At 43.9% G+C, this 118,824-nt stretch overlaps 1 protein-coding gene and 1 non-coding gene across 2 annotated transcripts; both read left to right on the top strand.

The window, feature by feature from the left end:
• The first annotated feature begins 9,327 nt into the window (after positions 1–9,327).
• On the top strand, positions 9,328–83,343 carry CHSY1 (chondroitin sulfate synthase 1). The gene is made up of 3 exons (XM_003940563.4): positions 9,328–9,686; positions 27,758–28,253; positions 80,110–83,343. The coding sequence occupies exons 1-3, from the start codon at positions 9,367–9,369 to the stop codon at positions 81,700–81,702; spliced, it is 2,409 nt and encodes an 802-aa protein (XP_003940612.2). The 5' UTR covers positions 9,328–9,366; the 3' UTR covers positions 81,703–83,343.
• On the top strand, positions 50,126–50,188 carry LOC120368126 (U7 small nuclear RNA). The gene has a single exon (XR_005582334.1). It is a non-coding gene; the product is annotated as a U7 small nuclear RNA (small nuclear RNA).
• Positions 83,344–118,824: the final 35,481 nt, after the last annotated feature.

The following is a 118,824-nucleotide window of genomic DNA, read 5'->3' as shown; positions in this document are numbered from 1 at the left end:
AAATCATCTATGTTCAAATAAGTGGCAAGGTTTCTTTACCCTCGTGACACAGGTGCTTCTGGTTCAGGGTCAGAGCTCTCTGTGTGATCTTGGAGTCTCTGTGAGTTTTGCTTTCTTTGGCATCAAAGAAGTTGACCAAGAGTGAAGCAGAGGTGGTTTGGCCTGGAATACATTTCAGGCAAGTGACACGAGCAGTTCCAGTGCCCTAGCTGAAATGACACAGTTTCTTACCCTTATTTCTGATGTTTGCTGTCTCACAGGTGAAACAGTTGTCCTTACCACTACTAAATACATTAAATTTTCATGTATTTGTCAGTGGCACAAATTTTCATTTCTGATTTAACAAATGTATAAGTGGCATACATGTTTGTTTTTTAACCAAGTAAAATGTTGATTCAAAATTTTTCCATCTCTACAAAAAATTTTGCCAGGTGTGGTGGCTCAGGCTTGTAATCCTAGCACTTTGGGAGGCCGAAGTGGATGGATCACAAGGTCAGGAGTTTGAGACCAGCCGGGCCAATATGGTGAAACCCAGTCTCTACTAAAAATACCAAAATTAGTTGGGTGTGGTGGCACGTGCCTATAATCCCAGCTGCTCAGGAGGCTGAGGCCGGAGAATCGCTTGAACCTGGGAGGCGGAGGTGGCAGTGAGCTGAGATTGCACCACTGCACTGCAGCCTGGATGACAGAGCAAGACTCAGTCTCAAAAAAAAAAAAAAAAAAAAAAAAAAAAAAAAAAAAAATCATGAAATCCAGAAAGTATAGAGAAGAAAACAAATTATGCCAGCCTAGTAGAATTTCCTCCTGTTGATTTCCACATCACTAAAGTGACATTGAACCAGAACTCTGCCAGCAGCAGCTGAATACCAGTGCTAATTGTATCTTTTTTTTTTTTTTTTTTCCCCCCGAGACGGAGTCTCACTCCATCCCCAAGCTGGAGTGCGGTGGCACAATCTCGGCTCACTGAAACCTTCGCCTTCCAGGTTCAAGCAATTCTCCTGCCTCAGCCTCCCGAGTAGCTGGGACTACAGGCGCACACCACCACACCCAGCTAATTTTTGTATTTTTAGTAGAGACGAGGTTTCACCGTGTTGGTCAGGATGGTCTCCATCTCTTGACTTCATGATCCACTCTCCTCGGCCTCCCAAAGTGCTGGGATTACAGACGTGAGCCACCGCGCCCGGCCCGCTAATTGTATCTTAATGCCACGTCTGATTTGTGATCACGAGGCTGTGTTGTCTTTGAGACTTCCCTTCGATTTACTAGGCAGGAGGACACCTTTTCAGAGTACCCCTGAGTTCAGGTGTTGGTGGGGTCTAGGGCCTTTCCTGGGGGACATAACCAAGGTAAACTGTGCAGAAGCCCATACCACCAACAGTTCATGTGCAGCATTTTCAGACTGGGTATCCATATGCAGAAGAAGGAAGCTAGACCCCCATCTCTCGCTATATACAAATATAAAATAAAAATGGATTAAAAACCTGAAGACTTGAAACTAAGAGACAACTAGAAGAAAACACTGGGGAAACACTCAGCACATTGGTCTGGACAAAGACTTCTTGAGCAAGACCTCAGACGCTCGGGCAGCCAAAGCATGAACAGGTGGGAGCACACTGAGCTCAGAAGCTTCTGCACAGCAGGAGAAACAGCCAACAAAGTGGACAACCCACAGAACGGGAGAAAATCCTTGCAACAATTCAACTGACAAGGAACGAATACCAGAGTATACAACGAGCTCAAACAACTCAACAACAACAAAACCCAAGTAATCCCATTAAGAAATGGAAAAGATCTGAATAGACGCTTCTCAAAAGAGGCTTCTCAAATACCCAGCAGGTATATGAAAAAACGCTCAACATCGGTGCGGCGCGGTGGCTCACGTCTATAATCCCAGCACTTTGGGAGGCCGAGGCAGGCGGATCACTTGAGGTCAGGAGTTCGAAACCAGCCTGGCCAACAGGGTGAAACCCTGTCTCTACTAAAAATACAAAACTTAGTTGGACTTGGTGGTGCACACCTGTTGTCCCAGCTACTCGGGAGGCTGAGGCAGGAGAATCACTTGAACCCAGGAGGCAGAGGTTACAGTGAGCTGAGATTGCACCACTGCACTCTAACCTGGCAACAGAGCGAGACTCTGTCTCAAAAAAAAAAAAAAAAAAAAAAAAAAAAAGGAATGAAATCTCTACTAAAAATATAAAAATTAGCCAGGTGTTGTGATGGGCATCTGTAATCTAAGCTACTCAGGAGGCTGAGGCGTGAGAATCGCTTGAACCTGGAAGGCAGAAGTTGCTGTGAGCCGAAATTGTGCCACTGCACTCCAGCCTGGGTGACAGAGTGAGACTGTCTCAAAAATAAATAAGTAAAAATAAAAAAAGAAAAGAAATGTGCCCATCAATGGATGGATGGATTTTAAAATGTGGTACTTATTCACAATCAAATGTTATTCAGCCATAGAAAGAATAAAATCCTGTCATTTTCAACATAAATGTAACTGAAGGACATTTTAAGTGAAATAAGCCAGGCACAGAAAGACAAATACTGCACTCATCTGTGGGACCTTTTTTCTCATGGAGATAGAGATAGAATGGTGGTTACCAGGGGGTCTGAAAAGGGAGTAATTAGTGGGTGCAAAGGTAGAGCTGGATTCAGAGGAATATGATGTAATATTTAGTAGCACAGTAGGGTGACTTTAGTTAATAATGTATTGTATATTTCACAGTAACTAGAAGAGTAGAATTGGAATGTTTGTAACACAAAGAAATGATAAACGTTTGAGGTGACCAGTTACCTTAATTTGATCATTACACATTGTAGGCTTGTATCAAATGATCACATGTACCTATAAATATATATGACTATTACATATCCACAAAAATTTTCAAGAAACAGAAAAAAAGGTGGCAGTTTTAGGAGAATTGCAAAGAACATCGAAGTCTCAAAGAGGTCGGCAGCCCCTCTGGGGAAGAAGAGGGGTTCACTCCCTTTGCACTGGTGTTACAGGGCTGATGAAGGTCTGATGATATAAGCAACCTCTCTGACTTTTAACCCTGGCCCTTCCTCCCACCGCCCCCGGACTCCATGCCCACCAGCCCCCAGGGGACATGAGGATTTTCCAGGCTTGAGGTAGCCACTCCGATGACCTTTTGCATCATGAGCATGCGGGATGCTGTTGGAGGCAGAGTGGCCAAGAGTGTCCTGGGCAACTCTGGATTTTGAACAGCCACGTAGTGCTTACTTAGCTCAGACATCAACAGCAAGGACCTGCAGAAAAGCTGTCCTGGGTGACCTCCTCTGCAGCTTGAGATACCCGGGCAGATGAAAGCCTCTCGGCTAGCATCTGTGACCATGTACCATAACTTAGGCTGGCTGACACCTTGCATCCGTTGGGGAATAACGGGCCCATTTCTCACGTGAAAGGGACCTGTGGCTCTCATGCCACTCTGGTGTCAGAATCGTCTAGGGTGCTTGCTAAACCTACCGACTTCCCTCAGAGTTGAGGGGGAGTTTCCAGGTGGCAGCTTTTAGTTCAGCTTCTCTCTTTTTACAGTGTCACAAGCTGGTGAGCCACAAATCCAGAACCAGGATATCACCTTGGAAAATGCTGGAATCAGTGATCATTAGAAGTAGGTTATCATTAACCGTACAGTGAAATGTCTGACCATTGTTTGCTAAGTCCAAGATTAAAGAAATCCTTGCTTCGCAGGAATTGGCTATATACCACAAGAGGGTGCCATTGTCCCAAAGTTGCCGAGCTGCCTTGACCCAGCCCTTTGTTGTATTCAATACAATATCCAAGGAAATTTTTTAAAAATTATTTTTCTGTGTTAAAAAAAAAAGACATGACACAAGGCTCTAATATTGTGGAAGGTCCAAGAATAAAGTACAAGGAGAAACACATATAAAACAGGTGAAATAAGGCTGGGTGCTGAGGCTTACACCTCTAATTCCAACACTCCAGGAGGCCAAGGCAGGAAGATCACTTGACTAGCTGAGGCAACATAGTGAAACCCTGACTCAAAAAAAAAAAAAAAAAAAAATTAGGCTGTAGTCCTGCCTACTTGGGAGGCTGAGGTGAGAGGATGGCTTGAGCCTGCTAGGACAAGGTTGCAGAGAGCCAAGATTACCCCACTGCACTCCAGCCTGGGTGACAGAGTGAGACCCTGTCTTTAAAAATTAAAAATTCACACTGATATTCAGACAAAACTGCCCTCTCAATGGGTTTGTATGACTTTGCTCTCCCACCAGCAAGTTGGGAAATCCTGTTTCCACAGACTCCTCTAAGAAAGACAAAAGCTTCTCCGCTAGCATCTATGACCATGCACAATAACTTAGCTGGCTGACACTTTGCATCTGTTGGGGGATAACTGGCCCATTTGCCACATGAAAGCAGAGACCTGTGGCTCTCAAACCACTCTGGGTATCAGAATCATCTTGGGTGCTTGCTAAACCTACCTACTTCCCTCAGAGTTTAGGGGGAGTGATTATTCCTAGAGAGGCCTTAATTGCCAAGTTTGGATAACAGCATTGAGGTGTGCCTTAAGAGCATATATGACCTTAGCATTGGGTTTGATAGCATAAGTACCGGGTGTGTAAAACATCAATGACCTGGGGCCACTTAGCCACAGGTCTTATGGTGACAGTGTTTTCTCTTGCATTGTACTTTCAGATGTTTGTAGATCCCTATTGCTGCTGTATCCATTTGTAGCTTAAACCTTCTTCTGCAGCTTGAATGTTTTTCCCAAGCAATTTTATGCTTCGTTAGGCCTTCAGAAGGAATAGAGTCTGAGCTGCACATGTGGCCCCAGCTGTGCAGAGCCCTCAGGTGGCCATGTTGCTGCCCAGCTGTCCAATGCCTGGGTGCCGACAGGAGGTTCCCTCCTGTGGGTGGAAGCTTGGTCTTTGTGCGAACTCCCCAGCTGTGGAAACTCTGGCACTGCTTTTAAAGATAATGCATTTCTTGGCAAGGGATGGGAAAGACAAATGTCTCCCCCACACAAGGATTAATTCTTACACCAGAAGCCAAGTGTCCTCAGTCTCTGCAGTGAGGTTATCTCCCAAAGGACATTCAGGCTGTTTCCCAAAAGTGCCTGTACTGGCGGCACCCAACATCTTCTAGTTAGGAAGATCATATCCCATCCGGCCAGCCCACAGAGTTGTACTAAATTTAAATTTCTTCTGAGTCTTCTGTCACACACTCACACTCACACAGACACATACTTGTGTGAGAAGCACTCACACTGACTCAACGTCTGACGGAAACAGAGCACACTACTGATAAGCAGAATCTGGCAGCACGAAGCACTGAAGGACATTCCAGAACACCCAGGGCTGGGCAGGCCAATGTCTGAAGCCCGCACATAAGCCCTGCTCACTTGCCCTTTCCTGCATCTGACTGGAAATGCTGCAAGCAGAAGAAAATATTGAGCAAAATTAATAACCTAATGAGGATCTTGCTTGTAAGTTTAATAGCGGCATTAATAATGGAGCAGCATTTTATTGGTTAACAGAGGTTAAGTGGCAATGTTAGTAAAGTGGTCACTGTAGATTTTCTTCTTTGCAGGCAGTAAGCAGAACCTTCTGAAAGGGTGGATTCTTAGAACTCCTCAGCATTCACTGTTTCTTAAAACAGGCATTTCTAAAAGTTTTTTTCAATAAAAATTACCACTTTCTCCAAGGCCCCCTGTGTGAGGTGTGAGCGCAGAAGCCCTTACAGGGAACTCTGTCCGTTGTCTGAGGCTTGCTGCCAACAAACGATTGAGGTATTTACCGAGGGTTTCCAAGAAATTGCTGCAAATTATATGAAATGTTATACTGGTAACAGGCCTTCAATGTATTACCAGCAGAAAAAATGTAGAGTGTGTGGGAAGAAAGTTGCAATCTATGAGAAAATGTTCAGTAAGGTAGGTAGCAATGAATTTTAATGATGTGTCATAAAGAGTCACACTCATGAATACAGAAGGGAAGTTAGGTGATCTGGGATTTTTGAACACATTTCTAAATATTGGTGTGGAATCACTATGGAGGACCCTTTAACATGATCCAGCAGAAAAACTCATTTAGAGACAGCTAGCGTCTCAGAGCCCCTCCCAGTGGAACTCACTCCATGCGGAGCTGACTCAGTCCCACACTCCTGATCCCTGACCCGTCACAGTCCACCTCTTGGGCCAGTTGTGTGCCACTGGGAGTTTCATGGAATAACTACAGTCCAGGGCTTCCCTTAAAGTGTTCCTGTTAACAGTTAACACCTCCCCTTCTCTTATGATAAGAAAAATGATCAATGACCCTCAACAGAGAAGGACCGTAGCACAGTGAAATCAAGAAACCCGGAATCATGAAAAGTCTTTCCTCAGCTCACTGCAGTGAAATGCCTATAACTTTGATTCACGCTGCCTTCTCCTTACCTTTAAAAATAAATTAGGGTGAGGGGGGCTACGTAGGATGAGGAGCAGCAGCCTTGGCACCCAGGAGCTTCGGGTAAGGAAGCATGTGTGTGCACTGGGGGCAGATGTTCCACACCCTCCTTGTCCTCCCTGGCTCCTTGCTGGTATTGACTAGTCGGGGTGTGCTTTGCACAGGCCTTCATACTGGGGGCACAGTTCTGTGCAGCTCTTTAGGCTTCTGGCTGTCAGTGAAGTTCTTGATTCCAGGTATTTGCTACTGGCTGTGAAGTCCCCACTTAGGATAGCCCTGTCTCCTGATCCAGGCCCCCTGCTGGGACACTTTTGGATTCCTCCCCAGGAGAACGGCCTCAGCTCAACAATCCAGCTGCTCCTTCAAGCTGTGCAAAAGCTTCCCTCCCCTGCTCCTAGGCTGCAGGCCAAAATTAGTCCCTTGCCCTGGCAGACTCTACAGGACCTCAGTTTCTCTCTTCTCCTTCCAACCCTCCCTTGGCCTGGCATTCCCCTCTTTTCCCAGAGGGGCTCCCCTTAAGTGTTACTCTCCTTCTCCAGGAAACTGTAAGCCTTCAGGCTCAGCCTTTACGAAGAAAAGGGTATCCTTTCCACATTATGAAAGACCCCCATTGAGCCTGCAGGTGAGACAGGTGAGGCTGTTGACCTAGGAAATGAGGGACAACTAGGAACCAGGATACTGAGGAGGACAAAATATTTGGCATCCTCAAAATATCATCCCCGTCACGTATTTATATGCTTTTCATTGGATTCTAGTTTAGAAGAAAACGAGGTAAGTTAAAGCAGGTTAGAAAATAATGAAATCATTGACTATGCCACAAAATTCAACATCTGCATGTTGCCAGATTTGTGCTTTATGTAAATCACTGTGAATGATGGGGCTGCTGCTGAATGTGGGGGATCTGGTGACTCCTCAGCATGTGTGGTTTATGTCTTACTGGAAACCTCTTTCGATGGTTTTCGAGCCTGTAATTCATGGTTGTATGTTCTGTATTTTTCCCAAGACCACTGCTGGAATCCTGTATTCACGGCATAATGAGTATTTTATTTTTAGATGTGGATCACCTCTTAGGGAGGGAGTCTGTGGGAAGGTGGGTAATGAACTATTTTTAACATAAATCACAAGTGTCAAAGAAAGTGGTACTATCCAAAGAATAAACAAGAGTGACCACCATTCAGGTGCCTATCTGAAGCTCCCACAGCTCGGTAATTTAAACTGAGCGATACTACTTCAACCATTTGGTCAACAATGAAGAAAAGGTCCCAGGATTGCCCCAAGCATGCTTACTTTCTGTCCTAATTCCTGTGTTTATTTGATTAAATGAAGACAACTTCTCAGGCCCAGGGAAATACTTTGTCCTTCAAAAGTCTCATTAGAAACCCCCAATATACTGGTGACTAAGTAACAAGACTGAAACCCTACACAGCTTTTGTTACAGGGATACCTCCACTTTTGTTGCCTTAGCTGAAGTATTGTGGAGGAAAATGTATACAACTTAAAATCCGTTTGTGCCCAGGGATGAGGTTTAAAAGGAAAAAAAAAAAAAAAAAAAAAAAAAAACCTTAAAATCCGGAGTAGAGGATCTGGGACCCAAAATCTGTCTTTAGAAATCCACGGCACTTCTGCAGATAGACTATATTAAAATACTGACAAAGTCCCAGGCTAGGGGCACTAGCCGGCTATCTGCCCACACAGCGTGCAAATAAAAGTAAGGTTTACCATGCAGCGCATTAACATCATTTTCCACGTCTAAAAAAAATTCATTAAATGCTAGTACTGTATGAGAAGCGTGGACCTTAAATACTAAAGATGCTTTTTTTTTTTTTTTTTTCTTATTTTATGTAGACACTAGAGACAGGGAACAAGGTAACTGAATTCACGGTCAACTCGCAGGCGCGCTCGTCCTCGGCGCTCCGGGACCGCTGATCCCCGCGTGCGGCCGCCGCCGGACGGCGGACAAAGCTGCAGTGTGGTCGGGAGCGCGGGGCCGGGAGCCGGAGCGCGGGGCCGGGAGCGGGAGGCCGGGCCGGCGGCAGGAAGGGCGTGGCTGCGGGGCGCAGCGAGGACGGTCTGTGCGGGGCGGACGTGCGCAGCGTGGAGTCTGGGGGCAGAGAAGCCCCCGTCGCAAGGCTGGCTGCCGAGGTTCGCGCCGCGGCGCCGCGGTGCAGGAACCCGCCGCCCTCGCGCCGGGTGCTGGGCGCGGATAACGGGCAGCTCCGGCCCCGCGGGCGCCGAGCCGGAGCCCACGCCCCCTCCGCCCGGCCGCCCCCGTCGCAGACCGCGCGGGCGGGGCGCCCTAGAGGATTTTTTTTTTTTTTTTTTTTTTTGGTCAAACTTTGGCCACGTGAACCGCCCCTCATTCACTTTTGCGCCAATCGCGCGTCGCGGACGGATCCCGAGAGGGGCCACGACGCGCCGCCGGCGGGGCCCCTTCATAACGCGCTGTGCGTGACGTGAGGGGCTCCTGTTGCAATGGCGAGCTAAGCCGGAGGATGTGCAGCTGCGGCGGCGGCGCCGGCCACGAAGAGGACGGGGGCAGGCGCCACGCGAGCCGAGCCGAGCCGAGCCAGCCGGGGGACGCGGGCGGGGCGGGACGGGGGCCCGGACGCGGCTGCCACCGTCGTCGCGGTCGTGCCGGTCCCGCGCCTCCGCGCGCGAGCGGGAGGAGCCGCCGCCGCCTCGCGCCCGAGCCGCCGCCGGCGCGCGCCGGGCATGGTCCCCTCTTAAAGGCGCAGGCCGCGGCGGCGGGGGCGGGCGTGCGGAACAAAGCGCCGGCGCGGGGCCTGCGGGCGGCTCGGGGGCCGCGATGGGCGCGGCGGGCCCGCGGCGGCCGCTGCGCTGCCCGGGCCGGGCCTCGCGGCGCTAGGGCGGGCTGGCCTCCGCGGGCGGGGGCGGCGGGCTGAGGGCGCGCGGAGCCTGCGGCGGCGGCGGCCCGGCGGGCGGAGCGGCGCGGGCATGGCCGCGCGCGGCCGGCGCGCCTGGCTCAGCGTGCTGCTCGGGCTCGTCCTGGGCTTCGTGCTGGCCTCGCGGCTCGTCCTGCCCCGCGCCTCCGAGCTGAAGCGAGCGGGCCCACGGCGCCGCGCCAGCCCCGAGGGCTGCCGGTCCGGGCAGGCGGCGGCTTCCCAGGCCGGCGGGACGCGCGGCGATGCGCGCGGGGCGCAGCTCTGGCCTCCCGGCTCTGCTCCAGATGGCGGCCAGCGCGACAGGAACTTTCTCTTCGTGGGAGTCATGACCGCCCAGAAATACCTGCAGACCCGCGCCGTGGCCGCCTACAGGTGAGCCTCCTGCGTTCGGCGTCCCGGCGGCTGGCTTTGCGGGTCCTCTCCTGGCTCTCGCCTCCGCCCGCTTCCTAGGCCCTTCCTGGGCTTCCGGCGGGAGGGGGGTGCCTCGCGGGAGATGCCGGGCCGGGGGAGAACGGATCGGAGGTGGGATGGCGAGCGCAACGCTCTAGAACATGGCCTTTGGGGTCCAATGGACCTCACTGGGTGTGCCTCTCGCCCTGATTAAGGCACTTTAGCCTTTCCAAATCCAAGCCCCTCTTGTTAAGAGAGCCTGACAGATCGGGCCTCCCTCATAATATTGGGAAACTCATTGTACAGTACCTATGAAAGTGGAGGCAATTGAGTTATTGTTGGATTCCCTAAAATGAGAACCTTTGTCCTTGAAAACCTAGAGCCCTTGTAGATTAGTTCTCCCTCTCTACATCATACTTTTTACATTTCGCCGTGGGAGGCACTCCTATAAATGAAAGAGAATGCCCGCAGCACCCTGGACCACACCAGTCTGATGAGTAAAGAGAGAGGGAACCGTGGGGAAAAGCAGTTCTTGGCCCTTGGTAGATTCAGTGGAAAACTGCATTCTGGTGTTAATTAGTTCAGCTTAGTGGTGCATGCCTGTTATCCAGTAACTGGGCCCTAGTTGGCCAAATGAGTCATAAAAGTAGCTGGAATCGTGTTCAGGTTTAACAAAGGATTAGCCAATGTAGGCTTTAGAGGGGAGATGATTTTGGAATGGCTGGCATGGTTAGAATCAGATTTGTATTGGAGTGAATTTGAAGTTGGAGACCGTTGTAGACTCAATAAAGGGATTTGATGGAAACTCTGTATGTGTGAAGTACAGAAACACTGTATGGATAAAGTTTGGGTTTTATCCAGCCACAGAACAAACCAATATAGGGAATGGTTTAGAGCATGAATGGTGTGGACATGAAATTTCAGAGCAGCCAGTGCTGAGCGTGGCTGAGCTGGAGGCTGGCGCAATCTCAGCTTACTGTCACTTCCGCCTCCCGGGTTCAAGCGATTCTCCTGCCTCAGCCTCCCCAGTAGCCCAGTAACTGGGATTACAGGTATGCGCCACTACGCCCGGCTAATTTTGTATTTTTAGTAAAGACAGGGTTTCTCCGGGCTGGTCAGGCTGGCCTCGAACTCCTGACCTCGTGATCCGCTGGCCTCGGCCTCCCAAAGTGGTGGGATTACAGGCGTGAGCCACCGCTCCCGGCAGCTGTTTGTTCGTTTTCGGTTTTTTTTTTATAATTTTTTTTAAAGACGGGGTTTCACCATGTTGGTTAGGCTGATCTTGAACTCTTGACCTCAGGTGATCCGCCCGCCTTGGTGTTTGTTCTTAAAAACAATACCTTTACACTTCAGTTTTTAAATGCAGTCTTGGTCAGATTTTTCAGGCAGTAGATGTTGTGAGGGGAAAAGCATATATGATCTCCGTTGCCTTTAAGGCAGGAAATGAAGGACTGTGAAGGACGTTGAAAGCGGTCTTCAGTGACTGTCCCTTGAATGGCTTGATCTCTGTTCCTGCACATTTCCATTAGGGTCCTCCTTAAGTCCAGAGTCCACATCCCTCCATGAAGGGTCCTGAGCGACTGAAAAGCTTAGAATACAGGTAGCATAGACATAGACTAATGCAGCAATTTGGGAACCGGACGTTCAGGACTGTCTCCCAGATCTATCATGCTTTACCTGAGGTTTTATGGGAATCATATTTTTTGACCAGAGAAACAGCTACATCAGTAATTGAGGATGAACCATATACATGATTTACAGCATGGTTTTGAAAGTAAATCCATATGACTCTAGTGTAGTGACAGACCATGTAAAATCACAATTTGGGGACAGTTACCAAACTAGTTAGTACAAGTAGTAAATTACATGACTCCCTTATCTCCCCCATGCCCCCTGAACAAATGAATTTTCATTGTTACAGTAACAGCACATTCAGATCAGCTGGGGGCCTAATGCACCGGCAGTACTCAGAAAATGTAATGCAAACTAGAACTGCTGTTTCACACTTGGAGAAGATTTCCCAATCTCGGGTTTGACGCTCTTAATTTTGACCTCCTTTCCACATCTCCTCCCTCATCTTTTTTTGAATGGAAGATTTAATCTCATTATTTATTTTTTTTTTTCCAAGTGGTTAGGGGAAAGCAGAAACAGTTTGCCCCTAGGCTGGATTCTTCTTAGTGACACCTCTGCCTTTCTGAGAAAGGAAGACTCCTGTCAGGAAGTGCTATGTCATGTCACTCCAGCTTTCTCACATAAATTTCCATTTGTTTCTCAGATCTTAAGAAGTCAGAGTACTTGGAGCCTGGAGGTGGACTTGCCCTGCCAGTTAGGGTCCTTTGCCTCACGCCTGCCAACCCTCTGTTGAGACTGACCGCAGATGGCACAAGACGATTTTAGCCTTAAGGCTAAAAGTTAAGGAACTTTTGGGATAGGCCTTAATTGGGACGGAGGTTGTAGGCTATAACATATGATTACAGTTTTACTGCACTCTGCAGCCCAGGCGAAGAGTCCACACTGAGCCCTTAAATTGGAAATTCCATGCACAGTTCAGTATAAAAGCAAGCTTGACTCTTGTAGCACAAGATAGAACTCTAGTTAGGAAATGGATGTGCTGAGTTTTACATTTCTCCTGAAAGGTGAATTCATTCTTTATCTTAGAGAAAACTCTAGTTTGGGGTTTGTTTATTTTATTTAATTTTTTCTTGAGACGGAGTTTCACTCTTTTTACCCAGGCTGGAGTGCAATGGTGCGATCTCAGCTCACCGCAACCTCCGCCTCCTGGGTTCAGGCAATTCTCCTGCCTCAGCCTCCTGAGTAGCTGGGATTACAGGCACGCACCACCACGCCCAGCTAATCTTTTGTATTTTTAGTAGAGACGGGGTTTCACCATGTTGACCAGGATGGTCTCGATCTCTTGACCTTGTGATCCACCCACCTCGGCCTCCCAAAGAGCTGGGATTACAGGCTTGAGCCATTGCGCCCGGCGGGGTTTGTTTATTTTTATTATTATTATTATCATTTTTTACTTGAGTAGTCAAGAAAGGCAAGATATGACAGTCGAACTATAGAGGGAGGACTTAATGCTTTCTAACAGAGCATGCAGCCACACACTGTACACCTTGCTAAACAAGCAGGTGGCAGGGAGCGTGGCTGTACTGAGGGGAGGCCCTCATGGGCTAGGGTACTGGTTGGCATGCCCAGGCTTTTGTTGCACTCTCCAGCCTTGCCCCAGGAACCCAACGGTAGCTGCTGCAATCCCAGGCATCACATACACTGCAAATTCATTTATTTTTATTTATTTATTTATTTATTTAGTGGCCATTTGCAGGCTTTAAATGCTTAGAGGGCATGATTTCCTGGTCAGCCTTTTAAAAAAAATTATTATTTTTTTTTTTCCCCCAGGACAGAGTCTGGCTCTGTCGTCCAAGCTGAAGTACAGTGGTGCAATCTCATCTCACTGCAACCTCCACCTCCTGGGTTCTAGCAATTCTCGTGCCTCAGCCTCCCGAGTAGCTGGGATTACAGGCACATGCCCACCATGCCCATCTAATTTTTTTTTTTTTCCCTGACATTTGGGGGTTGGTTTCTTTCTTTCTTTCTTTTTTTTTTAATAAGAAAAAGAATAAAGAAGAGGAAGAAAAAGAAAGAGGAAGAGGGAGAGAGGATGGGGGTATTGCTTTATTGCCCGGGCTAGAATACAATCTAAATATGGGTATGCCTATAATTGTCCTATAATGGAGACATAAAAGAAAATGAGGGAAGAGAATAACAAACAAGGAGCCAGCCAACATTTTGTTTAAACTTCTAAGTTGATATGATGTGGTACTGATAAGAGTGTATATTTTGTGTATTTAAAGTGGAGAGTTCTATAAATGTTAATTACGTTTACTTGTTCCAGATCTGAGTTCAAGTCCTGGATATCGTTGTTAATTTTCTGTCTCATTGATCTGTCTAATAATGTTGAAGTCTCCCACTATTATTGTGTGGGAGTCTAAGTCTCTTTATTAGTCTTGTATGTCTGGGTATTCCTGTATTGGGTGTGTATATGTTTAGGATCTTTAGCTCTTCTTGTTGTTGCATTGATCCTTTTATCATTATATAATGTCCTTCTTTGCTTCTTTTGATCTTTGTTGCTTTAACGACTATTTTATCAGAGGCAAAATTGTAACTTCTGCTTTTTATTTATTTATTTTAGCTCTCTGGTTGGTTGGTAAATCTTTCTCCATCCCTTGTTTTGAGTCTTTGTGTATCCTTAAATGTGAGATGGGTCTGGATGCAGCATACTGATGGGTTTTAGTTTTTTATTCAAATTGGCTGTCTGTCTTTGGATTGGGGGATTTAGTTGATTTAAATTTAGAATTAATGACATATACGTGAGTTTAATACTGCCATTTAATATTAGCTGGCTATTTTGCCCGTTAGTTGATGTAAATTCTTCATTTTATTGATGCTCTTTTTAGTATTTTTTAGAAAGGCTGATACTGTTTGTTCCTTTCTATGTGTAGTGGTTCTTTCAGAAGCTCTTGTAAAGCAGGTCTGGTAGTGATGAAATCTGAGTGCTTGTTTATTCAGAAAAAACTTTATTTTTCCTTCACTTATGAAGCTTAGTTTGGCTGGATGTGAAATTCTTGGTTGAAAGTTCTTTTCTTTAAGGATGTTGAATATTGGTCCCCACTCTCTTCTGGCTTGTAGGGTTTCTGCTGAGAGATGTGCTGTAAGTCTGATAGGCTTCCCTTTGTGGGTAACCTGACCTTTCTCTCTGGCTGCCCTTAGTATTTTCTCCTTCATTTCAACCCTGGTGAATCTGACAATTATGTGCCTTGGGGTTGCTCTTCTTGAGGAATATCTTTGTGGTGTTCTCTGTATTACCTGGAGTTGAATATTATCGTGCCTTACTAGGTTGGGAAAATTTTCCTGAATAATATCCTGAAGCGTATTTTCCAGCTTGGATTCATTCTCTTCGTCACATTCAGGTACACCTATCAAGCGTAGATTAGGTCTTTTCACATAGTCCCATAATTCTTGGAGAGTTTGCTCGTTCGTTTTTTGTTGTTTTTTTTTTTTTTTTGACACGGAGTTTCGCTTTTGTTACCCAGGCTGGAGTGCAATGGCGTGATCTCGGCTCACCACAACCTCCGCCTCCTGGGCTCAGGCAATTCTCCTGCCTCAGCCTCCTGAGTAGCTGGGATTACAGGCACGTGACACCATGCCCAGCTAATTTTTTGCACTTTTTAGTAGAGACGGGGTTTCACCATGTTGACCAGGATGGTCTCGATCTCTCGACCTTGTGATCCACCCGCCTCGGCCTCCCAAAGTGCTGGGATTACAGGCTTGAGCCACCGCGCCCGGCCTGCTCGTTCGTTTTTATTCTTTTTTCTCTAATCTTGTCTTCTTCTTTTATTTCATTGAGTTGGTCTTCTACCTCTGATATCCTTTCTTCTGCTTGGTCAATTCGGCTGTTAAAACTTGTGCATACTTCACGTAGTTCTCGTATTGTGTTTTTCAGCTCCATCAATTCACTTATATTCCTCTCTAAATTGTGTATTCTTGTTAACATTTCGTCAAACCTTTTTTTAAAGTTCTTTGTTTCTTTAGATTGAGTTAGAACAAGTTCTTTTAATTCACAGAAGTTTCTCATTATTCACATTTTGAAGCCTGCTTTTGTAATTGGAACACACTTGTTCTCCATCAAGCCTTGTTCCGTTGCTGATGAGGAACTGTGATCCCCCGCTGAGGGGGAGGCGTTCCGATCTTGGGTATTCTCAGCCTTTTTTGGCTGTTTTCTTCCCTTCGTTATAAATTTATCCATCTGTGGTCTTTGTATTTACTGTCTTTGTAATTGGGTTTCTGAGTGGATGTCCAACTTATTGATTCTCAGCGCCGAAATCTGAGCAGCCCACTGCGCCAACCAAATCAGCGGTGTTAAGATTGATGGTGCTTTTCTGACTCTGCACCAAGAACCGACGCTCCGAGGTGCCGGCAAAACGGCCTCGCCGGTCACAAGAGTCGCGCTGGCGACCCGTGGGGCTCCTCCGCTGGGAATCTCCTGGTGCGTGAGCAACAAGAATTCATGTGAAGGTGTGGCGTCCTCTCGTTCTTTGCGCTTTCACTGGGAGCTACAATCCCGAGCTGCTAGTGATCAGCCATCTTGGATCTCTCTTGTTTATTTTTAATAAAAAACAACTGTTATTTGGGTTGTGGATGAAGGAGATGGCAGCTCTTTCAGTAAGATGGTACTGTGGTGTAGAATATGGAAAATGTCAGCATTTAGGTCTAGGGACTAGCAGTTAGCAACCTCTTCTTTCCAACAACTGTCTGAGATCTAGAAAGGGGCTAAAAAGGCTTTTGAAAATCCAAGGAGATAATGCCCGTCCACAGTAAAGGCACTGCACTTTCATGATAGAACATCTCCATCATTACACATTTTTTCTTTGTAGAGCTGCCATCTGCTTGAGGGGTGGATGGAGACCACCAAAACATAGTAGGGCAGTGACAGCTGATAGGAGACAAGAAACAGATTTTTCAAAGGAGGCAAGACAAAACTCAAAGTGTAGCAGATCAGAGACCAGCCAGGGCTGACCTTTGGAGGCCCTGAGTGACACCGTAGCGGTTAAGTTCACAGGAGTGATCTTGATTCATTACTTAGGATCTGTTTCTTTGTAAAGCACATGTATGTGTGGTCCTTCTCAGACCCTCAGTCCTGGGGGACACTATAGTACACCGAGGCTTGTTCTCATGTTCTTTGGTCAGAGAAATGACAATAAAAAGAGAGTTTCTGCTTGGGTGCTGTAGAGAAAACAGAAGAGGGTTGGGGCAGGGCAGGTGTGTCCTCTCTGTGTCAGGTGATTAGGGAAGGCTGCATAGGAAGTGGCATTTGGGCTGAGGTCTGATCATGAAGAGCCAGTTGTGTGAATATCACTGATGAACATCAAGGCCAGGGAAGTGCTGGGAACTCCCAAGGCAGGGACCAGCTTGGAAAGGAACACCAGGAAGGCCAATGAAAGAAACGGAAGGGGCTTGCTAGTGTCCAGTCTTGTGAAGCTTCATTCCAAATGAATTAGAAAGCCACTGGAGGGTTTACGCAGGAAAAGGAGGTGGGTAGCTGGGGTTTCTGTAAATAAACATAAAATAATTCATTTTGACTTATCTGCAAATTATTTGTATTCTAGGTCATTTCACTTTTTAAAATGGTACTGCGATTCCTCTGAAGTCATTTATTATGCGAATTAAGGACAGCTCGTCTGGACCTCTGGGTTTCCTGTGTCTTGCATTAGTAGATGCAATTCGTATTTTTCCCATATTTAAAACTGTTCTTCTCAGTTACGTTCTGTGATATATGGAAGGTTAATGTTTATGTAGTTCAGTCTGTGTCGTTCCCTTTCTGATTTTAGGTTCCCCTATCCCAGGTTCACAGTTACTGCCCTGGAGAGATTTTTAAAGGTAACGTTTCTTTCCTAATTCTAGAAAGGGTAGAAAGCATCTCAGCTTTATTTTTTCCCCAAATAGTATGTGGTGGCAGCAGCACGTGCTGTTGACAGAGTTCTCATTGCCCTACCGATCTGAAATGCCATCTTCATCATACTCAGCATTCTTGGGTATGTTTCTGGACATCATGTTTTGTTCCATTGATCTTTCTGTCTGTTCTTGTGCCAGTACCACCCAGTGAAATTATGGAGGTTGAATAATATTTTAATATCCGGTGGACAAATTCCCCTTTGTTATTCATCTGCTTCAGACATTTCTTGGCTACACTTACCTGTCCTTGCTGAGAGAGTTTTTTATGCTGTTTAGATTTTTTTAATCAACATTTTGATAAAAAGAAAAAGGCACACGTATTTCGCTGTTTTGTCCATTTTTATGCCCACAATCTTGAGCTAATCCAGCACCTTTTATTTGTTTTGGTTCTTACCCGCTCTGGGCTGAAGATAGGGAATGGTTTTACTCTTTTTTTTAATGTGGTCAGAAGAAAGAGGTGGATGGTTTCTCATTGCCGCAGTAGTGATCAAGGGCACCATTAAAGATTAGCATCAGTCTGTAGGGGACTGTGGGAAGAATGTTTGAGAAGCATTAGCTTGAGATACAGGAATCTTATTTCAAGATAACATTATCAGTTAATGATCTCTTCCTAATGCTTTAAAGGAAGGTGGACTGTTACTTTTACCAACCTTAATGAGATCCTCCTACCTTATAAATCTGAATTCATTTCCTTATTTCTTGAGCTAATAAATCATGTTTATCTTGAAGCCTTTCAGCGCAATCTTCACTTTCTTAGATGGAACTGAATTTGGCAAACATTTATACAGAAGGCTTTTGCGTATAAAATCCAAAGTGAACTTTTGGAGCAGCAAGTCATTTCAGATTATGGATTTTCTGTAGAAGACTAGTGAACAATGTGGCCCTGAAAATGAGTGTACAGTAGTTTTTATGTCATGGTTCAAGATCTTGATGCCCTCAAACAGAATATTCCAGGGATAGCTATGGTTGTCAATCGGGCATTGTACATGACTGTTTCCGTTGTACCGGCAGCTTCACTTTTCCCTGTCCATTAACTAAGCTGCTGTTTATTGAAAGTAGGTTGCTAATACTGGGCCCAGTCTCTGCAGAGTTCATAGTCTCATAAGGAAATGAGTGACGGTATTGGTTGATGCGGACTGTCAAGGTGCCTGAGTTCACTGTGGGAGAACAGAAGAAAGAGACTTACACTCAGTGTGTGAATGGATCGAGAAATGTCTTGCCCACACCCCCACCTTTTTTTTTTTTTTTTTGCCCCTACCTGAATATTGGAAGATGAAGAAGTGTTTTTGAAGCAGACAACTACAGGTTTCCTGAAACATGAAATGGCAGGAATTAGTGAAGGACCAATGAGAAAGGCCAGCTGCTTGGGGCTGGGTGTAGGCTGTGGGTGGCAGACTGGTGGACAGGGCCATGGAGGGAAGGTCTGTGCACCAGGCTTAGGAATTTGGGCTTTGTGGGATTGGTGTCCAGAGCTGTTGGTGACATTTCAGCAGGAGAGTAGCCTGATGGGATGTGTGTTTTGGAAGATGAGCCCAGTAGTGTTGCCACTGCAGAGGGTGGCTGCAGTTGGACAGGACTGGTACCTGTTAAGGGGCACTTGGGTAGTATTTATCAAAAACTCTAAAATGCAGCTCTCCTGAGGTCTAGGAGTTCTAGAATTTTTTCCAAAGGAATTTTAAAGGTGTGCTTAAAGGTGTGCATCTGAAGTGGAAATGTCAGCTATCTTGGGTGTCCTGCTTTAGGAGCTAAGGACCAAAATTGACTTAACTGATTCATCCATACTGTGGTCTGCATCTCTAACAAGTAAAACTGGTGTGGCTGAAACATTTTTGTTGACATGAAGAGAGGTTCAGGATAGAATTAAGTGAAAGTTAGCTGTAAAACAGTATGGCCAGTCCAAGGCCCTTTGTGCTTAAAGTAAAACAAAGCATGTGTTTGTGTACCCTAGAAAAGGAAACATAAAAGAATGTACTCACTGATGCCAAATGATCGTTTAGATTCTTCTTAGCACTTTTCTATATATTCTAGTTTTTCTACAGTGAGCAGTTATTTTGTAATAAAGCTACAGTAAAACCACAAAAGATGCAGCTGTGAGAGGAACTGAGAGGAACTGTGCATTCTGTTTTGGGCATGTTAGGCTGTTGGCATGGAGGTCCACTAGGCACACGGCTGCCGCAGGCCATTCTTGTTTCAGTCAGTTACCATGAATTCTATCCTGAAGTGACAGGACAGGATTATTTTAGCACGCATTTACTTGGTTAGTGGAACGACGGTTTTCCTCTGTGACTGTAACTTCATGCTTGCAGATGATACTGGGGAGGATCTGGTGGCAGCATTTTCAATGCAGGGGCCCCATCTTTTGTGTCTTCAGTACTCAGTGCTTCCATCTGCTGTTGATGCCTTTTTGGCTTCTTGTTCGGGATGGAATTGGTGAACAAGAAAACCTAGTTACAGTTTAGAAACATAAAAGCTGTCCATCTTCTCACCTGAATTCAGTGTCATTTCTGAAGCATTTATAGCTACAGCATTTATTCTGTAGACAAATACATTTTCTGGATGATTAAAAATAAGGTACAGTCTGCTCTGATGTGGTGTCAAGTTGGTGTTTGTAAACCAAACACCTGAGGTTTATCGACAGTGTAGTTGTTGAGGCCCTTGCAGTTGTGGTTGTGTAGGGGGACCGTAGGCACAGAGGCTGACGGTTAAACTTCATTATCGGTGTGTTTCTGATGGTAGTGTCCGCAGATAACTGGGCAAGATTTAGAGTAGCACATGGATCCAGGCACAGAATATGGCCTCAGAAGCTAATGTTGGAATCGAGTTTTCTGGCCTTCAGTTAAATCCAGCCCGGGGATTGCAAAGGTGTCCTTGACCCGCAGGTTCTGCCCAGGTTTTCATGTTGCCAGGCCATGCACACTGAGAGCAGGTCTGAGAGTGGTTGAAGTGTGTGGAAGGCTGTTCTCCTTACCCGTGATGACCGTTTCCCCAGCCTTATCAGTGTCCGAGAGACTGGAAAAGGGATGTGGGGGGTCACCTGGGAGACTTGTGTGTGGGATGGAAAACCCAGTGGGCTGGCCCGTGGAGGCTGTAGAGCCAGGGTGGCTGGTGACTGTTAGGTGCCTTCATACAGGGTTAGTGCCTCAGTCCAGGAAGATGGTGATTTGCAAACTGGTCGGCCAGAATAAGTTCAGGGTGCTTCAGTTGTTTGCGTTAAACAATACTTATTTTTGGCTCATGCAGATTATTAAGTATTGGTTGCATATTTACACTTTTAACTCTACAGCAGTGATATACAAATTTATATAAAGTAGCTCTGCAACTCTTTCAAGCTTTGGAAATGTCTTATGAGATCAGAATTTGCCTTCTGTTATTTACACTCCCAATTTTAATTCTTAGTTTCAAAAATTTGTGGTCTCTGTTCCCATTGTGTGCTATGAACCTGGGCTCAAAGGGCACGGTCGTCTTAGTTCTTAATACCTTGGAATGCCCCCTGGGCTTGTGCCCAGGCCACTATTGAGGTGGGGACCTGTAATCCACCCTGCCAACAGTTTAATTAAGAAGGAAAAAAGGTTCTTTAATGCTTGCTTTCCCCTTAAGTCTATTTTTTAGGATGGACAGTAGAGAGTATAATTTGATTTTTCTTTTAAAATAATTTTCCCACCATTCACAACCTCTGTTGTGTTTTCCCACCTCCTTTTAAAACGAGTTTGAAATTGCGCAGGTCATAAGGACGTGCATGATGAGACAGTTAAAGGTTTTGAAAGAGGAAACCACATACCCGGAAACCACATACACGGAAGTGGGAAACTGCAACTGAATGCCTCTGCTGCAGAGCTCTTGGGACCAGGGCAGAAGATGGAGATGAGGGACTGAGCAGTGTTGGCAGCATCCTGCCAGCAGGGATTTCTTCCAGCTGAAGAGAGGCCCATGGCATCACTTGGTAGCCTTGAAAGACCTCTGCCTTTTCTCAAGGCGCATGGCTCTGACTGGCAGCATAGAGCCCTCCATGTACTTTTTTGGGAGGATGAACTTGGACTGCTGCTCCATCACACTGTGCTTCCTTTAAGGAAACGTATCGTGTTTGACCCGCTTTCTCCATCATTGACCTAGGGAGAAGTTTCCCTCAGGCCTTGGTATCTGAAAGAGTTTTTACACTTAACCCTGAACAGTAGGACACAGTCTTGTGGCTTTTCGTGGCTGCCTGCTGGAAAGTTTGTAGCTGAATTTGGGCCCACCGCTAACAAATCCACAGGGCACATGATGGCGGATAGGTCTCAGCACAGGAGCGCAGTGCAGGGGGAGTGGTTACTCCTGAGAGTGCTCTAACTGATTCAGGGTTTGCTCTGGGCAGGGCAGCCCCAACCAGGATTTGCCTTTTGTTCCTTGCTTAGAGTTTTCTACTCTTATTTTTCATTGGTGTCATTTTCTTGCTGATTTTTCTCATCCTGGATACATTTTGGTTAAGATGTCTTAAATCCTTTAAGAATGTAAATACAGCTGGCCTCGCATATCTGCTACATCTGTGGATTCTACCATCCATGGATCGAAAAGATTTGGGGGGAAAAACAATAAAAAATAACAATATAACAATATAAATACAATATTTACATAGCATTTATATTGTATTGGATATTATAAATAATCTAGAGATGATTTAAAGTATATAGGAGGATATGTGAAGGTCTAAGCAAATACCGCACCATTTTATATCAGGGACTTGAGCATCTGCAGATTTTGGGGTCCTAAGATCATTCCCCCTTGGATACTAAGGACCAACTGTATATACCCGTAATTCCTCTTATCCATCAGTTCTACAAAGGGAAGAACCCATATTCTCCCTTCTTTAACTTGCGAGATGATTTTATCATGAGTACTTTCAAACTGACTGCTGTGTAGCCATCAGATGGCACACGTAATAGTGATTTTGGGAAACTCACAGAAAATCTTCCCACTTTTTTAATGGTAAATAATAGGATAACCATTAAAGTTTAAAAATTGCAATAGAAACTACTCAGTCTTACTCCATTTTTCTTTCAGTTTTTCCTCTTGGATAAAAAATGTGGCTGGGTGCGGTGGCTCACGTCTGTAATCCCAGCACTTTGGGAGGCTGAGGTGGGTGGATCATGAGGTCAAGAGATCGAGACCATCCCGGCCAACATGGTGAAATCCTGTCTTTAATAAAACTACAAAAATTACCTGGGCTGGTGGTGCATGCCTGTAGTCCCAGCTACTCAGGAGGCTGAGGCAGGAGAATCTCTTGAACCTGGGAGGCGAAGGTTGCCGTGAACCGAGATCAGGCCACTGCACTCCAGCCTGGCAACACAGCAAGACCCAGTCTCAAAAAAAGTTTTTATTACAAAAGTAAAAATTCTCTGTTGTCACATGTTTTTATTTCTTTGATTGCTTGTTAGTTTCAAAGCTTTTCCCAGTTAAAACTTTTTTTCTAACTCTAAATATACCTGTTGCAGAAAACTTAGAAAATGTAGAAAACTTAAAGACTATTGGCTAGGGGTGGTGGCTCATGCCTGTAATCCCAGCACTTTGGGAGGCCGAGGTGGGTGGACATGTCACGAGGTCAGGAGTTCGAGACCAGCCTGACCTGGTGAAATGCTGTCTCTACTAAAAACACAAAAATAGCTGGGCATGGTGGTGGGCACTTGTAATCCCAGCTGCTCAGGAGGCTGAGGCAGGAGAATTGTTTGAACCCAGGAGGAGGAGGTTGCAGTGAGCCGAGATTGCCCCATTGTACTCCAGCCTGGATGACAGGATGAGACTCCATCTCAGGAAAAAAAAAAAATTATTAAGTCCTTTCTGGTTTTCCCATCCAAAGATAACCACGGTGAATACTTTGGGGTGGAGTTGTATTATTTTATTTTTGTATATGTACTTTTGTTCCCTTGGTAAGCCACATCACAAGTATATACTGTTGCCTGCTTTTTAAACTTACACATATATTGTGAATATTTACCGAGGACAAGTGTCATGCTATAGATTCAATTTTGTACGGAAGTATATTTTATGTAGTTTTTCTTAAGACAACACTGAATAGAAATAGAGACTATGGTATTAACCCATTTATGCCTGGTGTTCCATTATTGGAACACTAAGTTTGTGGGAGTCGTTTATACCCTGCTGCTCAAGGTCATCACCAAGGTCTGAGTTTCCACACAAAAAAAATTACAACCTCTGGTATAAATGGGTTAGGTCCTAACCAGCAAAGGCATTCCTTAGCTAAGCGGATATTGGTCCAGCTGAATTACTTAACTGTGATTTAACTCAGTATAGGAATAGCATTTAGAAACCTAGAGCAATGGAAGATTCACTTGGCACTCTCAAATTTCAGCTGTCTTATCTGGGCTGGAGCAAGAGTTGGATGTCAGTTCATTGAAAATGAGCTTTCTGGCAAGGCCTCTGCAAACGTTTTGTCGTTTTAATTGAGTGAGAGTTCTCTGCTCCGGGTAACAAATGTGTTGATGGCAAAGCTGACGTTTGCTTATGAAAATGAAGTAGGTGGACCTGTTGATATTGCAGAAGAGCGGCCCCCTTGCTTCTTCGGCAGCATTTCCTTCAATTCTTTGAAATTATTAATGCATCCCCTCCTCCTTCCTTAGGATGGTGGGGAATCACAGTTTATGTTCTAGACCTCATTCACGTTGTGGAGCTATTTAAGCTAAAGGACCCTAATTGAAAAGATCATAATTTCTTAAGATTGGAGGGTTTACAGAGACTTGACATCAAGTGATTTCTCTCAAACCACCAGTCATTTAGAACAGAAAAGGACAACATGAGGTTTTTTTTCCCTGGGTTACCTAAAAAGGAACAGATAATAATTAGGTGGAGTTACCATAAAACTGTAGGGTTGAGGTTAGACTGTCTGTTTTTAAAATTAATTGGTTTCTCTTCTTGGGCAAATTACACCATTTCAAGTCATAGCTGAGCCATTAATTGCATACGTGCTGGTTGTACTGCCAGGGCCTCCTTCACTGAATTCTGTCTGGTGGGGCACACGGGAAGCAGAGCCAAACTAAGATGAAGTTTCATCCTCAGTCTATTAGGAAAGTTTCTGGTGTTCTAAAGCAAAAACACATGTCAAATTTAAAGTCTTAGACTTCTATCCTATAGCACTGTCTAAAGTTCTTCATAAGAAAGGGTTTCGATACATAGCATGAGACTCAGGTTTTTAGCCAGAAATGTAAGAAGCATTTTCCACATTACCTTTGCTCCATGTACCCCTGAGACTGACGAGTCCATGTGGAGCCCACACTTTCCTGTCTTCCTTTTCTTTCACTACCTTATTGGATTCGCAAACTCTTGTCTTCGCTAATAGTAAGTCATACTTACCTTGTGCCAGGCAGGCTTCTAAGCACTTTGCAGAGAACTCATTTAACTGTCACAGCAACCCCAGTTTACAGATAAGGAAACTGAGGCACAGCGTAACTCAGCCAAAGTGGAGCTGGGATTCTTAACCCCATGGCCCGATTCCAGAGCCAGCTCTTGACCATGATGCTATAGATTGCCTCCTTAGTATGTTATTCTTTGAAGGCAGGAATTTCTTAGCCACCCCATCTCCCAAATAACATAATGTTGTTTTAGTATCTTCCTGGCTTCCTAGCTTGAAAATTTCTCAAAGATACAAGATAGAAATGGATTTTGACCTTTTGAAACACATGTGGCACCATTAAGTCGCTTATTGTACATGAGTGGGCAGTATTCAGTCCACACATTTATTGATCTCTATTATGTGCCAAGCACTGAAATTACTTACATCTTTAAAGAATTGTTATGACTGCCAAATGAAAAACATTTCTCCATAAAGAGCATTTTCAGGGGCTCCTTGATTTGAATGGGGGGGTCATTGCCGTATAATTTGGTCCTTGCTGACTTCCCAAAGCTGGAGGAGTTCTGAGAAGTTCTCTCTCCTCCAGATGTCACTGCATTGGAAGAATGTGTAGCTTGTCACCAATTCTGTGCATGTTGCAGTTCAGTCTCATTTGCAAAAGGACTTGTCCCTTTATAGGTGGGATTGGCTTTTCTTTAAATTAATTGCCACATCTCTATGTTTGTTCTGCATCCTTTTTCTTCAGGAGCATATCCTTTGTGAAAATGAAGTGCAGTACCTAGTACAGTGTCTCTTAATACCAGGGAATGAATATATGGGCTGCATTTCGTTTTTTTTTGTTCTTTTTTTAGTAAGTTCTTTAAGTGGCATAAGAATATGGGTCCATTTTAAATCCACTAAGAGAAAACACTAACAGTACCATCTTATGTCCATTCTCTGATTTTGACATCTCAGAAATTAGGATGTGTTTTATCGTTACTAGCATCATGGGATTATGATTGGCAGTATTTTTAAAATTTGTTGTTGATAGATAAAACAATGGTGCATCTTGCAGTTAACATCCTAAATTTGATGAAAAATGGCATATATTTAATCCTTGCACTTTCTGAGAGGCGTGTTGGTAGAAAGTTACATTCCATAGAATTTTGCCTCTTGTTGAAAGAGATACGTTTGAAGTTGTTTTTATTTTTCATATTTGGGTTTGGAAGAGAAAAGCCAGTCATTTGTTTTCCAAGTACTTCATTGTAAGTTGTTTTTAAAGTTACAAAAGTAGTGTCATGTTTAGAATCTCATTTTCTAAGAAGATGAAAACAGTTCTGGAAATGGATGGTGGCGATGGCTGCACAACACTGTCAGTGCCACCGAACTTCACATTTAGAAATGATTAAGATTATTCATTTTATGTTATGTATATTTTATCACAGTAATTATTTTCAAAAACAAGTAATATGTTACTTATGCCATTGTCCTTTGATAGAGAGAGGCATAGAATAAAAAGTGAAAGTTGCCTTTGTCCATACGCATTCCACCTTCTCCCAATTTCCCTCCTTGTGTACTTCTTCCTAGAGGTTTGGTGTGCATCTTTTCAGATACTTCTCTCCTCCTAAGAGTCCCTTAAAGATGTGTGTGGGTTTCATTACTCCTTCAAGTCATTTTTCGCTATAATAAATACACTTGTGACAGTTAGGTAAAATAAAATTTGAGAGAACATAATCTGGTAACTGCTTTTTTGATCTTAGGATGAAATTTACTGTTTTATTCTCCATGATACGTTTTTCTTGGAAGTAGTCTGTATAAATGAATTATTGTAGCTAAACAACTTTAGCTCTTAATACATAGTGAAAAGAAAGTATGAGGAAAAGCATGACATGATAGCCTTAAATTAGCTGCCCAGCAGAAGCAGCCTTTACAGGGTTTCCTTGCAGTTGACCACCCATCTTCCCTCTGTTGGTGGGCAGCTGTTGTCTCTTAAACCTGAGTCTGGACTGCTGCAGTGCTTTACTCAGTGGTCTCCCTGTGTCCACTCTGGCTTCCTTCGGCCCTCTTCTCTCTTCCTGGGGAGTTCAGAATGTGTGGGCCTTCATCTTGTCTTCCGCCGCATTCCCTTTAGAGGCTTCCTGTGGCCTTTGCAGCACAGAGGCCTGCATCGCTGGTGCACTCTGCTGGGCCGTGCACATTTGTCTCTGTATTACTCCATTCTCACACTGCTGATAAAGACATACCCAAAATAGGTAATTTATAAAGAAACAAAGGTTTAATAGACTCATAGTTCTATGTAGCTGAGGAGGCGTCACAATCATGGTGGAAAGTGAAAGGCACGTCTTACATGGTGGCAGACAAGAGAGAATGAGAACCAAGCCAAAAGGGAAACTCCTTGGAAAACCATGAGATCTCATGAGACTTATTCACTACCATGAGAACATATGGGGGAAACTGCCCCCATGATTCACTTATCTCCCACTGGGTCCCTCCCACAACCTGTGGGAATCATGGGATCTATAATTCAAGAGGAGATTTGGGTGGAGACACAGCCAAACTGTATCAGCCTCCTTCTTCGCCTCACAACAGCCCATTTGTGCCCCGAATTCCCTGAGGTTTACCCAGGGAAGTTTCAGGGGAAGGCTCCCTGTTCTGTTGGTCTAGCTCATGTCCTGTGTTCTGCCCTTTGGGAGAACGTCTCTTAGTTCATAGTAATGAATTAAGTCCCATTATTCCCATTAGTCTTAGTATTCTGATCAGTGTCTGTCTTTCCTGATGTCGTCTCCATGAGTTGGGGACCATGTTTTTGTTTACCACTGCACCCCTTTAGCTTAGTACATACTTGGCACTTGGTTCAAAGAAGAGTTTTTGAGTGAACAAGCTGATTTTTGTTTTTTGTTTTACAGAGCTGAGAAGTTTATAGGTAGGGAGTTGATAATATCACCGAATTAATCTGCATACCTAGACCTTTGTGCCCTGGCAGTTTGGTTTTCAGCCATAACTAAACAGTTTTAACACTCATCATTTTTTGCTGGGGTTTTTTTGAAAATTAGACTTTGCAATAACCAGTAACCAAGGCTTTCATTAAGAGGAAGCAAGCAGGCCAAGTAGCTTTTTATCATCCCATGGAACACGGCGATACAAAATGAGCAGATACATGAATTCCTGAAAATCAGATTGGAATAAACTGTTCTCTAACCGATACTTATTTTAATTCCAGAACGTGGTCCAAGACAATTCCTGGGAAAGTTGAATTCTTCTCGAGTGAGGGTTCTGACACATCTGTACCAATTCCAGTAGTGCCACTACGGGGTGTGGACGACTCCTACCCGCCCCAGAAGAAGTCTTTCATGATGCTCAAGTACATGCATGACCACTACTTAGACAAGTATGAATGGTTTATGAGAGCAGATGATGATGTGTACATCAAAGGAGATCGTCTAGAGAATTTCCTGAGGAGTTTGAATAGCAGCGAGCCCCTCTTCCTTGGGCAGACAGGCCTGGGCACCACGGAAGAAATGGGAAAACTGGCCCTGGAGCCTGGTGAGAACTTCTGCATGGGAGGGCCTGGCGTGATCATGAGCCGGGAAGTGCTTCGGAGAATGGTGCCGCACATTGGCAAGTGTCTCCGGGAGATGTACACCACCCATGAGGACGTGGAGGTGGGAAGATGCGTCCGCAGGTTCGCAGGGGTGCAGTGCGTCTGGTCTTACGAGGTAAGAACACAATTCTTTACCATGGGAAAAACTTAATTTTGTCAACTTTGTCATTAGTTCTGAGTGTGTCATAGGAAACTAGAGATGATACCCTTTTCTAGAGTTAAAGTTGGTATTATTCTACATTTTTATCCTTAGATTTAAAAAAGAAAATGGCATTTGGGACGTAAAGAAAAGATAATGGCTTGCTGATGGTCATAGTGATATTTTCTTGATTATCCAGAAAATCATCTTGTCTAACATTTGCTGATTCCACAGATGTAATTGCTGGAGTGTAGGGTATCTCCCTGTTTGTTTTCCCAGAGGCCTGGCTGTTCTCATCTGGTCATAATGACCTACATAGTTTAGAAACTTAATGTGTTTTGAATTTGTAAAAGGAATCATGATGTAAAAAGCCATTAGCATTTGGCTTTGCATGTGTTGTGTACCTTGAGTCTTCAGACAGTTAATTATGGTCTGTGAGTTTACAAATAGTTGTTGCTTTCAGAATAGGTGTCACGTCAGCTTCTGAGTTACTGTGACACATATGTGAAATTTGCCGAAGGAAGTCTGCTTGTAGATGTTTTCTCTGTCCCTGTTCTAGAGAAGATGAGTTGGCTTTGGACTTGCCTCTGTTGTGATTGGCGACGTGCTCCCTCTGCCTGCACTTTGCAGGATCTCATATCAGTTAGGGTGAAAAAAGTTATGTAGGTCGTGTTGTCTTTAGGTTGATAAACTACTGGCAGTTGTGAGGATCACAAGGAATTGTTAGACCTTTCGCCTAAGAAAAAGAATCCGCTTGCCGATACGAACTATTAGCTTTTCTCTGAACTAACTTTCTAAAGCATGTACGTGAGTGGGAGAATAGTATGCTTGCCTGTACTTGACTTGCTTTTAGATGTCTGCTAATCACTCTTATTTATTTTTTTGTTTGAACTTTAGAGAAGTGGACATTTTCAAGTATGCAGGGTGTGGTCATGTAATTTTTAATTATAAAGTCACAAAGATACATTTTAAATTTCGAATGTGGTCTTGAGTGAACTCTTTAATCCCTGCATGCCTTACATTATCCCCCCAAACCCAGCACATAGGGGATGGATACTAGGCCTACAGGATCTCTGTATTGTCACGGATTTTTGCAGCGAGGAAAGCTGTGTGAGGATTTCACGGTGCTATAAGCAGAATACAGCTGGCAATATTTCTGCATTTTCCCCACTATAATTAGTTATAGCCTTGACACATTTCATTATGGTTAAAATATGTAATATGTTGTATACGTTGGAATACTTCTCCCGATCATCATTTCTGAGAAGCCAGCTTTCTTGCTGGAATCATAAAAGAGGGACCTTCTTTTGGGAGAGAATTTTTAAAAGTATGTCTTAGGGTGGTCTTGTTGTTATATACTGCTGGACAGACACCAACAGAGCCAGTATCTTCAGTTTGATCAAGAACTTGGTTTTAGCATTAGTGCCAAGATGTAGTTAGAAAGTGCCATCCTGGGGTTGTGGAGGTGGGAAGCCGTTACAGGGATGGTTTTCCTCTGATATAATGTAATCAGAAGAGGTTTCTGATGGCCTATGAAGGGGTGCCTGGAGTTATCCTGTCTGGACACTTGGAGCCTCCTCTTAGACTTGATGCCACCGTGCCTGGTTAATTTTTGTATTTTTAGTAGAGACAGGGTTTCACCATGCCGGCCAGGCTGGTCTTAAACTCCTGACCTCAGGTGATCCCTACGTGCCTTGGCCTCGCAAAGTGCTGGGATTACACGTGTGAGCCACCGAGCGTGTCCAGCCACTCTGCACTTCTTTAAATGCTGTGTGGTGACAGAGCTTTGACTCAGTGTTGCGGGCCTCTCCTCAGGGGCTTGTGCCACAAGGCCCTCCCACCTGCAGTACCCAGAGCTCTCTTTTTCTCTTCTGTGAGCTGCTTTGCCTGTGCCTTGGCCCATATTTCTGCTGAAATGTTGTCTGTCTTATGGTTTTGTTGAAGTGCTTTATTGTGGATAGAGTATCTCTTCTCAGAGTAGAACTTACCTTTTCACCTTAATTGTGGAATTTTTATTGTCCACGAGTTGTGAATCTTAAATGCAATCTAATGCATCATTGTTTGCCTTTACAGTTTATGCTTTTGTGCCTTGTTTAAGAAACTCTTCCCTTCCTTAGGTCACAAAAATTTTTTCTCCTATATATTTTCTTATATGTTTAAAGTGTTGCCTTTAACGTGTAGTTCTTTATTACAATTTTAAGAGTTACATCTATTGGAATACTTACCATCTTATCAGACCTTTGATTTCTATTTTTTTTTTTTCTTTTGTAAGGCTTGTAAGTGCTTCTAACCTAAGTCGTTATTAGGATTTATCATTGTGTTCACAACTCAGGTAAGATTAATCCTTCGTGTGGATGAGGAAGTTTTACTTAACTTCCTGTAAATCTAGTTTCCCCATTAAGGTTGACATTATGGGAAATTATCGAGGTGGAGTCTTATGTTAAAGACAATTATGTTAAGCTTTGGGACTTGGAAGGCACTTATTCTGTCCTTTTATAAGCCTAGCCAGAAGGTAGACTTTCTTTTTGGCAAGTAGAAATAATACCTTGGGATAACACTTAGGTAATTAAAATGACTTGTGAGGAACAACTGTCAAAATCAAAGTCCAGCTTCATTTCTAAACTTGTTTTGATAATTATTGGTGGTTACTAATAAACAGCGCTGAGAACATTGTTTGGAAATAACGTTAAATTCATAGAAAAGTCACAGGAGGGTGAGAGCGTCGGCCTTGAGGCTGGAGAAGAGCTGAGAGGAGCTCAGCTCCTGGTCCCCCTAGCCACATGGTGTCAGCAGTATTGACTCGACTCAGGCGAGGTTTTTTTGAGAATTACTATTGAAAATTTTGAAATAGGAATTCATGTTATCTAGGCAAATATATGAAATACTGTACTATTAATAAGAGAGAACACAAAGTTGACTTAGGTAACCTGTTCATTCTTTTTTTTTTTTTTTGAGACGGAGTTTTCGCTCTCGTTACCCAGGCTCGAGTGCAATGGCGCGATCTCGGCTCACCGCAACCTCCGCCTCCTGGGTTCAGGCAATTCTCCTGCCTCAGCCTCCTGAGTAGCTGGGATTACAGGCACGCGCCACCGTGCCCAGCTAATTTTTTGTGTTTTTAGTAGAGACGGGGTTGCACCGTGTTGACCAGGATGGTCTTGATCTCTCGACGTTGTGATCCACCCGTCTTGGCCTCCCAAAGTGCTGGGATTACAGGCGTGAGCCACCGCGCCCGGCCATTCTGTCTTTAACTTTTGAGTTGATGTGTATTATACCTATGGAAAAGTGCACGGGTCGTAAGTGTAGAACTCAGTGGATTTTCACAGACTGCATGCAGGCAGCCGGTTCCCAGATCTATTTATCTTTAATTTTCACATGTTTGACTAGGGGTGAAGGTGTAGACAGTAATCATTATTAATGACATTTGGAGATAGGTAGAGGTAGAATTTGACAACTTTAATATGTTAATTGTTTTTAATAGCAAATAAATCCTGTCACGTGGCTCAAAATTCAGAAGTGTAAAGGGCTTACAGGAATACGTCTTTCTACGTCTGCCTCCAACCCCTGGGCTTCCATTTTGAGTCAGCCACCACCGTACCTCTTTATGGAGGTATCCTGTGTGTCATATCATATACAAGCAATTAAGTTTCTGCTTCTCTCCCCATTTATATGAATGGTAGCATAATACCTACTATCTGCATCTTGGAAGATTTCCTATTTGGTAAATAAAAGAACTTTGTCTTTTTGATGGATATTCAGGCTATTTCTAGTTCTTTCAGCAGTGTTTCTAGTCAGCCATTTAGCCCAAGGCTCCCCAACCTTTTTTCCCTGATGACATTGACTGAATTCACTCACACTGAGGAGCCTGCCTCCACGGGCTGCTATTACCCCAATCCCTAGCTACTGCCCAACCCCCACCCTCTCCACCCCCACCCTCCCCACAGCTTCATACCACCCTAGGCCTGGAAGGATTGTTATCTGGGCACAAGTGGAACTTGTTCATGTTACACCCGCATGCCAAAATAAACCAGTTATGAAGCTCTGAGTTAGCCATCAAGTACTTGTTAAGGGCTCATTAATGAGCCTAGAACTGCCCTCTGAATTGGAGAAAAACTGCAAAAGATTGAAACGTGAATGGCCGCCTTTTTCTCCCTCAAGGACTTCAGAGTAGTTGAGGAGACAAAGACCATATGTTCATGAAACAGTTGAAGAGAAATTAAAAATATGAAACCCAGTGATACCGATTTTAAATATAAAACAGGGCAGGGAAGGGTGAAATGGTAACGTTCTTTTTATAGGAAGGCACGTCATCAGGGGAACCGAGTTTGCAGCCAAATGTGTAAAAAGATAAAGTCTTCCTTGTTGGTCTGACTGTCTTATAAAAGAATGTTGAACATCCATATACCAGAAGCCTGGGATTTTTTTCCCTTTACTAATAGAAGAAATGTTGTGTTTTTTTTTTTTAATTGACACATTATAATTGTACATATTTGTGGGGGTACAGTTTAACTATACGTGTATATGCTGTATAATGATCAAATCAGGAAGTTTAACACATCCATCACCTCATCAGAGGCTTTTGAATGTTCTCACCACAAAGAAATAATTTTTCTTGACTGTTAGTTGTCATGGAGATGGTTTGTGTTACAGTATTTCCATCTTCACTCATTTAGGCTGCCCATTAACCTTGCAGGTCTGAGAACCAGGCAGACCCTCAGTGGCTAGAATACATGTTCCAAAGGCTGAGCACTCATGCTGCATGTTCTATCCATTTTCAAAAGTGGGGGATTGAAATCTGTAACGTTATTATTATTATTATTTTGAAATAGAGTTTCGCCCTGTCATCGAGGCTGGAGTGCATTGGCACGACCTCGGCTCACTGCAACCTCTGCCTCCTGGTTTTAAGTGATTCTCGGGCCTCAGTTTCCTGAGTACCTGGGATTACAGGAGTGCACGACCATGCCCAGCTAATATTTATTTTTCTTAGGGACAGAGTTTTACCAAGTTGACCAGACTGGTCTTGAACTCCTGGCCTCAAGCGATCTGTCTGCTTCAGCTTCCCAGAGTGCTGGGATCACAGATGTGAGCCACCGCACCTGTTCTGAAGTCTCTTAACATTATGGTTGAATTGTCTGTTTCTTCCTTCAATTCTGTCAGGTTTTTCTCCTTTTATTTCAGGACTGTGTTTTGGGATGTGTATATGTTTATATTTGTTATATCTGCTTGATGGATAGACACTTACTGTAAAATTTCTTCTTTGTCTTTAGTAACAATTTTTGTCTTAAGTCTATTTTGTCTGGTATTAGTATAATGACTGCAGTCTTTTCGTTACCATTTGCATGGTATATCTTTTTTCATTCTTTTACTTTCAACTTGCTTGTGTCATTGAATATGAAGTGTTTCTTTCATGAAGACACCATATAGTTGGATCATTTAAAAAATTCATTCTGCCAATTTTGCCTAATAATTGGAGTGCTTAATTAATTTGCATTTACTGTAATTACTGATAGAGGAGGACTTATGTCTGCCATTTTGCTATTGTCTGTATGTCATGTCTTCTTTGTTCCTTTGTTACTCCAATATTGCCTTTTTTGTGCGTTAAATAGGTATTACCTAGTGTACCATTGTAATTCCCTTGTCATTTCTTTTACAGTATCTTTTAAAGTTTTCTTAGTAGTTGCCCTGGGGACGAACACCTTACCTGATAATTTAGTTCGGACTAATGCCAATTTAACAATAGTAAACACAAGATTTGCTCGGTTCTCTCCTTTCTTTGTGCTGTTGTTGTCAAATAAATTACATTTTTATACATTGTATGCCAGTCAACACAGATTTATAATAATTGCTTTATGTACTTGTCTTTTAAGTCAGATCAGAGAAAAAAGTAATTACAAGTAAAAAATACATTTATACCCTCTTTTAACTATGTGGTTACCCTTACTGGGCTTTTTATTCATGTCAATTTGAGTTGCTATATGATGTTCTTTCCTTTAAACTTGAAAGACTTCTTTTAATATTTTTCATAGAGGAAGTTTGCCAGAGATGAATTCTCTTTGTTTCTCTTGGAATGTCCTAATTTCCCCTTCACTTTTTTCCTAATTTCTCCTTCATTTTTGAAGAACATCTTTGTTGGATGTAGAATTCTTGGTTGCTAATCTTTTTCTTTTAGCACTTTGAATGGAGGCTTTCTGGTGTTTGTGGTTTCTGGTAAGAAATCAGTTGTAAAACTTATTGAGGATCTTTTGTATGTCATGAATTGCTTTTCTTGCTACTCTTAAGGTTCTCTTTGGCTTTCAACAGTTAGATTAGGATGTGTCTAGGTGATCCCTTTGAGTTTATCATACTTGGAGTTTGTTGAGTCTCTTGGGTATGTGGCTTATTTTTCATCAAATTTTGGGATTTTTCAGTTATTATTTCTTGAGTATTTCTGCCCCTTTCTCTCTATTTTCCTTTGGAATTCCCATCATGCTGTATTCTACTCATTTTTACTCCTGTTTTCTTTCTCTTTCTCGGACTAGATAATTTCAGTGGCCTACTTTCAGATTCATGGATTCTTTCTTCTGCCTGTTCAAATCTGTTGCGATGTTCTCATTTCAGATATTGTACTTTTCAACTCTATAATTTCTATTTGGCTCTTGAAAAATACAAATAATTTCTGTCTCTGTATTGGCTACTCTTTCCCCCTTGGTATGGGCCATACTTTCTCGTTTCTTCGCATAGTTCACAATTTTCTTTGGAAACCGGACATTGCTTACTGTTATTTAAATGTGGCAACTCTTGAAATCACATTCTGTGCCTTCTTTGAGGATGTTATTGCTGATTTTTGTTGTTTGTTTGGTGTCTTTTCAGAACCAGTTCTGTATAGTGTGTTCTTTTTTTGTATGTGGCCACTGAAGTCTCTACAAGATTTGCTTAGGGCTTAGCTAATGACTGGACAGAGATTTCCTTAGATGCCTGGAACTAAAAAGTTTCTGACTTTTTGCTGAGGGGCTATGTGTACATGTTGGTGCTTGCCCTGAACACTCACCAGGCAGTTGACAACTCTGCCTTAACCTGCACTTAAACTTGCTTGTGCAGAGAGCTCAGGGCCTTCTTGGATCTTTTCTGAACCTGCTTACGCACCCACCTCACACACACATGCATGTGGCCTTGTAGATTTCCCAGGAATAATAAACAATATAGTGAAGTTTTTCAAAACCCCGTATCACATCTTATTCCCTGCTTTTCTTTTTAAGCTTTTTTTTTTTTTCTTTCTTTTTTTTTTTTTTTTGCCTTGATGGTTAGCCATCTGCTTGGGCAGTGCAGTGTTCAACAGTTGCCTGTGATTGTTTTTGACCAGCCTGCTTTCCCCTTCCAAGAGGCTGTTTGCAATAGGAAAATCCTGAGTCAGGTCAAATGAAGACAACATTGCAAGGTCTTCCAGGGAACTACCAGATAGGTCAGAGATAATGGCAGTTCCTTGGGAATGGGGCTTTGAAGGAGCTCCAGTCCCTCTTTGACCCCTCTAGTGGCTTCCAAGCTGCTGGATTTTGCTATGATTGTAGACTGTTGTTTTTCAAGGCTAGGGTAGAAAACAGGGTGGAAATACGGCAAATTAGAATGCCATAAAGCTTGCTGTTACCAAAATTTTCATCTTTTTCTTCTATAAATGTTATCTGGATTACTACAGATCTTTAATATCCAGAGTCCTGAAAAGGTTGCCTCTGCCCATTTTTGGCAGTGTTCTCTTGACTTTTAGGGCATACAGAATTTTTGGAGGTCTTCACTCTGCCATTTTCACTGATGTCATCTGAGAGCATCCATTATGGGGCTTTAGCTCCACAGCTTAAACTTGGCTTTTTATAATTAGATGAATTATGCTGAGTGTCCCCTTATACGCTGTTTAAGAAGTCAGGGTATCATGCCCTAAAAATCAGAAAGACCTTTAACCACTTAGTTACAATATTCACATACATTCATTTCAAAAATAAATTTTGGATATCTGTTAGCAAGAGACTGTGCTAGCTAGGGACACAGCAGTGCAGAAAGCCAAGACCTTGGTCTTCTGTATGCTGGTGGAGCAAGGTGGGGTGCCGTGAGACAGACAGTGCAGAGGAGTGTGTGTGGTATTTCAGGACATAGCATGGTGGCCAGCATGACTGGAATGGAATGACAAGGCAGAGCAGCGTGAAGGATGAGGCCAGACAGCAGCAGAGTTGAGGGGAGGCAGGGAATGCTGAGGACATAGGTTTGGGCACAAATAGGCATGGCCTCAATCTCGGGGCTTCATTCAGCTTAGTTCTTCATTAGCCGTGTGGTCTTGGGCAGCGAGTTACCTGACTCCCCTTAATTTCCTTAAAAATGAAATTGTCAGTTTATCCTTGTGTGGTTCCAAGGATAAATTGAGATGTTGCATATTACCTATTATAGCTCACGTCTGGGACAGCTGAGTGCTTGTGAAATGTGAGGGCTACCGGAAACTATCCTCAAGTATCTGAAAAGCAGATCCCTTCAGAACCCATTCTCTGACACTGCTGGATAGATTCTGACCTGTATAAACAAATACTTGAATATGATTTGTAGTAACGTTGTCGTCTTGGAATCCCATGTTTTTGTTTTTACAATTTAGGGAAGACTATTTTGACAGAACCAATCATAGTTTACCTAAAATAGATGTGTTAGTTGTTTTGGATCTGTGTTTTTTTCTTTTTTTCTTTTTCTTTTTGGCAAAACAAACCTTCTCCAAGTAAGTGAACATCTCTGAAATGGTTTCACCATTTGGTATATCAGAGTCCTGTGATTGTGAGGGCCTGTTAGCACATTCTCAGGAGGTGGGATCAATGGATCATTTTTTTTTTTATCTTAAGGCATAGCACAGTGGCATTTCCTGTATACAGTTGAAGACATTGAGATCACAGCTCTTATCACGTCAGTTCCCATAATAGAACTGATGAGTTAGCTTGTTCTCACACTGCTGTAAGGAAATACCGGAGACTGGGTACTTTATAAAGAAAAGCGGTTTAATTGGCTCATCCTTCCATAGACTGTACAGGAAGCATAGCACAGGTATCTATCTGCTTGGCTCCTGGGGAGGCTTTAGGGAGCTTTTACTCAGGGTGGAAAGCAAAGGGGGAGCAGGCATCTCTTTTTTTTTCTTTCTTTTTTCTTTTTTCAATTTAAATTTCCTGGCAAACTTTCATTTAAAGCAGGCATCTCACATGGCAAGAACGGGAGCAAGGGAGTCGGGGTGGCACACATGTTTAACCAACCAGATCTTGTAAAGAACTCACTGTTAGGAGGACAGTAACAAAGGCTAAACCATTCATGAGGGATCCACCCCATGAGCCAGTCACCTCCCACCAGGCCCCACTTCTAACACTGGGGATTACATTTCAACATGAGATTTGAGTGGGGACAAATATCCAACTATATCACCTGGTAATCTGCCTTTTAAAAAGTACATCAATATTCAAAGCATTTTGAGATAAGAATAAAACAAGGCTTGACAGTGGTTCACTCCTGTAATCACAGCACCAAGGTGGGAGAATCACTTGAACCCAGGAGTTCGAGACCAGCCTGGGCAACAAAGTAAGACCCTGTCTCTGCCAAAAAAAAAAAAAAATTAGCTGGGCATTTTGTTGCACGCCTGTGGTCCTAGCTACTTGGGAGGTGAGGCGGAAAGATGGCTTGAGCCTGGGAGGTTGAGGGTGCAGGGAGTTGTGGTTGCACCACTACACACCAAGTCAGAATACTGTAAGCTACATGGGAAAGCACAGGGTGGGTGCCTGGAACAATATGAGCAGGCAGGATGAGTTGGGGAGCTGTAGGGGCACTCTGCCTGGGCCACACCCTTCTGTAAAGGCGGCTGGGTTTCTGGACTGTTCCAATCATGAAGGATCCTTGCACATTTTTTTTTTTCCTTTCTCAGGTATGTCTTTATTAGTAGGAAAACATCCTTGCACATTTTTAAGAGGTCTTAAGATGGCAGCAGTAGAGCTTTTGAGTCTTTAGTTCTAATATTTAATCATCTTTATTGAACTAATAAGACTATCTGGTGTTTGAAGAGGATCAGGTGAGGGAGCAAAGGCAAAGCTGACTCTGGTGGTGGCAGTGTTGTTTGGCTAAGTCAGTGTCATCTGGGATAGGACAACTGGAGGTAAAGCGTGAGATTTACAGGTGTGTGGACATCAACTATTAGCATTGCTGGTTGGTCTTAGACCAGGTGGGAGTTTTTCGGGGACAGACTGTCTGTAAGAGAGTCACTTGAGGTGATTGTTAATGGACAAATTTCTGGACCCCAGACTTGGCAGGTGGAGTCCAGTGATCTGCACCGTTTACAGGCCTCTCTGGTGAATCTTACACTTGCTAGTGTTTAATAACCATCATTGCCATTTATGCTTTTAAAACATTTCTTACGATTTAGTGATGTTACGGATGTGTGAAAACTGAAGTTAGGTTTTTGTTAATTGACATCATCCCATTTAGCCCTGGGTCCTAGAGAACAGAAAAGGAATCGGACTTGGGTCTTTACAGTGAGTAACTTTTATAAAGTCAGGTTGGTGAGAATCCAGACTTGGCTCACAAATCCCCCCAGTCATATGTTTGATAGGTTGATTCTTTTCCCTTCTTTTCTCCTCTGAGCCATGCTACTGGCAATGAGTTGTATAACCGGATGCAGTCATGTCTTACTTAATGACAGGGGATACATTCTGAGAAGTATGTCCTCAGGTGGTTTTGTTGTGTAAATATCATGCGGGCACTTACACAAGCATACATGGTACAGCCTCCAACATGCCCAGGCTCCTAGGCCACAAACCTGGACAGCATGTTACTGTACTGAATGCTGTAGGCAACTGGAACACAGTGGTAAAGGTTTGCATATCTAAACATATTTCAACATAAGAAAGGCACATTAAAAAGGAGGCGTTGGCATCTTACAGGAGCACAGTATAAATGGTCTGTTGTTGACTGCAGCATCTTTACAGGGGCCATGACCGTGAAAGTGAGCAGATGAATGGTAGGCAGTGAATCCTGAGTCACAGTGTGGAAATACTCTGCATTAGATGAGATGATGAAAACGAACTTTTGGCCAGGGATTAGACTGACAAACACCTTAAAGCTGAGACTACGTGATACTTTAAAACATCTTTTGTTTCTGCAGTTGATTTCACAAATGTTCATGTGGTTTGGTTATAAACCTTAAGCCTCAGCTTTCGTTAGGCACCATGAAGTGTAACTAAATTTATTTATCAAACAAATTATAGTTTAAAGAAAGGAGTTGGCTGGGTGTGGTGGCTCACCCCCTGTAATCCTAGCACCTCAGGAGGCCGAGGCAGGTGGATCACATGAGGTCAGGAGATGGATACCAGCCTGGCCAACATGATGAAACCCGGTCTCTACTAAAAGTACAAAAAATTAGCCCAGCGTGGTGGTGAGCGGCTATAATCCCAGCTGCTCAGGAGGCTGAGGTAGGAGAATCACTTGAACCTGGGGGCAGAGATTGAAGTTAGCTGAGGTTGCACTACTTCACTCCAGACTGGGCAAAGAGCAAGGCTTCATCTAAAAAAAAATAAACGTAGTTAACAAAGTATTTGTTATCACTGTGGTGGTTTTAATGCTTGTTTTGAAGTCTGATAATCTTCCTCCTGAAAGTGGAGAGCTTAATTTCCCTCCTCTTGACTGTGGGGTGACATAGTGACTCAGTTCTGCTGAATGGAGTGGAACATGGGAATCTGCTGGACACCACCATGACATCACAGGAGTGAGTCACATTTCTATCAGTTACCCCTAGAATGGCATGAGAAGGACACTTTACCTCTGCCGTCTTCCCCAAATCTACAACCCCAGTTTAATCAGGAGAAAACTTCAGACAAACCCAAGGTGTGGGACTTTCCACAAAATACCTGACCATTGTTCTTCAAAAGTGTCAAGGTCGGCTGGGTATGGTGGCTCACGCCTGTAATCCCAGCACTTTGGGAGGCTGAGGCGGGTGGATCACGAGGTCAGGAATTTAAGACCAGCCCGACCAATATGGTGAAACCCCGTCTCTACTAAAAATACGAAAATTAGTCAGGTGTTGTGGCGCGTGCCTGTAGTCCCAGCTACTCGGGAGGCTGAGGCAGGAGAATTGCTTGAACCCAGGAGGTGGAGGTTGCAGTGAGCCAAGATTGTGCCACTGCACTCCAGCCTGGGTGACAGAGCAAGACTCTATCTCAAAACAAAACCAAAAAAAAGTGTCAGGGTCACAAAAAGCAAGGAAAGACTGGGAAACTGTCACAGGTTAGCGGTGACCAAGGAGACAGGATTACTAAATGTGCTGTGGGGCCCTAGTTTGGAAGACAAAAGGGACGTTAGGGGGAAAACTGGTGAAATCTGAATAAAGTCTACACTTTAGGTAATACTGTGTACATATATCAGTTTCTTAGTTTTGTTCTGTGTAGCATAGTTAAGTGAGATGTTAACATTGGAATAAGTGGGGCAACGCTGTGGGAACTCTCTCTGCCGTCTTCACAATTCTCCTTTAAATCTAAAATCGTCTTGAAGTACAAAGTGGCTAGAACCAAGAGATGATCTAATTGGACACAAAAGTGATGTCGCTGTCTCTGCATCTGTATCCTGATGGCTTCTCTGTGCCAAGGGGAAACTGGGCAAAGCAGTAGAAGACTAGATCCTCTGTGACTCTAAGTGGATATTGTGCAGGATGTGATTTTTAGCTTATTGACTTCTAGGAACTCTCAGACAGAAGGTCTTTGTGTGTAAGGGCTGCAGACTTCTAACCCTTACAAAGAGCTTATCAGTTGAGCAAGCTTATAATGTGCTGTGTTATTACTGTAAAAAATTTGTAATGGTACCATTACAGCAAAATGTTTCCCTGGCTAAAAAGACCTTTCAGCATTCACTCAGCGATTTAACGCTCAGGCTTGGTGATGTCATCTTGGTTAACTCTCTAGTATTTGGCTTCTGTGTTTTCTCTCATTGAACCCTTGTAGGTATTAATAAAGAAAAGAAAAGAAAAGAAAAGAAAAAAACAGTACAAAGTTATTTTCTTTGATGTCTAGCACTTATTTCCACAGCCTTTTCTTTAAAAAACAAAACAAAAAGTTCCCTACGACAGAAAAATACTATAAGTGCTAGTTTTCCTTTCACGTATATTAACACGTTTGTGCGTTTCTCCTGCAACAGATACGCTGGTTTTAAAGACAGAATTTTTATTTTAAATGATGTGGTTTATTTAAGACAAAGTTGAGTATAGTTTCATTTATTTTTACCACTTGAGGAATGCCTGTTTGTTTTTTAGGTACTTATATATTAATTCTGTAATAATTAAGAATTCTAGTTACTTTATTAGAGTGAGATGAGCATGGATATTGAAATACCCCAGATAATACAAACATACTTAATTTTTAAAATTATATGTGTGTGTGTGTGTGTGTATATATATGTTGTGTGTATATATATATAATTTTATATGCGTATAAAATTATATATATATATATATATATTTGTAGAGAGAGAGAGAGAGAGAAAGCCTCAGTCTGTCACCCAGAGTAGCATTCAGTGGGGCAATCTCAGTTCACTGCAGCCTCCACCTCCTGGGTTCAAGAGATTCTCATGCCTCAGCATCCTGAGTAGCTGGAATTACAGGCGTGTGTCAGCACACTTGGCTAATTTTTTTTTTTTTTTTTAGTAAGGATTTTGCCATGCTGGCCAGGCTGTTCTGTAACTCCTGATGCCAAGTGATCTGCTCACTTCGGCTTCCCCGAGTACTAGGGTTACAGGCCTGAGCCACCACGCCCAGCTTGTTAATATAATATTTTTTAAAAACTGTCTGCATACCTGTTGTATGACATGGGGGCTGCTGCAGTGAACACAGCAAAGCTGTTCTCACAGTGCATTTGTTTCTCTATGGAGATGTCAGAAAATAAGGAGACAAATCAATAATGGCAGGTGGCACTGAGTCCGAAGCAATACGAGCATGGTAAGGCAGTAGACTGATGAAGGGACAGGGGCTGCTTGTCCAGCTGGGAGAGTGATAGGCAAACCCTGCTCATACCTGGGAAAGGACCTTTTGAGCAGTTCAGACGGAAGGGAATGGGGTGTGTCCATAACTAAGAAAACATGGAAGCTGAGCGTTAGAGTATGTGAGCGAGAGGGGCAGTGCCCTGTGAGGCCTGTCCCCTCCTGTGATAAGAATATTGGGCGTAGAGTCAGTGAGCTGAGAGGGCCCCAAAGGTTGGGGCAGAGGAGCCTCCATTTCCAGAGGGCCCTGCAGCTCGGTGCATGGAGAAGCAGCTGCAAAGTTGGAGCCGGGAGGTTGGTTGGCAGGCGTGCTGATAGCCCTCAGGAGAGGCCAAGGGAAGTGGTTGGGACCAGGTGAGTGGTAAGAAGTGGTTGGAAGGTAGAATTTTGCAGGTAAAGCTGATAGGATGTGGGGAGAGAGGCAAGTTGCCTGAGCAGTTGAATTCCCAGTGAACTCACAGGGATAGAGTTCCTGGTGAAGGGGAAGACTGGGAAAGTTGAGGCTTGATACACAAATAACATTGTCAGCATATCGATGGTGTTTAAGACCAGAGGACAAATGACAGCACATGGCAGGTTAGGGAGATAGAGGCAGGGTCTGCGGGCTGAGCCTAGAGGCTCGCATGGGCTAGAGGTCAGAGATGAGGGGGCACCAGCTGAGGAGAGTGAGCAGGTGAAGCCAATAAATAGGAGGAAACTCTGATTTATATTTGCTTGGTTTGCACTTGGAATGCTTGAACACCTCACCATTTGTGTACTTATTACATTAATAGTTCGCTTGGAAAGTGGGTATGTGGGAGATTCTTCTCAAAAGAGATTATTATGTTTAAAAAGAATTCTCTGGTACAGGTGGACAAGAATGGGAGACGTGCTGGCACTAACAGTGGGAAAATTTTTTTTCTGCTGATGACTGGTGTCCGAGACGTTACTTGAAAATAATAAACCTCAATGGCAGCCCGAGAACTAGTGGACCACTGACGGTGGGTGGTCAGCACCTGGACAGAGCTGAGTGGTGTGTGTTTGGAGAAGGAAGCTGTGGAGCATGGGCTCCGTGGTTCTAGAGGTTTTATTTACCATGACATTTGATGTTTGCTTATATTGATTTAAAATGTATGGTTTGGGCCAGGCACGGTGGCTCACGCCTATAATCCCAGCACTTTGGGAGGCCCAGACGGGTGGAACACGAGGTCGAGAGATCGAGACCATCTTGGTCAACATGGTGAAACCCCGTCTCTACTAAAAATGCAAAAATTAGCTGGGCATGGTGGCGCACGCCTGTAGTCCCAGTTTCTTGGGAGGCTGAGGCAGGAGAATTGCTTGAACCCAGCAGACCGCGGTTGCGGTGAGCCGAGATCGTGCCATTGCACTCTAGCCTGGGTAACAAGAGCAAAACTCTGTCTCAAAAAAAAAAAAAAAGTATGGTTTGTTTATTTTTAAAAAGATAATCCGCTCCTCCCTGCCGTGGAACTGGATGCATCCTCCTGAAGCTGCTTTGTATCTTTACCAGCTGCACAGACATGTACCAGGGCCCCAGCCTTTGTTTGCAGTCTTTAGTCTGTCAACTTTTAAGAGACTGAATGCTGTTGATCGCTTGGGGATCTAAGCCTTTGTAATACTTACAGAAGATCAATACGATTTCTAAGCAGACACTTAACTTGGAAAGCAGAAATCACTATTAATTTCAGGGGACAGTTATAATTGAACGTTGATTCAGTTAAGCCTTTGTAATAACTAGATTTTTTGAAGGTGGATGAGGTTTAAGGGTATCTTATACTTTTGGTGTAGAGAGAAACCCCGTTTAAACTGCGTTCTTCTAAGCCTCTGCTTCCACTTCCGTACAACAGGGTTACTTAACTTATCCAAGGTTGTACTGCTTGTAAAGAGAGAGAGAGTTTTAATCCCGGTGGCCTGACTTTAGCGCCTGCAGTTTGCACTCTAATGATCACATTTTCTTTTTCTGTATGATACTGCACTGTACCTTTTTATTGTAAATACCGCCAATATTTTTTTTTTTTAAGAACCAATAAAGTTGAAATGTTGAGAATTTTTGACAAAGGGAAAATCATGGTTCTTACTTACATTTCTTTACTTGGTGGGAGGCTTTTAGTATACTCATATATTTAAGAATAAGAACATATTCAAGCGATAGCTGTTGGACCTCATAGAGATGTTTGTTTTTGAGACAGGGCCTTGCTCTGTCACCCTGACTGGCATGAGTGTAGCTCAGTACAGCCTCAAACTCTCGGGCTCAGACAGTCCTCCCACCTCAGGCTTCTGTTGGCCTGAGCCACCATGCCTGGCCTGTTTTAACATAAATTTAACTTTAGGAGAGTTTTATTTTTTATGTATTTATTTATTTATTTTAGAGACAGAGTCTTGCTCTGTCGCCTAGGCCAGAGTGCAGTAATGCAATCTCGGCTCACTGCAGCGTCAGCCTCCCGGGTTCAAGCGATTCTTCCACCTCAGCCTCCCTAGAAACTGGGATTATAGGCGCCCACCACCACACCAGGCTAATTTTTTGTATTTTTAATAGAGACAGGGTTTACCATGTTGACCAGGCTGGTCTCAAACTTTTGACCTCAGTGTCCTGAGATCTACCTGTCTCAGTGTCCCAAAGTGCTGGAATTACAGGCATGAGCCACCGTGTCCAGCCAGAGAGTTTTAGATTTACAGGAAAATTATAAAGATAAAAATGCTTTATTTAAATGTCCTTAGCTTTGACCTGCTGTCTTTTTCTCTCTTGTCATATCTCCAGGCTTATCCTGCCTGTGCCGGTTTCTTAGGCATTCCTTGTTTTTGGTGACCTTGACAGTTTTGAGGCGTGCTAGTCAGGTATTTTGTAAAATTTTCCTTTTTTGGGATTTGTCTGATTTTCTCACGAGTAGGTTGGTGTTATGGATTTCTGAGGGGAAGACTGTAGAGATAAAATGCCATTTCCATCATACATCAAGGGTACATGTCATCAACATGATTCATCATTGTTGATGTTGACCTTGATCACCTAGCTGAAGGGACTGCTTGTCAAGTTTCTTCACTGCAGAGTTAGTCGTTCCCCTCCTTTACATACTGTGCTCTTCAGGAGAAAGTCACTAATATGCAACTCACACTTACGGTTGGGGAGTTACACTCTACTTCCTTGAGCTTGGAGTAGCTATGTAATTTCTTCTGTTCAGGAGGGAGATTTGTCTCTTCTTCCTCATTTATTTGTTCAGTTACATATGTATGCCAGTATGGCCTCATATATATTTATATTTTGGATTATATGAACTTTGATTTTGTTGTTAAACTCGTTCCAGCTTTGTCTACTGTTGGTCGGTCCTTCCTCCCTCCTTCCCGCCCTGCTGCACTACTACACCTCTTTTCTTTCTGGCACTAGATGATGCTCCAGGCTCATCTTATATGTTTCCTGCCCAGGGCCTAGAATCAGCTGTTTCCTCAAGAAATCCTGGCTCTTCTCCTGGAGAATGATAATAGAAAGCAAGATTTGGCTGTTAGGTATGCTCATTGCTGTTGGGGTGTCACTTGCTTCTAGGTCCCCTCAGATGACAGAGCATGGAAATATCTGTGTGTATACTAACCCATAAGTATACACATATCTATAAAAATTTCTGAATGTGACGATCTGTATTTATATTAAGCTAAACATGAATTGATAATGATGTCTCCAGCTCTAATTATTACCATGTGAATCGTTCTAGCCTCCTTCTTTGCTTAATTGTAACTTCCCAAACATTAAGAAACCTGGCGTTTACCACCTGCCATCCATTTACTTAATTCTTTAATTTCAGTGTACAAGCATAGTGGTTTCAGAATTGTTAACACACATCCATTTGGGAAGCAGCTTTAGCAAATAGAGTACAGTGCTTATGTACATTTTCTTTTGCCTTTAGTCTTAGAGACTTTGCTCATTTTCAGTTACTTAGGTCAGCACCTTCTGCCCTGCCCACTTCAGGGAGGTCGTCTCATACATTTGTAATACAGTTAGACTTTTTTGTCACTCTGCATTCCATCCTGGGACCCCTGCTCCCGACCTCCTAGATGATTTCATAAAAATTTGCACACATCCAGCTTAGCACTTTGTGCTGTAAAGTTCGTGGGTTTTGACAAATGCAGTGTTATATATCCACCATTATAGCATTATGCAGAATGGTTTCACTACCCCAAAAATCCCCGGGTTTTATCTGTTTAGTGCTTCTCCCCCCTTCCCAGCTGCTAAGTCCTTGGCACCGCTGATCTTTTTACTGTCTCCATAGTTTTGCTTTTTCCAGCATGTTGTGTAATTGGAGTCATACCATACTTAGCATTTTCAGACTGAATTCTTTCACCTAGGAATATGCCTCTCTGTGGCTTGATAGCTCATTTCTCTTTTAGTCACTGAATATTCTTCCATTGTGTGGATGTACCATATCTGTTCAACCACTGAAAGACATTTGGTTGTTTCCAGTTTGGGACAATTGGGAATAAAGCTGCTATAAACATTCATGTGCATGTTTTTGTGGGGACATAACATTTTTAAATCAGTTGGGTAAATATCTAGGAGTATGATTGCTGGATTGTATACAAGACTATGTTTAGCTTTGTAAAAAACTGCCAAAGCTTGTCTTCCAGTGTGTCCGTAGCATTTTGCGTTCCCAGCGCAATGAACCAGAGCTCTGTTTTCCGTCCTCTCCAGCACTGAGTGTTATTCCATGTCTTCGATTTTAGCCATTCTAATAGTTACATAGCAGTGTCTCGTTTTGGTTTTAGGAAGAGGTTTTTAATGCCTTCTTGATGGCTTAGTTGAGACTGAGGTGCTTTTATTTGGTACTATGTTTCTAGCTTTTTATAATTTGGGCAAGTTGCTCTTCCATTTTTGTATTGTAGTAATATTAACAAGTTGGACATGTTTATGCCTGACCATAATGAGCATATGGAAAATTGTTGAACTGATTTTCTCTGAGGTTGGGTTTGATTTTTTTATGTTCTTTTTATGATTGTTCATGTGCCTTAGGCATCTAGAATATTAATAATACGGAGTAGTTAACCTTAATGGGAATGGCAAAAGTTTTTAAGACAAGTCTGAACAACTTACAGAAGATTGTCACATTCCATGTTTCCTACCTAGATGAATATTAACAAGCTGAAAAAGATCTTGAAGAGATGTACATGAATTGCTCACTCATTTGTTCTTCAACAAGTAATTATTAAATGCCTACTGTGTGATAGTGGTGCTGTGTGGCAGGGTACTAACATAAGTAAACATATACCCGTCCTTACTGTTGTGAAATTCATCTAATGGGAGAGACAGATGATACCCGTATTTCTAGGTTTCATTCAGCACTCAGCAGAATGAACGTTCAGCAGATACTTTGTGTGCCTGCTCTGTGCTGGGCACTGTGGCCTGGCCCTAGGGAAGTCAGCAGGGGACAACAGACTAGGTCTTTGCCTCTCTGGAATTGATGTCCTTGTAGGGGATTGTTTCATTAATTTCAGCTTTGGTACACCTATGAAGGCAAAGTGCAGAGAGCTGTGAGCCTATGAATGCCGTTGTCTTGGGCTACGCGGGCAGTCCGGCCTCCGAGAGCAACTGGTCTGGAGGACGAGAGCAGTGAGACAGGTTGAGGCTGAGAGGGGAGGCGTGGAGAGGAGGAGCGTGACAGTGGAAGGCGGCTTGCTCGGTGGGGTAGAAAGAAAGAAGGATAATAAATGTAGGCGGTGGTGGTCGGGTGGCAGGGCCTGTGGATATTATGTTATCAGCTTGCTTTAGTTTGGATAAAATAGTCCTCCCTCCGCAAGAACTGTTTTGTGCTTCCCATCGCAGTCCCTTCCTTTTTTAGGTAAATAAAGTACAGATGATACAGGTCAGTGTACTCTTGTAGAGAATGGGTTTTGAGACTCCCTTTTTAATGTCATAAAATGAAGCAGAACAGACAAATAAAGAATAAAAAGCATTCCCTTTCTTTTAGCCAATCAAAGTGGATCATAGATGAACAAGACAACCCGACTTTCAGGTAGCTTGTCCCATAGGAGAGAAGTCACGTATAGTAAGACATTTCAGCGACAAGTGCTAACAGGGCTAGATACGGAGTTCGGGAAACTGAAGACAGACGGTTTGGAGTGGCACAGAGAGGTCCAGGTGTGTGGTGGCGTACTCAGAGCCGTGTGGAAGAAGATCAGACCAGCCTTCCAAGGGAATGAGAAGGCAGGGCCAAGGTCATGGGACAGCCACTTTAGAAGCATGTAATAAAAATGCTGGCATAAGAATGCTCTATTTATAATATAAGATGATTTTGGTTAAAATATTATTTTAGAAGAATTTATTTTTCTCTATATTTATTTATTTTTGAGACAGTCTCGCTGTGTTGCCCAGGCTGGAATGCAGCGATGCAGTCTCGGCTCACTGCAACCTTCACCTCCCAGGTTCAGGCACTCCTGCCTCAGCCTCCTGGGTTGCCAGGACTACAGACGTGCCTCACCATGCCTGGCTAATTTTTGTATTTTTAGTAGAGATGGGGTTTCACCGTGTTGGCCAGGCTGGTCTTGAACTCCTGACCTCAGATGATCCACCCACCTTGGCCTCCCCAAATACTGGGATTACAGGCATGAGCCACCATGATCAGCCTATATTTAAAACTTACAGAAGATTTCTATACCATAGCAACTCTGTGAAGGTCTTACTCGGTAGCTGTTAGACTTTGTATCCTACCCCTTCATCTTTTTATGGCCTTGAAAACTTAAGTTTATCTGATGATGTAGGATTATACCGGAAAGCGTTTAAAGCTCTGTAATTTATAGTCTTTATTTATTATTCTCTTTACACATTGTGTTACACATTGTGATCTTTACACATTGTGTTAGTTCTCATATTGCTATAAAGAAATGCCTGAGACGGGTAATTTATAAAGAAAAGAGATTTAATTGGCTTATGTTTCTGCAGACTGTACAGGAAGCACGATCCTGGCATCTGCTTGGCTTCTAGGGAAGACTCAGGAAACTTCCAATCATGGTGGAAGGCAAAGGAGGGGGCGAGGTGTCTTATAGTGGGAGCAGAAGCAAGAGAGAGCGAAGGGAGGAGATGCCGCACGCTTTTAAAAAACGAGATCTCACGAGAACAGCACCAAGGCGAGGGTGCTAACTAAACCTTATCCATGAGAAATCCACCTCCATGATCCAGCTGCCTCCCACCAGGTCCCACCTCTAACATGAGGGACTACAATTTGACATGAGATTTTATGGAAACACAGATCCAAACCACATCACACAGCATTCATATAGCAAACCATATAAGCATCTATTACAGTTATAGAGGATGTACACAATTGAAAATTCAGTTATTATTTTAAGATGACAGATGGGAGACACAGCTTGTGGAGTGAGTTTGATGCAGGTCCTACTATCGTCCATGTCTCCCTGAAAAAAGGACGTACGGTGCTTTCATGATATAAACTGTAGTGAAATGGGTATCCTTGCGTCTCATACAATCCCTGGGAAGTGTGTATTCGGGGTATGTGAGGTACAGGGCTGGTGGGTCGGGAGATGTGCTGCACCCAGTAGCGTGAAGCTGCTGTGTCTTTACCAGACGCAAGATGAGGCTGAGGTTGGCAAATAGAGGGCATGAGTTCTGCACGTACACACGCTGATGTCTGTACACAGCACAAAAACAGTTTGTTTAATGGGGTCTGTCTGCATGAGGCCAGATGCCATTTCACAGGCTTTTGCCCCACCAGCCCCACAGGCGATGGATCCAGGTCACTTGGGACTGGCCCAGATTTAACCAATTTTCCATACCTGGACTCTTCTTTTAAGGTTGAAGGAGTCAGTTTTCATTGGAGGGAAAATGAGACAGTGGCTAGTCTGCCACATTCTTGTATTTTTGCTTTTTACAGCTCTTTTAGAATTTTTCTAGCAAGCTTTCCGGTTTTTGCCGGAAAGCCCAAAAACATAAAAAATAAAAGTAAGGGCCTCGTGATTTTTAAGGTACAATTGAGTAAGACTTAAACACCAAGTCTAGGAAATTGCACACAGTAGGAACTGTGCAAATATTTAATGTGGGAGTTTGTTTTTCTTTGTTCCTCTATCATGTTTCTTTTCACCTTGCTTCAGGGTGTGATTAATCAGGAAGACATATTTTGCGCTGCTGTAGTATTTTGGAATAGTTGAGTGACTTTAGTATACCATCCTTGCTGTTTTTTTTTATTTTAGGACTTCATATTAGCTGTTGTGCGGAATACATCTGATAAACAGGATTTATCTGGTTTCAGCAGTATTTTGTCAGGTAGCACATTTCCTTTTTTTAAAATTTGAGAATAGTCTTAGAGTATTGAGTCTGTTTACTTTTAGTGTAAAAACTAACACTTGGGTTTAATTATGCCATATTTATTCTTTGTTTTTCACTGGTCTTTTTTTTTTCCAGTTTAGATGCTTTTTATTTAATTTTTTTCCTTCCTCTACCATTTGTCTGGTGGTAAGCTCTAGAGATGACATCATGCAGTTTTGACTGACTAAAGACTATATATAGTATCACTTCCCAGAAAATGTAAGGATCTTAGAACCTGGTAGCTCAGTGAAGTCCTCCCTCTTTTGGTATACAGTTGTCAAGTGTGTGTGTTTCCTGTAAGACATATTGTGACTGTTCTATACAGTTGATTTGCATTTAGATTTATATTCATGGTTGTCCTCCCTCCTATTCTGTTTTCCTCACTGCGTCTCTGTTCTTCCATCCTTTTGGAAGAATTAACTCTCAGATTTCCTTAACGCAGGTTTTCTATTGATGAATTCTTCATTTTTGTTTGTCAAGTATTAATTTTACCTTCCTGTTTTTTCAGTGTTTATGAAAATTTTAAGATTGAAATTGTTTTCAGTCAGCATTTATATACTTACCACCTGGATTCTACCAGTAATATTTGATTATACTTGCTTTATTACGTATCTTATTTACCATCCATCTTATTTTTTTGATGCATTTCAAAGTTTATTGGTACACTTTCCTTCAAGTGTTTTCAACATGTTTATTATTTCCTAGAGTTGCATATTGACTTAAAGTTTGTTATTCTTTTAGATCATGTTTACATTCAACAAAATGGATACATCTTAAGCTTGCATTCACCTGCATACGCAGGTGTAACCCAAACTCCTTGGAAGATACGTATTACTGTTACCTCAGGAAGTTCCTCCTGTCCTTCCCAGTGAATCTCCCAGCTCAGGGCAACCACTGTTCTGATTTTCTTCTACCAAAGATTGATTCTGCCCTCTAACTTGATTTAAATAAAATCATACGTATGTACTCTCTTGTGTAATGCTTCTCTCACTTGAGCATGTTTCTGAGGCTCATTCATAGGGACGTGTATCAGTTGCTCATTCCTTTTTATGGATTACTAAACTTCACCTGGAGTATTTCTAGATTTTTACTGTTACGAACAAAGTTGCTTTGGCTATTCTTGAACAAGATTTTGTTTGTGAACATTTTTAAATATTTCTTCTGAGTAAATACCTAGGAGTGAAATTGCTGGGTCAGAGGATAGATATATACTTAATTTTATAAGAAACTGCCATGTGTTTTTCCCCCAGAGTAGCTGTATCTTGTATTAACTTCCAATAGCACTGTATGAGAGCTCCGGTTATTTCATGTCCTCATCAGTGTTTTGGCATTCTCAGTCTTTTATAGTTATAGACTTTTTCATGGATGCGTGGTGCATTTACTTCATTGTGATTTCAGTTTGCATTTTCCTGATGGCCAGTGATACCGAGTACCTTTCCATGTGCTTACTGATCATGTGTGTTTATCTTTCATGCAGTGTCTGTTCACACCGTTTGCCCATGACTTTTGCCTAACCCCAAGTCTTGAAGTTACTCTCCTGTCCTTAAGCCACCTCCTTTTTTTTTGTTTGGATTGAGGTATTTTCTAGGTATAGAATTCTAGATTGGCAGGGTTTCTTTTTGTTTGTTCGTTTTGCTGTTCTTGAGCACTTTGAATATATCATTCCATTACCTTCTGATTTCCGTTATTTTCTGATGAAATCGCCTCTCAAGTCATATTTTTTTCTCTGAAAGTATTTTACCTTTTCTCTGTATTTAGGATTATTCCTACCTTGGTAGTCAAATAGTAATTTTTTTTTTCTCTTCAATTTTGAGTTGTCCTATAATGTGTCCAGTTATACTCTTTGTGTATTCAGCCATGGTTCACTGAACTTTTTTTTTTTTTTTTTTGAGAAGGAGTTTCGCTCTTGTTACCCAGGCTGGACTGCAATGGCGCGATCTTGGCTCACCGCAACCTCCGCCTCCTGGGTTCAGGCAATTCTCCTGCCTCAGCCTCCTGAGTAGCTGGGATTACAGGCACGCGCCACCATGCCCAGCTAATTTTTTGTATTTTTAGTAGAGATGGGGTTTCATCATCTTGGCCAGGCTGGTCATGAACTCCTGACCTCAAGGGATCTGCTGCCCTGGCCTCCCAGAGTGCTAGGATTACAGGCATGAGCCACGGTGCCCGGCCTAAACCTGCTGTGTTTTAGTTGTATATTTTAATCGTAGATATTTAATTTGATACTTTTAGTAATGTTGTCTGCTAAACTTCAATATCTTATTTGTTTCTTGGACATATTAATCACATTATTTCAAAGCCCACATCTTACAATTATGGGTTTCTCTTGTCTGTTTTTCTTGGTTTTTAGTCACTTGGTCTTAAACAGCTGGCATGTTTAGTAGCTTTTGACTGAATCACAAACATTGTATTTTAAAAAACTGGAAGGTCTTTTGGATATGAATACTGTCCTCCAGTGAGCATATAATTTTGCTTCTGGCAGACAGTTAGGGTTGGACCATGTCACCTTAGTCCAGTCAGTTACTGAGCTGAGTTTTGAATCAGCGGCTTCATTTTTCTAAGACTTGGTCTATTTCTGGCCCACCCTGCTCTTAAGATGCAGTTCGCCCCCTTTTCTCCCTCTGCTTTCCTCCATTTTGCAGTCTTCTTAATTTTGATTTATTTAAAATCACAACTTAGATTCTAGTTTCCTTTGACTCAAAAAAAAAAAAAACTATTTGTAATTTTAAAACTCAAGAAAATAGGATTTGAGATTCAAAGCATTACTTTTCCAATATCCATCTAGGTATCTCTGCATCTCTTCTAGATGTTATTTAAATGGGGGTTAGTTTTTCTATCAAATGTAGTGTTTTTGCAACGACGTATATAAAGTCTCAAAGAGGTTTACATTTAACGTGTGACGGTGCCTTCAGCCTCTTTTTCTGCTAAGCACCTTTGCTTTGCACGTTATGCAAAATTGTGGCTATAATTTGCCTTACTAACTCCCTGTGGCCAAGTATTTTTAAAACCTGACAGTAAAAAGGTACTGGCTAATCTCCAACTGTTTAATTGTAATCAAATTGTATACCAAGGTTACAGATCTGATTTTTGAGCTTTTTTTTTTTTCTTCTTTTCCCTACTTTTTTCTAGAAACATTCAGAAAGTTTTACCAAGGTTAGTCAGTAGGCAGGAAGAGGAATTTAAGAAACTTATTCAGTATTTTAGCAGCACTAACTTGTAAGAACCTCAGAGTCTTCATTACATAATTGAAGGCACTCGTATGCTTTCTGTGCTAACTTGCTATTTCAGTTGTCATTCAGTACAGATAAGTCACATGCCAGTAGATGTGTTTTTAGCATTGTAGTGTTGGCCTTACATCCTCCACACTAAGAAACTGAAGAATGCCACTACATACCTTCTAAGAAAATACCTGTTTATTGGAACAGTTTCGGATTGACTATTTAGAACCTGCCCTGAAAATTTAACATAAAAAATATAGAAAGATACATTTTTACTGCCTTTTCTCCTCCTTTGTTGACTCCATGCAAACATGTCTTATTGTTGCATGGCACCTGATCCTGTATTTGTTATTTTTGTTTAGCAGGGTTTCTTTCCCCATGGAATATTGCATTTGTATCACAATTTCCAGTCTCTCAGTGATGAAGGCTTTTACTTAACCCTTTTTCCTTAAAACAGAAAAAGCTTCATGGCATACAGGTATATATCGCTTTGTTATTCTTATTTAAGTCTGTGTATAAGTTGAAGTTTTATAAAGTGGAGGGGATTTTACATGCATTGAATACTATGTCTTTAGTCACTTTCAGTGTGAAACAGGTCTCCAGTCTTATCTTGGTTTCTGTGACCTTGACACTTCTGGAGATTACAGGCCAGTGGAATTTTCATCAGTTTGGATTTTTTTCTCATGATTAGATTCAAGTATGCAGATATTACAGAAGAGATGCTGTGTGCTCTTTATATCCTAACAGTTTGATTTTGGTTTGCTCTGTTATTGGTAGTATTAACTTTGATTCCTTAACTGAGGTAGGGTGATTAGGAAAACCTGGCCGGATTTTACCGTTGTAAAGTCTTATTTATTTATAATTAGTGAATGTCATTGTGGAGAGACTGTAAATACGTTGTTCCTCATCTAACTTGCACCTAGTAGTTTTCACATTAATTCATGTTTCTTGGCAGAATAAATTAATACTGTGATGGTTGTTAAATGGTGATTTTCTAATCCAGTTATTCCTTCTACTTTTATTAGCTGAAAGTGAGGAAAAACTTGTTTCTTTTCCCCTTTATTTATGTGTGGGCTGGTATGAGTATAGACTCTTGTATTTCTGTTTTATTTAATGGGTTATAATCCCTTACCATTATTATACAGGTTCCATGTTTAAATCACCTCAGACTTGTCCAGTGGCTGCTATTTCTTGCAGGCTTCTTTTTTTTTTTTTTTTTTTGAGGTGGAGTCTCACTCTGTTGCTCAGGCTGGAGTGCAGTGGCACGATCTCGGCTCACTGCAACCTCCACCTCCCCCCAGGCTCAAGCACTTCTCGTGCCTCAACCTCCCTAGGAGTTGGGATTACAGTCACCACTCACCACCACGCCTGGCTAATTTTTGTATTTTTAATAGAGATGGCATTTCACCATGTTGGCCAGGCTGGTCTCAAACTTCTCACCTCAAGTGATCTGCCCACCTCGGCCTCCCAAAGTGCTGGGATTACAGGTGTGAGCCACCACACCCAGCCTTCTGTATCTTTTTGATATGCCTTTGTCATCATTGGAGCAGTTGCTTTCTGGCATACTAAGATATCTCTGCGCTAGCCTTGCAGTCTGCCATTTCTCCAAGAGTCTCTGGTTCCTTTTAGTGGAAAAAATTTAGAAGCCAAGATCTAGACTGTGAGTGTGCTCATTGCCGTGGGTGTTTGCTGGGCCGGTCCTGGGCAGTGGGCTAAGGGAAAATATGTGTGTCTGTGTGTGTGTCCTTGGGTATCCTCCCGATATTTCAGATCCCATTTCAACACCAAAGGGTTCTTCCTCTTCTCTCCCTTTCCATATCTGTAATTGCGTTATTTGACAGTTGAGAAATGTAGCTCCCATTGGACTCAGCTACATTTACTTATTGCATCAATTTCCGCTGTAAGCCAGCAGTCCTCTATTGCTGCAATGCTTCCTTCCCCGTGCTTTCCCTATGTGACTCAACTCAAGGGTTGGCAGCCTAGCCGATGCCTCAGGCTGGGCCAGTGTGCCAGCCTACCCTCACCTCATTTGGGGACCCTGTCTTGCTTGACCCCACTATGACTTTCTACTTCAGGAAAATGGGTAGTGGGGGGGGGAGGGCAAGAAGCCTAAATCCATCTTTAAATAAGCTACTTAATTTGTGTTGCTAGAGTCCAGGTACTACCTGACTGTGTCACATGGCAGCGTAGCCCTCATTTTAAGAGTATTTTAATAACCTATTGGCAAATTTAGCAAGACTGAATATTTGTTTGGATCATATGTTCTTGAACGTCTGTTTTCTTTGAGTATTTATTTGTGCCAAACATTCAACTTTGTCTGTATTTTACAGTAGATTGGGTCTTGTCTTAATTATTTCTGTATTCCTCTTAGAGATTAACATATAACGCACTTGAAAGATAAATTAGCAGATACAGAGCATATGAGAGAGGTACCTGGAAATTTAAGAAAAATGTTCTGTTAACATTGAAATGAAATAATATATAAAGTATTAGAAAGTATTGTTATTCACAGATAGCCAGCGTCATGAGTTGGCTCTAAAAATGGGAATGAACAGTTTTTAAATACTGTTGTTCGTTGGCAGAGTTGAGGAGCACTTGGTGAGGCTAATTCTTCCCATTCTGAAGGTTTATATGGGTGTAACTCTTTCCTTTGCTTTCAGCCAAAGGCTTTTTATTTCCAAAAATGAGGTATAGAAGAAAAGCCTTTTATTCCCATTTTGGGTGGTGAGTGGCTTATTTTTCTTTTTTCTTTTGACTGCAAGTGCTGTGTTAATATAAAAAACGTTTGTCAAGAGTAGACCCTTTCTAAGAAATGTATTAGGCAAGATTTGTTTCTGTTATCTTAGTAGGATTTTTCTCTTTTAGGTTTTGTTTTGTATTATTTTGGCTTTGTTTTGTTTGGTCTTGTTTCTCTTAAATAAAACTAAGTTTGGAGTATGCTGACTCATGAGGGTGGTACCGGGTAGCCAGTGGAAATCCATGGCCTAAGTTCCTAGAACATTAATTTTACCTGAAATTTGAGAGAGAGACTTATTTTATAATGAGAGAAATATGGGTATCCTAGAGTATCATGCAAATTAGTGTTGTTTTTTTTTTTTAATCCTCTGGCCTTTTGGAATCAAATTAGTGTGGATTTTTAAGATTAAAAATGAGAAAAGAACTATTTAGTTGTTTTTTGTTTTTTGTTTTTTGTTTTGAGTCGGAGTTTCGCTCTTGTTGCCCAGGCTAGAGTGTAGTGGCATGATCTCGGCTCACTGCAACCTCTGCCTCCCAGGTTCAAGTGATTCTCCTGCCTCAGCCCCCAAGTAGCTGGCATTACAGGTGTGTGCCAGCATGCTCAGCTGTTTTTTTGTATTTTTAGCAGAGATGGGGTTTCTCCATGTTGGTCAGACTGGTCTTGAACTCCCAACCTCAGGTGATCTGTCCGCCTTGGTCTCCCAAAGTGCTGGGATTATAGGCGTGAGCCACCGTGCCTGACCAGAAATTTAGTATTTTATTGGAGGACTGTTTTAGGCTGTGGCCCAAAGTCCTGGGAATATTTGTTCACTCTCTCTACCATTACACTGTGTAGGGAAAATAAAATGACAAACATACATGTTTTCTCACAGATGATAAATGTATTTCTTCTTCTCTCTAGCCTATGAATTTCTATCACTGCTGTCTCTTCTAGTTTCTACAGTTTACTTTCTTTCAGTGAATAATTTGGTGTTCATTTTATTTTCTGAAGTGTTATTTGTATTAACTCAGCCCACGTAAAAGCTTCTTTCCAAATTGTTTTCATGGGAAGTGGACCTTGGTGGTGATCTATCACTTGGCATGCCACTGCCTTCAGAGCCCCAGCTGATGACTAACCCAACACTGAGAGCCACTGCCCCTGCCTGGGGATAGTGTGTGATGTCCTCCCACGCTGCCACCCCCACCCCTGCATCTGTGGCTCACTGGCTGTCTTTAGTGGATCATATGACCCCCACCCTTTTTTTTTTTTTTTTTTTTTTTGAGACAGAATCTTGCTGTGTCCCCCAGGCTGGAGTGCAATGGCGTAATCTTGGCTCACTGCAACCTCTGCCTCCCAGCTTCAAGCGATTCTCCTGCCCCAGCCTCCCTGGTAGCTGGAACTACAGGCCCTTGCCATTACACTCAGCTAAATTTTGTATTTTTAGTAGAGATGGGGTTTTGCCGTGTTAGCCAGGATGGTCTCAATCTCCTGACCTTGTGATCTGCCTGTGTCAGCCTCCCAAAGTGCTGGGATTACAGGTGTGAGTCACTGCATGTGGATGGATCATATGACTCATTAAAAATAAATACCTGGCCGGGCATGGTGGCTCAAGCCTGTAATCCCAGCACTTTGGGAGGCCGAGGCGGGTGGATCACAAGGTCAAGAGATCAAGACCATCCTGGTCAACATGGTGAAACCCCGTCTCTACTAAAAATACAAAACATTAGCTGGGCATGGTGGCACGTGCCTGTAGTCCCAGCTACTCAGGAGGCTGAGGCAGGAGAATTGCCTGAACCCAGGAGGCGGAGGTTGCCGTGAGCCGACATCGCGCCATTGCACTCCAGCCTGGGTGACAAGAGCGAAACTCTGTCTCGGAAAACAAACAAACAAACAAACAAACAAACAAACCCTGGTCATTGGTTCTCTGGTTGACTCGAGACCTGGTACGTTTCTCCTTGTCTGTCTAGTCTCACTCCATGGCCTGTGAGGCACACCATGCCTGTGCGCCTTAATTTTATTTCCTGAATCAAACCTCTTGCCTTAAAGGTTCACCCAGCGGGAGAGAAAAGATAGTAGTCACACATGGGAGTTTGAAATTAAACTTCTCATTTAGTATTGCAAACATTATGAAACATATATCAAAAATCAGTTGCCCTTGAATCCTCCTGCTTTAAGGATGGAGCATATTGCTATCAATAGGAATTTGAAATAGAAAACGCTACCATACCAGGATCATGGGGTAGAGCAAATTAATAAACGATCTTCACAATTAAAGTTCTTCACTTAGAGCAGAATGAACGTCAGGCTGCTAAGACTAATAGTCATTAGTAGAAATGTCAGGCTCAATTTTGTGATCACAATACTCATCCGGTTTGGATATGTGTCTTTTAACAAGTAGCCATAAACATCTGGTAGACCTGTGGGTTTTCTCTAGGTATCAGGAAACATGGTAGAGTCTATGTAGATTGATGACTAGTTTATTTAGATAAAAGGGGAAATGCAAAGACCAGGCTTTTTTTAAAATAACCGAAGAGTACAGTATGTTGCTTCTAGTTTCTTTTCTCTGAATCATGTGTGTATGGTGGCAATTTAGTGACTGGGAGGCACTGTAAATTATTGGTTATAATAAATTGATGTCATGCCCACAGCACAGCAAGCAAAAAGGATGAATTAGAGACAGAAATAGTAACAGGTTTTTGTCCAGGAAACCTCACGCATATGATGAAGTACTGCCATGTTGATTACTTTAAAAAAGGAATGGAAACAAAAGATAAATATTAGAGCTTTAAGCTTAATAAAACAGATTACAGAGGAAAAAACTTCTTGCTTTTTGCTTCTGAAAATCTGAGTAGCTATGAGTAAAGAACTGTTTAGATATCTCTTAACCATAATTTCTTGGTTTACTAGTGGATGCAGTATGTAACATTGCAAAAAATTAATTATTGTGATGTTCACAAAGTAGCAGTATTCTTAACTCTGCCAGGTGGTCTGTTTTTGGGATGGAGTCTCACTCTGTCACCCAGGCTGGAGTGCAGTGGCGTGACCTCGGCTCATTGCAACCTTCACCTCCTGGGTTCAAGCAATTCTTGTGCCTCAGACTCTCGAATAGCTGGGATTATAGATGTGTACCACCATGCCGAGCTAATTTTTTGTATTTTTAGTAGAAATGGGGTTTCACTATGTTGCCCAGGCTGGTCTTGAACTCCTGTCCTCAAGTAATCTGCCTACCTTGGCCTCCCAAATTGCTAGGATTACAGGCATGAGCCACCATGCCCAGCTGGATGGTTATTTTTAACTAGAATTTTTTTGGGAGTAACTTTTATTGTGAAAAAAATTTAACTTAATAGAAAACTCCTATAAATCTTACACCCAGATTCCTTTATTGTTAATATTTACATCAGCTTTATTATTTTCTCTATGAATGTACATTATTATTTCTTTTTTTCTGCCTCCCCCCCCCCCTTTTTTTTTTTTTGAGACGGAGTTTCACTCTTGTTGCCCAGGCTGGAGTGCAGTGGCGCGATCTCCACTCATTGAAGCCTCCATCTCCCAGGTACAAGCTGTTCTCCTGCCTCAGCCTCTCGAGTAGCTGGGATTACAGGCGCACGCCACCACGACCAGCTAATTTTTTATATTTTTTACGGAGACAGGGTTTCACCGTGTTGGCCAGGCTGGTCTCATACTCCTGACCTCAGGTATCCACCCACTTTGGCCTCCCAAAGTGCTGGGATTACAGGTGTGAGCCACTGTGCCCGACCTACATTATTTTTTTCTGAACCATTGGAAGTTGCAGATACAATGCTCCTTTTACCCTTAAACATTGTGTGTGTCCTAAAAACAAGGACATCCACCTACATTAACACAATGCAGTAATCAAAATCAGGGAAATTAACATTGATACAGCACAGTTATATAATCTACAGACATTATTCACATTCTATCAATTGTCCCAGTAAGTCCTTCCTCACAAAATAAACAAAAACTTTCTGGTGTTCCAGGGTGCAGCGTGGGATCACATGCAGCATTATGTGGCATATCTCTTTAAGTGTCCTTTAACCTTGACCTTGTCTTTGCTGTTCATGACCTTGACATTGTTGAAAAGCGCAGACGAGTTATTTTGTAGTTAATTTGTCCTTCAATCTGGGTTTATCTGGCATTTCCCCAGGCTAAATGATGTGTCCTCTGTGCCTCACATCAGGAGCACATGATTTCAGTATGATCCACAAAGGCAGTGTTAACTTCGCCCTCTTGCCACGATTCTCGCCTGTAAAATCACTACTCTTCCCTTTGTTGTTAGTAAATATCTTATAGGGAAGTATTTTGAGACCATGAGATACCCATTTCCTCCTCTAACCATCAGCCACTCATTTTGGCATCCATTGATGATTTTTACTTGAGTTAATGATGTTTGTCAAATGACGATATTCTTAACTGAACCAGATGGTAATTTTTATACTGAGCAGCCATCTATGGGGGCTTTTGTAATTCTTAGAATGATGCTGTTTCTCCTTTCTTAGAAGTATGCTGAATGACTGTAGTTGTGGGATACCTTTGTATTGAAATTAGTGTGTCTCTTGCCCTCTGTCCTGTACACTTGGATGTATAGCCTTGACCTGTGGAATGGGCAGCCCAAAGGCAGAAGGTGCGTGGCCTGTCAGAACTGTGGAAAGGGTCTACTGGCTGCACTGTGGGTTCCCAGGCTGCCTTTATACTCCCTCCCTCTCCTGCTTCAGGGGCTTGTGGTTTCTGCAACCCAGTACATTTCTACTTTAAAGCTTGGTTTTAGGTGTAACCAGTTGTTAATAAAATTGATCTGTGGTTTTCTTGTTTGTTTACTTGAAAATAGCCGTTACTGAATGCTGTTGTCACATTTTTATTTTTATATGCTAACCAGCACTAGTAATGTTTTTCTCTGGAAACAAGTGACCTCTCTATAGCAGTGCAAAATGGATTTTAAGAAATATGGAATCTAGGTCTACATCCAGTATAAAACCTAAAGACTGTGATGTACTCCCCGAATTATAGCTGGTTCATGATGCTAAAATATTTTGGATATTTCTCTTGATTGCCATTAAATAATGCCTTTTATTAGTCCTCATTTTATAATCTTTTTTAGTCTTAACCACCTCTCCCCCCCCAAAATCCCTAAATTTCCAAACTACAATTTATTATCTTTTAAAGTTAAAAAAAATCCTAAATGAGGGTCACCTTACTCCATCTTTACCAGTGAGTACTGCAAGGGGTCAGAAATGTCCTCCTTCCTCCCCTTCAGCCTCTGCTGTATCTGAGATCCCACTGCCCCTCCTGCAGCTCTGTGCTTCCTCCCTGGCAAGCTGGGTAGGACCAAACTTTTCATCAGCAGCTTGTGAAGTTGCTAAAGCTCATGGAATGCAGTCTGACCCATAAATCAGCCCTGATTGAAAGCTGAAGTGTGTTGAGGGCTGAGGGTTGTCCTCCTCAGCTGCTGTAGTGGGCCCTTCCCTGGCTGGCTTGCTGCTGGCCTGAGGTTCCTTCTAATCCCTCCTGGACACCTACTGGGAGAACATGAAGGCAGCATCCAGTTCTCTGTTGAGCACAGTTCAGGAAAAGTGGAAGGTATTTCCATCTGGTTATGCAGATCTAAGAATACGTCAGCTGGAATGAAAAGAGAAGGGCAGCCCCTACAGCCCAGGGCCACCTGAGCTGCCAGGGAACGCCTGTCTGCATTTCTTCCCTGCTGCTAGTACTTCTGCGTCTGTCATCTCTTGCATCCAGTGACTCACAGCCGCAGCCCTAGCTAAGATTTAACTCCTCCGACTTGGGGTCTTCCTGTCCCCTCTCCTCCCACCCGCTGCCCAGCTGCGTGCTGCTCCACCAATCAGATGGATCAGATTAGCCCCCAAAGGACAGAGGTGTTAGGCTGCCTTTGTTCATCAGCCTCCTCCTTGTTCTTAGGTGTCTTTCTTATGCGAGCCTTTCTTTTCTGCTCACTTGTCCCCAGCTTGTTCTATAGGGTTCTTGGTGCTCCTCCAGCCAGGGTGCCTTAATGTTGATGTTCACAGAAGGTTGGGGGTCGGGGAGTAATAGGCAACTCCTCCTTTAACCACCAACCTCATTATTCATTTTTTCTTAATCTAGTGGATTTTTGCCACACATGCATTACAATCTCAGATGATTCTACTGTATACCCATTTGTGGAGAATCACTGTTCTCTAAGAGAAAGTAAAGCAGATTTTATATCCTGTCTGCCCCGCCCCCACCAACCCATAGGCACACTCTGGGATGCCCTACGAGGGCAGTGGGCAGTGGGATAATTGTGTTTCAGAAAGTACACAGGCTCCCACAGACCCTGGCTGAGGCAGAGAAGGTGGACGGGATTGACCCAGGGTGGCTGACTTTGCACGCATGGTGAGGGAGAACCTACCGCCTCAGCCACAGAACTGTAGCCTGGCAGCATCAGGCCTGGGGAGGGGAGGACGGGTGGCTGGAATCTGAGGATACCTAGGGGTTATGCAGAGCAGTTGGGGTGGATTGAATTATTCTCAGCCAGCAACATGACCAGGGTTCCATATTGAAAGACTACCCTGACAGGGTCAGAGCAAGGTGAGGCTGGGGCAGGGGAGGCATGAGATTTCTGCAACATTCAGGTGAGGAATGAAGAGAATCGTAGCTGAGAGGCTTGTGGGCTAGAGAAGAGTGGGCACATCGGAGAGACTTGTGAGCTGCATCTGTAAGAGTTTGGTCCCTGACCGATTTGGGGGTGCAGGGGCTGGCAGGGAGCAGCCAGGTGTTATCAGTGTACCTTTTAATGGTTCTTAAGAAAGCTCTTGAACAGCTCTCCTAACCTGTTCCTGTTATCACTTTGCCCTGCATAGTAACCCCAGAAAAGATTTGTGTGTCTCTTCTGGGCTAAATCAGGCAGGAGACAAACTGGGACCAAATTAGTGAGGAGGCCTGCTGCAGGACACAGAGCCTGTGAGAAGCAGCCTCCAGCACATGTCCTCTTGCGTTGTGTTTACCAGTCATGTTAAATGCAGTGGCACTGCAAACCTGAACAGTTTTGTTTATAGCTAGCATTTTTGCATAAAGGCGTCTCTTATTTTTTACCTTGATACTCTTTAAAGTGAAAATCACAAGTTATTCTAGAAGTAACCCCCTGGCTCAAGAAATGACGACATATGGTGACATTTTGCCTCATTCAGCCTAGAGTGTCTTCTTCGTTCCTGGATGATAAGGGATATTTGGAATGAAATATTTATTTTATGCTGTGGAATACTGGATAACTGTGCCACTGCACCAGAGATATAGTGAGTATTCACAAAATATTTGTTGTGTGAAACGAACTGTGTGACAGAAGTCTCTCGTACCTTATTCAGAATGATGCTTCGGAGGGATTTTGTGACTCACTTAGCTTCACTTGCTGATGCAGCTGTAATGCGGATAGACGGTGGAATAAAATGAACATACTCTGCTGTTCATGGTCTTTGGGGGTTCTATTTTGAGGCGTGCTATGTCTGTTTTTAGTTTCTTGAAACTGCCTTTTATGCACAAAACCAAAGTAGACTGAATGTATAACCACAAAGCCATGCAGAATCTCATGTGTCGTGTTTCCTGCTCCAGCACTGCGACTTCCAGGTTTTTCATCTAACTTGAATCAAACGTGTTTACTTCTTACAGAGCTTACACAAAAAATTTTATTTTTGAAATTACTTTTCAGAAAATCTATTTTTAACTGGTAAAATACATGTCACACCTAAATGTACAGTTCAGTCATTTAAGTATGTAAGTTGTGCAGTCAATCTCCAGAACTGTTTCACCTGAAATGATGTGTTTTGAAGGAGTTCTGTTAGAACTGTAAAGGTAGGACAGTGAGGCGCGGCACCCGCAGACATAACAAAGTGTCTTGCTGTCAGGAAGACACAGCCTGGCACCAGTCAGGCCTGGGGATTTGGGCAGCAGCTCTGTGGTGGATGGGAAGGCACACTGCTTAGGAGGACGCTGCACTTACGAATGAGTTTCTTTAGGCAAAGTCTGCACATACCTGGCTTGCCTCCAGGAAGAGGGGTGCCAACATACAAGTGAAGCCTCCAGATCAGGGGCAGCACACTCTTCATGTAAAGGGCTGGCTGGGTTTTTAGGGTTTTTGCAGGCTGTGGGGTCTTGCTCCCAACTACTCAGCTCAGCCACTGTAATGCAGAAACAGCTGTAGACAGTAATGAAAGTGAGCATAACTGTGTCCAGTAAAAATTTTAATGGGGGATTTTGGCCGGTGGGCCGTAGTGTGCCGACTCCTGCTCTGAATAACACATCTGAGTGTTTTTTATCTTGGGCCTGGTGCTACTGGGTGCTGTTTCCTGTCTAGTTACCTGGTTTTTTAAAGTTCGCTTTCCCCGCTGTAAGATGGGAGCAATACCTATAAAACCTGTGCCTGGCGTGTGATGACATGAAATAATACGCAAAATGCCACTCTGAAAGTAGAAGTTACTAATGTGTTTTCTGTGAGATGTGATTCTGAAAGTGGCATTTAAATCATAGTTTGTTCATGGGCTCCTGTGTTTAATAGTCAACTTAGGACTTATGAGAGGGCTAAACCACTCCAACAGATGCCTGAGAGGATGCAGCCGAGAGATGTTAATTTTTCTTTCCAGTAACAGGATGGCTGTTCCAGGTATTCCAGGACGTTGGGAGACCCTGTTCCTTGTGGTCACTGAGGGGTCCAGGGTCTTCCATTTTGCTTTACTGCCAGCTCCTGTGGCATTGTCCTTGATCGATCAGTAGCACAGATACCGTGCTAAGCAGACAGACAGCTACAGGTGGGGAAAGAGGGCCTGGGGACGTAGAGCTCAAGCCAGGTCTTAAGCAGGAGCTGAAAGGGGAGCAGCTCACTCACTCACACTCTACTGGGGAGGTTCTGCGTCACACTTAACTGGACAGAAGGCCTGGTAGCCAGAGCCAGACCATGCAGACAGCAAGTCAGGGTTTGTGATTTAACTTAGAAATAGAGACAAGATAGGTAATGGATTCGTGTGGAGACTTGGAGATCATGCACATACGTGCAGTAGGAGTAGGAAGCTATGGTTTGAGTGATGAAGGCCACTGCACTGGGTGTTCAGAAGCAGCTGTCACATCCTCTTCCATTTAGCACTTGATTATTATGTAGCTTTATTTAATGGTGCAAAGTACCACGTAGAGAAGAAGGAATTTAAGGGCAGAACTAATGGCTGGATAGCTGTAATTCTGACCTAAAATTAGTTTAGAAATTACAATTGAAAATGCAATTGTGAAGTATTTTGAAATATGTTAAAATGTTGCCTAGCCTACTGAAATGTTTCTCAGCTGAGGTACCCATGTAAAATGTGTGCGTACATATCAACAGGCTAAGAAACAGAGGAGTCAAAATAGTTGATTAGTTGAGACAGGTTTACCTCCAATTAACTTTTTAATTCTTTTCTTTCCGTTTGTAACACTTGGTGGTGCATGTGTTAATGTTCATAATAAAACAAAAAATACCCATTCTTAGATTACTCTATTATTGCTAGTGATGGCTTTCCTGCTGGAGGTGCTTCGTAACTCCATGAAGAGGGCACAGAGAAAGTTACTTGAAGCCTTTGAGTCACTTTCACTTTAAAAGATGCTGGTGGCCTTTGGATCCCACTTTGCCCTGGTGCTTGGCCAAGGCCAGGGCATCTGACTGCCTCTAATCACACTGAGGAAGGTGGTGGTAGAGGGAGGTTTGATCCATGCTGATGGCCCTACCCTTGCTGGTGCCCTCTGTTGCTGGGACTTGGCGTCCCACCTGCTCACCAAGCAAAAGTGATCTCAAGAGTGGTCTCCATAGCCAAGAGGGTGGGTTTTGTCAGGCAAGGAAGGATCCTGAAGATGCACAACCTCCTGGTGTGGAACATGGTGCTATCTCCAGCTCATCTCCTCTGGTACCAGGAGTGTTGGTGTTCTATACACACTAACTAGAGGACTTTCCCACCTGTTTGCTCTTAGGCATTATCTAACCCAAATTTGTTTCCATGGGAGTAAACATACTTGGTCAGAAAGTGTGACTAGTTATTTCCAGCATTTAAAGCTTTCTTACTGATGATGCTATTAAAATATGCACATGTGCATGCACACAGTATGACTGCAGCTGGAGAAGGAGGAGCATGCACCTGCTTCCGGGCAGCTGGTCAGGCGGGTGGCCCAGCCATCATGCCTGCTCCCTGCCCAGGGGAAGAAGTTGATGTTCCGAAGGTGTCTGCTGAAGAAGTGAATGTTCTTAAGGAGCACAGCATATTCAGTCTGCTCCAGGGTTGGTTCCCTCTGGAAAGCTTCCCTGGCCCCCTCACTGCTGTGTGGTCTCCCTCAGGTTTTCCCTGGTGGAGAGGCCTTCCCTGACCCCAGGATGTGACACTGTAGCCCTGCCCTCGATGCTCTCCCCCCAACTTCATGGTTTTCCAAAGCTCTCATCACTGTCCGACACATGCTTGCTTATTGCCTGCTTGCCAGGCAGGCATTTCTAGTTGTGTTAGCTGAAGAGATAACTGAGAGTCAGCCTGCACTCTGCTGGGTGGAGTGGCTGTGGGTCGTGAGCAAGTTGCTGAACACACAGACTAGAGTATCCCTGAATGTAAAACGTGGATAGTAAGAGCCGCCTCCTCGGACTGTATCAGTCCATACAGGCTAGGTCCATGGGATAGCTTCTGAGAGTTTTATTATATTAAATCACATAAATTATTTCACTTCAATGGGAGAGGAGTGGTAATAAGCATTTTTAAAAATATGGTGCCTCTGGAGGGTTAAAATAAGGCTGGCTGTCAGTTTAAACATGTTGCCTAGTGTTTAGCTAAAAGGATAGCTGAATGATTGTACAGGGAAGGAGGTTATTTTGGAAATACATGTAGGATGATTACTGTCAGCTATCACATCTTACCCTTTGGGTAAATGCTTAATTTAATAAGGTTATATATATATATATATATATATATATATATATATATTTTTTTTTTTTTTTTTTTTTTTTTTTTTTTGAGACGGAGTTTCGCTCTTGTTACCCAGGCTGGAGTGCAATGGCGCGATCTCAGCTCACCGCAACCTCCGCCCCCTGGGTTCAGGCAATTCTCCTGCCTCAGCCTCCTGAGTAGCTGGGATTACAGGCAAGCGCCACCATGCCCAGCTAATTTTTTGTATTTTTAGTAGAGACAGGGTTTCACCATGTTGACCAGGATGGTCTCGATCTCTCGACCTCGTGATCCACCCGCCTCGGCCTCCCAAAGTGCTGGGATTACAGGCTTGAGCCACCGCGCCCGGCAATAAGGTAATATATTAATGCTGGACTCTGCTATGTGCGAGGGCTGTGGAAAGAATCTGTGAGACCTTCAGGGAACCTCCGTGGAACCACCAGAGATGCGTTTAGAACTCTGAATTTAGAGAATTCTAGTTGATCGTCCTTGAAGGATGCAGTTCTGAAGTTGTTGATGTCCTGTATTTGAAAGTCCCCTTGGCAACAATATGGCTCTTGTTGCCATATTGGTTGGGAGTGAGGGGATTGGTTGGGAGTGAGGGGAATTGGGGTGGAGGTTGGCTGTCTTGCCTTGGCTGGTCTGCCCCTAGACCCCCTGCCTGGCTATCTGGGAATCTGAGGGGTAGGGGTTAGGGTGGGCATGGGGATGTCTTTTATGAGCAGGCAAAGGCCCTGGGTGGTGTGTGTGTTCTCCTAGCGTGGTGCATCTCTTCTGTTGTGATGTTTAAGTATTGACTGGAGCCACTTACGTTGTTATCTGTGATCAATCTTTTTGTCCTCACCTGTAAATGAGAGATAATACCTACTCATTCATTTATTCAGCAAGTACTTAGAGGGCAATTACTGGTCCTTGGCACCTAGAACAAAATGAGTTTTGCCCTCAAGGAGTTTAAAATTGTGAGGATTAAATGAGCAAAGAGAGAAGAGTATGGTATCTCATAGGAGATACTTTATCTCCTTCCTTATTTTTAGGGCTTTTTAGTTTAGAATACTGTTTAAAGAAAAAAGATCTTATTGTGAATTAATTACTTGCATTTTGTATGTGTATTAATTACTTGTGTATTAATTACTTGCCTCTTTCCACAAATGATCTGAAGTTTAGTGTATTTCATTTAAAGTTTTTGTTTTGCTTAGTGAGTAGATGGATGAATGAAGGATAATGAATGATTTTATTATAAATAAGCCAGATAAAAAGTACTACCAGTTCCTCCCTAGAATCTACTTAACAGATAATTTGAGGACTTTTTCCCTAATAGGTTGCTTTAAAAAAAAATTAAATTTTTGAAGCAGCTTTAGATTGACAGTGAAACTGAATGGAATGTGCAGAGATTTCCCAAGCGCCCCCTGCCCCTACACATGCAGTCTCCCCCAATATGTATACCTCATACCAGAGTGGTACCTTTGTTACCATCAGTGAACCTACAATGACATCATCATCACCCAAAGTCCACAGTTTACAACAGGAGTCACTCTTGGTGTTGAACATTCTGTGGATTTAAACAAGTTTATAACAAATACTCTCATATATGTATCATACAGAACAGTTCACTACCCTAAAAATCGCTCCTTCCCCTCAACCCCTGGCAGCCAATCCTTTTTACTGTCTTCACAGTTTTGCCTTGTTTTGTTTTACAGTGTTACATACTTGGAATCCTATAGTAGCCTTTTCAGTTTGGCTTCTTTTACTTAAAACGTGCATTTAGATTTCTTCTATGTCTTCTCATGATTTGATAGCTCATTTTTAGAAAAATGCTGAATAGTATTCCGTTTTCTGAATGTGCCAAAGTTTGTTCATTCACCAACTGAAGGATATCTTGGTTGCTTCCGAGTTTGGCAACTATGAATGAAAGTGCTGGAAACACCCATACGCAGATTTTTGTGTGGACATTAACTTTTCAGCTCTTTTGGGTAAATACCAAGGAGCTCACTTGTTGGATCCTGTGATAAGAGTATGTTTAGTGTTGTAGAAAACTGCCAGCTGTCTTCCCAGGTGACTGTACCATTTTGCATTCTCACCTGCAGTGAAGGAGAGTTCCTTTTGCTCCATATCCTCACCGGCATTTCCCGTCACTCCTCTCAGCCATTCTAATAGGTGTATGGTGGCATCTCACTGTTTGGGTTTGCATTTCCCTGATGATAACGATGACTTTTCACATGCTTTTTGGGCCATCTGTTTAACTTTGGCGAGGTGCTTGTTAAAAGTCTTTGGCTGGCCGGGCGCAGTGGCTCAAGCCTGTAATCCCAGCACTTTGGGAGGCCGAGGCGGGCGGATCACAAGGTCAAGAGATCGAGACCATCCTGGTCAACATGGTGAAACCCCATCTCTACTAAAATTACAAAAAATTAGCTGGGCATGGTGGGGCGTGCCTGTAATCCCAGCTACTCGGGAGGCTGAGGCAGGAGAATTGCCTGAACCCAGGAGGCGGAGGTTGCGGTGAGCCGAGATCGTGCCATTGCACTCCAGCCTGGGTAACAAGAGCAAAACTCCGTCTCAAAAAAAGAAAAAAAAAAAAAGTCTTTGGCTTCTTTTTAATTGGGCTGTTTTCGTATTTTTGAGTTTAGAAGTTCTTTATATATTTTAGGTAAGTGTTGTAAGTTTGTGACTGTTCTCTCAGTCTGTGACTTGTCTTCTCATTTTCTTGGCAGTGTCTTTTGCAGAGCAGAAGTTTTTAACTTTAATGAAGTCGAGTTTATCAGTTCTTACATGGAGTGTGTCTTTGGTGTCGTGCCTAGAAAGTCATCACCAAACCCAAGGTCATCTAGATTTTCCCCTCTGTTTTCTTGTAGGAGATTTGTAGTTTAGCCCTTTGCATTTAGGCCTGGGATCCTCCAAAGGGTAAGGTCTGTCTTATTTCATCTTCCTGCATTTGGATGTCTAGTCGTTCCAGCTCCATGGGTTGAGAAGCCTCTCTCTTCTCCGTGGGATTGTTATTGCTGGTGGCCTGTGCTTTGAAAACTATCTGTATTGCATCCCTGGGAATTTGGCTCTATGGAATTTAAAGCTTTACTAGCTTCCCTTCCCCACCCACGTTTCCCCCCAAAAAAACAAACCCACTCCCTTCCCTTCCCTCAGTCGCCTCTCCAGTGTTTTTCTTATCCTCTTTTGTGAGAGAAAACTTTAAGAATGGTGCCTTTGTGAGGTAGATTGAAGTGAGAGTCCCCTGCAGACTTCATATAAACTGCAGGTGGCAGACGTGGAGTCTTCAGCCTCACAGGGTCATGCTCAAAACCTAGGGTCCACACCTGTGGCATGTAACCCCCATCCCCACTCAACACTGTGCAAATGACAAACAGTGACAGTTCTGCGTATAATGCATGGCCCAAAGCTGGGTTAGGCGCCCAGAGCTTTGAGAGCAGGTGCTCTACTTTGGAGGACTCCAGTGGCAGAGCCGGGCTGCAGGTGCCTTTGCTCCCTGCGCTGGCCTGCCCCCACTCACCAGCTTCCGCCATCCCAGTGCTGATTCAGTCTTTTAAGTGGTGGTTTTTTTTGTTTGTTTTTGTTTTTTAAGACTTCAAAAGTCTTAGTAAGACTGCTGTAAGTTAACATGGTGTTAAATGTCTTTATGTCAGATAAGATTCTACAGTGTCAGGTGTAGATGAAAAAATATCCCAGTAGGACATGAATCTGTAGGTCATATTTGACTCTCGGATATATTTTGGCCTGTATTTAACTGAAGTCGCCAGCACTTCAGTTAGACCTGACATAGAACGGATTTCTAGCTTCCCTTTAAATCTGGCTGCCCACTGGGCCTTGGTGGCATGTCCTGGTCCCACCAGCTCCATCCCTTCTGGCTTAAATCCACCTTGTTCCTGTAAGGTTGTTTTGATTTTTCTTTTTGATTTGTTTTTTTGGCAATCCCCTAGACTGGAGCTTACATCATATGTTCTCACAGAGATATGCTGCGTCCTGTGTGACATTGGCCTGTGGTCCGTGTTGACTGGAGTGGCGAGGGCGCTAAGAGGGGGACAGGCGTAGAGGGCTGGACTTGGTATCTGGGTGAGCTAGGTTTTAGAAACGCCTTTGGAGAGGGGCCCTGGTGGCCGCTTCGTGGCAGGCCTGGGCTGGGACTAACGCCACGCTCGCTTGCTCTTAGTTCACACTCGTTTCTTCTTTGTACGTGGGATTTGGGCTTTCACTGTGTGGTACAGCGCCCTTCACATGAGTGTTCAGTAAATACCGAGTGCTACATATGCACGGGACTTTGTTCATTTAAAGACAGTTCTGCATGCATTCATTTTGCAGAATGCTGCCACGTTTGCCACTTTATTTTTTAAGATGATACCTGGCGCACTAAACTGATTGCCCCAGATGAGATGTTTGTGAAGGGAAGACTGGGAGGTTAGATAGTTTTCTGATTGCAGATAAGGGTCTCCTGCCACAGTCTCCACTGATATTTAGACTGCTGATACTTAGAAGACGGAATGTTCACTTGCAACACCTATTGTTTCAGCTTCATCCCTTTACTTGTGCAGAAGCCTTAAATTACTATCAACAGCTTTTGTTTTACTTTGCTAAGCTTAATTCTCAATTATTTTGAAATGAGTCATGCTTCTTTAAAAGGTGTTTAGGTTTCAGAATTAGTCACTAAACATTCAGGACTCATTCATATAATTTTTTTTTTTTAAACCACTGAAGTCCCAGCTTAATTTCCATGACAGTTTTAGTTTTTTGAATGGAGTCTTTAAAATAAAAAGAACCTAATCCTTGAACTTAATTAGATGAAAATTGGCAAAGCCTACACAAAACTAATTAGGAAAGACCTAATAGGGACAGTAGGGTACCCATATGCCCTGAGAGTCTGTGACAGGCCCAGTTTATGCTGGTGGTCTTGGTCTAATTATTAACAGACCCACTCTTTCTTTCATCTCAAAAGATCCTGCTTGGGACAGTAAATTACCTGTAAAGCTTACCTACAGGCAGGCATATGACAATGTAATTTGAATATTTAACAACTTGTGACTCTTGCTACCAGCAGTTACAGTGTCTCAACATTTAGACAATGCTTATTTTCTTTGAACCAGTTTTCAGGACAAAAGGGTAAGAAAACCAGTTCTCTGTAATGAATTAAAACACTGCCTGAGTGTGAATGGGAAGTTGTTGCTCTGCAGTGGGTGATGGTCTGTAGCTGAGGCTGAACTGTGTATGTGATGAAGGACAGTCATGTAAACAGTTAACAGGAAGAACGAGGACCTAATGAGAATGTTGGCTTTCCTTGCTGAGGACAAGAAGGACATTTGCTAATGAAGACCGTGGAAGGTATTTGTTAACTGAAGATTAGATATGGGTAGTTGATGGTTATTCCCAGCTGGGCTTAGAAGTTCCTGGGAATAGTGTGACCTCGTTATTAGCCCCTCTCAGATTTGTTGAAGAATGACGCGGAGCCCAGAAGCATCTCACAGGAAGGGAGATGGCTTTGCTGGAGTTGAAGGATATGGACGCACTTTTTGTAACAAAGATTAAGGGTTGTTTGGTGGACAGTGGAAATTAAATGAAGTCTTCATTGCCACTATGTGCATCTTAAGAAGGTTTCTTTACTGAGTTTTTTCAAGCCTGTTGTGATTATTAACCTGTCTATTGATTCGTGTTTTCTTCTGCAGTACTACTTTGTTTTATAATACTCTTCTAAGTAATGTGCCAAATTATAGATTATTGAAAATACCTCATTATAAAATTCTCTTAAATTTATAATTTATCAATACCAAATATGTATGTACACACATACACACAATTTTTTTTTTTTTTTTTTTTTTTTTGAGATGGAGTCTCGTTCTGTTGCCCAGGCTGGAGTGCAGTGGAGTGATAATGGCTAACTGCAGCCTCCACTTCCCAGGTTCAGGTGATTCTCCCACCTCAGCCTCCTCAGTAGCTGGGACTACAAGCACATGCCACCACGCCCAGCTAATTTTTGTGTTTTTAGTAGAAACAGTTTCACCATGTTGGTGAGGGCGGTCTCAAACTCCTGACCTCAAGTGATCCGCCTCCCTCAGCCTCCCAAAGTGTTGGGATTACAGGCATGAACCACCATCCTTATAACAAAAATGTCATTACATATTTGTCATGCCTGGAGTTACTAAAATGAACTGTTAATCTCATATTCTGGAGGGGGCACTAGGCCCCCACCATCGGGAGTGTGGGGACAGCAGCAGCCAGACCAGCACAGCATGGGCTTCCTGGAGTCTGTGCTTTTTGCTCAGGAACTAGGTGGAAAGAGTAGCAGATGTGCCTCCTTTTCCCCAGCAGAAAAATAAGAATCCAGTGAGTAAGGAAAAGCATGGAGAGTCCCAACCATCGACTCTTGACTAATCACTAACCGCCCTATGCTTTTGTGTCCGTATCAGCAAAATGGAATGGCGAGGGTGACAGACCTTCCCAGACTCAAGCGATTCTCGCGATTCTCCCACCTCAGCTTCCCAAGTAACTGACCTGGAGGCACCGTGGCCCTGGAGCCTGGCGGGTCGGGTCAGAGCTTCTCTAGGTTTTGCTTCCTGCTCTATTCAGAAATCACAGATGATTTATGGATTTCTTTCCTAAACTGGCTTTAATATTTTATGGACATTTTTGCTTTGAATTACACTTTACATTTCCTATTCTTAAAGAGCTCTAAAGAAAGCATATTTGATTTCTGCCTCTCCTTCTCCCGTTCCACACACAGGGTAACATGAAAATGTTTCCCTAACCTCTACACCAACCTGCATCAGCCTCTTTCAGAAAGGGAGCTATTTCCTTGACATCAGTTTAGATTTTTGTGCCGATCACTAAGGTATTCGCTCCACCCAGTCTGCCAGCTAGGAGCTTCTTTGAGTTGTTTATATACCGTAGCAACATTAATCAGTGTAATAAATTAATAAAAGCAAATCCTGTGTGACAGGGCAGGGGCCACCAGCCAGTCTGAGCATAGACTTGGCTTTAAGTTCACTTTTTCTCAGGTGCTCACTCTACCCACATATGTGCTTGTGCACCACTCACACACCTTTTAATCTGACAGTGGATTTCTTCATTAAAAAGGGAAAATGGCCAGGCTCAGTGGCTCATGTCTGTAATCCCAGGACTTTGGAGGCTGAGGCAAGCAGATTGGTTGAACCCAGGAGTTCAGCACCAGCCCGGGCAACCTGGTGAAACCCCATCTCTACAAAAAAATATTTAAAAATTAGCTGTGTGTGGTGGTACGTGCCTGTACTTCCAGCTACCTGGGAGGTGGAGGTTGCAGTGAGCCAAGATTACCCCACTGCACTCCAGCCTGGGTGACAGGAGACCCTGTCTAAAAAAAAGAATGTAACACATTTATTTTCAAACTTACAGAGTTTAACCAGAAGTTACTTTCAGCAACCACTATAGTTTAAAATCCTCAGTCTGTTTTACAGTTTCAGTCAGCCTGTTAGTCAATACTTTTCTCCATGTTTATGCCCTTAGCGCACACACTCTGTGAAAGTAGCGACCATAGGCAGCTTCTAACACATTTCGAGAAACAGATTCCTGAAAGTGTTTGGAGAAGTCATCAGTCATGCAGAGGCCTCCCACTGGGGTCTGCACAGCCAGGAATAAAGTGTGCAGTCATATTTGGTCTAGGGAGTTTAAAAAAAAAAAAAAGGGGGACCACTACATCATGTCTCCAGAGTATTGTATGTTTTTTTCTTTGAATATGCTACTGATTTTTGCATATTAAAACACATCCTGGTCAGAGGAGCCCAGCCTTGTCCTTGCATACTGTTGAGCATGTATAAGTTATCATGTCTGTCCTTATCAGCTGTTTCCTTCTGTATTGGTGTCATTCAACAATTTCTCCATACTTGCTCTGCTTACAGGCCTCACTTGTTATGAATTTGATGGATCAAGCACTGAGCTGGACTCTAGAGACCAGGCTTAGCACCCACACCCTCCCTGCTTTGCACAAGTTCCCACAGTTGCTGCAGAGCTGTCTGTGTGGCTCTTCCTTGCACAGTCATTCTGGGCTGTTCATCTTGTTTCCTGGATCCTGTCATCTCCTTTTCAGGTTTCTTTCCTCGCTTTAGAGGAGCACATCCTTTAATAGCTTCCTAGGAAGGAATGAAGGCAAAGTAAAATTAAGTCCTGAACAACTCTTTCTCCTCACTTGATGGATATAGTTTGGAAAGAGAATTCCACGTTGAGAACAGTTTTCCTCTCCTCCCACTTTTGGAGGCATTGTTCCTCAGCTTCCAGTAGTGTTGTCTGTAACCTGTGTCATTTCAATTTCTGATTATTTTATGTGCCCTTTTCCCTCCTCTTCGGAAATTTTTAGATTGCTTTATCCTGTGGTTTTTGAACCTCTGCTTTTATACTGGATTCTTAGAGTGTAACCCAGGCACCTGAGTTCCTTAATTCTGGATCCATTTTTTTATATTGTTGTTTTCTCTATGTGTTTTTTGTTCCTAGAATCAATACTTTTCTCTCCTGTTGTCTGTCTTTTTTAATCGTTATTTTCTAGGGAATTCTCTCTCTTCAGACTCCCTTGTTTTGCTGTTTCGTATTTGCTTTTGAGGGATTTTCCTGATGTTCTTGTTTATGGTACTGCTTTTGTTGCATGGATGCAGTATCTTCCCTTTGATGACTGTATTGTGGCTTTTTGTTGAGTTGTTCTTCTGGTCACTGCATTGTTTCTTTTTGCTTCGGCTTTGTTTCCCTTGTTCCTATTTGGAATGTTCCCTTTTTCAGCTGCCTGATGATCCTTAACTGTTGATTCTCATGAGAGAGTGAAGCATTGAAAAGCTGACCAGAAGCTACGTAGCTGAGGTTTTTACAACTAGTACCTTTGCTGTAATAATCCAGCTTTTTGATGTTTTTTGTTGGCAGACTGCAGGAATCTATGGGACTGTTTAGTTGATCCAGAAAAGTCTTCCAGTTTCCTGTTTGGGGTGGGAAGTGGGGTAAGTTTTCTGAGAGGCAGGTGGGATATGAGGGCAGGATTCTGCTCAGGTCCCCCAATTTCCATCTCCCCATTATCAGACTTGTGCCTCACTTCCTTGTGCTTGGGTATAATTTGTGGAAAAACTGAACTTGAGAGTTATGTATTTATCAAGGAAATAAACCGAGAGGACTGAGATGCAGTATTCAGTCAGAACTGCATAAAATAACTCATCCATACTGTACTCCTGTAGTGACTGCATAGCTACTTCCTGTTGCTATTGTGGTGAGCTCAAGTGTTGTGAATATAGACTTGAAATAGCTGGATGACACTAATCCTCTCCCCCTGGAGAGAAGTTCACCTCTCCAGGAAATTGCATATGGCAGTAAAGAGTGATCTCGACCGGGCGCGGTGGCTCAAGCCTGTAATTCCAGCACTTTGGGAGGCCGAGGCGGGTGGATCATGAGGTCGAGAGATTGAGACCATCCTGGTCAACATGGTGAAACCCCGTCTCTACTAAAAATACAAAAAATTAGCTGGGCATGGTGGCACATACCTGTAATCCCAGCTACTCAGGAGGCTGAGGCAGGAGAATTGCTTGAATCCGGGAGGCGGAGGTTGCGGTGAGCCGAGATCGCGCCATTGCACTCCAGCCTGGGTAACAAGAGCGAAACTCTGTCTTCAAAAAAAAAAAAAAGTACCAGTAAGTGCTCCCAAGAAGCAGAGCAAAGTCATGACATTACAAGAATAAATTGAGTCATTCACTGGGTACTGTAGATGGAAGCCTGCAGCCTCCACCCATTTCAGATACAGACGATTGATCTTGTATAAAGAGACAATATCAACTCACAGTATCCATAAATACAGTGCTGTCAGTGTATTTACTCTTCCTTCCATGCCATTTTCTTTTCTCTAGCTTGCTTATTGTAAGAATACAGTATATAATTCATCCACCATGCAAAAGATGTGTTATTATCAGTAAGACTTCCAGTCAACAGTAGGCTATTAGTTGTTAAGTTTTGGGGGATTCAAAACTCATACATGGGTTTTTGACTGCACAAGCGCTTGGCACTCTTAACCTCCACATTGTTCAAGGATCCACTGCATTTGGGAAGAGAGGAGAAAATCATGTGAGTTCTACCATCTGTGTAGCCATAAGTCTCCAATGTGTGCTCTAAGAATACCTCCGTGCTACTGTTTTGAAACAAGGTTGAGGGGGGAACAGAATTCTGCAAGCAGAGCCACAGGGAAGCTGTGGCATGACCCAGTGGGGCTGGAGAGAGAAGGATTTGAGATACACGGGGAGATGGGATTGGCAGCACCTGCCTCAGACTGTTCTCACCTCACTGTAGAAGATGGCTCGGAAGGCCAAATTGATGGCTCAGTGTGTTTACACGCTTGGAAATGGAGAGAACTTTCACAAACAGTATTATGGTTCTTCATATTCATTGCTAATAATTTGGAAATTATATACTTTAAACAAATATATGTAAAATCTCTGCCAAAATTGCTATCTAGCTTTTTATCGTATGGCAGACAGTCATGGTTGTGCTAGCTCCCAGTTAGGGAGCATGTAGGTTTGTGGGTTCTCTGCTGTGTGAGAGCTTTCCTTACCATGGGGTCCTCAGGTGGAGTCAGTGGTGGGGTCTGGTGGCATGCAGAGTTACGTAAGACATGTTACAAATGCTGGCCTTGGTGAAATGGGAAGGTGGCTTCCCAGAGCCTGGGAGCATGTTCTGAGGCCCTGTAGCAGCCGCTTGTAACTGCTGTGCCCCCAAGTGCCCGGACAGGATTGTAGGAAGGACTACATTTGCTTCAGGTTTTTAGAGCCTGCAAAGAATCTTTCTAAACCTTTCTTCATCACTTTGAGTTCTCACATTACATTTGCCACCTTGTAGCCTCAAGAATCAGCCCTCTAGAAAGTGAACAGTAAAGATGCTTTGGGCAGGAAGTTCATGAGACTTCTTAAGGAGCAAAGTAAAAAGAGAGAGAAGTTAGCGCGGCCATTGAGCCTGGCGGCAGGGCCTTTATCTCCATGTTGTGTTTATCTGGCCTGCCCACCGGGGCTTGAAGGAGTCGTGGCACCGGTGGCTGGCGGCCTTCTCTCAGCAAGCCCCAGGTTACTTCTTTGTCTCTGGTTATTTAAAACAAAGAGTCTGAGATTTGCTTTCCTGTAGTTTATAGTAGGTAGCAGAAGAGGCATGTAAAATTCCACATAACAAGTGTGCCCTGTCAGAGTCGGAGTTTCTCCTCCTGGCCTAGGGAGGCTTTGCTCCCCAAACCACAGAACACCTGACCACCGTTTCTAATTAATTGTACAGGTAACAGTAATTTCAGTGGTAAGCCCGTGTGTACACCTCCCATGTGGAGCATAAGTGGTGTGGGAAGCAAAGTTGGAAACAGCGGCGGCACTTTGGGGGACCTGTAATTCCACCCTAATTCCTGCTCTAAGACCTGACTCACGGGTGCCCAGGAGGTAAAGGTCAGCACTGGTCGACGCCAGCTCCACACGGGGCATGGCAGGCATGCCAGCTCCCTGTTTTCTTTTTTCCTTTATGAGAAAAGGAAATAAGATACAAAAGTGCCGATGTGTATTTCTCTACTATGGTGACTGCAGTGGCTCAGGAAAAAGCCAGAATATGATTATCCAGAGGCAGATTAGCCAGTCAGCCAGAATCTGTATCATCCCTTATCAAGAGTTAGTATTTAACAATATGAAAAAACAACCATGAACTTGAAAGAAACAGGACTAATTTCCCAGAAACCAACCTCAAATGCTTTCATTGAAAAATTTTAAACTATTATTCTACATGCCAACAGACTTTGTAAAAACGTTCATATCCTTGTCCGAATGTACTGAGGCATTAGGCAGTTCCCTTCCTAACCTGATGGAACCCATTTTGGCTGATGACCATAAGCTTATGCTGTCCCAAAATCTGTGCCACAGGGCAGAGGGCGAGTTGATGGAGGGGTGAGCCCTGTGCGTCCTGCACCTTTCCCATCTGCCAGCATTTTCTGAGCCCCCAGGCACCAAGCTCTGTCCTGATGCCAGAGACCCCATGCTAAGCAAGCAGGCCCGCTCCTGCCTCCACAGAACCCCTGGGGGCGGGCACCTCCCTAGTCCCCAGGGAGGCCAGCATCGTGAGGGGGTTTTCAGCGTGTGCTTGCTTCCAGAGACTTAGCAGAGCCTTGTTTCACCCCAGCAGTGTCCTTGCAGGGACAGGCCTCCTCTTGCCTCCGATTGGCTTTCCTTTCCCTTAGCTCCCTGGAAGCAGGTAATCCTTTGTTCAGGTTGTCCTCCCGGAGTTCTCCTTCTGCCTCTCAGTAGGAAGTTTATTCCCATAGATAGAAGCCACAGGGTCTGCTATTCAGGGCTTCAGCCGGGGACACCTGAGTCTTTGGGTCCCTTTCACAGGAATACTGGGACAAGGGGTGGCATTATCTTTCAGCCATGCTCACATGGTGCACTGTGATCTCAATTTTAAACCTTTTCATTAGGGGAAAACTTGTCTTAATTCTGTTTGCCTGTAAAATTGTACTGGCCAAGTTTGGTTATTAATGAAGCCTTATTTCCTTAAGCAGTTTTTATCTATTAATTCTTCTAACCACATTGGACTGCTGTTGATTGGCCTTATCTAGGGCCTTTTGTTTGCTGTGGCCCATTCAGAAACATTTCTGATATTTGGATTTTCTCTAGCATGTGCTAGCACTCAGTCATACAACACTAAAATTGTGATTTTTTTTTTTTCTTAACAGATGCAGCAGCTTTTTTATGAGAATTATGAACAGAACAAAAAGGGGTACATTAGAGATCTCCATAATAGTAAAATTCACCAAGCTATCACATTACACCCCAACAAAAACCCACCCTACCAGTACAGGCTCCACAGCTACATGCTCAGCCGCAAAATAGCCGAGCTCCGCCACCGCACCATACAGCTGCACCGTGAAATTGTCCTGATGAGCAAATACAGCAACACAGAAATTCATAAGGAGGACCTGCAGCTGGGAATCCCTCCCTCCTTCATGAGGTTTCAGCCCCGCCAGCGAGAGGAGATTCTGGAATGGGAGTTTCTGACTGGAAAATACTTGTATTCAGCAGCTGACGGCCAGCCCCCTCGAAGAGGAATGGACTCTGCTCAGAGGGAAGCCTTGGACGACATTGTCATGCAGGTCATGGAGATGATCAATGCCAACGCCAAGACCAGAGGGCGCATCATTGACTTCAAGGAGATCCAGTACGGCTACCGCCGGGTGAACCCCATGTACGGGGCCGAGTACATCCTGGACCTGCTGCTTCTATATAAAAAGCACAAAGGGAAGAAAATGACGGTCCCTGTGAGGAGGCACGCGTATTTACAGCAGACTTTCAGCAAGATCCAGTTTGTGGAGCATGAGGAGCTGGATGCACAGGAGTTGGCCAACAGAATCAATCAGGAATCTGGATCCCTGTCCTTCCTCTCGAACTCCCTGAAGAAGCTTGTCCCCTTTCAGCTCCCTGGGTCTAAGAGCGAGCACAAAGAACCCAAAGATAAAAAGATAAACATACTGATCCCTTTGTCTGGGCGTTTTGACATGTTTGTGAGATTTATGGGCAACTTTGAGAAGACGTGTCTTATCCCCAATCAGAACGTCAAGCTTGTGGTTCTGCTTTTCAATTCTGACTCCAACCCCGACAAGGCCAAACAAGTTGAACTGATGAGAGATTACCGCATTAAGTACCCTAAAGCAGACATGCAGATTTTGCCTGTGTCTGGAGAGTTTTCAAGAGCGCTGGCCCTGGAAGTAGGATCTTCCCAGTTTAACAATGAATCTCTGCTCTTCTTCTGCGATGTTGACCTCGTGTTTACTGCAGAATTCCTTCAGCGATGTCGAGCAAATACAGTTCTGGGTCAACAGATATATTTTCCAATCATCTTCAGCCAGTACGACCCAAAGATTGTTTATAGTGGGAAGGTTCCCAGTGACAACCATTTTGCCTTTACTCAGAAAACTGGCTTCTGGAGAAACTATGGGTTTGGAATCACATGTATTTATAAAGGAGATCTTGTCCGAGTGGGTGGCTTTGATGTTTCAATCCAAGGCTGGGGGCTGGAGGATGTGGACCTTTTCAACAAGGTTGTCCAGGCAGGTTTGAAGACGTTTCGAAGCCAAGAAGTAGGAGTAGTCCACGTCCACCATCCTGTCTTCTGTGATCCCAATCTTGACCCCAAACAGTACAAAATGTGCTTGGGGTCCAAAGCATCGACCTATGGGTCCACACAGCAGCTGGCTGAGATGTGGCTAGAAAAAAATGATCCAAGTTACAGTAAAAGCGGCAATAATAATGGCTCAGTAAGGACAGCCTAATATCCAGCTTTGCTGGAAAAGACATTTTTAATGATCTAATTTATTTTTCAAAAGTTTTTTGTATGATCCAGTTTTTGAAGTCCATATACAAGGATATATTTTACAAGTGGTTTTCTTACATAGTACTCCTTTAAGATTGAGCTTCCTGAACAAGAATGTGGTCAGTGTTTGCCTTTGAACACATCTTCTTGCTGAACATTATGTAGCAGACCTGCTTAACTTTGACTTGAAATGTACCTGATGAACAAAACTTTTTTAAAAAACAAATGTTTTCTTTTGAGACCCTTTGCTACAGTCCTATGGCAGAAAACATGAACATTCCTGCAAAGTATTATTGTAACAAAACACTGTAACTCTGGTAAATGTTCTGTTGTGATTGTTAACATTGCACAGATTCTACCTTTTTTTTTTTTTTAAAGTGTTTTAAAGCCATTTCCTGTTCCAGTTGTAAGATAAGGAAATGTGATTAATAGCTGTTTCACCATTGTCTTCAGGAGAGCTTTCCAGAGTTAGCATTGGTACTCTGCTTGGCTTGGCCATGTAGGTGTTTTTTGGTGGGCTTTTTTTTTTTTTTTTTTGAGACAGAGTCTCACTCTGTCACCCAGGCTGGAGTTCAGTGGCTCGATCTTGGCCTACTGCAACCTCCACCTCCCTGGTTAAAGCAGTTCTTCTGCCTCTGCCACCCGAGTAGCTGGGATTACAGGTGCACGCCACCATGCCCAGCTAATTTTTTTTTTATTTTTAGTATAGATGGGGCTTCACCATGTTGGCCATAGTGGTCACAAACTCCTGATCTCAGGCAATCCGCCCTCCTCGGCCTCCCAAAGTGCTAGGATTACAGGTGTGAGCCACTGTCCAGCCGGCCATGTAGGTTTTAAAGCAAGGGGCATGAGGAAAGCTCAGTGAGAGATGGGGCCGTTCTTGTGGTAGTTCATTCAGCCTAAATGGACCTGGCATTAAATTTCAAGGATGATTTGGCATTTTCTCTTCTTGGCCTTTCTCTTTAAAGGCTAAAATATTAATGTTTAGAATGACAAAAATATTATCAGATTATAATAAATCTGATGTACACACACACACACACACACACACACACACCCCTAGTGAAAACATTGGGGGAAAACATACCTGGTTTTGTTCCTTTCATCCTGTCTGTTACGTGGGTGGAGATAGTTTTCATGCTCTCATTACTGTTTTGTTTTATCCTTTGTATCTGAAATACCTTTAATTTATTTAATATCCATTGTTCAGAGCTCTGCCGTTTCTTGAGTACCTGTTAGTTAGTAGTATTTATGTGTATCAGGAGTGTGTTTAGTATGTTTTATTTGCAGTAAACCGTTCTCCAAAGATTTCCTTTTGGAAACGCTTTTTCCCCTTCTTAATTTTTACATTCCTGTTTAAATATTAAGTGTTCTTTGACAATTTTGGTGCTCATATATTTTGGGGACAAAAGTGAAGTGAATCTGTCATTATACCAGGAAGTTAGTTTTTTAAATTCTCAGATCAGATGTGCCTTAATAAATTTTTTTTCATTTAGATTTCAAACAGGGATAGACTTGCCATTTTAATACACATCATTGGAAATCTGCACATTTGTAAATAGCCTGTTGCTCATTTGGAAAAATAAACCAGTGAACAATATTTTTCTATTGTACTTTTCAGAACCATTTTGTCTCATTATTCCCGTTTTAGCTGAAGAATTGTATTACATTTAGAGAGTAAAAAACTTAAACACAGTTCATAAAGTTTTTCAAGTTACTGGAAGGAAATACTTCCGTGGACTGCAGTTTGGGAGTGAAACGAAACCCAGTTTCAAGTGCTTTCTTCTGTTTTTTCCTCCAACGAGCTCATCCTTGATTTGCTCCTCATCTGCTCACTGACTCCATGTTCTCCACAAAACAAAGGTCTTCAAACGAGGCCCAGACCCCATCTGGCTCTTTGATAGAAATGTGCCCTCCTAGGCCCCATAAGAACATGCATTTTAACAAGTGCCATGTGGGGCTGTGGCACAACTCAGGGTTCCAGATCAATGTAGCTAAAAGATAAATCACACACAGTTGCAGTATAACCTTCAAGAATCAAAATATCTTTGATATCTTTGATGCCAAGGTAGCAAGCTCGCGTGGACCAGCACTGCCCCCCAGGATAGGTATTTACAGTGTAATGACAGTTAAGTCCCAGCATAATGACATTGCACTCACAGAAAGAACTGCCGTAATTCAGCCTAATTGCTGTTTACTCTATGGGAGTGTTTAGTTTTTTCTTGGAGAAAAAGCAGGGACATTTTTGTTTTCAGTAAAGAAAAGCATAACATGCGCCTTGGTGACAAAGTAACATAAATTCTCTCCCGTTTACCATAGCAGCAAACCGTAGGTATTTGGGATGTGGCGTGAGTGACAGCTCTGTCACATTTGAGTGTCCGTCCAGCATTTTGGTGACCCTTGGTTAAAGCTGCCATTTCCTTCCCTGCTCCCACTCCTGATCAACTCTGTCCCTCTTCCTGATCGCAGTGTTGGTGTTCATGGAAGTACTGCCTCCCTCCCAGGCTTGATTTCCAGAAACACGGTGGGCTCCTCTGGCTCCCCACCCTGGCAGTGGCGTGCCTGCACTCCACATGCTGGCCTCCAGGTTCCATTCCCCTCTCAGTCACCTGGTGCTGTTCTTCTGCCCAGAGGGTAGGCTCAGCAGTTCCACTGGCACCCAGGTCCTCCTCAGCCGGGTACTGTACCCCCATCTGTCATCCCCCATTCCACAGGGCACCTCCTCCAGCTACTGGGCCCTGAGTCGTGGAGTCATCCATGTCTGTGGCCCAGGCACACACTTTCACTCTATCTGGACAACCTGACTTGTTCCCCGATGCCGCTGAAACGTCCCGTACGGTGTTCACTCTGCTGCCACCCTGGACCCTTCTGTGGGATGTGACACAACTGGACCTCATTCTGTGACCATGTGGCAGTATCTCCATCACTAGAGCCCCTCAGGGAGGCCTGAGGCTCTTGTTCCTGGCAGTCCCCAAGCGGGTTGGCAACCACACTGCCCTACTCCCTCCAGCTCCCTCTCCACCTGTGCCTCCTGCCAAAGGCATGTCCTGTCCACACTGAGTCCTCCTGCCACTGCACGGGCTAAGACCTGCAGCCCCTACTGGGCCTGGAAATAATCCCTTCCCCCTGAACTTGGGAATCTTCTACTTAACCCTTCCACTTGTTGCTTCTTGCTTCATGACTCCTGTGAATGGTATTTCAAAACTGTAGCATGTAAGTATGGCTCAAGAAGGGGAGAAGGGCACAATCACAAAAGCCTGAGTGGGAACCTCCCTCCTCCTTCCCAGTGCTGGCTCAGGCCTTTCCACAACCACCCACCAGGTCCGTGTGTCCTGGCCAGGAAGGCAGAAGTATGTCAGTTCTGCATAGATGCATAGACATTTTTAAACTTCGTACACCAATGAGAGGGAACTCCTTGGGCATGTGGACCCTGGCGGGGAGCCTCAGGGCAGAAGTACAACACTTAGGTTACAGGAACCAGCAGCTTTCAGAGGCGTTTGCCCTGCTACTAGGGTCTGGCTTCTGAAGACCCATTCTCCAGGAAGGCGACACCCCTGCAGGGCCACCTGCCTACAGCACTCGTGGGCTCCTGTCCAGGCCCAAGGAGGCTCAGGTTTCCTCTTGTGCCCTCATCAGGGAGGAATCCAAGGATCAACCCTCCCTGTGCCTGCGCAGACACCCGCCCTGGGGAATCAGACTGCATTACTGCAGTATAACTTGCTGTAATCTCTGCTGCAAAGGAGCTTATATGCTTCAGCTGGGGGGTTTCTGTCAACTCACACAGCTCAACAGGGTGGCTACCTGCCTCTGGGTCCTGCCATGCTTGCCAAACCCTTGAAAGATGGCTCCTTCCGTTCTGCTTGAAAGGAAAATGCTTGCACCAAATCTGCTTATCTAACTTGTTATAAACTCAGTGGAAATGTAAAGGTTACAGTGCAATGGATCAAATTACAGTAAACTCATTTTGAATGGCTTCCAGTAGAAAGCAGATGCTTCAGAGTTTGGTTTGGTGTTCTGCAGGGGTGTGGGGGCAAGGGAGGGGTGTACATCTTCACCAGAAACCATCGAGTCAACCAGATTAGGAGCTGGTTTGTCATCAGTGCAGTTAAACCACTTAAATGTCTTTTGTCAGATATCAATACGTTTAACTTGCTATTCATTATATTTCAGTTATGAGAGTCGTCATTTCTTACTAATACAGACAAAAATGAAATGTCCTTTAAAGAGCATTCTAGCTACATTTCCTTTAAAACTGTAAGAGTAGTCGGTTATGCCTGACTACTTTTTAATGAGAAAATAAAAGAAACTGATCAAATCACTTCATAGTGAAGTGGCTGGGCAAGATCTGGAAAGGCTTAGATGAAGCTGGCCTATCTGTAATGAATTTCTCTGCATCACAATTAAGTCAGCGATACTCCCAGGCTGCTGCTGCCCCTCCCCCTTGCCAGCTTGCCACGACTCATCCCCACGGCTCACGCCACAGCCCTCCACATGCCTCGCCTGCTGCTCCACATGTGACCCCACTGGAGAAAAACGCTTCTAGCCAAGCCTCAAAGCCACCTTCAGATTCATTCATTCTGAATTAAGTTTGGATCAAGTTTTAGGCAGAAGCTTAGTTCTTGTTACAGAATGAAAGGAGACTTTCATTCTTAACAGCCTCAAAAGGCCTGGGCATATCACAAGGTCTGAAGCTAAAAACAAATCATTTCTACAAGTGCACTTTGTTGGCTCACTGCAACCTCCACCTTCCCAGTTTCAAGCAACTCCTGACTCAGCCTCCTGCCACCACTCGCGGCTAATGTTTTCTTTTTTGCATTATTAGTAAAGATGGGGGTTTCTCCATATTGGTTAGGCTGATCTTGAACTCCTGATCTCAGGTGATCTGCCTGCCTTGATCTCCCAAAGTGCTGGGATTACAGGCTTGAGATACCATGCCAGGTCTTTAAAGGTATAGTTTGAAATGATCCCATTAGTGTTGTGAAGAAAGCATTCTGGACTTTTTTTTTTTCCTATTTTTGTTTTTGTTTGTTTTGGTTTTTTGTTTTGTTTTGAGACAGAGTCTCCCTCTATCACCTTGGCTGGAGTGCAGTGTCGTAATCTCAGCTCACTGTAACCTCCACCTCACAGGTTCAAGCTATTTTCGTGGCTTGGCCTCCCCAGTAGCTGGGACCACAGGCATGTGCCACCACCCCCAGCTAATTTTTTATGTTTTTAGTAGAGATGAGATTTCACTATGTTGGCCAGGCTGGTCTTGAACTCCTAGCCTCAAGTGTTTGACACACCTCAGCCTCCCAAAGTGCTGGGATTACAAGGGTGAGCCACCACGCCCAGCCTGCAGTTTGTATTTTTGAGTGGATTCTATTTCTTCCATGGTCAGTAACAATGTAACTGCAGCACACACAGGCTATCCATCTAGGGAAGCAGAGAAGGGAAAATAAAGCCCAGGCCCTGCCTCTGTGCTATGCTGCTCCCACTCTGGCGAGTTCCCATCGGGGCTGTGTAGGTACCGTTTGATATAAGGGTGCACGTATCATACAATTTGGCATCCTGCTTTTTTTTCCATCCATTTGAAACACATTGGTACGGTGAGACTGCCCAGGAAGGCTGCCTTCTCTCCTGGAGTCAGGCGTTTCCCTCCTGCTGGCCATCTCCTGAGTCACAGGATGCAGTGAGCATCGTTCCACGTCAGTCTTTTCATTCTTTGGGTCATCCTCCTCCAGGGCTGAGGGACTGTGGGGTTTGGCCACTTCTCACATAACACTAAGTTGTCTGGCGTTCTGTTTTATTTGGTCAACGTTGACATTTTGTACCTACTAGCTAGTTCTAATAAAACCTTTTTAAAAATAAGCCTGAAAAGTGAACTGACCTTCAAGAAATACTATGAGAATGTTGCACACAGTATCTTGGATACTTCATTCTGTGAAAATGGCAACTCCACAGACCCAACTCTGTGACTGCAAAGCTTGAGTCAGGGCAGAGTGAGACAGATTTACTGATGACTCAGGGAGCGAGAAGAGATGCATTCCAGACAGACGGCCTGTTTGGGAATGAGGTACAGTCCACTCACAGGAAGCTGGCAGTCATTCCAAGAGATGGGACAGGCAGGGGTGAGGAGTGGAAGCCGCCAGCCTGAGATAAGAGCAGCTCTTTCCAGACTTGGCAAGGCAGCAGGAGTGCTGGACAGGTGTGGACATGACCAGAGGCACCGGGCCTCCCTCTGGGCGGCCAGGAGCGACTTCCTGGTGGGAAAAGTGTACATTTGCCAACAGATGGGAATACATTTTGATATTCAAAGATGGAATTACTGACCACTTTTACCTATGTTCTAGGCAAGTTGTGAAGACTGATACTATATTTTATCTAATGTCATCTAAAAATATATATGTAAGGTTTACTATATTTAGCTTTTGTGCTACTTGGAAGGCATGACACATTATTAGATCTGAAGAGACTGGCTATGGGGTGGACTGGAGTCCGGGGTCTGGGGACACTGAATGAGCACTTTTGTAGGAAGATCAGGTGATGAAGGGAAGATGAGGGGCATCTCGTGGCGGAAAGGGCAGCACCAGCGGGCTAAGAAACCTGACAGAAAACAGTGGGCTTGGGGAGAGCCTCCGTTAACATGTGCCTTCAAGGCTTCCCCAGGGCTAGAGCAGCCCAAAGGGCTCAGGTGGCTTCCCACGCAGCCCCTGGGTAATGAGCAGTTGGGAGAATGATTCATGTGCCTTTGTTAAAATTAGATTTGGGGATGGGCCTTTCTACCAAGAGGATGTGCCTTCCAGCAAGAGCTCAGCAGCCCGGCTTCTCGGAGGTGGGTGTCAGCACACTCACCATTTGGGCCATGTCCTCAGGAGGAGGTGACATACATGTTCCATCAGCTCAGCAGGAGAGGAGAGCTCTGTGTATCCCGAGCTGGTTTCCCAGGGTCCATTAGGAGCTGCTGGGCAGCCTTGATGGCTCTGCATTCCCTAAAGGATGCTTGTCGTTGACTTTACACCTGGATCTGGGGCCCTGGATTAATGTCCTATGACACATCTCACCACCTTCGCCCCAAGCTGAGAGCTGCTGCAGTGGCCTTTCTCTCTGAGTCGCTGCTTTGGCAGCCAACCGCCCCGAGCGGCTTTGGGAGGTGAGTTTGTCACAGAATGGCTCTGTTTCACCCCCGTGCCCTGTCCCTCTTCACCCACACAAGAGCCCTGTCCACACGGCTCCACCTGCTCGCCTTTCCTGGCCTTGTGTATCTGCCTTTCTTCTGCCTTCATGGCTGTCAGTTTCAAGATAGAAGGAAGATATCCACAGGCCTCAGGATCTGGAAGAAAATGTGACGCGTATGGACTTTCGTAGGTTTGGGACTAAAACGTTGCCCACTGTCTTGAAACGAATTGTCTTGAGAGGATGTCGAGTTGCCAGCTTTGAGGACAGCTGCTGCGCAAATCGAATCCATTTGCAGATTTTGGCATCAGAAACACAATTCCCATTTGGGACAAGACCTCGCTGCGTTGGAGCTCTGAATGGTGAGCAGGTAGCTATTATGGCTCATGTCAGAGTTGTGCCAAGCTGCAGCCACTTCAGCGAGCATGAAAACCAAATCCAAGTGTGCTGCAGTGATTCTGTGAGCCCTCAATAGAATGTCCCTCTGTGGGAGGCCTGATGTTTGAATATGGCTCCAGAAGAATTAACTAAACTGTACGTCCTGAAGTAGCAGAGCAGGCTTGGGCTTGGGGACAGAGTGAGAGACAGTGATTCTGTCATACTGTTAGGTATTTTCCTATATCCCACTATATATACCAGCCTGTATATGAAACCCATGAGAGATTAAGGTAAAGGGCAATGAATACAAGTAATAAGACCTGGGTTAATTGTGAGCTATGTGCTTGGCACGGTGGAGGAGAAGGGGCCTGAGAACCAGGCTGATCAGAGTTTGAGTCAGTGGGTGGTCTGAAGCCAGCTAGGGACTGGCTCATGAAAACCCATTCCCAGCTTCATGTTCAGTGACATCATACTGGTCGCTGAAATTGGCTGAGGTGGGAGTATTTACACCACAGGAAATGGCACATGCTTCAAAGCAGGCTTTTTCTTTTTCTTAAGTTGGACTTAACAGTACAGCACTGGTTTGGGTCAACTCCACAGACAGTTAGCCAGGCCCTGTGCCAGTCTGCCTGCAGCTGTATGACCCTGGACAAGTTACTCACACGTGCCAGAGATCAGCTTCCTCCTCTGTAAAATGGGCATAGTTACCAGTATCTCCCAAGACTGACAGGAGAATTGACAGAACCTAGCCCTCCTCCTGTCTCTTCATTTCAGTTTGCTTTCACCTCCCACACTGTCTCCCCACCTGGAAGCATCAGCTGCTCAAAACTCCTTCCAGACCCACATCCCGTGAATCATCAGGTCCACGAACCCTCCTGGATAAAGTCCTAAGATCCCCTCCTACCCCTGCATCTCTTGACAAAGCTGCATTTACAGGGCATGCCCTGCCCATTTCCTGCTCCTCCAGTTCAGCTTCTTCCCCAAAAAAAGAAAAACAAATCTTATCTGGACTCTCTTGCTTAGACGGAACTGGTTCAGGCCCAGACTTCCTGGTTTAACTGGGCTGAGGCTCTGCTTGACCGGCCAAGCCTGTATTTATGACCTCATTTGTGCTCCACAGCGCGGACCCCATCACCAGAGCCCCAACCCCAGCACTCCCATCTCCTCCTGAAGAGGAAGCCAGGCAATCACTTCTTGGAAGCGATGCTTTGCCCCTGGGACTTCCTGTGCCTGGAATGCCCAGACCTCACTGCCCTGGGCGCACTTCCTGATTCAGCGGCAGTCTGACCTTCTCAGCTGAGCCTCTCTGGGCATGGTAGGCAGGGTTTTAGCCATGCCTCCCCACCCCCAGCCCAGGTCCCTTTCCACTTGCCATGACTGGATCTCACTCCCAGCCGGGGACTGTGTCTCGACCTGCTGGGTGCCTGCTGCCCCACCAGGCTGGCCAAGCCCATGCTCACCCAGCTTTGTGGCCCCCTGGGGGCCTGGTAGGTCATGGTGCACAGCCAAGATCAGTTACCCTTTACGTCGTCCTAGCCTCTCAGCTGAGTTATTTGCCAAAGGAAAATAAAAGCTAAAATTAGATATTTCTATAAAGACTGCCTGGGACATTCAGTTTTTAGGTAAAAACAGTCAAGTAGCTTTTAATTTAAGAACAAGAACCTGACTTCACAGATATGGAATGCTTTCGCTCTTGAATCATAAAGTTGACATTTCTGGAACCGTTACTAAGTGCGAAGCACTTCATGTCAATTACTTCATTTCCTGCTCCCCCCGTCCCTGTGAGATCAGTATTCTTGACCTCAGTTTACAGATGAGGAACGGAAGCCCAGGGCATTTAGGTGACATGCCCAAGGTCACGGAGTCAATAAATGGCAGATCCAAAATTCATACCAGATTAACTTATTTTTATTTAGTTATTATTTATTTTTAACAGATGGAGTTTCACCATGTTAGCCAAGATGGTCTTGATCTCCTGACCTTGTTATCTGCTCACCTTGGCCTCCCAAAGTGCTGAGATTACAGGCATAAGCCACTGTGCCCAGCCACCAGATTAGCCTTATTCCAAAATCCATGTTGCAGGGAGAGGGGGAAATGCAGTTCCAGAGATATTTCATATTCTCAATTTAAACTGCTTGCAGGATACCAGGAAATGGCAGCCCCTTGCGTGGGATGTTTTCAGAACCATGGAACTGTAAAGCTCATAAATAGTTTGCTTACCTGTTTAATTTCTCTGCCTTTTAAAAGTTTGATTTTTTGAGGCCGGGTGTGGTGGCTCATGCCTGTAATCCTAGCACTTTGGGAGGCAGAGGTGGGTGGATCACCTGAGGTCAGGAGTTCAAGAGCAGCCTGGCCATCATGGAGAAACCCCATCTTTTTTTAAAAAAAAAAAAGAAGAAAAAAAGTTTGATTTTTTTTAAGATTCCATAAACCTATTCAATATAGATGCAGTAAAATTATTTTTCTTCAATATATACAGTATTTCGAAAATTCTAGTTTCAGGAATTGTGGAGTAGCTCCTATCAGATGACTCCTCCCACAGATAGCAATTTTAAACCATGGACAAAGTAGCAATCACAACGACAAAAGGAAACAACTACTTGAAGGACCTGGAGAATAATGAAGATCGGGTAGAAACCAGAGAGAATCTGGTGCTTTATAAAAAGGAACTGCATTGGGTGAGATGCATGTTACTCACACAGCCCCTTCCTGGAGGGCACTTTCTAGGCCATAGCACTTGGGAGCTAGAACTCAGAAAGTTCCATTATTACTGGCTTGAGATCTCATAGGACAGGGTTTAGACCTGCCAGAGTAGCTGGAAGTGGAGGAGGGAAATCCCAAAAAGAAGGGAGACTAAAGGGTGGGACTCCCAAGTCTACATATTAACTCCCTTCTCAGCCCCAACTAACTTCTAACCATATTTGCATGGGGGAGACTCCAAGCAACCCAGAAGAAAGTAATCGCTGGAGGGTCGGAAAAAGCTAATCAGAGATTTCCCATTGCAAGAAAGTCAGAGTTTGGAGTTAGAATCCCACTAAGTTATAGGAGGCTTTATAAACACCTTTGGATTTCCACTGAAACCCCAAGAGCGGGTTATATATTAGGAACAAAGACTAGGTCTTATATTTATCTAAGACCAATGGCAAAAACCAAACAGATCTTCCCTAATAAAGTGTGAAAACCAAGCCTCCATAAAAATCAAGATGATTTGTTAGGGATTTAGTCAGGAATTTTAAATTAAAATCAATAAAAAATAAAAATCAATACTCCTCAGAGGAACATAACATAATCCAGAGCTTATACAACAGATCATCTATGATGCCCAGAATTCCTTCTCAGTCAAGCCTTTCTAAGCACCTTTTTTGGGCAGAGTTTTAGTCATAGCTTCTATCCTCACTCCAGACTCTTTGTACCAAGCACTGTAAATTCTAGCACTTCTTGCCAAGATCTGCTGGTTGACTGGCTGCCATGCAAGACTATTAACTATTTATTAGCAGACATGTGGAGAAACGGGGAACTGTAACATATAGTGAAGAGAAAAATCAGGCAATAGAAGTAAACCTTAAGATTAACTTGGTAAAAAAAAAAATTAAAAATTAAAATTAAAAAAAAAAGATTAACTAGGTGATCAAATTAGCAGATAAGAACTTTAAAACAGCTATTATAAAAATAGTCAAGGACTTAAAGGAAAAACGGTCCTAATGAGCCATAATGGGGAACCTTAACTGAGAAACAGAAAATAGAAAAAAGAAACCCTACATGGATATTCCAAAAAATATATCTAAAAGGAAGAATTCACTGGATGGACTTAATAACATATAGAAACAGTTATAAGGGTGGTTTTTTTTGTTTTTTGGTTTTTTTTTTTTTTTTTTTTTAGCATTTTTTAGGTTTTTTTTTTTTAGCATTAAATAAATTGAGAGCCTTACAAAACTGATTAAGAATAAAAACAAAACAAGAATTGCCAATATAAGAAATGAGAAATAAGATATTACCACAGATTCTGAAGCTACTGAAGGAGTGATAAGAGAATAGTATGATTAATTATGTCAATGAATTCAGTAACATAGATGAAATGGACATATTTCTTTTTTTTTTTTTTTTTGAGACTGAGTCTCACTCTGTCACTTAGGCTGGAGCACAGTGGTGTGATCTTGGCTCAATGCAACCTCCACCTCCTGGGTTCAAGCTATTCTCCTGTCTCAGCCTGAGTAGGTGGGATTACAGGCACATGCAACCATGTCCAGCTAATTTTTGTATTTTTGTAGAGACAGGGTTTCACCATGTTGTCCAGTCTGGTCTTGAACTCCTGAACTCAGGTAATCTGCCCACCTTGGCCTCCCAAAGTACTGGGATTACAGGCGTGAGCCACCGTGCCTGGCCAAAATTAACACAAAATGAAACAGATCATCTGAGTAACTCTCTATACAATAGGAAATTTAGTTTGTGATTAAAAAAAAACATGCAGACAAGCATGACCACAGCAGTGAGGGGAAAACACAGACAAACCTGACTACAGTAATGAGCCAGGCCCAGACAGCTTTCTTTACTGTGAAATTTACCAATATTGAATAAAGAAATAATACCAATCTCACAGAAGCTCTGTTAGGAAATAGAGGAGGATAGGGGACTTCTCAATTATGTTTTTAAGGTCAGTAATAACCCCAATACCCAAAGCAAGGCATCACAGGAAAAGAAGATTCCATCGCAGGAAATAACCAATATCTCTTATGAACATAAACAAGAAAATCCTTTAAAAGATATTCACAAATTGAATCCAGCAATATGTGGTGATGGTGCCAGGAATTTAAGGTCGCTATGACATTCAAACATCAGTCAATAGAATTTATCATGTTACTAGAGTAAGTGGAAAATCATATAATCATCTTCTATAGGCAGAAAAATCACTTGAAAAAATTTACTACTCATCCATGTTATTAACTCAGCACACTAGGAATAGAAGGGATTTTTTTTAATTCTGATAAAGGAGATATATATGTGTGTGTGTGCGTGTGTGCCTGAGAGTTAACACTGTACTAGTGAAGTACTGAACACTTTACCCTCTCACTGGAAACAAGGCAAGGCTGTCCATTCTCACCATTTGTATTCAGCACTGGACTGGATGCCTGATGCGTGCAATGCTACGTCTGCTGAGATGAGCTGGTCGCTGGACTCTTGCCATGGGCCCCACAAGTCACTGTTATGTCCTTCTCTACTGCACTGCAAGGCCTCTTTGCATGGGGTATCCTTTCTCAGTTTCAGTAGTGCCACTTGCCATGCTTAAGAAACATCTGTCCCCTTCTGGGCCTCTTCTGTTTCACTACTCTAACATTGCCAGGCATGGGAGTAAATCTGGGGTCTCGCTAATATCTGAAATCCTACCCGTTATCACTGCTCTTAGGTTTCCAAGAATCTGAGAAGTCAAGAGAGATGGCCCAGATATGAAAAGCCCATCCCCAAGCTCTCCCCCTCACTTCTCGGTGTCTCCTCTCAAGATACTAGCTTTGACTTATCTGTATTCTTTAGAAATTTAAAAGTCAACCACTTGACTATCATCTAACAACCATTCTTCAAGGTAGCAGGAAATAGTGAGGAGGGAGAAACATTTGTTTTCAAAACATGATCCTGCTACACTGTTCTGTGATAGGGAACTGCTTAAATAAAGCCTGGGGCAGACAGGTGAATGGGACAGGTGAGTGCATTCAGAAACAGGTCTGCATGTATGTGGACAACAAAGGTGACAGGTGGCATGCAGACCTGTGGCAGAGGATTGAGTCTTCAACAAATGGTGGTGGTGTTACGGGATCTTAAGGGTGTTGCTTTTTTAGCTGGAAACCTGTGGCTAGTGATTCCTTTTGCCCAAGTTTTGCTCATGCCCACCAGGCTCATCCTGCCCACCTGGCCTGGCAGGCTGTGCTAAGCTCACACTACCAGCCTGGATCCCATGCCTCTGAGGGAGACTGAATCAGGCATGGAGTGCAAAGGGTGTGTGAGCAAGCATGGTGTCTGGCCACTGTGCAGTCAGATATGCTGCTGCCGCCACAAGGTGGGCAGCTCCAGACGCCAGCATGGGCGCTGGCTCCCTGCGAGCCTGCTGCTGGACCAGGAGCACTGCAAGCAGCTTCCCAGCTGTCACTGGGGAATGCAGTGGTGCCTGGAAGACTGGAGACATCAGGAACTGCAGAGCCCCAAAGAGGGAGTCACAGCCCTGGTTCAGGGGGCTCCCGGGTCTGGGCTCCTCGAAGGGCTGCAGCTCTTCTCTCCCTTTCTTTACCTGCAGTGTGGCAGGCAAAGGGCATGTTTTAGCCCTGTCTGTGCTGCAGCTTTTTTAGCCTCATCATTTGGTGGGTCCTGAGTTCTTGTCCTGCAACTAGGAGGATTGAGGTACACAGACAAGTGAAAGGTGAACAAAATACACAGGAGCTTTACTGAGCAATAGAACAGCTCAATCTCCCAGAGGGGGCAGCTCCTTTCCACAACCAGGATGTCTGGTGGAGTGTTTAGCTCCTAGTAGAGAGGGTATGTCTTATCTCTGCCGCTCTCAGAAGAGAGGGAGCCCTAGAATAGTTTGCTCCTCTCTGCAGCTGATCCTCCCGACATCTGCTCAGCTCTGGACGTGCCTGGAGCTTTTATGGGCCTCAGTGGGGAGGAAGTACACACCAATTGGTCCATGGGCAGCCATGGGCAGGCCCAGAAAAGATACCACAAGTTCTCACTTTGGTCTGTGGAATTGGCAGCCCAGTCCCCAGCCTTCAGGCCCTCCGTGGCCTGAAGCTGGGGCCTCACCAGGGACCTGCTCCCTTCTGCCCAAGAACCTGTCTGCCTCCTGCTGCTGTTCATGGTGCCCAGACTGTAGGTGCCAAGGAGGCCAGCATCGAGCTGCCCTCAGCATGCCCCCCTCAGTTTCTCTCCTATGCTCGTCAGTGCCCAAAGACCAGAGGGGGCCAAAGCTGTGAGGGGCTGGCACGTCAGCACTGCCCAAAGTGTGTGCAAACCCAGCTGGGCCATGACAGCACCCAGCCTTGGCCCTGACTTTGCTCTGAGACTGGAGCAGGTGCTGACAGCAGAGAGAAGCCAGGCAGTGGGAGCAGGCATTTCCTAGCCTGCGAGGCCAGGTGGGACTCCCTGGACTCCTAGGAGTGCAGGGATGCCTGGGTCCACAGCCACGGTTTGGGCAGCTGCAGCTGTGCCCAGGGTAACGAGGCTCCTGTTAGGTCTGCAGCCCTGCTTTGGGTGGCTTCAGCAGCACCTGGGGAGCTCCCACCCCAACTCAGAAGGGGCAGGGCTCCCACTTGTCCCCGTTCCCTCCACTCCATGGAGCATGTAGCCTCAGTCCCCACCTCCCTGCTGCAGTTGGCATGATGGCAGTGGCTGCACCAGATGGCTCACTACTGCCATCACTGGGGTCGCTGGGTATAATTATATGGTCTACAAAAAAAATACAGGTGGATGCAAGACCTGGATGTGAAAGATAACAAGTTTTAGGAAGGAGGACAGCAGAATATCTAGGACCTTGACGTAAGGAAGGGTTTCTTAAACAAGACCCCAAAAATGTATTAACAATAAAAGACTAATAAATTCATGTGCCTCAAAAGACATCATGAAGAGCACAAAAAGATAAGCTATAGATTGGGAGAGGATATCTGCAACACATACACTGACAATGGACTTACATCCAAAATATATAAAGCACTCCTATAAAGCCATAAGAACAATACAGCTGACCTATGGAAATCAGCAAAAGTTTTGAACAAGAATTTCACAAAGGCAATTCCACAGAGGCAATTCACATGGCTGATCAACATGAACAGATACTATTTCACTTACTAAATAGGAGCATGAAAATTAAACCATAATGAGATACCATCACACACCACTAGACTAAAAAATGTTTAAAGTGCAATGATCCCTGGTGTTAGTGAGGCTGTGGAGGAATGGGAACTCATCCACTGTTGATGGGGGTATTGGTATAAATACACTGAAATCAGTTTGGTACTGCCTGATCAAGTTGACAACACATTACACTAGCAGTTACTCTCCGAAGTGAAATTACCAACAGAAATGCGTGGCAGTTGCCCTAGGATTCATATACAGTAATGTTCACAACAGACAAATGTTGAAAACGACCCAAAGATCCACAACCATCAAATGTGGATGAGTAAATTACATTGAGTATATATGTACACAATGAAAAACTGTATATTAGCGAAATTAACAAGCTATTGCTACATGGAGCAATAGATGAATCCCAGGGACAGCAAAAGAAGCCAGGAGGAAGACATTCCTTCAATTTACATAAAATTCAAAAACAGCCAAACTACATGATATTGTCTAGAAATGAATTCAAAGACAGTAAAACTTACTAAGAAAAGCAAGAAAAGAATGATCATTTTCTGTCTTCTCCCTTCTCCCGTAAACCATAAGAATAACACAACAGTGTGGTAGGATCCTGTTTTGAAAACAAATGTTTCCCCACCCACTATTTCCTGGTACCCCATGTCACTCCCTCATTCAGGCAGCTGGCTTAGGGGACATCACTACTTCAAGGGATGGTTGTTAGATGATAAACAGTCAAGTGTTTGACCTTTAAATTTCAAAAGAATACAGATAAGTCAGAGCTAGTATCTTGAAATGAGATTAAGATTTCTTGAATAAAGCTGCTGAGAAGTGAGGGGGAGAGCTGAGGACAGGCTTCCTGTATCTGGGCCATCTCTATCCCTCCCTCGGTTCCCTCCCTCCCTCCTTCCTTCTTCTGTCTCTCCCTCCCTCCCTTCACTCCTTCTCTCCTTCTCTCCCTCCCTTCATTCCCTCTCTCCCTCCCTCCCTTTCCTCTCTTTCTCTGTCCTTCGTTTCTTTTCCTTTATTTTTGAGACAGGGTCTCATTTTGTCACCCAGGTTGGAGAGCACTGGTGTGACCACAGCTCAAAGCACCCTCAAAATCCCGGCTCAAGCACTCCTCCTGCCTCAGCCTCCTGCATAACTAGAACTACAGTCACGCGCCACCATGCCTTGCTAATTTTTTTGAAAGAGTCTCCCTTTATCACCCAGGCATGATCTTGGCTCACTGCATCCTTCATTTCCCAGGTACAAGAGATTCTTCTGCCTCAGCCTCCCTTACAGGTGCTGGCCACCATGCCCCATTAATTTTTGTATTTTTAGTAGGGAAGGGGTTTCACCATGTTGGCCAGGCTGGTCTTCAACTCCTGACCTCAAGTGATTCACCTGCCTGGCCTCCCAAAATGCTGGAATTACAGGCATAAGCCACCACACCCAGTCAAATTTTTAAACTGTTTTGTAGAGACAGGGTGTCACTATGTTGCCCAGGCTGGTATCAAACTCTTGGCTTCAAGCAACCCTCCTGTCTTGACCTCCCAAGTGCTGGGATTACAGGTATGAGCCACTGTTCCTGGCCTATTCTGTTTTTTTACCTGGTGTTTATAATTATTGTTTAAACTGTACATATGTTAATGGCCTCTTTTATATTTATGATATAGCTATCTCACAAAAGAAATGAGTTTTCTTTTCACAAAACAAACTGAACTATGGTACAATATTCTGTATTCATTCAAACTCATCTTGAAGACAATTCTACAACATGGGAAAATGCTCACATAGTAAAAAGAATAAGAAGCAAGTTATAAAATTGTATTCACATTATGATCCAAGCTTAGAAGAAAACATTTATTTACAGAGATCCACAGAGAAAAGGCTGCATGGAAAAACCTCAAAACTGCTACGTGATTATTTTATTCTGTATACTCTTAAGTAACCCCAAATTTTTCACAATGAATAGGTGTCAATTTTGTAGTCTTAAGTAGAGAACTAACAAATGGTGTTTAAGGTCTCTGCAGAAAGGTCTGAAATAAGACTCATCAAATTACTTCTATCACTCAGGATCCAGGGTGGGAAATGAAAACTGCTCCAGGCATTTCCAGCACTAAGGCATTTAATAGAGGGCATTTAGGGAAAACAAAGCCAAGGTTGGGTACCTCTGGTTTAAACAACAGAAATACAGGTCTGATAGTTCTGAGGCTGCAAGTCCAAGATCAAGGTATCAATAGAGTGGGTTCCTTCTGAGGCTGTGAGGGAAGGTCTGCAAGCCAGGGTCTTGCAAGCTCTGTTCCAGGCCTTTCTCCTTGGATTTCAAAGGGCCATCTTCTCCCCTGTCTTTACATTGTCTTCCCTTGACTCATGTCTCTGTGTCCGCATTTTCTCTTTTTATATGTGTAATCTTCCAGTGGGTTCACCTTGCCCACTGCCTAGACCAGGCGTCCCCAAACTACGGCCCGCGGGCCACATGCGGCCCCGAGGCCATTTATCCAGCCCCCGCCCCCGGCCGCACTTCAGGAAGGGGCACCTCTTTCATTGGTGGTGAGAGGAGCACGGTATGTGGCGACCCTCCAACGGTCTGAGGGACAGTGAACTGGCCCCCTGTGTACAAAGTTTGGGGACGCCTGGCCTAGACAGAGCCAATTCATCAAGACAGGGGAACTGCAATAGAGAAAGAGTAATTCACACAGAGCCAGCTATGCAGGAGACTGGAGTTTTGTTATTAAATCAGTCTCCCTGAGCAATCAAGGGAGCAGAGTTTTTAAGTACAACTTGGTGGGTGGGGAGAAGCCAGTGAGCCCGGAGTGCTGATTGGTCAGGGATGAAATCACAGGGAGTCTAAGCTGTCTTCTTGAGCTTAGACAGTTCCTGAGTGGGGGCCACAAGATCAGTGAACCAGTTTACTGATCTGGGTGATGCCAGCTGATCCTTCAAGTGCCGAGTCTGCAAAATATCTCAAGCACTCATCATAGGAGCAGCTTAGGGAGGGTTACAAACGTGTAGCCTCTGGCTGCATGGCTCCTAAACCATAATTTCTAATCTTTTGGCTTGTTAGTCTTACAAAGACAGTCTAGTCCCCAGGCAAGGAGGAGGTCTGCTTTGGGAAAAGGCTGTCATCATCTTTGTTTTAAACTATATACTATAAACTAAATTTCTCCCAAAGTTAGTTCAGCCTACACCCAGGAATGAACAAGGACAGCTTGGAGGTTAGAAGCAAGATGGAGTCGATTAAGTGAGGCCTCTTTCACTGTCTCAGTCATAATTTTGCAAAGGCGGATTCATAAGGACAGTTGTCATGTAGTATTAGGGCCCACTCTTCCAGCATGACCTCATCTTGTAGATATAGTTAGCTTGCCTAACTACATCTGCAATGACCGTATTTCTAAATAACATCACATTCTGAGGGTTAGGGCTCCAACTTATGAATTGGGGAGGGGGTTGGACCCAATTTAATCCATAACAGTGCTGCTTAAGGTTTTTACAAAAAGCATGTATAATGTGAAGAGAAAAGGAAACCTGAGATTCTCTGGAGAGTGATCATGGCGGCCTAAACAGGTGCCATGCTGGGAGGGGCCTTCTGCAGGTAGGGACCCACAGGGGCACGTCGGAGGCTGAAGGTTGCCACTAAGTACACAGACATTGGCCTTCTGAAAACATTCTTCCAAGTGATCACTTCATTGGCAGTGGGACCCGAGTGCCAACATAAAGTCCCATCTGCTCCTGCCACAATCAGGCACTTTCTCTGCAGCAGAGTTGTCCCGTCCTGCCCCCAGCTTCTGGTCCCATTCTCTGCTTGCGTCCAGCTGCCACCTGGCTGGACTCACCTTGGAGGGAGGAAGGTGCCTGTCCTTGGAGCTTGGAGTTCACACACTTCTTTATCATTGTGGATAGAGCTGGTTTGGTGCCTTGGAAAGCGTTTAGAGAGCAGAGAGAGGCCCCGTGATAAAACTAATCTCTTTATCTCGCCTGGCAAAGGCTGGGCCTCAGAGCGGAGCCACAGGCCTCTTCCTTCTGCAGATGCTGCAGTGTCTCCGATCAGAACAGGGCCTCACTTCTCCAGTAGCAACGGAAATGGCTTTTGAGAAGCTGGCCTCTGGAGGGCCCCAGCTCTGCTCTTCCCCGCAGGGCCTGTCCCCTTGAATGATAAGTGGCCATCAGAGGCCGGATGGCTGGGAGCAGAGCCATGCGCTTCCCAGGGAGAGTTTCTTCTTTCCCTCCCGGCAGGTGTTGGCTGAGACAGTGCAGATGCCTTTGTCCCTGGCTTGGAGTCTGTCCCTGGCCAGGCCCCAGTGATGCCGGCTGGTTTCCTCCAGCGGAAGAAGCTGCTCTTTTTGTGTCTGCAGATGGTCCTGCTGCAAGACACCTCGGTCAGGGTGGTGCTGGGAGAGCCAGCTGGAAGGAGCTCGCTCCCCTTTCATTAAGGAGCGGGGGCTGCTGGCTGGGCTGGCAACGGCCTTGAGGTCAGCGGGTTTCTGTTCAGTGCTGCTCTTGAGAACACTCTGCTCTGGAGATTGTTCACTCCATCCCCTTCATAAGTTGCTCCCTGCTCTATCCCATCTTTCCCCGCTTCTCCATCTGGACAAGACAGCTTTAGAACCTCTTTCTGCAGCCAGACGCGGTGCTTCATGCCTGTAATCCTAGCATTCTGGGAGGCTGAGGCAGGTGGATTACCTGAGGTCAGGAGTTCAAGACCAGCCTGGCCAACATGGTGAAACTACATGTCTACTAAAAATACAAAAAATTAGCCAGGTGTGGTGGCAGGCACCTGTAATCCCAGCTACTCTGGGGAAGGGGGTGGCACGGTTAAGGCAGGAGAATCACTTGAACCTGGAAGGTGGAGGTTGCAATGAGCTGAGATGTGCTTCTGCACTCCAGCCTGCTGGGCGACAGTAAGACTCCATCTCAAAAAAAAAAAAAAAGAGCCTCTTTCTATACTCCACCATACCACTGTATCACCCTCCACTTGCATTCTGTCACCACCCTGCTCAAAACCTTCCGTGGCTCCCTGGTGTTTAATGTGTGCTTCTCAAACTGTGTGGTGCCTTGGATTTGCCTGTAGTTCAGAAAAGATCAGCTCCTCCCAAGTTGCAGCTAGAGCCAGTCATCAGATCACTATGATGGAACCCAAGGACCTGAATCTTAACTTGCTCCACAAGGGATTTCTTTTTTTTAATTGTATAGTTTTTTTTCCAATTGTTGTAAAATATGAATAATATGAAATTTACCATCAGTAACCATCTTTAAGTGTATAGTTCAGTGACATTAAGTACTGTTACAGACCGAGTGTCTCGCTGCCAAATTCGTGTTGAAGCCCTGACTCTGAATGTGATGGGTTTTGGAGGTGGGATCTTTGTGAGAGGATTAGGTTTGGTTGACATCATGGGAATGGGGCTCCCATGATGGGATCAGATCCCTTATAAGAGGAAGACAGATTTCCCCACGTGCTTCTGCTGAGGAAAGTCCGCATGAGCACAAGGCAGGAAGGCTGCTGTCTCACGTCAGGAAAAGAACACTCATCAGCCCCTAGCCATGCCGGCACTCTGATCTTGGACTTCCAGCTTCCAGAACTGTGAGAAAATAAGTGTCTTCTGTTTAAGCCATCAGGTCTGTAGTATTTTGTCACAGCAGCCCAAGCTGACTAGACAACCGTGTTCATGTTGCTGGTGTTACCGTCACTACCACCCATTCAGAGAACTGTCTAATTTAGCAAAACTGAAACTCCATACACATTAAATAAGAACTCCCCATTCTCCCCGCTCCCAGCTACTGGCAACATTCTACTTCGTCCCTACAAATTTGACTATTCCAGGTACCTCATACAAGTAGAATCATATAGGATTTGTCCTTTTGTGCCTGGCTTATTTCACTTAGCATAATGTCCTCAAGGTTCATCCATGTCATAGCTTATGTCAGAATCTTCTTCCCTTTTAAGGCTGAATAATATTCTCTTATATGCATATTACTTCCACCTTTTGGCTACTGAGAATAATGCTACCATGAATATGAGTGTGCAAATAGTTTTTTGAGATCCTGCTTTTCTTTTGGGCATATATCCAGAGGTAAAATTGCTGGATCACAAAATCACATAGTAATTCTTTAAAACATTATTTATTTTTTAGTAAAGGTCTTACTCTGTCACCAAGGCTGGAGTGCAGTGGTGAGATCTCATCTCACTGTGACCTCTGCCTTCTGGGTTCAAGCAATTCTCCCACCTCAGCCTCCTGAGTAGCTGGGACTACAGGGGCGCACATATCTGGGTAATTTTTGTATATTTTGGTAGAGACAAGTTTTCACCATATTGGCCAGGCTGGTCTCGAACTCCTGACCTCAAATGATCCACCCAGCTCAGCCTCCCAAAGTCCTAAGATTACGGATGTGAGCCACGTCCGGCCAGGATCACATAGTATTTTTATTTTTTTGACGAAATGTCATACTGTTTTCCACAGTGGATACACCGTTTCACATTTCCATCAGCAGTGCACAGGGGTTCTAACTTCTCTATATCTTCATCAACACTTTTTTCTGATGGAATCTTGCTCTGTCGCCCAGGCTGGAGTGCAGTGGCACAATCTTGGCTCACTGCAACCTCTGCCTCCTAGGTTCAAGGATTCTCGTGTTTCAGCCTCCTGAGTAGCTGGGATTACAGGTGGGTGCCACCACACCTGGCTAATTTTTGTATTTTTAGTAGAGATGAGGTTTTGCCATGTTGGTCAGGCTGGTCTCGAACTCCTGACCTCATGATCCATATGCCTTGGGCTCCCAAAGTGTTGGGATAATAGGCATCAGCCACCACACCTGGCCCAACACTTGTGACTTTCTTTTTTTGTTCACTTGTAAGAGCCATCCTAATGAGTGAAAAGTGGTATCTCGGCCGGGCGCGGTGCCTCAAGCCTGTAATCCCAGCACTTTGGGAGGCCGAGGCGGGTGGATCATGAGGTCGAGAGATCAAGACCATCCTGGTCAACATGGTGAAACCCCGTCTCTACTAAAAAATACAAAAAATTAGCTGGGCATGGTGGCGCATGCCTGTAATCCCAGCTACTCAAGAGGATGAGGTAGGAGAATTGCCTGAACCCAGGAGGCGGAGGTTGCGGTGAGCCGAGATCGCGCCATTGCACTCCAGCCTGGGTAACAGGAGCAAAACTCCATCTCAAAAAAAAAAAAAAAAGTGGTATCTCAGAGAGCTTTAATTTGCACTTCCCTAATGATTAGTGATTTAAGCATCTTTTCATGTGCTTATTGGCCATTTATATATCTTCTTTGGAGAAATGTCTATTCAAGTCCTTTGCTCACTTCTAAGTTGGGATGTTTATTCTGTTGTTGAGTTGTATCTAGAGGTGATTCTGATAGAAAGTGAGAATGGTGGATATGGAGAGGATGCTATCTGTGAGGTATCCCAGACCCTCTGTGGGTGGCCTGACCCACATTCCCTCTCATTTCCTGCTTCTCCCAGCAAGAATGCTTGGCTCTGGTTGGCTGTTCCCATCTCTGTCCTTTTGTTTATTCCATACCAACAGCTTGGATTGCTGTAGCAGACTGACTTTTTCTTGTCTGCACAAATCCACCCTCCTCCATCTCCAGCAATAGTTCTGGTGGGACTGTGGGTCATGGTCCCATTCTCTTCTGGCCATGTCACTGGCACATGACCCTGGCTTGTCCAGAGCTAGTACTCCCATCACCCTGGTATCAGGGGCTGGCTTAAGGGGTGGGCCCGTGATCCAAGCCAATCGGGCCTTTATGTGGTTATTAGAAAAATGTCTTTCTGCTTGGATTACCAAGCTGGGAGGATATAAGCCTGGGCTACTGGTGGTCTCTTCCCTGATAGCTATAACCTATCTGCAGGAAGACATAAAGGTCAACGCACACATGAGAGCTAAGTAAAGATAAGGAAGCAGAAGAGAAAATGTGAATGAGAGGGAGACACTGAAATCATTGCTTGAGTCCTGGATCCAGCCATATCTGAAACTAGCCCATCCCTGGATATTTCAGGTGCATAAGCCAATAGGTTCCACACCATCCCCCAACCCTCTTTTCTTCCACCTAAGCTGGTCTGAATTGGGTTTCTATCACTGGTAACAGAAAACATTTTAACTAATGCAAATCCCTCTTCCCAGTTCCATCTCTCCACGCGTTCATCTGTCCATCCTTCCACTTTTCATCCCACCAAGCTCAAATCTGCCCTTTTCCGTTTTATATCTTGCCTGAAGAGCTGCTCCCTCTAGGGATCCCCATAGTCAGGGAGAAAAAGGAGAGGGCTCTCCAGGTGCTCTGATCTCCAACCTCTTGCCCGCTATGCCCTTGGGAACCTCTGTACTATACACTTCCATGTGTACCTTGTGTGACAGAGTGTTCTTTAAGAGAAAGCTTATCCTGTGGCAGCTGATAGGAACTGCCCAGCATCCCCTTCCCTGCCCAGCCCTGACCAACACCCCGGGACAGCTCAAGACAACTTCCTCCACCCACACCTCCGGGGCAGCCTTGGGCACAGGCCCAGCCCTGGCTGAGGAGCACGGGGTTCATAGGGGGTTTCAGGGAGAGGGTGTGAAGAGGTGAGTGGCTATGGAAAAAATGACTTGGTGTTTCCTTGTTGTTGGTTTTGAGTGTGTGGCTTTATTCTTTTGCAGCTGTCATTTCTCTAGAGAGTTTTCCACCCCCAGCCCAGGAAGGGGAAGCTGCCTCCTGGTGTCCATGGGGAGCCACTGGCCCTGGTGGTTCTGTCTCTTGGTGAGGTGGGGGGTGGCTTCCTGGAACAGGGAACAGGATGCAGGCTGGTGCTTTGCGGGGGTATATGTAGGTGAATGGCCGGCTCTGGAATGGAGATACTTGAGGGGAAGGGGCTGGGCATTGCTCAGAGGTATAGTTCAGTGTGTCTCCGTTTGGGGGCCAAGAGGGGGCATGCACGATGTACCCAGAGGCTGGATTCCCTGTGGCACAGCCCTGGAGTGGCAGATGCAGTGGACAAAGACCCATACCCTTCCCAAACTGAAGAAAATCAGCCCCCAGTTTCTGTATGACCCTGAACATGACTGAGGCTGAACTGGCTAACAGCTGGGGATGGGTGTGTGGATGGAGATGCAGACAGCTATAACAACAGCTTTTCCTTGGGGGGCAGGGAAGGGGCAGTATGGGGAGACCCACCCACTCCCCATGCATGTGCAGCACTGGGCATGCACTGAGGACATGCTCTCTGACACTACTTGCTCAGTCCAAGACCAATTTTTTAAAGTTTAGAAATGTTGATTTGAAAAACAAAGAAATGTTTCATGCACCCAGGTATTGTGCAGGAAGTCGCGTGCCCCGCGTTACTCTGTCAGTTCTTGCCATATTAGGTTTGGAAGGGGTTCCCCAGCTGTCCTCTTAGAGGACCACTTCTGCAGCTTTGAACCGCACGCAGCATCTGGAACAGCCTGGCAGAGCTGCTCAGAAGGTGTGAAACTGAGGCTGAACCCACAGCTAACCTTAGAGACGGCTTGTTGCAATCAGGTGAGCTGGTGGTGCATACCTCAACTATTGGGTAGACTGAGGCAGGAGAATCACTTGAACCTGGGAGGCAGAGGTTGCAGTGAGCTGAGATTCTGCCACTGCATTCTAGGGCAACAAGAGCGAAACTCCGTCTCAAAAAAAAAAAAAAAAAAAAAAAAAAGATGTAAATTTATCGAAAGTTGTCATTGAGAGCAATCCTCATTTGGTAACCTATGCAGCTGTGCACAGGCCATGACGAATGCTTCTTTACCAGCTCACCTGCAGAGCATGCTCAGCCACCCTCAACAGCCTGTGAGTTTCCTTTTTTTTTTTGAAGTGGAGTCTCACTCTACGGCCCAGGCTGGAGTGCAGTGGTGCAATCTAGGCTCACTGCAACCTCTGCGTCCTGGGTTTAAGCAATTCTCCTGCCTCAGCCTCCTGAGTGGCTGGGATTACAGATGCATGCAACCACACCTGGCTAATTTTTGTATTTTTAGTAGAGACAGGGTTTCACCATGTTGGTCGGGCTGGTCTTGAACTCCTGACCTCGTGATCCGCCCGCCTCAGCCTCCCAAAGTGCTAGTACTACAGGCATGAGCCACTGCACCAGGCCTGTGGGTTTACTCTTAAGCTTGTTCCTGCCAGCACCACTTACTGTAAGAGTGAGGTCATCTAATTAAATTTAGTGTAAACCAATGAGATATGAGGGTAATGAGAATCAATTTTTGTTTCTAAGATATACACATTGAATGCCTTGGAAACCTTTCTTGAGGTGAGTCATTTTACAAAAATCGCTGTCAAATGAAATGTGGGCAAGACAGCGGTACAAGCAAGTCTGGGAAGCCCCGCCCCAAGTGACCCTCAGGTTGCTCGCGTCACAAGTGTCTTTAAGTTCTGGCTCACTTGAGATCAGGAGTTTGAGACCAACCTGGTCAACATGGTGAAAGCCCATTTCTATTAAAAATACAAAAACTAGTCAGGTGTGGTGGTACAAGCCTGTAATCCCAGCTACTCAGGAGGCTGAGGCAGGAGAATCCTTTGAACCCAGAAGGCGGAGGCTGCAGTGAGCTGAGATGGCACCACTGCACTCCAGCCTGGGCAACAATGCGAGACTCCTAAAAAAGAAGAGCCCCAACATTGTGATGGCTACTCCTGAGTGCTTGGCCTCACTGGGAAGTGCCCTGGTTGCTTCTGGGGAGGGGATGCTGGCTATCTTCATGTTCTTCCTTGAACCTTAATGTTTCTCAATGCCCTTCCAAAAACACCTCTTACTTTCATAGTGGGGGAGTCGGGGGGAGGGCCTGCTGAGAGTTTTAAAGAAAATGAGAAGGGTGGGAGTAGGGCAGATAGTTTCAGAGTTCATCCTTCTTCTTGCAAGATCCAGGTCTCCCGTAGGTGGGCAGAGACGCTGGGGGACCAAAGGGAGGAAGACCAGGCAGTTTCTTTCCCTGCCAGCCCAACCCTGCTGGGTCTGCTGCCAAGGAAACTCGGTACCTGGGTTCCTGCAGCCCCCAAAAAAGCCTGTGATGGTGAGCTGGGCTACTTCTGCGCACCCCCCATCTTTACTTTTCACTAACCCCAGAAGAGAGAACTAGCTCCCATTTGCAGGCAGCTCAAATTAACAGGGGGAACAACTGCCAAGCCGGGACTTGTCAGGCTGATGCAATCACTGCTTCCCACCTGGGGCTCCAGGGATGGCTCAAGTCACTTCTGTAGTCAGTGGGTATATGTGGGTGGGCATGTGGGTACAGAGGCACACGTATGTGTGTAAGTGTGTGTGTAGGTGCCCCTATATGTGCGCATGCACAGCTGTGAGTTGATTTTGAACAAAGAATTGGACAAAATGCACAAACAAAGCCAGGAAAGAATGAAGCAATGAAAGGAGAGATTTACTGAAATCAAAGTACTCTCCACAGAGTGGGAGCAGGCTTGAACAAGAGGTTCAAAAGCTCAGGTTACAGAATTTTCTGGTGTTTTAATATCTTCTAGAGGTTTCCCATTAGTTACTTGGTTTATGCCCTATGTAAATGAAGTAGTGGCCGGAAACCAGTATGACTGGTTACAGAAGGCAACCAATCAGAGGTTAAAGCGAAGTTACAAAGTTACACCCTATGCAAACGTCTGATAGGTTGCAGGGGGGAGGGGGCAATTAGAGGCTAAAGTTAATTTACAAAGTTATACTCCTACGCAAATAAAGACTAGGCCTATGACCAATCTGATTGGTGGTGGGAGAGGATAAATCAGAGGTATTTTCAACTTTTCATCTGCCATGCAGAAAGTTGCGGGCATGGGTAGCAAAGGAAGTAGCCTCTGGTCCTTTTGTTACTTGGGTATGGAAAGTTGGGGTTTCCTTTTGACTTGGTTCTAGGAAGTCAGTGTGAATTGGCTTTAGGTTCCCTGCCTCCAGACCCTATTTTCCTGTCTCACCAGGGCCCCAGCCTGGCATGCCTGTTTGCAGGGCAGTCTTGGGTGCCGTGGGAGCCTACACCATAGATTTTTTTCTGGCGGGATCATGGCTGACCAGCAGAGAGCTCCAGTGGGGCAGCCCCTGTGGCCATGCACCAGCCCACATGCTCCCTCTCAATACTGCAGCTTTCCCCAGGTCCATGGCAACTTCCACATCGCTTTGCTGGCAGGTGTCTGTGCCAGTGGTTTTGCTTGCCTTGCCCTGCCGGGTGTAGTCCCCTTCCCCACTACCCCGTCGACTGCCATTGCAGATGGAGCTTTGGCAGGCACAGAGCCAGCCAGCTCCACCCTTGTGCTAACGCTGTGCAAGAGAACAGTACATCCTCCTCCACCTTGAGTGACACCCCTGCTTGCAGGGCACAGAGAAAGCATCCAGACTTGAGCCCTCCAGTGCTCCATCCCCAAGCCAACACCGCCTCCAACATGATCACGAACTCAGTCACCAGCAGGGGTCCCCCACCTCCCTCCCTCCACTCGCCACTGTGGTGAGTGCCAGCAGGGAGGCAGGCACCCTGGCACTCTACCATGGCTGCCACTGCCACTGCTGCTGGCATGTGTGAACAAGAATGAATACAATAATCACTGCACTACGAAATGCTTTGGCTGACACTACCCATTGGATTTTAGTGACCAGCGGCCCGGGAATACCTCAGTGCCACCCTCTGCACCCCACCCCCTACCAGTTCAGTGGATTCCTAACCTTGAGGAGCCAGAGAATAAAGCTGGTGCCCAATACAAGTCCCCCAGAGTTAAAGCACACAGTCTAGGAATTGGGAGCTGAGCACTGGCTCCCTAAAATCTTCCAGAAAGGAAGCCAGCTAGCTGAATCTACCTTCTACCACAATCAAACCGACAAGGACAAATAGAATAAAAGAAAAAAAAAACATCCAAAGGTCAGCAACCTCAAAGACTGTGGGAAGTTAAGCCCACAGAGATGAGAAAGAATCAGGGCAAGAACCCTGCCACCTCCAAAAGCCAGAGTGCCAATTTTCCTCCATGACTGCATCACCTCTCCAGCAAGTGTTCTGAACCAGGCTGAGATGGCTGAAACGACAGAAAATAGAATACAGAATAGGTACAGAGATGAAGAACATTGAGCTACAGAACTATGCTGAAACCCCATCCAAGGAAGCTAAAAATCATGATAAAACAATGCGAGAAATGACAGACAAAATAGCAGGTACAGAAAAGAAAGAAACTGACCTGATAGAACTAAAAAACACACTCTAAGAATTTCGAAATGCAACCACAAGTATTAATAGCAGAATAGACTGAGCAGAGGCAAGAATCTCAGAACTTGAAACTGGCTTTCTGAAATAGTCAGACAAGAATACAGAAAAAATAAAAAGGAATAAACAGAACCTCTGAGAAATACAGGATTATATACAGAGACCAAATCTCTGACGCATAGGTGTCTCTGAAAGCAGTAAGAATGGAACCAACTTGGAAAATATATTTCAGGGTATCATCCATCAGAACTTCCCCAATACAGATAGACAGGCCAGCATTCAAATTCAGGAAATGCAGAGAAGCCCAGTAAGATATTTTACAAGAAACTCACCCCCAAGACACATAATCATCAGATTCCCCAAGGTCAAAATGAAAGAAAAAATGTGAAAGGCAGCTAGAAAGAAAGGTCAAGTCACCTACAAAGGGAAGCCCATCAGACTAACATTGGAACTCTCAGCAGAAACCTTACAAGCCAGAAGAGATTGGGGGCCAATATTCAACATTCTTCAAGAAAATAAATTCTAACATAGAATTTCATATCCAGCCAAATAAGCTTCATAAATGATGGAGAAATAAGATCCTTTTCAGACAAGCAAATGCTGAGGAAATTCATTACCACCTGCCTTTTAAGAGCTTCTGAAGGAAACATTAAATACGGGGGAAAATACTATTACTATTACCAGCCACTATAAAAACACAGCGAAGTACACAGACCAGTGACACTATAAAGCAATCACATAAACAAGTCTGCAAAATAACTGGCTAACATCATGATGACAGAATCAAATCCATACATATCAACACTACCTTGGATGTCAATGGGCTAAATGCCCCAATTAAAAGGCATAGAGTGGCAAGCCAGATAAAGAACAAAGACCCATTGGTATGCTGTCTTCAAGAAACCCATCTCACATGCAGTGACACACATAGGCTCAAAATAAAGAGATTGAGAAAAATCTACCAGGAAAATGGAAAACAGAAAAAAGAGGTTGGGTGGTGGGGTGGTTAATATTAAGTGTCAATTCGATTGCACTGAAGGATGCCTAGATGGCTGTGAAAGTACTGTATTGGGTGTGTCTGAGGGTGTTGCCAAAGGAGATTGACATTTGAGTCAGTAGACTGATAAGAGAAGACCCACCCTCAGTGTGGATGGAGACCATCCAATCAGCTGCCAGTGCAGCTAGAACAAAACATTGCTTGCTGAGTCTTCTGGCTTCTTTTTCCCATACTAGATGTTTCCTTTTTTTCCTCCTGCCCTTGGACATCAGACTCCAAGTTCTTTGGCCACTGGACTTAGGAATTTGCACCAGTGGTTTGACAGGGGCTGTAGGGCCTTCAGCCACAGAATGAAGGCTGCACTGTCGACTTCACTGGATTTGAGGCTTTCAGACTCGGACTGAGCCACTACTGGATTTTCTCTTCCCCAGCTTGCAGATGGCCTATCATAGGACTTGATCTTGTGTGAGCCACTGCCTTTCATATATACATATATCCTATTAGTTCTGTCCCTCTGGAGAATACTGACTAATAAAACAGGGGTTGCAATTTTAGTTTCAGACAAAGACTTTAAACCAACAAAGATTTAAAAAAAAAAAAAAAAAGACAAAGAATGGCATTCCACAATGATAAAGAGTTCAATGCAACAAGAAGATCTAACTATTCTAAATACACATGCACCCAACACAGGAGCGCCCAGATTAACAGAGCAAGTTCTTAGAGACCTTCAAAGAGACTTAGACTCTCACACAATAATAGTAGGAGACTTTAACACCCCACAGACAATATTAGACAGATAATCAAGACAAAAAATTAACAAAGATACTCAGGACCCGAACTCAGCACTGGATCAAATGGACCTGACAGACATCTACAGAACTCTCCACCCAAAAACAGGATATACATTTTTCTTTTTGCCACATGGCACCTATTCTAAAATTGATCACATATTTACAAGTAAGACACTCGTCAGCAAATACAAAAGAACTGAAATCAAAACAATCTCAGACCACAGCACAGTCAAATTGCAAACCAAGACTAAAAAAATTCTCTCAAAACCATACAATTACATGAAAATTTGAATAACCTGCTCCTGAGTGACTTTTGGATAAACAATGAAATAAAGGCAGAAATCAAGATGTTCTTTGAAACTAATGAGAACAAAGATACAACATACCAGAATCTCTGAGACACAGTTAAGACCATGTTAAGAGGGACATTTATAGCACTAAATGCCCACATCGAAAGTTTAGAAAGACATCAAGTTAACAACATAACATCACAACTAAAAGAACTAGAGAACCAAGAGCAAACAAACCCCAAAGCTAGCAGAGGACAAAGAAATAACTCAACTCAGAGCTGAACTGAAGTACTGAGACACACACAAAAAAACATTCAAAATATCCAGGAGCTGGTTTTCTGAAAAAATAAAAGTAGGCTGCTAGCTAGACTAATAAAAAAAGATTAGAGACAAGATTCAAATAAATGCAATCAGCAATGTCAAGGGGGATTATTACCACTGACTCCACAGAAAAACAAGTAACCATCAGAGTATTATGAACACCTCTATGTACAGAAACTAGAAAATCTATAAAAAACTGATAAATCCCTGGATCCATACGCCATCCCAAGACTGAACTGTGAAGAACTGAAACCCTGAACAGGCCAGTAACAAGCTCTGAAACTGAGTCAATAATTATAATAGCCGGGCGCGGTGGCTCAAGCCTGTAATCCCAGCGCTTTGGGAGGCCGAGGCGGGTGGATCACGAGGTCGAGAGATCGAGACCATCCTGGTCAACATGGTGAAACCCCGTCTCTACTAAAAATACAAAAAAAAAAAAAAATTAGCTGGGCATGGTGGCGCGTGCCTGTAATCCCAGCTACTCAGAAGGCTGAGGCAGGAGAATTGCCTGAACCCAGGAGGCGGAGGTTGCAGTGAGCCGAGATCGCGCCATTGCACTCCAGCCTGGATAACAAGAGTGAAACTCCGTCTCAAAAAAAAAAAAAATAATAATAATAATAATAATAATAATAATTATAATAAGTAGCCTACCAACCAAAAAAAGGCCAAGGACTGGGCACAGTGGCTGAAGCCTGTAATCCCAGCACTTTGGGAGGCTGAGGCAAGCAGATCATTTGAGGTCAGGAGTTCAAGACCAGCCTGGCCAATATGGTGAACCCCCACCTCCACTAAAAACACGAAAGCCAGCTGGGTGTGGTGGCACATGCCTGTAATCTCAGCTACTCAGGAGGCTGACACATAAGAATTGCTTGAACCCAGGAGGCAGAGGTTGCAGTCAGCTGAGATTAAACCACTGCACTCCAGCCTGGGCAACAGAGACTCTGTCTCAAAAAAAGAAGAAGAAAAGCCAAGACCAGACAGATTCACAGCTGAATTCTACCAGATGTACAAAGAAAAGCTGCCACTATTCCTGCTGAAACTGTTTCAAAACAACGAGGAAGAGAAACTCCTCCCTAACTCATTCTATGAGACCAGCATCACTCGGATACCAAAACCTGGCAAAGACACAACAAAGAAAACTTCAGGCCAATATCCTGATGAACATCAATGCAAAAATCCTCAACAAAATACTGGTCAACCAAATCCAACAGCACATCAAAAATCTTATCCACCACAATCAAGTTTATCCTTAGGATGCAAGTTTGGTTCAACATACGTAAATCAAAAAATGTGATTTATCACATACAGAGACCTAAAGACAAAAACCACATGATGATTTCAATAGTGCAGAAAAGGCTTTTGATAAATTTCAACACTGTTTCATGTTAAAAACTCTCTGTAAAATAGGTGTTGAAGGAACATACCACAAAATAATAAGAGCCATGTATGACAAACATACAGCAAAACATCATACAGAATGGGCAAAAGCTGGAAGCATTCCCCTTGAAACCTAGCACAAGACAAGAATGCCCTCTCTCACCACTCCTATTCAGCATAGTAATGGAAGTCCTGGCCTGGGCAATCAGTCAAGACAAAGAAATAAAGGGCATCCAAATAGGAAGAGAGGACATCAAACTATACCCATTTCCAGATGACATGATCCTTTATCTAGAAAACCTCACAGTTTCAGTCCAAAAGCTCCTTAAGCTGATAAACAACCAGCAACGTCTCAGGACACAAAATAAATATTCAAAAATCACTAACACTCTTATACACCAGCAACAGTAAAGCCAAGAGCCAAATCAGGAATGCAGTCCTATTCACAATTGGTACACACACACACACACACACACACACACACACACGCACACGCACACACCCTCTACCCCAGGAATACCGCTAATCAGGGAGCTGAAAGATCTCTACAAGGAGAGCTACAAAACACTACTCAATGAAATCTGAAAAGACAAAAACAAATGGAAAAACATTTCATGCTCATGGATAGGAAGACTCAGTATCATTAAAATGGCCTTACTGCCCAAAGCAGTTTATAGATTCAATGCTATTTTTATTAAACTACCATTGAAATTCCTCACGGAACTAGAAAAAAAACTATTTTAAAATTCATAGGGAACCAAAAAAGAACCCAAATAGCCAAGGCAATCCTAAGCAAAAAGAACAAAACTGGAAGCATCACATTACCTGACTTCAAAATATACTACAGGGCTACAGTAAACAAAGCAGCATGGTAATAGCACAAAACAGTCCAGAAATAACACCACACACCTACAATTATCTGATCTTTACAAACCTGACAAAAATAAGCAATGAGGAAAGGATTCTCTATTCAATAAATGGTGCTGCGATAACTGGCTAGCCACATGCAGAAGACTGAAACTGGATCCCTTCCTTATACCATATACAAAAATTAACTCAAGATGGATTAAAGACTTAAATGTAAAAATGCCAAATTATAAAAACCCTAGACGACAATATAGCCAATACCATTCTGAACATAGCAACAGGCAGATTTCATGGTGAAGATACCAAAAGCAATTGCTACAAAAGCAGGAATTGACAGATGGGATCTACTTAAACTAAAGAGCTTCTGCACAGCAAAAGAAACTATCAACAGAGTGAAGAGACAACCTACAGAATGGGGAAAACTTTTTGCAAACTGTGCATCTGACAAAGGTCTAATATCCAGCATCTATAAAAAATTTATACAAATTTACAAGAAAAAAAACCAACTCTATTAATAAAGTGGGCAAAGAGCTACTGGATCCCTTCCTTATACCATATACAAAAATTACTAGAGGTGGCTCATGCCTATAGTCTCAGCACTTTGGGAGGCCTAGGTGGGCAGATCACTTGAGGTCAGGAGTTAGAGATCAGCCTGGCCAATATGGCGAAACCCCATCTCTATTAAAATACAAAAATTACCCTGGTGTGGTGGTGAGCGCCTGCAATCCCAGCTACTTGGGAGCCTGAGGCAGAAGAATCAAGTGAACCTGGGAGGCAGAGGTTGCAGTGAGTCAAGATCACGCCACTGCACTCCAGCCTGGGCAACAAGAGTGAAACTCCATCTCAAAATAAAAAAGTGGGCAAAGTACATGAACATACACTTTTCAAAAGAAGACAGACATGCAGCCAACAAGCATATGACAAAAAGCTCAGCATCACTGATCACTGAAGAAATGCAAATCAAAACCACAATGAGATACCATCTTACACCAGTCAGAACAGCTATTATTAACAAATCAAAAAATAGCAGATGCTGACGAGGTTGCAGAGAAAAGGTAACACTTATACACTGTTGGTGGGAATGTAAGCTAGTTCAACCACTGTAAAAAGCAGTGTGGTGATTACTAAAAGACCTAAAAACAGAAATGCCATTCAACCCAGAAATCCCCTATATGTTCAGGTATATACTGAGTACTTTATAAAATCATTATTTTATAAAGACACATGCATGTGTATGCTCATTGCAAAGACATGAAATCAACCTAAATGCTCATCAATGGTAGACTGGATAAAGAAAGTGTGGTACATATACACCATCGAACACTGCACAGCCATGAAAAAGAATGAGATTATGTCCTTTGCAGAAACATGGATGGAGCTGGAGGCTGTTAGTCTAAGCAAACCAATGCCAGAACAGAAAACCAAATGCCGCATGTTTTCACTTTTAAGTGGGAGCTAAACGATGAAAACACATGGACACATAGAGGGGAACAACACACACTAGGGCCTATCAAGGGCTGATGATGGGAGAAAGAAAGCATCAGGAAAAATCACTAGTGGGTACTAGGCTTAATACCAAAGTGACAAAATAATCGTACAGCAAACTCCCATAACAGAAGTTTACCTATAGCAAACCTGCACATGTACCCCTGAGCTTAAAAGTTAAATAAAATGAAAATAAAAATTGAAAAACATCAAAGCTAGAATCTAGTAACAGTTGTATTATAGTTTATTCTGAAACATAATTTTTCTTTCTCCAATTTTCCAATTTAATTAAATTTTATTAAAATTATAGTGAGACCAATTTATTTGTAGAATAAGTTTTAATCCTAGGGCTGGGCACAGTGGTTCACACCTGTAACTTCAGCACTTTGGGAAGCTGAGATGGGTGGATCACATGAGTGAGTCCAAGATCAGCCTGGCCAACATGGCAAAACTCCCTCTACTAAAAAAGTAAAAGAGGAAGGCGGAGAAGAAGGAAGACGAGGAGGAGGAGAAGAAAAGAAGAAACAACAATTTTTTTAAAAGTTTTAGTTTAATTCTATTATACTTGGTTTGATTATTGCATAAATGCAACAAGAATAATTGTTTGCCATATATGCTCTTTATAAAAAAAAAAAAAAAGCTTTGCTGGAAGTTTTTCATACAGAATCTAAGATTAGACCTTTATAAAAACTTCAAGCCCAGTCAAGAATTTATCTGTGCCTGCAGATATCTATGTGAATCAGCTGAATTCCTCTTTTCAAGGTCACAAGAAAATTTGGGGTTCCTAGGCCTGCCAGTGACGTTCTTTACTTAACACAAGTCAGGACTCTATAGAGGACAAAGCATGGGACCAGTTTTTCCAAAGGGATTTTATTGGCTCTGTATTATATCAGTCTCATTTTCTTAAGACAATTTTGAAAATAATATATTTTATTCCAGTTAATGCCTTGGTAAAATAACCAGTGTCTCCAATGATGAGAATCTGGCATACATTTTTAAGCACAGTATGTCCACACACATTAAAGACATAGTATCTAAGAGTAGAGACAGTGTTTCCTAACGTCAGTTTAGGCTCATGCATGGCCAATTGCTGTATCTTTCCTCCTCATGTTCATCTCTGCAGCAGTAAACATTTTTTAATTATCAAATTTCAAAAGTGATTATTTTACACATGCAAATACCTTGCCATAAATGTGAAGTTTTTAAAGATTAAATATTTTTAATGTGATCCAACAAGACTGCCTACAAAATGACAGAATTGTGTTAACAGGCAACTAATCACCTAAAATTAAGTTTACCATTAAGTTACAACATGGTATACCTTTGTGTGCAGTTCAGAACTGCAGGAAACGGCTTTTCTTTTAAATGCCACAAAATGGAATTTAATGCAAAATAGCAGAGAGGTTCAGCCTTGTGAAAAAGGCCACAGTCCATACTGACTGCGGCAGTCTTTCTCCCAGTGCTCCTGTACCTTAACACTTTTGTCCCCTGCTCATCCCACCTCAACCTGAGTCCCAAAACAGAACATTTTCTGTTGTCATCGTTGTTGAGATGGAGTCTCACACTGTTGCCCAGGCTGAAGTATAGTGGTGAGATCTTGGCTCACTGCAACCTCTGCCTCCTGGGTTCAAATGATTCTCCTGTGCTTAGCCTCCCAAGTAGCTGGGATTACAGATACTTGCCATCATGCCCAGCTAATTTTTTTTCTATTTTTAGTTAGAGGTGGGGTTTCACTATGTTGGCCAGGCTGGTCTCAAACTCCCGACCTCATGATCCACCTGTCTTGGCCTCCCAAAGTGCTAGGATTACAGATGTGAGTCACCACACCTGGCCTGAACATTTTACCTAAGCCTATATATAATACCAAAAACATTCAACTCCCAATGGCAGGAAGGGACTTGTTCCCACATCCAAGGGTTTTCCACATTAGGGTGAGTGGACCCCACCCTTGAATCCAGACCATTCTCCTGCCTGGGCTCCAGGGCCTGTTCCACTCAAGGCTCACTGGAGAAAGGCAGCTCTGGGATTCCGCTGTGCACAGACCCCTGGGCTCAGGAAGGTGATGGGCTGAATGTCACCAGGCTCAGTAGAATGGGGACGAAAAACACAGTCACAGACAAGACCCCCAGACAAATGCAGGCAGCACCATAAAGGTCACTGACCCCAGCTGCTTCCAGCAAGTCCCTGGAACTGCATCAGGAGTGTGTGACTGTTTTAGTGGATCTTTTATCTTTTTCTCAAATTTCGTTAAGTTGTGCTTTTACAATTTAAAACATAAAAAGCAAAAACAAGATTGGTCAACAGGTATACATAAGATTTCCTCTGACCATTATTCAAAGTAGGGATTTTTCAGTCAACATGACTTTTGTGACGCTCTTTCTGGTTTGATCTCTGAAGGGGAATATTTTGTGGGAATGAGGTGCGGGAGGAGGACGT

Source organism: Saimiri boliviensis, chromosome 5 (assembly GCF_048565385.1).
Source record: "Saimiri boliviensis isolate mSaiBol1 chromosome 5, mSaiBol1.pri, whole genome shotgun sequence".
Taxonomy (NCBI): Eukaryota; Metazoa; Chordata; class Mammalia; order Primates; family Cebidae; genus Saimiri; species Saimiri boliviensis.
The sequence above is the reverse complement of the archived record's forward strand: the minus strand, read 5'-3'. Positions and strand labels throughout refer to the sequence as shown.

Coding starts and splice junctions, on each gene's coding strand:
- CHSY1 (XM_003940563.4), top strand. CDS start 9,367: ATGGCCGCGCGCGGCCGGCGCGCCTGGCTCAGCGTGCTGCTCGGGCTC. Junction 9,687..27,757: donor CGCGCCGTGGCCGCCTACAG/GTGAGCCTCCTG, acceptor TTTTAATTCCAG/AACGTGGTCCAAGACAATTC. Junction 28,254..80,109: donor AGTGCGTCTGGTCTTACGAG/GTAAGAACACAA, acceptor TTTTCTTAACAG/ATGCAGCAGCTTTTTTATGA.